The sequence below is a fragment of the Lynx canadensis genome, chromosome B4, assembly GCF_007474595.2.
Source record: "Lynx canadensis isolate LIC74 chromosome B4, mLynCan4.pri.v2, whole genome shotgun sequence".
In the NCBI taxonomy this organism is placed as follows: domain Eukaryota; kingdom Metazoa; phylum Chordata; class Mammalia; order Carnivora; family Felidae; genus Lynx; species Lynx canadensis.
Genome location: NC_044309.1, coordinates 93060260 through 93204438, shown reverse-complemented (window position 1 = coordinate 93204438; position 144179 = coordinate 93060260). Strand labels below are relative to the sequence as shown.

Here is a 144179-nt window from a genome sequence, read left to right as displayed (position 1 = left end):
GGGTTCGTGTTCATGGGTTCAACAGGACACTGGCAAACAAATAGTTCTTAACTGGCTACCACCCCAGGGCTCAGTGTAAAGGGAGCAGGGAGACACATCCAGTCCCCAGTCTTCCCCCTGAAAGGTTTTTTGGATACTTTAAGAGCCTCTGCCTGAAGGTCTGGCTTCTAATCAGCCTCAGTCTAGGTACTGACAGGTTTTGGCACAACTTCAACTACTGGGATCTACTAAGAATAAAGTAGGCTGCTTAGACAAACACAAAGGTTTGAGAAACAACCAAGAGCTAGGGCAGAGTTGAATTATAAGGTTCATCCACAAAAGACCACTCCTCCAAGACTGGAAGAGGTGGCTGGGTGGCTCCATCAGGTGAGCATCTGACTCTTAATTTTGGCTCAGATCATGATCCCAGGGTCATAGGATTGAGTCCCATGTCAGCTCTGTGCTGGGCATGCAGCCTGCTTAAGATTCTCTCTCTCTTCCACCACCCCTCCGCCCCACCCCCCTCACTGGTAAAAAATATTTAATAAAATTCCAAATAATCTAATGTTGTAAAGGTAGTGGGTTTATCACTTATAAAACTATTGTAAGCATTAAAAAACAAAGCAAATATATAGCTACAATAATTTGTTTATCCCAAGGTAAAAAGATGTAAAATGTGGGCTGGAAGGAGTAAACATGCAAAGGTTTAGAATGCTATCAAGTTATTATCAACTTAAAGTAGACTGTATTATGTAAGTCTCAAGGTAACCACAAAGCAAAAACCTATAGATACATAAAAGATGAAGGAATCTAAGCATACACTAGAAATCCAACAAATTACAAAGGAAGAGAATAAGAACAAAGGAATTATAAAACAGCCAGAAAACAATTACCAAAATGGCAATAAGTACATACCTATCAATAATGACTATAATGTAAATGAACTAAATTCTCCTATCAAAAGACATAGAGTGGCTGGATGGAGGAAAAAGAAAAAAAAAACAAAAAAACCACAAGACCCATCTGTATGTTGCCTTCACAAGACTCACTTCAAGACAAAAGGACACACAGACTGAAAGTGAAGGGATGAAAATTTTTCCATGGAAATGGAAACCAAAAGAAAGCTGGGATAGCTATACTTATATTAACAAAAAAAAAAAAAAAACAGACTAAGATAAAGACTGTGATCAGAGACAAAGTCATTATATAATTCTAAAAGAGCCAATCCAATAAGAAGACCTAATATAGGAGTACTTAACTATATAAAGCAAATATTAGCAGACCTAAAGGGGAAAATAGACAGCAATATAATAACAGTAATGGGATTTAATATTCCATTTTCACCAATGGATAGATCAGACAGAAAATTACTAAGAAGACACTGACCTTAAACGACACGTTAGACCAGCTGTACTTAATAAACACAGAGCATTTCATCCAACAGCAGCAGAATATACATTTTCTTCAAGTGCACATGGAACATTCTCCAGGATAAATTTTATGTCATGCCACAAAATGAGTCTTAATAAGTTTACCAAACTGAAATCATATTGACCATCTTTTCCAACAATGGTGGTATAAAACTAGAAATCAATTACTAGAAGAAAATTGGAAAATTCACAAATATTCAGATGTGAATCAACATGCTACTGAACAATCAGTGGCTCAAAGAGAAAAATCAAAACCTTGAAACGAATGAAATAAAAACACAACATAGCAAAACTTACGGGATGCAGCAAAAGCTATTCTAAGAAGTTCATAGGGATAAATGCCAACACTAAGAAACTGAGATCTCACAAAATTGTTGAATTATATTTTACACCTGAAACTAATATAACACTGTATGTTTACTGGAATTAAAATTTTAAAAAATCTAAAATAACCTAACTTTACACCTCAACTTAGTTTGTTCTCAACTTAGGGGAAAAGAACAAACTAAGCCCAAAGTTATTAGAAGGAAGGAACAAAGATCAGAGAAGAAATAATTGAAATAAAAACTAAAAAGACAATAAAAAGATCAACAAAACTAAGAGCTGTTTTTTTTGAAAAGATAAACCTTTAGCTAGACTCACCAAGAAAAAGAGAGCAAGAACTCAGAAATGAAAGGGATGTTGCAACTGATACCACAGAAATGCAAAGGATCATAAAAGACTAAACAATTGTACATCAAAAAATTAGAGAACCTAGATGATCGTTAAATCCATGGAAACATACACCTACCAAGACTGAATCATGAAAAAAAATAGAAAATCTGAACAGACCTTTTACTACTAACTAATAAAAAATATGCCAGTAATCTCCTAATTTAAATTTTTTTTTTCAACATTTATTTATTTTTTGGGACAGAGAGAGACAGAGCATGAACGGGGGAGGGGCAGAGAGAGAGGGAGACACAGAATCGGAAACAGGCTCCAGGCTCTGAGCCATCAGCCCAGAGCCCGACGCGGGGCTCGAACTCCCGGACCGCGAGATCGTGACCTGGCTGAAGTCGGACGCTTAACCGACTGCGCCACCCAGGCGCCCCAGTAATCTCCTAATTTAAACAAAAGCTCAAGACCAGATAGCTTCACTGGTGAATTCTACCAAACATTTAAAGAAGAGTTAATACCAGTCCTCTTCAAACTCTTCCAAAAAACAGAAGAGATAACTCTCAAATTCATTTTACAAGGCCAGCATTACCCCAATAGCAAAACCAACAACACTACAAGAAAATTACAAGCCTATATACTTGATGAACACAGATGCAAAAATCCTCAACAAAGTATTAGCAGACCAACTTCAACAATACATTCAAAGGACCTTGATGAAGTGATTTATTCCAGGGATGCAAAGGTGGCTCAGCATCCACAAATCAATCAACATGATATACCACATTAACAAAATGAGAGATAAAAATATCCCAATAGATGAAGAAAAAAAAATTAACAAAATTTAACATCCGTTTAGAAAAACTAACAACAAAGTGGGTATAGAGGGGAATGTACCTCAACATAATAGAAGCCATATATGAAAGGCCTACAGCTAACCTCATAATCATCAGTAGAAGTTTTTCTACTAAGATCAGGAACAAGACAAGGACACCTACCCTCACCACTTTTTTTCAACATAGTACTGGAAGTCCAGAGCAGTTTGGTAAGAAAAATAAAAAGCATGCAAAACAGAAAGGAAGAGGTAAAACCCTCACTTATTTGCAAGTCACAATACTACATATAGAAAACCCTAAGGACTCTATCAAAAAACTGTTACAACTAATAAATTCAGTAAAGTTGCAGGATACAAAATCAATATACAAAAATCTGTTGTATTTCTCTAGTCTAATAGCAAACTATCAGAAGGAGAAATTAAGAAAACAATCCCATTTAAAACTGCATTATTGACAAGAGTAAAACACCTAGGAATAAATTTCACCATGGAAGTGAGAAAGACTTGTACACAGAAAAATATAAACCTTTGATGAAAGAAATTAAAAGCACAAATAAATGAAGATAATCCATTAATTAGAAAAATTAATAGTTAAATAGTCCATACAACTCCAATCTACACAGTGCGATACCTATCAAAATTCCAACAGTGTTTTTCACAGAGAGCAAACAACCCTAAAATTTGTATGCATCCACAAAAGACCCTGAATAGCCATCTGAGAAAGAAGAACAAAGCTTCCTGATTTCAAACTATACTTCAAAGCTATAGTAAACAAAACAGTAGGATATTGGCATAAAAACAAACACATACATCAATTGAACAGAATAGAGAGCCCAGAAATAAGTTTAGGCATATATGGTCAATTCATTTATGTCAAAGGAGCCAAGAGTATACATGGGAAAGGACAGTCTCTTCAATAAACGGTGCTGAGCAAACTGGACCACTGTCTTATATCATACACAAAAATTAAAATGGATTAAAAACTTGAATATGCAACTTGAAATCATAAAGCCCCTAGAAGAAAACATAGGTGGTAAGCTCCTTGACATCAGTCTTGGCAATTATTTTTTTGGATTTGATACCAAAAAGCAAAGGCAACAAAAGAAAAAATAAGACAGGTGGGACTACATCAAGCTAAAAAGCTCTGCACAGCAAAATCATCAATAAAATGAAAAGGCAACCTATCGAATGGGAGAAAATATTTCCAAATCATATATCTGGTAAGGGGTTAATAGCCAAAATATATAAGGGATTCCTACAACACAACAGCAAAAAACAAACATACAAAACAAAACAAAAAAACCCAAACAATCCAACTTAAAAATTAAGCTGAAGATCTGAAGAGGTATTTTTCCAAAGACGACGAGCAGGTACATTAAAAGGTGCTCAAGATTGCTAATCATCAGGGAAACGCAAATCAAAACCACAATGAGACACCAACTCACACCTGTCAGAATGGCTAAAAATAAAACACAAGAAACAAGTATTGACAAGGATGTGAAAAGAGAACCCTTGTGCACTGTTGCTGGGAATGTAAACTGGTGCAGTCACTGTGGAGAACACTATGTAGGTTCCTCACATTAATAAAGAGCTACACAGTATGATCCAGCAGTTCTGAGTACTTATCCTAAGATAATCAAACACTAACTTGAGAAGATATCTGCACCCCCACATTCACTGCAGCATTATTTGCAATAGCCAAGACATGGAAGCAACTTCAGGGTCTAATGATGATCACATACATAAAGAAAATGTATATATGCACATCACTTTTTCTTCATGCAAAAAAAAAAAAAAATCCAGCCATCTGCAACAACACGGATGGACCTTGTGGGCATCGTGCTAAGTGAAAGGTCAGACAGAGAAAGACAAATACCATATGATCACCTTTATGTAGAATTAAAAAAAAAACAGAGGCACCTGGCTGGCTCAGTGGAGTGTGCAACTCTTAATCTCAGGGTTGAGTTTAAGCCCCATATATGGTGTAGAGATTGCTTAAAAATAAAATCTTAAACACAACAAACAAAAAATTCCTACTGATTTGTAGAGAACAGATTGGTAGTTGCCAGAAGCACGGGGCGGCTAAAATGGGTGAAGCTGGTGAAAAAGTATAACTTCCAGTTATAAATCCTGGGGATTTAATGTTTAGCACAATGAATACAGTTAATAATACTGTATTGTATATTTGAAATTTGCTGAGAGTAAATCTTAAAAGCTCTCATCACAAGAAAAAATTTTGAATTATGTTAACTAGATATATTATGGTGATCATTTCACAAATAAATCATTGTTATACATCTGAATCTAATATAATGTTATATGACAATTAGATCTCAATTTTTTGAAACAGTTTACCTTCCCTTAAATACTTTATTGTTATTATCAAAACAACTTAATAAATATTGGGCATATTTTTCTTAAGTAACTACAAGAATTTATTTCATGTCATAAAACACGGTATTAACATTTAATGCTCTTTTTGTCTTGCAGGTGTAAAGGGTCAAGTTTTTGATCAGAATGGAAATCCGTTACCCAATGTAATTGTAGAAGTCCAAAACAGAAAACATATCTGCCCTTATAGAACCAACAAATTTGGAGAGTATTATCTCCTTCTCTTGCCTGGGTCCTACATAATAAATGTAAGTATACAGCCCTAGTTATTGTTATTAAAACACTTTAGAACTTGCAATACTTACCCAGAAGGAATCTGAAATAAGTCTGGAAAGTCCCAGAAGTAGATACATCAGGACAGAAGGAAAGGACAACATCAGACATGGCATCTGGCAGGGAGTGGGAGAGGGTGAGAGTGATAGGAACAAACCAAAAAAATCATGTTTTTCCCCAACTGGCAATGTTTTTAATAGAAGCCAAATTCTATTTCTTTTGATCCCTTTTATGATAAAAGACAGAATGACCCTTATTAATAACAATAATTAAACAATGTAGCCAAAGTACTTCCAAGCTTCATGGAATACCATTTTAACACCCATTTCATGAAACATAATTTCTGCTATTAAGTGGATTGGGGCACAGATTCCTTAGAATTCATTATAAATAAAATTTGATCCACAGACCGACCTATTTTGCAGCCCTTTCATAAGCAAATGATGGTGAGTTCCAATCAATGCAAGTAAAGTTCCAGGTTTAATTCTATTAAGATGTTTGAGTCATTTCTTCCTAGGAGGAGGCTTGGACTAGTTTGAGCGCAAATAGGTTTTTGTGAATGAATTAAATGAAGTACCTGATTTAGTTGACCAGGTTGTGCCCGTTCCTCTTTGATTTGACTTCCTCTAAGAAACTCAAGATTCTTCTGCTTTGCTTAGTGAGTCTGATGCCAGCTATGGTAGTCGTTCTGTACAGAGTGACTCCTGGGGAAAAAAGTCATCTATTCTGTAGTAAAAACTGGCCCTGTATTTTATAAAGGTGAAATAATGAAAGGCATGTTTTTCAATTTATACAACTGCAGGATTCAGAGCTTCTCTGTTCCGTAGGTTATCCCCACAGTGCCCAGCAGTGGGGGCTCATCAACTGCTAATCCTCTTGTTAAGAATCTCTCCTAGAACCAGGAAGACATCAATTCACTGTGAATCTTTGCCTTGAAAGGCCCCTTATATTCCTGTTACACTGACATTTCCATTCTATGATAAGGGGAGGGGGCTCCTTGTAATGAAGCTAAATTATTTTTATGTAATCCCAAAAATAAGTCACACACTTACAAAGTTATGAATTGTTCATTTCCAGTTAGACTAATGTAGTACCTATTGGCTTTAGCTACTAGTTCTGGGATAAGAGTGGAAGGCAAGACTTTGGAAACTGAAATGAATGACTGAAGTATATATTAGTGCCCAATAAATGATTTTCCCCATTCTTTTCCTTCTCTACCATATATAGTAAAAGTATTTCTTAGTGGACATGGTCTGTAGTTAGGTTAGCATTTGTCTTATTTTTTCTGGTATCTTCTACCAAAAAAATAAATCTAGCTTAAGACTCAAACTCATGGAAAAAACTGGGTAAAATCAAAGCTTTTTGAGGAAGCAATAAACTTGTACACTTAGATCAGCTGCAAGGAAAATGAAATAAATTAAAAAAAGAATTCCACTTACGAATAATATCGATACCCAATCAGGATATTAAGTACAGACTTGGGACAAAGGGAAACTGTCAACTCTTTACCTTTGCTCTCCATGGAAATGATGGGGATACAGTCTGTGGCTTTCTTCTCCTGGCTTACATCTCCAAATAAAGGACCTGTCTTTATTTCACTTTATAATTCTTGGGGCAACAGCATTAGCAACGGTGGTCCATATCAATAGGCATTGGACAATTCATTCAGTGAGCAGGACTGAAGCAGTTACCAGCTGGGGAGGCCTGGCAGATGGTTACATGTGTTTCATAGAGGGCACACTTGTAGTGGTGGACATTAGTGTTTTTAGTGCTGGCCCCACAAAACATCTGAAATCACTCAGATAATTCTTTTTTTTTTTTTTTAAGTCATTGGCTTTATTCTTCATTTTTCTAAGATAATATATTTTTAGTTTTATTTAACATTTTTATTTATAATTTTTTTTTAAATTTACATCCAAAGTAGTTAGCATATAGAAAATAATTGTTTCTTGTTTCCTCTCAGGTTACAGTCCCAGGGCATGATCCATACCTCACAAAGGTGGTTATTCCAGAAAAACCCCAGAACTTCAGTGCTCTTAAAAAGGATATTTTACTTCCATTCAGAGGGCAACTGGATTCTATCCCAGTATCAAATCCTTCATGTTCTAAGATTCCTCTATATAGTGATTTGCCAAGCCACTCAGAGGCAACAAAGCCTGGTCTGTTCTTATTTTTAGTGACTGTCTTTCACGTATTTGTCAAATAAAGCAAAATATGGAACACACTCCCCATCATCACCTGGAATCAGGGATTACTCATGCCAGGTTACTGCAACTCTCAACTCCCTCTGTGGGACCTTGACTGAATAAACTCCATGGTCCTTCCCTAAGAAGACAAATGGTTGTTTCCAAATCACAGCAAGCTATGTGTGGTGATAACAAAAGCAATGATTTAGTCTTGATGAATGGAAGATACCTACCTTTCAAGTACTATCCACTTATGCTCAATCTTGAAGTTGTCTTAGAAATTTGTAAGAAAAACTTGAGAATCAAGAAAGAAGTTCCTGCAAGAAAAAAATGGAGCTAATTTTATATACGGAGAGCCAGATGAATATAAGCAATGAAGATGAACATTCATTGATTACTTACTATATACAAAACCCTGTGGTGAATGCTAGATGTGAAGATATATAGTAATTACTAGTGCCAAATATAATTAATTCTCAGCACGTGGAGAAATGATAGCACTGGAAATATTTCATTTCTCAGATGTTCTGAGGAGAGAAAATAGGCAACAATGTCTCAGTGGCCCACAAAAACATGGGCCTGATGGGATGACAAGGTTGTGTCTACAGAGCCCCAAAATAACAGGTCAATTAAGTGTCCCTGCCTTCCTGCGCTCAGATGCCACATCAGTTACACTGATGACCCCCAAATGTGTAAGTCCAGCCTCTTGCCAGAGCTTCAAACTCCAGTCCAACTTCCCACTGTACATATCTACCTGGATATGACCCACAGGTACCTCAAATTCATGTAGAAATCACACACATTTTTCTCTCTAGAGCTGCTCTTCCTCCTGTATTTGTCTCAGTGACTGGTACCACCAAACTAGAAACCTGAGCGTTATCCTTGACAGTTTCTTCTCCTCCTTCATCCCATATATTCAGTCAGTCACTAAAGATTGATGTTAATTACAAATGTTGATTGATCTTCCCTCTCTCCATGGCTCGTAACGTTGTCAAGTTTAGGCCACCATAGCTCACTGGCACCACGGTGACAGTTTTGCTAGTCTCTTGTGCCCAGCCTTCTCCTCTTTAAGTCCATCTTCTACATGGCACTGAGGAAGAGGATCTACTCAAAACAAAAACCATCAGTCAACTGCTTGTAGTTCCTATACACTTAATGTGCTGTTTGTGTACTATATCTGGAATACCATTCTGACCCACCACGACATTTTCTTTCCCACTCCTTTAAAATTCAGTTCAGGTATCAACTCCTCTAGGAAGCCTCTGCTGACCATCATTCCATTCCATTCCACCCCAGCAACCCCTTCCCAGTCAATCTGGAGACCTTTCCTCTTTGCTTCTCTAATGTGTTACCTCTATTATTGAATTTACAACTGTATTATGATCTTGTACTTTCATGTATGATTTTCCCTAATAGAATGTGAGCTCTGAGGCCAGAGTTTATTTGTTTGGGAAAATTCATTTTTATATCCTCAGAGCCCAGTACATAGCAGAAACTGAATGAGTGAAGAGTTCCACAAACCTGCTACTCCCAGTCTCTCTCAGAAACTGTTGGGCTTTGAGTCATTTTGTCAAATGAGGTCCAATGCTTTGGCAATCTCCAGGTCAGTAGTAACACTGACAGAAGAGTGTTTTCAAATACTTGTCAACAAATAAATTCAAGTATGGTGTTTTTACTACGCTTCGCATTTATCCTAAGGTTCATAGTAAACATGTTACCTGTTAACACAAGCTACCTTTTTTAAATTAGAAAACAAAATTTTTACCATTAGTACTCATTTTGAAGCAACTGTTGTCTACTATCATGAGAGTTAACCCATCTTAAAATATTATATATAAGAAGGGGGGGGCGGACATCACAAAATAGCAACTCCATGAGCAGGTTTCTAAGTGCTGTGTATTGCTCATGGACTGTGAGTTGCCTTCGTCTTTCAATTGGAAGTGCTATAGGATCTGAAAATGAAACTACACTGGTTGGGTTTGGTATATGGTGAATGCATGAGAACCACAAGTGAATGGGAGACACATGGGCACATAGGAGCTATTCTTGTGCCAAGCTTATTCACATGTACACAATCATACTTGTTAATCTAAACAGAATTTGTAGTCTTTTTATCACTTATAAAATCTGGTAGTAACTTGAATATCTTGGTCATTTTTATTTAAATAAACAGTAATTTATTATATACTTGAAAGTATGTATTGCAGAAAATGATTTTGGATTTCTACAAAGCACATAAAATTCGATTTACCATCAAGCCTTATTTTTCAAGCAGACCTTTGGAGTCATAGCTTTTCCAAGATACCAATTTTCAAAGGGACATAAACCAAAATGTGATATGGTTCATGAGCCTTAGTGTAAATTTCTTAAGGAAATGTTTTTAAAATCAGAAATTTCATCAGAATCAAACTTAAAATCATTTAAAGACAAGTAAAACAAGTAAAATACTCTCCAAACAAATCTAAACCAAACCTTCAACACAGAGTACATTCGGGGTATATATTTTGCAGCAATGGCTGTGCTCAAAAGTAAACTTTGTAGTGAGAGTTTAGTATGACTCAATCCCAGCTACACTCTCCACTAACCAAGTTAAATGTCCAAGAGGAGAAACAGCCATGACATTCCAACTAAGACCAGAGCCCCAAATCTCCCTGTATGACACCTTCCGTACTGTCTCTTTACCCTCTTAGACTGATTATAAACCCCAGGTTCTGAGTTCAGGTATAATTCTTTTTATGCAGAAATCAACATGGTGAAGATTTTTGAGAAAGAGAAAAGAAGACAGAATATGGGAGTGAAATTTTAATTAGAAAGCAAGAATCTGAATTCAAACCCACCCCACAGTTTCCTTACCTGTAAAATGAAGGCTCCTGCTTGAGTCTGTGACTATCAAAAGCAGTGGTATGAAAATGCCATATTTTGATGCAATTTTTTGTTACTTGCTCAGGCAGGGAAAGGATAATTAACAGTAGGTGGCATAAATATTTTGAAGGCAGTATAATATACCTTACTAAAGACCAGGTCCCTTCCCCCAGGTATAAACAGAATTGACCTGAAAACAATCACTGGTTAGCTAGAATGAGCATTTAATAATATTTAAGGAATCTCATGAAGGTAACAAAGGTTTCTTTCATGTATCTACTTAAATTATGATAAATGTTAACATGAATGAATCTAAATGGGGAATATTTTAGAGAAATGGTAAGTCCCTGCAGATAAGTGTCAAGGTTGATTCTGGGGCTTAATTATCACATTTAGCCTTGAGCTGTTGGATGTATCAGGAATGTTAAAACCCTCCTCTCAGCATTTCTGAAAGTCTAAGAAATCAATGTTGTGTTTTGCTCCAGAATAGAATTTTATTTGTAATGTTTTTTAAAATGTTGTAAGAAGTTACCTCTACCTTTAGAGAGTAAAAATAACTGATACCGGGCTGGAAATATATTTTCCTAAGGAATCCAGAAAAAATGAGCACAGTATATTGTCTCATTGCAACAGGGCTAGCTGCTAATTGAGAAGTTTGGTTTTTATTCTGTAGGGACAATATAGTTATCTATGACCAATCCTTTATATCTTCCTCATGACTTTTAAAAATCATTTTCTACCCACCTCCCACCTAAAAGAGCCAAAACAAACAAAACACACACACATACCCTCACAATAACTAACAAGTTTAGGGAAAGAGTTAAACTTCATTAGAGACTTTACATTATATCACTAATAAGCAGATACGCTATTGCTCACAAAACATTTTATCCTACTTTAGCATATGAACTACTCCGTAGCCTTTTATCAGATGTTTCACAGCTAATTTTATGTTTTCTCAGTGACCTCCTGCACTGTAATTAAAGACTTGCACAAATTGTCTAGCACAATAAAGTTTATTGGGTAGAGCCAAGACTACCTCTGAGTTCAGTAAATTTGAGTATTTCTGACTCAATAAAGAATATTCATGTAAGCAAAAAATACTGTTTCTTTTCATTACATTACCTTAAAAACAAATCTGCAAGTGTAACAAAGTCCACATACTGGACAGAACTGATTACCACCAGACAAAGCCTGGGAAAGACCAAATTTAATGACCTTTTTATGAAGAATATTGCAACTCTTCAAAACCCAGTCACCCCAGGATGGTTTATATATATGATATGATGTATACCCATCCTATTATATATATTCCAAGTTACTTTTTACCATGGGGAAGATGATAGATGAAAAAATGTGCCTTGTGATTTAAAAAAAAAAAAAACCTGCAAAATTAAGAATGCACATTAATGAGAAATCATGCAGGAAAGAAATGGATTTTCCAAACATAGCCAGGGAACCATTTCTTGAAATAATTTAGCCTAGTACCATCCTTCTGAACTTAAATTCCTTGATTACCAAACACATTTTGGGAAATGCTGATGTAGGGGGAAGTCTTTTGTCCAGAGTAATAAATTTTGAATTCAAAGTACTTTTGAAGCACAGAGCGTAGTTATAAACAAAGATTTGCCCCCTATAGGAACTGGAAAATTAGTCCCTAACCCTAATCACTGTAACCCCTGATGTCAAATTTCTAGCCAAGGACAGGGAGGCTGAACCCAAGTTTGCCCTCTGAAACATGTAAACAATAGTTTAGAGACATAGGTGAGTAGGAAATGGCTAGTTTAGTGGTACCAATTTCAAAAAAGTGACAAGTATCTCAAATTAGAAAACAAACTGGGAACAGTTTTTCTATTTTCTAAAGAGAATTCATTATAATAGGAACCCTTTGGCAGCAGTTCCCTGGAATGTTTTCACTAGATTTCAGAATTTGCAGCTCCTTAGAGGGTCCATTACTTCCCACTACCCCCAAAAGCAAGGTACAATTTTAAAAGGAGCTAATTTTTAAAATATTAGACATAGGGGAAAAAGAAAAAAGTGATCAGTCCATTTTTTGGATGGCAGAATTATGTGCTTTTCTTCCTACTTCATTTTTGAAATTTTCTATTTTTCTAAATTTTTTTAATGTTTTATTCATTTTCTGAGAGAGGGAGAGAGAGAGAGAATGCAGGGAAGGGGCAGAGAGAGCGAGCGAGGGAGACACAGAATCTGAGGCAGGCTCCACGGCCTGGACCCTGACGTGGGGCTCCAACTCACGAACCATGAGATCATGACCCGAGCTGTAGTCAGACATTTAACTGACTGAGCCATCCAAGAGCGCCACACCCCCCCCTTTTTTTTGAAATTTTCTATTAAAAGAAAAAATTTTTAATGGTTATAAGAGTGAGTGGGGGAGGGGCAGGGAGAGAAGGGAAGATACAGAACTCCGGAAGTGGGTTCCAGGCTCCACGCTGTCAGCACAAAGCCTGACATGGGGCTTGAACTCATGAACTGTGCAATCATGACCTGAGCCCAAGTCAGATGCTTAACAAACTGAGCCACCCAGGCACACCTAAAATTTTCTATTTATTTAGAAGTTTTCTTTTTATAAGAAAAGTAAATGATTTAAACAGTGGAACCTCAAATTTTATAAACACCAGTTTACAAAGGCAGTTGTTACACCTTCTTACGTATTCATTAAACATTTCCAGAGTTTATGTTGAAATAACACCTGGTTAAGCCAAAGTTAATTTAAAAATGGTTTTCCCTCATTGACCAAGGACACGGGAGTTCTGAAGGATGAATAGTGAAGGACTTTAGGACCAAGATGGGAAGTTTGTGTTTTAACAACCGAGAGCAGAACTCACTCACAACTCACTCACGTCTCTGCTCTCCAGCCCAGCAATCTGTTCCGGGAGGGCTCTGTCCACTCTGTTAAGGGTCTACCTTCCGTTAATGGAGGCCTTCAGAGAGCTCCTGGAGCTATGCTTCCACCTGGTGGTTAGAAAAGTGCTTAACTAAAGAGATTTGGTCTTCTCACATGCCTCCGTTTTTTAACGTGTTTAAATGTTTATTTTTGAGAAAGAGAGGCAGAGACAGAGTGTGAGCCGAGGAGGGGCAGAGACAGAGGGAGACATAGAATCTGAAGCAGGTTGCAGATTCTGAGCTGTCAGTACAGAACCTGATGTGGGGCTCGAACTCACTGCAAGATCATGACCTGAACTGCAGTTGGACCCTTAACTGACTGAGCCACCCAGGCGCCCCCACATACCTCTTAAAAAAGAAGGAAATAAATGTGAGAAAAGGTGGAAGAACTTTTACATAGAGGGATATTTTAAGCAAAGCTTTACCAATTCTGGTACAATTCTGATACCGTATCAACTTTTGAAGACCACGGTGTTCTCAGAATGTTTCTTTTGCCATTGAAGTAATTTATTGCAATATTGCAGACAATATTTTTTCAGGATGTTTTTTAAAACTGTCTTTTCCCCTCTTGTAAATTTCAGAAAACTACACGGCTATTTTCCTTGCCAATCACCATCCTTTACTGAATGCCTACTGTGCACGCAATGCATTATATTCAATGCATTATATTCGGTACCTGGGGGGAAGAAAGAGATACAAATGGATATTACAACCTGCTTTTGGAGAGAAGGTACAAAGCAACATGTCAGTAAACTTAAGTGTGAACAAAGTACCTCAGAACTGAGACAATGTAGGGGAGAAAAAAGATGTGGTTAATTCAAGGCTACTTTAGCTGGGTTTTGGCACTGTTATGGTCACAATTGGCTACAAGAAAAATATTATTAAAAGCTACCATTTATAAGTCCTTACTACCTAACCAGACCCTATCCTAAGCTCCACATATTTGTCTGTAATTCTCAGGTTACAAAGCAAGCAAGTACCAGATCTGCTATTTGAATTTAGCCCTTCCCACTCTACTAGGATAAAAATAAGTCATGCGAGAAGATGGAAATGAACTTTTGCACCAAAAGGGTTTAAGACAATGGTGGGGAAGAGAAAGCTGTTTCACAGAGAAGGTCTAAAAGTCTAAATGAACACGCAATACATTTGAGATAATATCCAACAACAAATAGAATTAAGTTTTTTCTGACTTCAAATCAGGGAAACATGAAGCTATCTGTAAATATCTACAAAGGCACCAAATATGGGGGACACCAAAGCCAGTGAAGTCAATTTGATTGATTTTACTGCGATCTTGAAGAAGGGCTAATAATGCAGGGTAGGGTGTCAACTGGGAAGGTGTGAACCAAATTAACACATAAAAGTACTAAAATTTAACTGAGAGATGTTTAAATGGAATTCATCTAACATGACAGTAACAATAGAAAGGATTGAAATTTTGTGATTTGTAATGTGAGACATTGTAATAAGCTTGTTAGGACATCTAAACAGTCATATTCTGAAGACAAATCTGTGGGACTAAAACGAGATGAAAGGAAGATGTCGGTCAATTTATTTAATTATTTTTTAAATGTCTACTTTTGAGAGCATGTGTGGGGGAGGTACAGAGAGAGGGGGACAAAGGAGCTGAAGTGCACTCCACGCTGACAGCAGAGAGCCAGATATGGGGCTCGAACTCACAAACCATGAGATCCTGACCTGAGCCAAAGTCAGATGCTCAACTGAGCCACCCAAGCACCCCTATTAATTTTTTAAAACATGAATCTTTAAAGAAGAGCTTTAAAAGACCGCAATAAAAATTCAAGTATGTTTTAGGATCATCCCTCTCCTAAAAATAATCAATTGTGGTTCCCTCATTCAATATATTATTTTAATGTGTACATTGTGGGGAGTCTCATCTGCTTGTCACTTGAGACTGCTCTTGTTTTCTGTTTTTATTTTCATGTTAACGGTCCCATTTATAATTAAACATATTCAACACTTCTAAGCACCTGTGTGCTGCTGCAGTAAAATATTTATCTTTTTAAAGTATTTTTAGATGTCAAAAATTCCCTACTATATAGAACAGAAAGCTGGCTCTATGACAGATAACATGGCCAAAAAATTTTAAGCAGATGGCATTTTTTTAAAATAAACACTTTTTTGTAAAGATGAAATCAAACCCAGTTCAAAACCCAAACAATGACCAAGTACAACTACAAGCTTTTCACAATGCCATGACAACTTCCAGTTATCACCCTAAACCAACAGACATCTACACACTAACCAGTATCTTCAAAACACTCATTAAAACTCAAAATTAACAAATGGGGCACCTGGGTGGCTCAGTTGGTTCAGCGTCCAACTCTTGATTTGGGCTCAGGTCATGATCTTGTGGTTTGTGGGTTCAAGCCCTGCACGGGGATCTACACTGACAGCTTGGGTTCTCTCTCTCTGCCCCTCCCCCACATACAGGTGGGCTCACACACATTCTTTCAAAATAAATTTAAAAATTAAAAATTAAAAAGTGCACTTAATGATGAGAGCTAACCCTGGTCTGGCTTTGGAGCCTGTGGACTCCTGCTTTACAAGACAGGTTCCAATGATGTGACTGACTCAAATTATTATCAAACACCTATATATCTGTATCACTCACAATCAAGAAAAGGATCTTGGCCTCATGGAATTTAGTTTCAGAGATGATGCAGAGACATGACAGGTAATTACAAGGAGCTTTCATGCTGACAGGTAGCAAGATGGTTACCCAACTCCCTTCCCAGCCCCAGCTATACCCTTCCAGAACATTCACCATCACTTGTTGAGAAACCACTTAAGCCAACCTGCCATGTGATAACACAAGTGAACAGGAGGGAGAAAACAGCATATCCTGGCCCTACTAAACCATGTAACCTCATTCTCTGAAGCTGGGTCTTATTCGTTGCCTTGGATGCTCCCAACTACATTAAGCTGTCCATTAATATGTGTACTGACACAACGGCAGTGATGGCCATTCCAAAAATAGAAGTACATTCAGACTTGTACCTTTGATTACCCAAATAGAGGATATTCAAGTATAATTTCTATTTTAACAAAGCTCATTACAGAAAAATTGTAAGATCCAATAATCACACTCTTGAAACAATGCTTAATCAAACATTTAGTATTTTTATTTGTAAATCAATAAATAATTTATGTATACTAAACCTAAAAATTTAGACAATTTAATGGATAGGCATGGCAAATGAAACCATCTGCAGATCTGAATGTTTTCTAAGTAGCATAATCACTGCATTCCATACCCTGAATGTACATAACTTACATTTAATGTACTTATATTTTTTTAAATCAGATACGTCTCTAAATTTTAACAAAGTGGGGAATCATTTAAAATATGAGTAGCGGGGTTAAGGATGACCTACATATCGAACTCGAATTACATTAAAACCCAAACAGAGAATATAAACAGAAGTGAAATTTTTCTAAAAGGAAGTATTTACTATTCCCATTCCCAAAGTAAATTATACTAGAGAAGAAATAAATCTACATGTACGGAGATACTTTCTCACTTTGATATGTGTAAAAAAAAAATTTCATGTTGTCTAAATTTTTAGGGTTATATAGTTAGAAATATAGAATTCTACTTTTATAGACATGTCCACTAGGGGAAATAAGTTAGCACAATCATTTGAATTGGTTGTCTACATACTGGACAGGGCTTATTCCTCTTCTTTAGCTTTTTTGCACAAGTAAAGCATGCCATAAGATGTCCTGTTTTGCCATGAACAATGCAACCATTTTTAGGTCGACCCTGGCAAATCACACAAGGTTCAATGGCATTATGGGGAAAACTAGATTCCACGATTTCTTCTTTGTCTTGTGTTTCTTCCCTCTCAAACTCTTTGACATCTTCTTGGCTGCTATGAATGATGCTGTTAGAAGTTGATGGCTGAGAATAGTCCTCACTTTCTTGGGATTGGGAGGCCTGTGTGATTTTATCATCATTTTCCTCAGCACATGATTCCCTGGAATCATTCACTGTAGTTTTTTTACAATCAGGGACATCGAAGCCCTCTTCTACTTGTGTTGAGTTTTCCACTTTGGCTTTCTCAGGCATTTTCCCTCTATCTTTCCCTTTATCTTCAGGAAGCCAATTCTCACGAAGAGCCCAACATCTGTTGCAATGAGGTGGAAGAGGAGGATTCATTTCATTGCACGAAGTACACTTCCAATAGTCCTTCAATGAAAAAAGAGTTCGTTTCTGTAACCCTTTAACAACTACTCATAGCCAACTCTAGCAACTTCAGTATGTCTGAAATAAAATCTATCAGAGTTCAATTTTCAGCATTTTATGTTTTATATAAAACATTCAACATGTAACAATCTTTCCTCAAGCATGAGATTATAACAACACACATAAAGTATCTATTTTTTTCAGGCAAACTATGCTGAAGAATCGTAAAACAAAAAAATGTATTCACCATGATCTTAACCACGTACCAATAAAGTTATCTGGGGACATAGATACAGCTGGTTCATCTAGTTGAAGCAAGTGTGATGTAGTCTTTTACTCTGAAATGAGGCCTGTACCCACTTCACTCTCTTAAAGGCTCAACCCCAGGCCCAATGTCTACCAATCAATCTAGACGAAACCACTGCCCAATGAGCCACTGACTAAGACTGCCTTGGAAGTGCTCTAAAACCTGGGCTCAAGGGAGCTTCCCTCATTTCATCCACAAAGGAAATGCTAAAACATTCTCGGCAATCACAGCCACCTAAAATCTGTCATCCTTGTCACTATCTAAAACGTATGCCCCTTATTTAACTATGCTTTTCTGTGTTCTCACCTCTGTAACTGCTTATTGCTTCTCCCATATCTCAACTTATTTCCCAACCTTTCCACCATCATGCAATTTGGAAAACAAACCCCCTTTAAATCCCCCAGGCTCTTTTAACGAATATATTCTTATTCCACTATCTTACCTGAAGCATGTTTCTTGCCTGAGGACAACATACATGTAAAACTTGCCATGAATAATATAACCATTTTTTAAAAACTGTCTATTTATTTGGGGGGGGGGGGGGAGGGCTCCGTGCTGTCAGTGCAGAGCCCTCGGAGCTGACACAAGGCTCAAACTCACAAACTGTGAGATCATGACCTGGGCTGAAATCAAGAGATGCTTAACTGACTGAGCCACCCAGGTGCCCCAATATAACCATTTTTAAGTTGCCTCACAAATGCCTAAGACATCAGCAGTAGGGATGGAGACTGTTCACTATTGTACATTAGTTCGAGTTCTCAATGTACGTTGCTACCCAACTGATAAAACCAAAGACAAAAGTTTTATAACATGTGGAAGAAAGTGCTTCAAAGACCCCAATAAACTGCAGGATCTATGTCTGGCATAAAGTGAGTCAACTAGTTACTTGAATTATTTTCTATTACAGCAAAAAAAAAAATTTTTTTTTTTAATTTCACAATTTCACCTTTTTTGCATTTAGATAATAGTTTCCAACTCAGCCAAGAAAAATGAGATTTCCTATTCAAATACAACTAAAGGCATTAAGAACAAAATTAGGGGCACCTGGGTGGCTCAGTGGGTTGGGTGTCTGTCCAACTCTGGCTCAGGTCATGATTTCAGTTTGTGAGTTCGAGCGCTGTGTCAGGCTCTGTGCTGACAGCTCGGAGCCTGGAGCCTGCTTCGGATTGTGTCCCCTTCTCTCTTTGCCCCTGCCCCACTTGCACTCACTCTCTCTCAAAAATAAACATTAAAAAAATTTTTTTTAAAAAAAGAACAAAGTTACAGGCACTGGGGTGACTCAGTCGGTTAAGCACCCAACTCTTGATTTCAGATCAGGTCAATTCAAGCTCACAGTGCATAAGTTTGAGCCCCGTGTCAGGCCCTGCACTGGCAGTGCGGAGCCTGTGTGGGATTCTCTGTCTCCCTCTCTCTGCCTCTCCTCTGCTCATGTTCTCTCTCTCTCAAAATAAACATTAAAAAAAAATAAATAAATAAAGCAGTGCGTCTGAGTGGTTCAGTCGGTTAAGCAGCCGACTCTTGATTTCAGCTCAGGTCATGTGTCTCACAGTTCATGGGACTGAGCCCCGCATCGGGCTCCACACTAACAGTGCAGAGACTGCTTGAGATTCTCTCTCTTCTCCTCCCCTTATTGCTTTCTCTCTAAACAAACATTAAAAAAAAAAAAAAACTAAAGCTTTAATATACAGTAAAAAACCCAACTTCCAATACCCCAGGAACCCTATGAAGCATGAAATGTGAACCTCCTGAATTCTTAAATGGCAAACCCTACCTACCACATTCTCTAGTACAAATCAACATGATGGGAAAAATGTTTGTAACTATTACAGCTGGGTGATAAATACACTAGAAATACATTATACTACTCTCTATGCTGTACATGCTTGAAATTTTCAATAAAAAATTCTTTAAAAGTTCATATCCTAGCACCAAAAAACCCCTAAAAAATGTAGTAACAGATTCCAACACAACAAGTAAAAGAAAAAAATGCTTTAAAACTTTTTAAAAAGGATTTTAGCTTTATAGAAATTACCTCATGTCAGGAAGTAGACTAGGCATATTTTTCTAATGTTAACCTCAATGTTTTGATTCCTTAAAAAAACAGATGTATACTTACAGCTAAGGAAATTTCAGGATCTTCTTCAAATGAATCTGTATCACTCTCCCCTGCCTGATACACAGTTACTCGATATACCTAATAAAATAAATCCATCAACAGCAATTTATCACCTTTTTTCCTTAACCAGGAAGGCTTCTTAGTGGTAAGTCCTAACAAATAGCATGTACTACTATAGATGAGAACCTCTGAGACAGAGGTTGAATGAAATAGAGGGGGAAAAATGAAGGACCATGAAATCCTCACCCACTATGGTAAAAAGGCAACAGGATGATTAAAATGAATAAGGCAAAAAATTCAGTATAAGCATTTTTATTTTATAAATATGGGGATATTAAATAACTGTGAAACAGCCAGAGATGTTGAAGGTGGTCACCTCCAGTGACTTTAACTGTGTGCATACTTTACTTTTATAAAAATGAGGGGCGTCTGGGTGGCTCAGTTGGTTAAGCGACTGACTTTGGCTCAGATCATGATCTCACAGTTTGTGAGTTCAAGCCCCACATTGGGCTCTGTGCTGACAGCTCAGAGCCTGGAGCCTGCTTTGGTTTCTGTGTCTCACTCTCTCTCTGCCCGCCCCCCCACCACCTGCATTCTGTCTCTCTCTCAAAAAATAAACATTAAAAAAATTTTTTTTCAAGTAAGTTAATATTAAAAAGAGGGCAATTTTAAAATTTAACTTTATTAAGTAAACTCTACCCCAAAACATGGGGCTTGAAATTATGACCCAGAGATCAAGAGTTGCATGCTCCACCCACTGAGCCAGCCAGACATCCCAAAGAGGGGAATTTTTTTTTTTTTAAATAAGACTTTTATAAGAACATTCATTAAGAACTGTTGACTTTTTGACATTTATAGTTACAAGAGTATAAATCAAAGAACTACAAAAGCCTGAAGTCCACAAAATATTCAGTTTGAACAAGAGTCAAAGATTAAGTGAAATCAGAATACATTATAATTTCAAATAGCATCAATGAATACAGAAAATATTTAAGAAATTCAGACTATAGAGAAATAAAACTACCTCATCATCTTCATCTGAGAGTTCTTGTCCTTCTTCACTAAGGCTATAATCTTCTGAATCGAGAGACTCAACTTCAAATTCTACACTGAATTGATCTGAAACTGAATCCTGATCCAACCAATCACCTGAATGTTCACTTACACCAGCATCGAGATCCTAAAATAGGGGGGAAAAAAAAAGTTACTTGAAGTACATTACCTGTTGGCCTCTGTAACAGCTTCCTGGCTCATCCCTATAGTCCTATTTCCATCTTAAATCCACCCTACACAATGACACTAGATTAAGATTCTCAGTTATTAATATATTATGTTCCCAGTTCAAAACCCCATCACATAAAGGAAAAAAGCCAAATCCCCTTGGCGTTCAAGGCACACAGAGTAGGGCCATATTAACACTTTCATCTTATCTTCCAACTAGACACTGCTCCCCCCACCCTCAATATGAACAATCGGCCAGATCTACCCTTTTTTCTAAACCAAACTTGACAGTTCACCTTACACACTTTACCTCTCTCGCTGGAATAACTTAACAGTTTTTAAGTCCTACTCTTCCTTTTTTGATAAGGCTTCTGTCAATACCACAAGAAGAAAAGTACTTCCACTTTTAATTACCTTTCCTACTTACATATTGAATACTATATACTTTTACACATAAGATTATACAAAACATAGTTTTCTATACATGTTTCTTATCTGAGTTATACGTACCTTAAGAGTTAAAAACATGTCTTAATCTCTTTAGACCTTCAGATTGGTAGAACAGTAGTAGCTACAACCCACATGACAATTATGAGATTTTATAATTTTCTTGAGATTTATTTTTTAATGAACTTTGATAATAATTTCTTTGGAAGAGCTTTCAGACATAATTTTTTAAATTTTTTTAAATTCTGTATCAGCTCATGTGGTTTCTCATTTTATAGTATAAGAACCCTAATAAGACCATTAGTCCCATATTTACTGTCAGTGCTAAGAATAGGAACATATACAAAACAGAAGGCTAGACAGAAAAAATACATTGGTCTAAGAATCAGGATACAAACATTCTTTTCTTCTAAGGTTTATTTATTTTTGAGAGAGAAAGAGAGTGAGCGAGCAGAAGAGGGGCAGAGGGCAAGACAAAGAATCCCAAGCAGGCTGCACACTGTCAGTGCAGAGCCTGAGGCGGGGATCAAACTCACAAATAGTGAGATCAAGACCTGAGTGAAAACCAAGAGTTGGGCCCTTTACCAACCAAGCCACCCAGGCACCCCAGGATACATTCTTCTTCTAGATTTGCCACTAAACAGCTATTTAACCTTGGACATATTTAAAGCCATAAAGGCCGCAGCCACTTCATCTATGAGAGTTTGGATTAAATAATCTCTAATACTTCTATCATTTGTAAAAAAACAAAGTATATTATTTTATAAACACTGAGGTCAAAAGACTTTTTCACAGTGATGTTAGGATAGCAGTAAAAGCAAACTTGACAAGTTGCAGTTAATGATTCTTAATAAGGGTTCTATTAACATTCAGGTTAAAATTACATATGAAGCTAGAATATGATCTCTAATAAGGTAACCTAATAAACTGTATACTTCAATTAACTAGCATTTTAGTGCACTAAGTCTAAATTTTTTTTTTTTTAATGTTTATTTTTGAGAGAGAGACAGAGCACAAGTTGGGGAGGGGCAGAGAGAGAGGAAGACACAAAATCTGAAGCAGGCTCCAGGATCTGAGCTGTCAGCACAGAGCCCGATGCGGGACTCAAACTCACAAACTGTGAGATCATGACCTAAGCTAAAGTCAGACGCTTAACTGACTGAGCCACCCGGGTGCCCCTCTTGCACTAAGTTTAGAATATGGGGATATATCACAAAAAAGATGAAAGTCTCAGCAGGTATCTTCTCTTGTATGGGTTGACAAAGTATGGCCCACTACCCATCTATTTTTACAAATAAAGTTTTATTGAACACAGCCATGGCCATTGGTTTTCCTGAGACAATTTCTCAGTTTCCAAACAGACAATTATTAGCTATGGAATCTTAAACAAGTTATTTGAAACCTTCAAGCTTATCTTTCCCATCTATAAATGGAATGTGAGGCTGCTGAGCTGGTACCACGTAAACTGTCTAGTACAGAGCCTAGAATATAGCCTTAATTCCTCAATTTATTAAGCCCAAAAGAAAAAAAGATGGAAGTCAGACGCACTTTCCTTTAACTGCCTTCACAGGCGGGTGAATAATGACACCAAATGAGAACTATACCATTCTCATATCAGGTAAGCTAAAAACAAGGAAAAACCCTGCCCCTACCAAAAGCTTTCACAAGTAGGAACTCAGCCTGCAAAACAGTAGATTTTTAATAGAATTTTTAGAAGATAATATAGGATAGGAATAACAAAAAGAAAAAAGAAAATATCCTCTGTTGCTTTAATAACAAGGCAGTGTCCCAGGGTAGAAAGAAAAAACAAGGAGTTTAAAAATCATTTAACTAGAATTCTGAAACAACTGTAACAAAGTCTGCAAGTTTAATGGGTCATAGTTCTACTTAAATCATTTGTAAGGAATAAAATTATCCAAACATGAAGTCTGTGTACATGTTAAGCTTTCTTTAACTGGATTCAATTTTCAGATCACATATGTTTGCTCTCAAGAACCTGTATTTTTTTTTCTACAACATTTGTTAAATGTCTTAATTACTTCATTGTTGATGATGTGTCTCCCCATGAGGGCAGGGACCATATCTATATCTACCTTGACAACCACTCCAGTGCCAAACAGAACCTGGTATAGAAAACATTTACGTACCTACTGAATGAAGAACTTGCTCTCTATGCCATCTAGTGGCCTACAGAAGTAACAGCTCTATTAAATACTAAGTCTAGAGAGTACATCTGTATCCATAAAATCAGTGCTTTGGAAGGGAAAAAAAGTAAAGATAACGTAAGAAATAACAACAATAGGGACGCCTGGGTGGCTCAGTTGGTTAAGTGTCTGACCTCGGCTCAGGTCATGATCTCACTCTTTGTGGGTTTGAGCCCCGCGTCTGGCTCTGGGCTGACAGCTCAGAGCCTGGAGCCTGCTTCAGATTCTGTGTCTCCCTCACTCTCTGCCCCTCCCCTGTTCACACTCAGTCTGTCTCTCTCAAAAATAAACAAACGTGAAAAAAAAAAAAAAGGGGGGGCGCCTGGGTGGCTCAGTCAGTTGAGCATCCGACTTCGGCTCAGGTCATGATCTCACAGTTCATGAGTTCGAGCCCCACGTCGGGCTCTGTGCTGACAGCTCAGAGCCTGGAGCCTAGTTCCGATTCTGCATCTCCCTCTCTCTCTCTGCCCCTCCCCTGCTCATGCTCTGTCTCTCTCTCTGTCTCAAAAATAAATAAAACATTAAAAAAAAAGTATATATTTTTTTTAACCGAACTTCTTTCAGTGACCTCTCTTAAGAATTTTACTAATTCTGGGGCACCTGGGTGGCTCAGTCGGTTGAGCATCTGACTTCAGCTCAGGTCATGATCTCACAGCTTGTGAGTTCGAGCCCCACGTCGGGCTCTATGCTGACAGCTCAGAGCCTGGAGCCTGCTTCAGCTTCTGTGTCTCCCTCTCTCTCTGCCCCTAACCCACTCGCATTCTGTCTCTGTCTTTCTCAAAAATAAACAAACATTTAAGAAAAAAATTTTTTTAAAAAAAAGAATCTTTCTAAAAAAAAATTTTTTTACTAATTCTTTGGATTTTTGTATCAATAATCAAAATTACTAAATCTCTCCCACCATCCATGTAACAACATGTCTGTATTTCACAGCCTTACTAAACACCTCTTTCCTGATATCTAGGCCTATGTACGGCTAAGTGTGTAGCTTAGACTATGCTGGCTTGTTTGCTGATAGCTATAATAAAGAAGATATTGTTACTCTAAATGTTCAAAACAAATTTGCCTTAGATTCTAAGATACTTAACTTTTTTTCTTCCCTTATTTTTTTAAAAATAAAACTAAAAATCCTCAGACCATTCCAATTTCTGTGAATGTACTACTGGTGCACAGCCCACAAAGATTCTCCACTATGGAGGACGACATTAACAACTATTAATACTGGTGCTAATTTTATCATCACACCCACAACTGCACGATCTCCCACCCTCCTCCCAAACCTGGGGTTGGGGACAGAGAAGATTTACACGGTAATTTTATTTGACAGAAAAATTTACCACTGTGTATATAACAGCAATTGCGTATATAGGCATTCTATCCAAATGTTTATTAGGACTGACAGAACTAGACTTTAAAAATAAGAGTCTTGTTTTATTTTATTTAAAATGAAAAGATTACCGGATTTGACGGAGTCCCCGTTGATTCGCTGCTACTGCTTCTTTCACAACATATCTCCCTTATTACACACAGAGCAAGGCTTTCATCAAAGGAAAGAGAAATACTATCAGACTTGTGGCGCTTTCTCTGCCGTTCACCAGGTAATTCATCTGAATGTTCTTCTGCATGTATAAGGAAAAAAAGTCAATTAAAACCCTATGTTGTGATTTATTTAGCAAACGAGCTGCCTCGAGTACCTATTTGTACTGAAATTTAATCTCAATGAAATTAAACAGAGAAAATAGTCAATTATTACCATTTCAAAACTTAATGCTTTTATTGGATCTGTTCAACTGAGAGCTACAGCAGAACACTGTATTTATTTTTTCTAAGTAAGCCCTACATCAAACATGGGGCTTAAACTCACAACCCCAAATTCAAGACTCACATGCTCTACTGGCTGAGCCAGCCAGGCACCTCCAAAAGGCTGTATTTTTAAAAAGTTTTTCAAGCTTCTGAAACGCCTGGCTCAGTCAGTATATGACTCTTGATCCCGGGGTCGCTGAGTCTGCACCCCACGTTGTGTGTAGACATTACTTACACACATACAAGCTCTTCTTTTCAGAGGTGCTTGGGTGGCTCAGTCGGTTAAGCATCCAACTCTTGATTTTGGCTCAGGTCCTGATCTCTCCGTCATGAGATCAAGCCCCAATTCCAGCTCTGTGCTGACAGTGTGGAGCCTGCTTAAGATTCTCTCTCTGCTTCTCTCTCTGGCCCTCCCCTGCTCATGCTCTCTCAAAATAAATAAATAAAGGAATAAAAGCTTTTCAAGCTTCTTTCAAAACTTCGTCTCCATTAAGTCACAACTAATTTAATCCATCTAGAGCTTTCATTGACCAATCTAAAATTCTTCTGTCAAAAATCACACTTTAGAATATATCATTTTGTTTCTAAAAAGAACAAAAATGTTTAATTTACTTAGAAGGTATTCTTAACATTTCGATTTCCTCAGTTCTATTTTTAATAGTAATCAAAATTTTATCTTAAATAATGAATTACTTCTCACTTTAAGTCAGAATGTTGCCAAATCTGTCAGGTACTTGAATGAGTCTTACCATGTATTAGATTTAAAAATAAATTCCAAGTGAATTAAAGAGCCAAACACAAAGAACAAAACCACCCAAATACTTCTAAGAGAATATTCTTGTAATACTGGGGTAAGGAAGTGTGACATAACACTGCAAAGCCCTCAAGAAAAAATTTATCAAGGGTGCCTGGGTGGCTCAGTCAGTTAAGTGTCCGACTTCAGCTCAGGTCATGATCTCACACAGGGCTCCACGCTGACAGCTCAGAACCTGAAGCCTGCTTCGGATTCTGTATATCCCTCTCTCTCTGCCCCTCCCCCACTTGTGCTTTGTCTCTCTCAAAAATAAACATTAAAAAAATTTAAAAATTTATCAAAATTAGACTATGTTAAATAAATTAAGGTTTACATGGCAGAATGAACAAAAATGAAAAAGTAAATGTCAGCCTAGAATATCTGCAACATACATAAAATGGTTACTACTTACTATATACAAACACCTGCCACCAATCAAGTAAAAATAACAAAAACAAACAAAAAAAACCCTTGATTTAAAAAAAGTCAGAGAGAGGCTCCTGAGTGGCTCAGTCTATTAAGCAGTCTCTTGGTTTCAGCTCAGGTCATGATCTCATGGTATCCTTCGTGGGTTTGAGAGCCCTATACTGCGCTCTCTCCCTCCCTGGTCCCACCCCACTCCAGCTCCCTCCCTCTCTTTCTAAATAAACAAACTTGGGGCGCCTGGGTGGCGCAGTCGGTTAAGCGTCCGACTTCAGCCAGGTCACGATCTCGCGGTCCGTGAGTTCGAGCCCCGCGTCGGGCTCTGGGCTGATGGCTCAGAGCCTGGAGCCTGTTTCCGATTCTGTGTCTCCCTCTCTCTCTGCCCCTCCCTCCGTTCATGCTCTGTCTCTCTCTGTCCCAAAAATAAATAAACGTTGAAAAAAAAAAATTTAAAAATGTTTTTAAATAAATAAATAAATAAATAAACAAACTTAAAAAAAAAAAGTCAAAGATATGAAAGGCAATTCACAGAATACAAGTGACTAATAAGCATATAAAAAAATCCCCTGCCTCCTGATCAAGGACATGTAAATTAAAACAAGATACCATTTTTTTTTTACCCCCAAGAATGACAAAAATTAAAATAAGAGTCTCGAGATTTGAGAGAAAGGACATTTTTATACACTGTTGGTAGAAATGTAAAATAATATAACATTTGGTGGGCAATCTCTATCCTAGAAATATCTGCATAATTACTTAAGGATGTATGTGGCAAGGATGTTCGATGCAGCCTTTTACATAAGTACCAAATAGGGTTATAGGATTAAACAAACCATAATCCATATGCCTGAAACAGGTACAACGTGCATAACCTTGTGCTCACTCCATTTCCTTCTCTTGACCTTCCTAGTCAAAGTCAACTTTTTCCTCTGAATTCCCCACTCTTATACCCTCTACTTTAAGTAATTCTGTGTTGATCTCTCCAAAACTAAATCACAAGTTCTTGATGTAAGTTCTTAATCATGTTTGTATTCCTTATAAAAGGTGATCTTGGTTGAATAATGTGGGCTAGAAGCCTAAAACCACACCAACTGATTCTTATTGTTTACCTCCATTAAAAATATCATTTGGGATTTTCTTCTATTAAAGTATCATATTACTCATTATAGAAATCATAAAAAAAAAAACAGAAAATTTAAAAAATGTAAAGCATCTGTAGTGCTACCCTTGAGAGAGAACTACTATTAACATTTTAGTGTAATAATTTTCCAGTGTTTATTTCCTTTTATTTATTAAGTGCTTATTTATTTTTGAGAAACAATATGAGCAGGAGAGGGACAGAGAGAGAGGGGACAGAGGATCAAAGCAGGCTCTGCACTGACAGCAGAGAGCCCATGCGGGGCTCAAACTCATGAACCGTGAGATCATGACCTAAGCCGAAGGCAGACGCTTAACCAACAAAGCCACCCAAACACCCATTTATTTCCTTTTAAAAAACGTATTTGAATCATACTATATGTACAATTTGGGGGTGGTTTGCTCTTAAATTTTCTTTTATGTTATTTTTAATGGCTGCAGAATATGGTGTCCATGACATAGATTTATATACTGTTCATATAACTGAACTATTTAGTCCACAAAGCTGAGCAACTGCTTACTGTCTGGCACTGTGCTAGGCAGTGGGTTTACAAAAGTGAAGTCAGTTATCATCCCTGCCACCAGATAAAGTTTAATTTCAAACACCCAGGCAACCGAAACATAATTATCTACCAGCTATGAGTGCTATGAGGAAACAAGTAGGGGGCTAAGGAAAAGAACAATCTGCCTTTGTGACTGGTTAGAGACAGGCTCTCTGAGGTCACATTTCAGCAAAAACAGAAAAATGAGGAGCTGGTCTTGTAAGGCTGAGGTAGAAAAACTCCTGGCAGGGAAAAACAAAAACAAAAAATGTGTGTGCCAACAACCTTAAAGTAGCAAAGAGTTGACTTGAAGAACTAAATAATCAGTACAATGGAAATAATAGAGGTAGGAGGAAAAGGCCAAAAACCAGGTTAAAGGCAGATCATGGCCTTGTTAGGCCAAGGTAAAAAGCGTGGGTTTTATTTTAAATAACCAAAGTGGGTAAGTGGGGAAGTGATGCAATCCAATTTACCTTTTACCACCTCCTTTAGTACTGTGTGAAGGAACACAATTGTAAAACAAAATCAGAAAGTTGTTGCTGTGGTCCAGAGACCAGAGGGCAATGGCCTGAACTAGAGTGACGACGTTTTCTACCATATGTCTTTAATTATAAATAATGCTGTAATTAGTATCTCTAAATACATGTAATCTTTGAATTTCTGATTATATCACTAGGATAGATCTCTAGAAGCAGAGTTACTGGGATAATGGTAAGAACTCCAAGCCTTTTTATATCCATAAAGGTTTAAGTTGTTGTTAAACTATTGGTACACCAATAGTGTATCAGTGCCAATACACGTTAACACAAGGATGAGTAAAAAAATCTCTAATTTGGTAGCCTAGAAAAGAAGCCTTTTTGCATTTGTTATTGTCTATAAAGCTAAATCACAAAAACCCACCCCCTCCCTATTTATTAGTCATTTGTATTTACTATGAAAAATTGGGTGTTTTGTTCCTTTTCGTTATGTGGATTTTTACTTTTTTTTTTAATCAATTTTGGAGAACTTTTTATGTAATAAGGGTATTGACACCATCAGGTTTAAAGTGAATATCCTGCAAATATAATTTCTTCATATATCTTTTAAACTCATTTGGAATTCACTTTGGCATAAGGTATAGACAGAATTTGTCTTTTCTTCCCCAAATAACTAACCACTCGCTCCAGTCCCATGCAGTGAACAAAACACCCTCTGCCCTTACCGCCCTCTGCTCTCCTGTGCGTAATTCTAGTCTGGGTTTATCTACTCTATCTCACTGATCTGCTGAACTCTTCTTTCATCTGAATCACAGTTTTAGTTACTGACTTTTGATCAGACAACAGCCTCCTCCTCCTCCACTATCTTTTCTTTGTAAAAATGTCCTCAGCTATTTTTTTTTTTATCTCATCTTCATTTCTAAGATGTTATTTACTTTGTTTTTAAACTCACTAGTATGTTTCATCGCTTATTAGAAACAACAAATATTTTAACTGCTAAGGTAACTAAGAATAATGACTAAAATACAGTTTAGATGCTTGTCTTCTATTGCCTTGAATAACAGGTGCCTAACTATAAACTCCATTGGGCCCAGAAAACTGTGCTGTAGTCAAACAGAAAAATATTGCTAAGAGAGCAATTTTTAAACAAATCATATAAAAATAAGAATGAAAGAAACCCAGAAATTAATTCATCTAAGGCAAAAAAAAGCGCAAAATTTCATTAAGCCTAAATGCATTAATTTCATTAGAGAATAAACAGTGAAAAGCTGTCTGAAAGTGCCAATTAATCATATGTACCTGTCTCACTAATTGTTCTCCTTCTAGATGAGGTAGATGGTCTAGAAACCAAATCTGAAGATGAAGGTTTCTCTTCCTGCAACTCTTGCACAGGGTCCTAAGCATGCAAGGTGGGGGGAGAAAAACAAAAACTTAACTTGTAACACCAGGGAGCTGAAAATTATTTGTTTAAAATAACCTAACTTTCAAGAAACATCACACTAGAATGCATTCATTTCAAGATTACCTTTTGATCACTCCCACCTTCAAGGTGACACCTATTTTCACTCACAGATGTGCCTGAATCTGATGGTTCTGATGGGGGAAAAAAAAAACAACAACAACAACAAAGAATCACAAACTAGAAAAGAAACTAGTCTGTCAGTCCAGGAAAAACTCCTTACACAATTTAACCTTTCAACAAACATTAAATGTGTGTCTCCCAGGGGCCAACCCCATGCTAGATATTGTAGAAATAAGTAATAAGATTCAATTTTAATACAGAGAATACATTAAGAGTAATGAAAGTGTAGTGAAGAAGACAGAGCAATGATTTTTTGGTAGGGACACAGCAAGGTCTGAGGAACAAGGAGTCAGGAAAGGTTCCATAAAATATAAAGAAGTAGGACTAAGAAAAGCTATTCCAGGCTGAGGAACACCCTGTGAAAAAAAAAAATCCAGAAATGAATTACCAACGCTTGTTGCAGGGAACTACAGGTTGTTAATTATTACTAGAATATAAGCAGGATCATAAAGGATCCTGTGTGTCTTGCAAAACAGAACAAGGACATCAACAAACAGCACTCATGCCTTCAATCCTACATCACTGCATGCTTCCCAGATGACACTTCAGAACCTTCCCTAGCACTGTTGCAGCCATTCAGCATAAAAAGGAACACGCAAGAAGGAGGGAGGGGCGGGGGGGGGGGGGGGGGGAGGGAGAAGGGGAGGGAGAGGGAGAGGGGGGGAGAGAGAGAGAGAGAGAGAGAGAGACGGAGAGAGAGAGAGACGGAGAGAGAGAGATTATCTTAAGCCAGCTCCATGCTCAGCACAGATCCCATGACCCTGCAATCATGACCTGAGCCGAAATCAAAAGTCAGACGCTCAACCTACTGAGCCACCCCGGCACTCCTAAAAAGGTTTAATCCGATAGATAAAACTGTATGTCTTTTTATCCAGAGAACAATAAGGAACCCATAAATGATCATTTTAAGCGGAGAGGGACAAATTACTTCAGCAAAATAGAAGAAAAAGAGAGCAGAGGCAGGGAAGTCAACTTTAGAAAGTAACTGCAATAATACAAATGCAGAAGTATTAAAGCCTCAACTAAGGCATGGAAGAAAGATCAATTCCAGAGAAGTTAAAACCATTCACCAAGAGAGAAACTTCAGAAGACAAAGAGATTGGGATGGGAAGATAATGAACTAAAGTGGATGAAACTCATTCAGGTAGGTAGGTTTAGTTTTTAGTTGGATGTATAGACTTGGAGCTCAGAAGTCAGCATTTCAGATATGGAATATATACAGGTGCCAAAGATCATAATCAAATACCCTCCAAAACATTTTCATCTTAATACGAATGTCAGGCCCAAGCGTTAACACTTTGAAATTATGCACATTATCGTAAGTTTATTGCTTCTTTATATCATGGGTTATGTATTTTAAGTTGTACATATAGACAGGTTATATTACGTTTTACTATAATAAAGGAGATGTTACAAAATAGATGTAATAAAAAGGAAGTACTAGGTGTGACGGGTTGAGAACACAGTTACAAGAGCTCTGAAGTTAATTCTACTAACTGAAACCTGAAACAAACACAGAAATAACAAGTGGAAATAACCTAAGTAATCTATAGGTTACCATCTCATTAATATAATTTTCCTGGTAATCTACCAAGGTGTCTTTACACGAACCAATGAATACATCAGGTATAATATTTTAAAAACTTAAAATACTACTATAATACTATTTTTTTGGCCTTCATTTAATTTCATAAAGAGCTCTGTAAAACAATAAAGCATCTTGTTACCAGCCTAACAGTCATTTCTACTCTAGGATAAGACAGTAATGCCCTTTTCCGGGTCTTAAATCCTGACTATGGAACAGTATTCAACTCAACACATTTATTAAACACCGTATTACTAAAACACTGTATTGATGCAAAATGCAAACCTGAGTAGGATACAAGAAATATAATCAAGTGAAACAAAACAATGTAACAATAAGGTCCAAATACAGAATAGTGGAAGCACAAGAGTGGCCAGTTTGTTGCATAAACAAGCTTTTGAAAACAATTAATTGTAGTTCAAGAACGGGCTTTAAGAAGTCAGGGGTGTGTTGGGAGCCAGCTCCTACTAGCAAAGAACTGTGTATCTTCTACCAATTCCATGTACGCAGCTTGAAAATGGCCATGGTGGGAGTTATTTACATGATGGAAATCAGCAAACACCACAAATCAAGGCTTTTCCTGAAGAGTGACTGGGTTGTTAAACATTTACTAGCATACCACCATATATATTTATGTGTATCTCTCTGAAATACAAACCTAGTGCTTTCATCAGATTCTCAGTTAAGAACTGCAAGCCTAAAGATAGGCAAAGGAGATGCCGCTTACCTGAACAAACTGATAAAGTTTTGTCTATTAAATAAATAAAAAATAAAAAATGGGCCCCATCTATTTGAATGGTTCTACTTAAGTATCTGTATTATTTCCCAAAACCTTTTAATATGTTTTAATGACATTTCTTGTAAGCATGGCCTTCTGAAATTATCTACCTTTCAGAAACAAGTGTTGGCAAGGATGTAGAGAAAAAGGAACCCATGTGCATGGTTGGTGGGAATGCAAACTGGTTCAGCCACTGTGAAAAACAGTACAGAGGTTTCTCAAAAAATTAAAAACAGGACTACCATATGATCCAATAATTCCACTTCTGAGTGTTTACCCAAAGAATACAAAAACACCAATTCAAAAAAGATAAATGCACCCCTATGTTCATTGCAGCATTATTTACAACAGCCAAATTATTTTATGGAAGCAGCCCCAGTGTCCATAGATAAATAAAGATACAGTGTGTGTGTGTGTATTCTATGCATACATACACACACACAATGGAGTATTACTCAGCCATAAAAAAAAGAATGAAATTTTCCCATTTACACTATGGATATATATAGAGAGTGTAATGTTAAGTGAAAACAGAGAAAGACAAATACCATATGATTTCACTCACACGTGGAATTTAAGAAAGAAAGAAAAACAAAGAAAAAGGAGGCAAACCAAAAAACAGACTTTTAACTCTAAAGAACAAACGATGGCTACGGGGCGGGGCGGGGGAGGAATATGGGTGAAATTAAGTGATGGGAATTAAGGAGTGCACTTGTGATGAGCACTCAGTGATATATGGAATTGCTGAATCACTGTATTGTACCTTGGAAACTAATATAACACTGCATGTTAACTAAACTAGAATTAAAATAAAAATATAAATTTAAAAAAATAAGTGTTTAATAAATGTTTGTGAGATGCCAAAAAACCCAGAAATTTTCTTTCAGAACAAATATTAATACTGATATCCCAAGGCTTAAGTTAATGGAATAAGATATTTAACTTTACATATCACAAAGTTGCATTAGAATCTCAGTATTATTTTACTTCATGTAGTTCATTTCTTCCCCTTAAATGACTTCCACATACATAAAACGTCTTTAAAATATTTTCATGGTGTCTGTTTATGTTATTCAAAATTAACTTACCATGCTGATTGACTACTACCAAGTTTCTGTAGATCATTGTATATATTTTCCTTGTAGGGAGGAAAAAAAAGAGACATACGTTTTAAAATAAAAATATATTAAACTAGACTTAACCAGACTTATAAATACGTATTAATATGAACTATATTGTGCACAAACTTAATTTTAAGTTACTGCATTCAGGAGTACTTGAGTGGCTCAGTTAGTTAAGTGTCCAAATCTTGATTTTGGCTCAGGTCATGATCTCACTGTGGATTCAAGCCCCACATTGGGCTTTGTGCTAACAGCATGGAGCCTGCTTGAGGTTCTCTCTCTCTCCCACTCTCTCTCCCCTCCCCTGCTCATGCTCACTCATGCTCTCTCTCAAAATAAATAAACTTTAAATAAATTACTGCAAACTGTACCACTGGTAAGCTTCTAGGCCCTAAAAAGCACCATGATAATTAGCTGTATGATTACCTACTGTTACTCTTATTTAATCACAAAGGTCCCTCTAGCTGAAAGACTTCATATCTCCATTTCCTGAAATATGCCTTGTTTGGACCTCACCAAAAGACCCCAGAGAATGGGTGTGAATGTAGAAAGCAGTTTAATATATTTGTTTTCAAACAGAGAAGAAAAATTTCTAGCTCTGTACTTAAAGCTTAGAAGTAAACTGCCTAAAAAGGTAGTGGGTTGTGCAAAACCTGCATCCTACATAGGAACTTGATTATAATTTTGACTTCTATCAACTCATGGACCAACCACCTAATGAATTTTCTCTCTCAATCTTAAAATTTATTTAAAGTTTCCTTCATTCATTTAGTAAATACAGACTGAAAACAAGGAATAAAATGGAAACAAATCTCTGCCCTCATAGAACTTATACCCCAACAGGAAGACAATTCAGTTATTCCAGCCTTCACTGATGTTATGGTACAGTTTTTTTTTTTTAAACTAATGACTTTAGAGAATGTTATTGGTTACGTATCATTTCTAATTCCTATCATTAAGGGAAAATGCCAATCCCAATTATTTCTTTTCACTCTTGGAACTAATGACACAGTTCTGTAAACTCATAAATACCAGTATTCCTGTTCATACCCTTTTTCCAAGTTAGTAATCTCCCCAGTGTTTAATCTCTCAACATATTAAAATTCAAGTCAAAGATACTTTTTAAACTATGCTTTCAATGTGAGAAACTATACAACTGTACCTCAAAACATTATCAGAAGATTCAACACTCAAACAGTGCAAAATCACCAACAGTTATAAAATAAAGCTTATATCCCAAGGCCAAATGTAAAATAATAACATAAATAAATATTAGACAGGGACACCAGGGTGGCTCAGCTGGTTAAGCATCCGACTTCAGCTCAGGTCATAATCTCACAGTTCCTGAGTTCAAGCCCCATATTGGGCTCTTTGCTCTCAGTGCAGAGCCTGCTTTGGATCCTCTGTTTCCCTCTCTCTGCCTCTCCCCCACTCTCTCCCTCTCAAAAAATAAATAAATAAATAAACATTAAAAAAATAAACATTAGACAAATGTGACTTAATGGAAGGATGTTTATATAATGTTGAATTAAGAAGCACGACAAAATTAAATATAGTATGTTCACAACTGGGTTAAAACACATCTGCACATAACTGAAAAACAGGTAAAAATACCACTCAATGACAAACTATAGTCTTTTTTTTTCCTATTTTTAGTTTTGTCTTTTCCTATTGTCCAATAATGAATACATACTATGCTTACATAATGAAACTGTTTTAAAGTTATAAATACTCCATTTAATTACCATCTTTTTAGCTATAATATTATTGAACATTAAACACCAGTAGAATCTAGTTAATTGTTTCAGGTGAAAAGTATTCATCCCATTAAGAAAAACATACAAGCTAAGGCTCTACACAGACTGTGCTAAACAACATGGGAAAAGGAATTCCAAATGTAAGGAAAGGATGACTGAAGAAACAGTCTTCACTGGGAATGCAAGCTGGTGCAGCCACTCTGGAAAACAGTATGGAGGTTCCTCAAAAAATTAAAAATAGAACTACCCTACGACCCAGCAGTTGCACTACTAGGTGTTTATCCAAGGGATACAGGTGTGCTGTTTCAAAGGGACACATGCACTCCAATGTTTATAGCAGCACTATCAACAATAGCCAAATATGGAAAGAGCCCAAATGTCCATCGATGGATGAATGGATAAAGAAGATGTGGTATATATATACAATGGAGTATTACTCGGCAATCAAAAAGAATGAAATCTTGCCATTTGCAACTATGTGGATGGAACTGGAGGGTATTATGCTAAGTGAAATTAGAGAAAGACAAATATCATATGACTTCACTCATATGAGGACTCTGAGGCAAAACAGACGAACCTAAGGGAAGGGAAACAAAAATAATATAAAAACAGGGAGGGGGACAAAACATAAGAGACTCATAAATATGGAGAACAGAGGGTTGCTGGAGGGGGTGTGGGAGGGGGGATGGGATAACTGAGTAAGGGGCACTAAGGAATCTACTCCTGAAATCATTGTTGCACTATATGCTAACTTGAATGTAAATTTTAAAAAAATAAAATTTAAAAAAAAAAAAAAGAAAGAAAAAAAACAGTCTTCAGTTCCCAGTAATTCTAGAAAGGTTATCTGTGTTAAACTTGGCTGATGAAGTGCTATGATATATGACAAAATAATCTCCAAAGCAACGAATGCTTAAATTTAAGCCTTTACCACAGGGTAAAGATGGTCTTTGAAAGTAACTGCAGTATTTTTTAATTTACAGTAACCATGACTAACATTTAAGTGTGTTCTATGTGTCAAACACTGCTTTTTACACATTGTCTTCATAAACTCCACATTAAGTATTTATATTATCCCTACTTTACAAATAGGGTAATCTAAGGTTTTGAGCAAGTAAATCAATTTACCAAGTCACACAGCTAGTAAATAGCTGAGCTAGGTCTCAAAGCCAGGTTTGTAAGATTCCAGAATGTAGGTTCTCAAGCAATATGCTATCTTACCAAGAAATTAAATTTCCACATCTTTTATATATACAGCAACAATTTTTCTCTGACAAAAGGGAGTGAAGGTGGAGGCGAAGTGAAACATTTGTCCAGTTGGCTTTTTACAATTGACTAAACTGAAGAATTACCTGTGTTCTTTCACAGAGAAGCTTGGCACTCCAAACAAATCCCCTAGGAGATCATTGGAACAATACACAATATGCTGTTGCTTCTCATCATATAATCGTTTAGTCATAATATACTGGCCAAGGTAAAATATAACCTGAAATAGAAATATGATTTCTGAGCATTAAAGAAAAGTAAATGTTAGTTTCAAAAACATTCAAAACCTCATTCATCTAAAGATGGTTAAACAACCAGCAACCATACCCACAACCATCTAGAATAACCTCTCTAGAGAGAGAGGGAGACAGAATCTGAGGCAGGCTCCAGGCTCTGAGCTGTCAGCACAGAGCCCGATGCGGGGCTCAAACCCATGAACCATGAGATCATGACCTGAGCCAAAGTCGGACTCAACCAACTGAGCCACCCAAGCGCCCCTCCCCTTATTTCTATCTACTACTAAATGCATACCTTTTGTTTAACTAATTACATGATGATAATGAGGTCAAACCCAAGTTAACAGCCCTAAAAATATCCTTAACCTCGACACTTCCCTACTGTCTGTAGACTTAACTGGCTAAGCAGGCCTCACTGAAAGGAATATTCCCTGGTAACTATGGACTGAAGAGACTGTTGATAGACCATGGGCAAGGAAGAAGAGAACCTACACTCCTACCAAACATCCCATTAGGAAGTTTATAAAAAGTGTGGCTGAAAAGGAAAATGATCTGGAGTCTCTTCTTGACCCACTATCCCAATGTAGATAAGGTACTTCAGTGTTTTAAGCAATCTGGGACCCATAAACTAAGTGAGAGAGATGGGGAAAAGGCACATTTCACTCACAGTGAAATTTTGCCTAAGATGACCCAATCTCTCACTGAAAATCATGCTTCTGTGCACAAATCTCAAGCTAGAGAACAATACATTGAAATGTATCCATTAAATAGAACATATACGTTCATGAATCAGCTCACCTCTATCCCAGAAAGATCAGTATACTGTACTCATGTATCTCTAGTGCAGAAGTTCTTAACCTGGGATCCATGGATGCCCAAGAAGTCCTTGGATAGAATTCAGGGGGTCCATTAATTTGGATGGAAAAAGAATTTCTGTATTTTCACTAACTTTTCACTGAAATTTAGCTTTCCTTCAATTATGAATATAGGCAACAAACCACAAAGTATTAGTAATACCTGTGATTTTTGCCACCAATAAAAACCACAAGTGTTTTCATATCATACTATGCTTGGTGTAAACATCTCAAAATATTAACTATACTCCTTGAAATTACATTTATTAGGTCTACTACTAAATCTTATTTAATGTGTTAATAAAAAAGCACACACACAAAAAAACACATATATCAAGCTTGTTTACTACTTGGATAACTATGTTACATAATTTGTTTCTTTTGTAATCCTATACATTTTGGTTCATGCATTTGGAAACAGGATTCTGAGAAGACTTCCAGTTTGCCAAATGGGTCCACAGCACAAAAATGCTAAGAACCCCTACAGAGTCTCCCTTTGTCTCAGAGGTGCTAGCTGAGAAGTGATATTCAAGTATAATTAGAATTTTCAGCTTCAAAGTATAGTCCAAATGACAATGCTTAATATTGCTGCTTCCTGAAAAATCCCTCTATATGGCCAATTTCTTCCCATGGCTACATGTAACTAATAAGACATTAGTTATCTTGTTCACGCTTAATTTAGCTTACCTCTTTCATAGTATAAGTGTCTTTTTGTGCACCAACAGACTTTAACAACTTCAAGAGCAATGGCTTTGGTCTAACCTATGAAAAACAAAAACTTGCTATTATACTTCCAAAATTATTCCAGAACTGTTAAGTCCCACAGTAAGCATGTCCATGAAGAATTTCAATAAACATAGCAGACATTACATTTAACAATCTCACAAGGTTAGAACTCAAAAAATAAGTCAAATGTTTTCACTAAATGCAATAAGCTATAGAAACTGAATACCGCAGACTGTCAAGGCAGTGTGGAAAAAATACTGAGACTTAATTACTATGCAAATAGTCACATAATCCTCAAGTATCATCAGTTGCAATCAGAAATAGTGTCCACGCCAAGGCAGTGAAAATCATTCTTTTTCCTCCAGCTATTTCTATTATCTGCTTACTACCTTACAAACTTAAGCATAAATGGAATACTCCAATGAGATTACCATAAACTACACTGCAAAATCCAAGAGAGAAGAGTAAGTCTTTAGGGTAGGTCCTTTTCCCAATCTCTTCTTTCCACATATTAGGCTCCTGAAGGCTGGACGACTTAAATATCTAACCCAAATGACAAGGATAATTAAGAGCAGATCTGAGACTGCAACTCACAACCCTCATCTACAAAGCAGCATTTTCTTCCTACTATATGATGCTGCCTCTTAATTGGTCTACATTTCAAATACCTACTTGACAAACATCTATTGAGCTTGTACCACGCACCAGACAGTGCTAGGTATTGGGGGGGAGGGGAAATAAATAAAATACGAGCTGTATTCAAGGAGCCAGCCAACTAAATCAGGGGTCAATTTTTTTCTATAAAGAGCCAGAATGTAAATATTTGAAGCTTTTCCTGCCACGTGGTCTGACTCAGAAGTACAGAATATATGTAAACCAATAGCCATGGCTGCATTTCAGTAAAACTTTCTTCACAAAAACAGGCAGGAGACCAAATTCAGTCCACAGGTTATAGCTTGCCTGACCCGGATTCAGAAGTTTTGCAAGTGGTATTGAGAAAATAACTGGCAAGGAGACAGAGATATAATACACTCTTTCTCCCTAACTGTTGCTATATCAAAATCTTCAAAACTCAACTATCTTTGTAACTTGCTCCCTCCACAAAGACTAGTGTCTCTGCACCTCTCCAATATCCAATATATTCCCATCCTTTGTCTAACTTGGAAATCTAACAGCATCCCAGTATGCAATATAACTCTCAAAAGTAAATTTAAGAAAACTGCCTACTTCCAGCTAATCGATTAAATAACCAAAAAACTTAAAATACACTTAAGTGTAGTACTGAATCATTAGCTGTTCTGATCACACACTTTTGTGGGGGGGGGGGGGTTACATATACACTTTACTTCCAGGGTACTTAAAGAATGACCTCTCTGAAAAGATAAAAAATTATTTTTTTCCTCCTCAAATTTTATATATGCTATGTTAACTTCAAACTACATAAAACAACTCAAAGTAAAAATCTGCAATGGAGAGCCATTAGTTTTTTATTAAGACCTGAAAGACATGCAATAAGAAAACTGTAAGAAGCATTCTTAATCTTACATTTAATAACAAAGAGATAAATAAATGCCAAATGAAAAAAGATCTAGATGTGAAAATTAAAATATTACAAGAAAATACAGGGCTATATCTGCATAATCTTGGGATGGGAGAATTCTTCCAAAGCATGATATGAAATTCAAAAACCAACAAGTTTGACTTCATAAAAACATTCTCAAAAACAACATAAAGTTAAACATTTGTAAATGATAAAAGTCAAATATATTTGAAACACAGAGAACTACAAATTATTACAAAAAACACAATAAAACAAAAAGAAAAGTGAACAGATGAGACCAAGTAAATTCCAGAAGAAAGAAACGATTTAACGAATGACAAGACGCCCAATCTCAACAGACATTAAGGAAATACAAATTTAAACGATGATACAGTACCTTTTACCACAAAAGTAGCAAAATAATAAAAACTGATAATATTCAGTGTTGGCAGAGGTGAAAACTGTTACAATCTTGTGGTAATCAAGATGTGAATAGCAATCAAATACATGTATAGTTTAGGACCCAAGAGTTCTACTTCTACAAAATCCTACAGGAGGAGACATGTACAAAGCAGCGCTATTTTTTTTATAAAAATGTTTTATTAATGTTTATTTATGATAGACAGAGCATGGGTGGGGGAGGGAGAGGCAGACACAGCACCTGAAACAGGCTCCAGGCTCTGAGTTGTCAGCACAGAGCCAGTCACAGGGCTCGAACTCATGAACCACGAGATCATGACCTGAGCTGAAGATGGACGAACTGAGCCACTCAGGCACCCCAAAGGAGCACTGTTCGTAATACTCAAAAATAAAACTCAATTTTCTAAAACTACAAAAAAAAAAAAAAAACCCTATCAGTAGAGGCATAAATTTTTTAAATACTACTACCCTAATGCTTTGGAACGCTATGGAGGCATTAAACAGAATTCTGTAGATTTACTGACATGGATGGAATTTGCACCACACCTCTAGTTTAATCCTGTTTTAATAGAACAGAACAATAACACATCATATATGGGTATATACATAGGAAAAATCTAAAAGGAGACATGGTTAAAGAGAAGACTAGAGGGGTGCCTGAGTGGCTCAGTCAGTTAAGCGTCTGACTCTTGATTTCAGCATAGGTCATGATCTCATGGTTCATGGGACACAGCCCCACATCAGGCTCTGTGCTGACAGCTCGAAGCCTGCTTGGGATCCTCTCTCAAAATGAATAAACTTAAAAAAAAAAAAAAAAAGAGAGAGAGAGAGATGATCAGAATTTTCAGTTTTCTGTAATGCCTAAAATCTTTCTAAGCATGAATTAGTTTTGTGACTTTTAGAAACCATTTAGGAAGTTCAATAAGTCAAAATAGAAAAAAAAAATCGGTCACATAATAAACATAACTTCAGCATCCATGCTTAAGAATATAATGGAACTCAATTTTACATCCAGTGTGGGAAAGTACAAAGAAAATGATACAGGTTCTTACAGTCAGCTTTTACAGTTATGCCTGAGTGGCAGAATTCAAGCTATGTTCATACAATTTCATTTAAAGAGCCATGCCATAAATGTGGTCTATGGAATTTAGTTGATCACCTCATAAATTATTCTTAAAAGTTACACTTGAGACAAAAATACCAACCAGGGTCTCTTGTTCCGAAGCTGGCATCTGTGAGGTGCTTACAGCACCATCGGTAGACACAGACATGTTGGTATTGCACATTTGCCTATGAGTAGGAAAAAAACACACGATAAAAACTTGAAATAATGAAACAAAGGTGAAAAAAAAAACCAACAAAGTCATATGGGAAGAAGATAAACACTGCCCTTAAATATTGTAGTAAAACTAAAGCCAGTAACAAGCGGGTCCTTACCTGGATCAATGTAGAATAAGTGCTCTACGTCGGTGACCACAGGTATCTACCTCTAATCGCCAGTGAATACAGCTGGGAAAAAGCATAGTTTAAATAGCCCCAGCTGGAGACAAGTCAGGGCTTAGCTCCTTCTGCTGCGTACTAGGAACGTGTCCGAACTTGACCAGCCCAAAGGGAAAAGCTGAGTCAACTTAGCCACAGAACCAGCCCAAACTCGCCCAGACAAGGCGCCGGCTTCACGCAGGCTACGGAACAGGCACCTGTCATCTTTGGGACCCCAAGCCGAGAGGCCGCCGACGGCCCCGCAACGCACCCCCCGCCCACGTGACCTTTACCCTGACCACCCGCGGAGCCCCCAGCCTCCCGCCCGCGGGCTGGCGCGCCCGAAACCCCGCCCTCCCCCCCCCCCGGGCGGCCACAGCCTCACCTCCTTCCAACAAAAACCTCCACAAACCCACGTGCCCCGCGCCCCCCACCACCAAATGCACAAAGCCCGCAGGCGGGGAAGAGGCTACAAACGACAGCGAGCTGGGAAACCCAAGTCACAGAACAAACCCAGAACTGCCCATGCGCTTCCCGGCCGGTACCTGCTCTCACCAAGCGGAGTTGTCCGCGCCTGGAGTAGGAAGAACGGGGACCCTCGAGGCTCCCCAGTTCCCTTCACTGGGCGGGCAGAAGCCCGACGCCGTGGGCCTCGGCGACCATTCCACTCACGGGGCCCAGGCCACTGGGGCGCTCGAACGCACTGGGTCCGGAGAAGAGAGAGGCTCCTGGCGGCGAAGCCGGCAGGACCTCGGTCAGAGGGGTTAGGGTTGCCCCTCAGACTCGGGCTCTTACTCCATTTTCTTTCCAGCCACACAGGGCCGCACAGGCCCCAGGAGGACCCGAGCCGGCCGAGGCGCGCCCGATGCGCGCCCCCTGCTGCCCCAGAGGAGCGCGCCGGAAGCCGCGACTCATCAGGGCGCTTGCGCGCGCGCGCCCAGGCCCCACCACGTCCGCCAATTGGGGGAGGGGGCTGGGCCGGCCGCCTCCGTGAAGGGGGCGGTCCGGGAGCGCGGCGCGCGCAGCCCCTGCCACTGGCCGCCACCCCGCGGGAGGAGAGGCCGTGCCGGCGCGCGCGTTCGGCGGGTGTCGACCGCCAGTTCTCCCGGGGTGGGGCTCGGCTCAGCCCGCCGCGCTTCGTTTGGCGCGCGACCCTTGGGACTTCTTTAACCGTTGTGCTATTTCTGTATTTCATGTGTTTACAACTTTCGGCCGCGATGGAAACTGAAGGCACCAGGCGTATCTGAGTGCAGCTACCAAAAAAGAAACCAAAATTAACAGCTGTGCGATAGATGAAGCCCACACCGCCAGCCACTGGAGTTATATACAAACGAGTTATTCCAAGACTTGTTTTTTTTTTAAGTACAATTAAAAATAGTACAATATAAAAAATAGCACAATATAGACTCGTACGTGATGCATACAAATGTTCTGGCTGGAGAAATAGAAGACTTGTGGCTACAGTGATGGGGGTATCAGGGAGATAAGGAACGGCGGTTACTTTTCACTTTATGCTTTTAGAATGTTATGGTTTGTTTATATAATATATACATTCTCATTAAAAAATAGATAAGACTCGGTACTGAAAGATTCACCTTGCCCCTTTTGGCATATAGGCGTGGCAATTTCAAAAATAAATAAGGTCGTAAGAATTGAGTTTGTTCAACCCAAAAAGCACAGTCATTGCAAAGAACGAGCTTCTTTGGCCAGGAAGCAATTAGTTCCTTTTTTTAAAGGACTTTTTTTTTTTTTTTAAGTTGTAACTTTACCTTCTCCCACTCCCTAGCCTACAAGAAAGGAATCTCTTAAACATACTGGTCTCTCAACTGATTTAATTGCCAACATTATTATCTTCAGGGATTTGGTTTGGCTTTTTAAGAAAAACCTCATCTTGGGGTGCCTGGGTGGCTCAGTCGGTTGAGCATCCAACTTTGGCTCAGGTCATGATCTCATGGTTCATGGGTTTGAGCCCCATGACCGGCTCTGTGCTGACATCTCAGAGCCTGGAACTTACTTCAGATTCCGTGTCTCCCTCTCTCTCTGACCCTCCCCTGCTATCTCTCTCTCTCTCTCTCTCTCTCAAAAAAAATAAATAAACATTAAAAAAAAATTAAGAAATTGGAGTTTCCTGAGGCACCTGGGTGGCACTTGATTTCGGCTCAGGTAATTCGGCTCTCGATTTCAGCTCAGGTACTGATCTTGTGGTTCGTGAGATCGAGCCCCAAGACAGGCTCTGCACTGACAGCAAGGAGCTGGCTTGGGATTCTCTCTCTCAATCTCTCTCTCTCTCTCTCTCTCTCTGCCCATTCCCTGTGGACACACACGTGTGCATGCTCTCTCACTCTCTCTCACTCCCTCTGTCTCAAAATAAATCAATAAACTTAAAAAAAAAAAAAAAGAAAGAAATTGGAGTTTCATTAAATGCCAAACGAGAATTTGGGCTATGGACAGAGTAAGCAAATTAGGAGAGATCAGGAGGTAAATAGGTGAATTGCTTTAAACTGTGGCTTTAGCACCACCACCTTGAGCCAATTCAAGCTCTGAATAGTCTGGCTAGCTGCCTCTAGATCAACTGTCCCCTTTCTCACTGGCTCTGTGTTTTGAAAAAATTCTCTTGGCAGAATTAGTAGAGCAGAGGAGCAAAGGGCAGAACTGACCGGATTAGTCTTTCTCTAATGAAATCAGAGAAGACCAGGAAGGAAGGAAAAAGTGATAGGATTTTAGGTGCTGGGGAGAGAGATGGATGAGGCAAGGATTCTATCTTTCAAGGAAACGGTATTAAAAACTTACCATGTGGGGGCGCCTGGGTGGCGCAGTCGGTTAAGCGTCCGACTTCAGCCAGGTCACGATCTCGCACTCCGTGAGTTCGAGCCCCGCGTCAGGCTCTGGGCTGATGGCTCGGAGCCTGTTTCTGATTCTGTGTCTCCCTCTCTCTCTGCCCCTCCCCCGTTCATGCTCTGTCTCTCTCTGTCCCAAAAATAAATAAACGTTGAAAAAAAAAATTAAAAAAAAAAAACTTACCATGTGGAACAAGCACTACCCAAGGCCCCAGGTGGTCAACAACATAGTCATAGTCCCTGCTGTCATACAATCTAACAGTCTGACTCTACATTTCCACCCAAAGAGAATGACAATATCACTGACACAAAGTCTAGAGGAAATGAAAAGTTGGCTGTTGTTGAGTTTTGGTTGATGCACCAGAGAACAAAGAGTTCGGTGGTAGAAAATGTGGAACTGAAGCTTGGGCTAGAGACAGAGCTTTTGAGATGACGATTGGCTCAACATGTAAGAACTGATAAGCTCCTCAAAGGAGAGAAGAGACAGAGTGGGATAAAGCAGCCGGGGTAGAAACAGCAAAAAATGAGCGAAATGACCAGAAGTCTACCTAAAGCAGGCTATCTAATGGTGTTCCCCAAACTGGAAGAGTCAAGTAATGATACTGAATACTGCAGGAGTCAAAGAAGATGAGGAACAAGAAAACACATTGGATCTTCTCACTCTAACATCGTTGGCATCGTTTGTGACTTTACGATTAAGAAAGAAATGCAAACAGCTGCTGCTGTTTTCCTGCATTCCACCATCATCGTTTGTCACTCTGCCCTTGTACTTATACCAGATTTTTCTGGAAGCAAACATCTGCTTAATTTTTAGTAGCATTGTTCTCGATACCCTTCTTTGTTCCAAGAGATGGAGACACCTTGAGCGTCGTGTTCTTTGGGACCTAAAGTCTGCAAACACATTTACAATAGACTTTTGTCCTGGTCCCAGGGCCACCTCAGACTTGCACTTATTAACGATAACTGATTAATCTTTAAAGAATGGGGGGAAATAAACAAGATTTATCTCAGAAACAGTGTTTAGAATGCTGAAAGTTTCACAAAGTTATTTGACTGTAAAATTGTAGAAGTAGTTCAAATTCCACTTATCTTTCCAAACGTCTGGAGATGGATAGTGTTATTTAAAAAGCAAAATCCCAGCAAACGGTGAATATAAACACAGGCGCTTTTTTAAATGTTTAATTGTTTATTTTGAGAGAGCTCTCGAATGAGGGAGAGGCAGAGAGAGGGGGGAGGGAGAGAATCCCAAGCAGGCTCAGCGAGGAGTCCGACACAGAACTCTATCTCACAAACTGTGAAATCATGACCTGAATCAAAATCAAGAGTCAGGTGCTCAACCAACTGAGCCACCCAGGTGCCCACAGACTTTTTGTTTCTATTTTTAAGAATTCATCGACTAACTTTCTGTTTATTTTGACAAGTTTAAAATATGCAGAAACATTCACACAATTAATATCTAATGTAACCATTGCCTAGAATTCACATTTGTCATTTCTGCTTCAGATATATTTTAAAATATGGGATACTAAAAAAAACATTGAAATATCCCTGTTCTTAATCCCATTCTCTTCCCTCTCCTGGGGCAATTGTAACTATCAGTTTGGTGTATATCCGTTAAGTCCATGTCTTTATATGTTGACTATAAATTTATGAAACTGTAAACAGTAAATACAGTAGTCTACATATATACAAAAAGAATTGCTGGGCCATACGGTAGTAAGCCTTATATGGAATTTCAAAATCTAACAAGGAAAGCTGTCCTTATCTTTTTCAGTATTGTCTGTTCTTGGATGTCACTTTTAGAATTCATTTGTCTAAATCATAAACCAGAATCCTATTGGAATTTTGATTCAAATTGCATTGGATTAATTGATTAATTTGACGTCTTTTCAGTCTGGATTCTTTCCAGATAAGAACATGACAGCTTTTTTCAGGTCTCCCTTTGCATTCTTTAATAATGTTTTATCATTCTCTCTATAAGACAATGATTGATTTTTGTATTTTGATCTTACAGCCATCAATACTGCTGCCTTTTGTCTTATAAATACCGCTAGTTTTTCAGGAGATGCTCTTGAATATTTTTATGAAAACAGTAATGTCATCTGTAACAATCATCAGTTTGTCTCTTCCTTTCTTATATCTTCTTTTCTTAGAACCTTTAGAGCAATTATTATTTTATGGAATAGTAGCAAAGATAGTGGACATCGTTGTCTTATTCCTGACTTTAGTAAAAATGCTTTTAGAGATGCCTAGGTGGCTCAGTCAGTTAAGTGTCTGACTCTTGATTTCAGCTCAGGTCACGATCTCGCAGTTTGTGGGTTTGAGCCTCACATCAGGCTCTGTGCTGACAGCACGGAGGCTGCTTGGGATTCTGTCTCTCCCTCTCTTTCTCTGCCCCTCCTTCACTCGTGCACGTGCATGTGCACCCTCAAAATAAACATGAAAAAAATGCTTTTAAAATTGATGGATGATGTAAGTTTTAGGTAGAGCCCCTTTATTATATTATAAAAGTTTCCTTCTACTCATGTTTGAATTTTTTTTGAATATGAATGAGAGTTCAATTTTATCTAATGCTTCTTTATGTGTCTGGAAATAATCATGTGGCTTTTCTCCTTAATCTGTTAATATGGTCAGAACTGTAGTGACAGATTTTCCTTCTTTCTTTCTCTCTTTTTCTCTTCCTCTCTTTCTTTCTTTTTAATATGGAACATTTCACAAATTTGCATGTTATCCTTGCTCAGGGGCCATAAGAATCTCTGTACCGTTCAAATTTTAGTATTTGTGCTGCTGAAGTGAGCACTGTAGTGATAGATTTTCTAAGATTGAACCATCCTTTTTTACTCATATAGACTCTACTTAGTTATAATGGGTCTTTTGTTTTAAATGTTTTATTTATTTTTGAGAGACAGAGACAGAGTACTAGCAGGGGAGGGGCAGAGAGAGAGGGAGACACAGAATCTAAAGCAGGCTCCAGGCTCAAATTCATGAACCACTAGATCATGATTTGAGCTGAAATCAGATGCTTAACTGACTGAGCCACCCAGGTGCCCTGGGTCGTGTTTTTTTGTTTTTGTTTGTTTGTTTTTTTTTTTAAGACACTGATGAACTGAATTTGCAACAGGAATAGTGTAACTGGATGATATGGAGCCTAACTGATATCTTATCCTGTCCTTAGAGATTACCAAATATCTCAGGGATTTAAGTGGAGATATTGTCCTGCTGAGAACAGTTACTCAGTTCTCCAGGCTAAGTTCAGATAAGGCCCAGTTCTTGACTTGAGATTCTGGTTCCCACAGGGCAATACAGGCTCAACCAGTTTGATGACTTTTAGCATTGAGACGGTTTCTTTTGTTTTGTTTTTAATGTTTATTTTTGAGAGAGAGAGAGAGAGAGAAATAGTGCATGTGTGTGCAGGGAGGGGCAAAGAGAGAAGGGGACAGAGGATCCAAAGCGGGCTCTGCACTGGCAGCAACGAGCCCATGAAGGGATCGAACTCACGAACCATGAGATCATGACCTGAGTCAAAGTTGGACATTCAACTGACTGAACCACCCAAACACCCCAGCATTGAGAGTTTTAAAGGAGGACCAGGAGCAAAACAGGTTACCTTCTAGAGGAATGAAGAGTTTATACCCCCCTCTACCCACCCCTCAATCAAATCTGAGACTTGTGACCACATCTTGGCCGAACATTGCTGAGACACTCAACTGGCAGAAGAGACATAGAGGTTGAATAGCATCCCCTGCTTTGGTGTGGAGGGGTTTCTGGAGTTTCTCACAGGTCAGTGGTCCCTAAAGAAGATGGCAGGGGTAGAAGGAGTTTTGCTGGTAGCTCCCAAGATGGCTACTGCTTTGGCAATGAACGCTGGCAGCAGTAGATGCTATGGGATGTCCATTGGTGGAATGTGTTGAATTGGGCAAAACAAGGTGAGCTTTATTCAGCTTCCCCCTGCCCAACTTCCTGCCAGGCCTATGCCATAGGACCATTTGGAGAACTAGCTTTTGGATGCCTGCCAAATGGAGGGAACTGCTATCCAATTGGTATTACAGAGAAGCCAAGATAACCAACAGAGAGAGGGCAGAAACGCCTCCATTGTCTAGCTGGGATTTTTCATATAAAGAAAACAAGGATATGTGCAACTAATAAAAGTGCAACAAATTTCAAGGGCAATCATGTAAGGAAAGGTCATTCCCCCCACCCCTGTTTTCTCCCCTGAGTGCAAAGGAGTAATATAGTAGTTTTTTATTGCTGTGTAATGAATTACCACAAATGTACTGGCTTAAAGCAATGCAAATGTATTGGCTCACAGTTCTGTGTGTCAGAAGTCCAAGTAAGCTCGACTGTATTTCTCTGCTCCAGTTCTCACAAAGTCAAAAATCAAGATTGGCCAACTTGCGGGGCGCCTGGGTGGCTCAGTCGGTTGGGCGTCCGACTTCAGCTCAGGTCACGATCTCGCGGTCCGTGAGTTCAAGCCCCGCGTTGGGCTCTGGGCTGATGGCTCAGAGCCTGGAGCCTGCTTCCGATTCTATGTCTCCCTCTCTCTCTGCCCCTCCCCCGTTCATGCTCTGTCTCTCTCTGTCCCAAAAATAAATAAACGTTAAAAAAAAAAAAATTAAAAAAAAAAAAAAGATTGGCCAACTTGGGTTCTTACCTGGAGGCTCTCAAGAAAAACCTGCTTTCTAGCTCATTCCGATTGTTGTCCCAGTTCCTGGTAATTGTAGAATTGTGGCTGCCTTTCCTTGTTGATTGTCAATGGAGGCCCCCACTCAGCTTATTCCTTGGCACCTGGTCCCCTTCATCTTCAAGCCAGCAACTGTGTGTGGAGTCCCCCTTATACTTCAAATCTCTAACTTACTCCTCTGCCAATAGCCAAAGAAAACTCTGAGTTTAAAGGCTCCTGTGATTAGAATTGGCCAACCTAGATAAACTCCTTTTTGCCAAGTGATAGCGCATCCTCATGGGCATAATATCTCATCGTATCCCCCAGCTTCTGCACATGCTCGCAGGGGAGAGAATTCTACAGGGCGAGGGTCGTTGTCGGTCATTTCTGGAATCCGCATACCGGTAGTGAGAACAGGGAAGGGAGAGTGGGATGTTGCAGACCCAATACCACAACCTCATCCCTAGTTCCAGGTTACCACAGCCACGGATTCAGCCTGCTCTAGTGCACGAGGAAGGCCAGCTTTGGATCGAATATGAATTGAAGTTTCAAAATGAAGGAGTCAGTCTTAATAAGTGAAATGTGACCCTGTTCAGATAACTAAAAGAACTGAACAATGATGAATTTGCATTGAGGTGTCACTGAGGGAAACTGCCTCCCAGTGAAAATGGGGATTACCATGGTGCATTACACCAAGACGTTTGGTTGCAGTAAAACTCCAGAAAGAAGCTCTTTATGGTGATGTTTTAAATTTGGACTTTTTCATCTAGGTTTTTGAGATTGGTCTATATTGGGGCACCTGGGTGGCTCAGTCGGTTAAGCGGCCGACTTCGGCTCAGGTCATGATCTCGCGGTCCGTGAGTTCGAGCCCCACGTCGGGCTCTGTGCTGACAGCTCAGAGTCTGGAGCCTGTTTCAGATTCTGTGTCTCCCTCTCTCTGACCCTCCCCCGTTCATGCTCTGTCTCTGTCTCAAAAATAAATAAACGTTAAAAAAAAAAAAAAACAGGAGATTGGTCTATATTGATTTTTCCTTACATACCCTTGATTTGATATCAAGGTTTTTTTTTTTTGTTTTTTTTTTTTAATTTTTTTTTCAACGTTTATTTATTTTTGGGACAGAGAGAGACAGAGCATGAACGGGGGAGGGGCAGAGAGAGAGGGAGACACAGAATTGGAAAAAGGCTCCAGGCTCCGAGCCATCAGCCCAGAGCCTGACGCGGGGCTCGAACTCACGGACCGCGAGATCGTGACCTGGCTGAAGTCGGACGCTTAACCGACTGCGCCACCCAGGCGCCCCGATATCAAGGTTTTAATGGTCTTATGCAGTGAGTAGTTTTTTCTATTCTGTGAAACAGCTTGTAGAAGACTGGAAGTGCATGTTCATTAAAGGCTTGATGAAACTGACCTATGAAATGATTAAGGCACGGAGAGGTCTTTTGGTATTGGAAACTTTTGACTAAAGAAATTTCTATTTCTTTAATGATTATTGTTTAGATTTCTTATTTCTCCTGAAGTCAGTTTTGTTCGTGTATATTTTTCCTACAAAATGATCCATTTCATCCTAGTAGTTCTATTTTGGGGGTGTGATTGTTTATATCATGATCTTCTGATATACAAAAGACTCTACAACTGTATCTGCAGTCATGTTGCTCTTTTCAGTCCTAATATATGATGTTATGTAGTATTGAGGATGTGTTCTAAAGCCAAGATCTTGGAAAACCCATTCTTGTACTGGGTGGTTGAAAACATCTGGATGTTGCAGCACAGCAACTCAGAGATTCTGGGGTAGCATAAGCCACAGCATCCAGGGTCCTGTAGAGGCCACGATGTCCTCATTGGGCCGGTCTGGGGCACGATTTGGGCTGTGGTTGTGGCTGCTGCCCAGCCTCCTCCGTACCTGTCCGCTTTCCAAGATGGTTACTCAGCTTTTCCAATGATTCTATGAGCCAATATCCTTTTAATAGTTCCCCCACCTGCCCCCGCAAATCACACAAGATTGATGATACGATCTCACGTTTCGTGGGTTGGAGCCCTGAGTCGGGCTCTGTGCTGACAGCTCAGAGCCTGGAGCCTATTTCAGATTCTGTGCCTCCCTCTCTCTCTGCCCCTCCCTTGCTTGCGCTCTCTCTCTCTCTCTCTCTCAATCAAAAATAAAGAAACATTAAAGATTGATATTATGGGTTGAACTACATTCCCTAAAAATTCATATGATGAAGTCCTAACCCCCATTATCTGAAAATGTGACCCTGTGGGGGGTCGCTACAGATATAATTAGTTAAGATAAAGTCATACTGGAGTAGAGAACACCGTTAATCCAATATGACTGGTCCCCCTATAAATAGGGGGACTCTGGACATGGAGACACACAGGAGAACACCATGCGAAGATTGCTTATGCTGTACAAACCAAGGAACTGCCAGAAGCTAGGAGAAATACCTGACACACATCCTTGCAAAGCAACTTTAGAAGGAGCGTGGCCCCGCTGACACCTTGACTCCAGACTTCGGGCCTCCAGAACTGTGAGACAATATACTTCTGTTGTTCTGAGCCACCTGGTTTGTGGCACTTTGTTAAGGCAGCCCTAGCAAACTAACAGTTAGTTTCTATGACTTACCGCTGAGAAGCATGACTGATACCGCTTTGTGTTGAGTGACTAATTATGGAACAACCCAGAACTGGCGAATCCGACAGCTTAGGGCAGAGATGGGTGTCTTTGAATGCCAGGTTGGCATGAGCTTCACATTGAAATCTCACAAAAGTAGAATTGTCTTGCAGGTCTGTAGAGCGATCTTGGGTGGCGTTAAAGTTTTCCTCCCGAGTGGGGACGGGTGGCTGGCACCATCCTCAGTGGATGCTTTGAGTGGGTCAGAGAGTTCCTGCCCTGGAGGTCCACAATCTCTGCCTGACCACTCAGTTTTATGCTGTTGCTGGTTTCTGAGTTGTTTGAAACTGATGACTACAACTGGATCCAGATGTTTCTGCTATGGATCTTCGAGGCGGTTAAAAAAGACACTGCCTTCTCCATGATGAGGAGCTGCCTCACAGACACATGGATCTTCAAATTTTTTCTCACATGGCTAGCTCTAGAAGGGGGCAGCCAATTTCTATTTGTCAGCCCTATAATTCAGGTCACTGGAACACTTTTTTTTTAAATTTTTTTTTTTAACATTTATTTATTTTTGAGACAGAGAGAGACAGAGCATGAGCAGGGGAGGGTCAGAGAGAGAGGGAGACACAGAATCCGAAACAGGTTCCAGGCTCTGAGCTGTCAACCCAGAGCCCGATGCGGGGCTCGAACTCACGGACCGCGAGATCATGACCTGAGCCGAAGTCGGCCGCTTAACTGACTGAGCCACCCAGGCGCCCCTTTCTTCTTTTTTTTAAAGTCCTGATACTCTTTGTTATGAGAGCCAGCACTATCGCTTACATAGATTATGTTAGGCATTTCAGGTCAAACTGTTCCCTAGAACGCCAAATAAAGGACAGAAAGTTAACACGAAGAAGCACAAATGACTGACCTTGCAGTACATGCTCAACCAAAAAATAGCTCAAGATACTCTCATTGATAAGAGTCTTGGCAGCATCCGTACCCTTACTCTCTTTGGCTGGAACAAATAGGCACTGAAAACATGGGGGGAATAGACCTACAAACAATACATACTGTAATGGATTTTTACTAAGTAGTGGGGTTGCACATCTAGCTTGCTACAACTCAGATAAATAAAAAATTACGTTTTAATTTTACCCACAATTGTTGTTGAGGCTGGGGGGGGCGCCTTGGTGGCTTAGTCAGTTAAGCATCTGACTCTTGATTTCAGCTCAGGTCATGATCCCAGGGGCGTGGGATCCAGCTCAGTGTTGGGCTCCCGGCTGGGCATAGAGCCTGCTTAAGATTCTCTCTCTGCCCTTCCCTCTGCCCCTCTCCCCTGTTCGCTCGCTCTCTGTCTCAGAAAGAAAGAAAGAAAGAAAGAAAGAAAGAAAGAAAGAAAGAAAGAAAGAAAGAAAGAAAAAGAAAGACAGACTTAAAAAAATTTATTGCTGAACCTATACCTGGACTTTAATAGGAAAATTAATTAAATGTCCAATATTTTAAAATCTGGTTGGATATGATCATGTAAACAATCTAGACAGTTGCCAGTCTCTTTTAAGTAGAATTGTTTATAGGTGCTTATGGCATTTAACAGTTTATCTTAAGGATTTCAGTGAGTAGTCATGCAATAAATATTCTGGTTTTAAAAAAAATAGATGGAAAGAAAGAAAGAAAGAAAGAAAGAAAGAAAGAAAGAAAGAAAGAAAGAAAAGAGAGAAAGAGTGATTGATTTCCTTTGGATTCCCCTCACCCCTGCTTTTCTAAATTGGTATTTTAGTATGGGGGTGGGGAGGAGGTGCCCCGGGCTATGCACTATCCTTTGTCAATTCTGCTCACATCCACTGCTTTTCAGCCTGATGTCCCTTATCTACCAGGTTTCTCTACGTTTGTTAGCTTCTGATGCTGCTACCTAGAGGTTAAATCCCAGTCTCCACTAATAAAATCTAATCCCATCCCCTTGCTCTGTGAGCCTCTTGGCTTCAGCACTTACTGCTTAGATTTGTGAGTTCCCTTTTTACTGCCGGTACAAAAGAAAATCTCTTGGGGTACCTGGGTGGCTCAGTCGGCTAAGTGTCTGACTTTGGCTCAGTTCATGATCTCATGGTTCATGGGTTTGAGCCCCAGGTCAGGCTCTGTGCTGACAACTCAGAGCCTGAATCCTACTTCAGATTCTGTGTCTCCCCCTCTCTCTGTCCCTCCCCTACTCCTGCTCTGTCTCTGTCACTCAAATAAAAACATTGAAAAAAAAATTAAAAAGAAGAAAATCTTGATTTCAAGTTATGCTATATAGGCATATAGGTGTGTGTTTAAATTTATATTTATGAATGTATACATATTTATATTTTATTTGTTATTTTATGCACCTACATATGTTTAAAGGGGGTATAAAGTTTTCTCTTCAGCAGTTATTCACCAGAAAACTGACTTAATTTTAAATAAAAATTGGGGGGAGTGCCTGGGTGGCTCAATCAGAGAAGCATCAGACTCTCGTTTCAGCTTAGGTCGTGATCTCACGGTTCATGGGTTCAAGCCCTACATCAGGTTCTGTACTGACAGCATGGAGCCTGCTTGGGATTCTCTGTCTCCCTCTCTCTCTCTCTGTCTCTCTCTCAAAATAAATACATTAAAAAAATTTTTTTAAATAAAAATAAAATTTAGGGGCGCCTGGATGGCTCGGTTGTTAAGCCTCAGACTCTTGATTTCAACTCAGGTCATGATCTCATGGTTAGTGAGTTCAAGCCCCACGTGGAACTCTGTGCTGACAGCGTGAAGCCTGCTTGGGATTCTGTCTCTCTCTGCTCCTTCCCTGCTCATGCACACCGTCTCTCTCAAAATAAATAGATAAGCTTTAAAAAGATAAAAATAAAATTTAAATAATACATAAGTTCTTTTTTTTTTTAATTTTTTTTTTCAACATTTATTTATTTTTGGGACAGAGAGAGACAGAGCATGAGCGGGGGAGGGGCAGAGAGAGAGGGAGACACAGAATCGGAAACAGGCTCCAGGCTCTGAGCCATCAGCCCAGACCCTGACGCGGGGCTCGAACTCACAGACCGCGAGATCGTGACCTGGCTGAAGTCGGACGCTCAACCGACTGCGCCACCCAGGCGCCCCAACAATACATAAGTTCTTGTTTAAAAAGGGGATAAGGACGAATCCCCTTCAAGCCCCGCCCACATCCCCATGCCCCATCATCCCAGAGGCAACCTGGTTTATCAATTAGGTTAGTTTCCTCTCAGTCCTTCTTTCAGATATTTACACAGGTTTACATGTGTTCCTTAGGCAATATGTAATTTCATTCTGTGCTGTTATTTACTTTCTTTTTATATGAAATGGTATCACGGCATTATAACTGTAACTTGCTTTTTTATCTAATCCGATGAGGTGGTGGGGCCATCCAGATTGGCACTGACTTCGGTAGCGTTCTTTTTAACTGCTTCATACAGCTGCTTAAGTAGTTTGAATGAACACTTTGTAAACCATTCTTCTATTCATAGTTCAGTGTTTCCAGTTTCTCCCTTTGAGGAACTCTGCAGTGGGCATGTTTGTACATGTTTTCTCCTGCACAAGTGCCAGGGTTTTTCAGAAGTAGACACCAATAGCTGGAATTGCTGGCTCTTAGCAAACTTGTATTTTTATATTAGTCAACATTGCCAAACTGCTCTTCTACATGACTGTACCAATTTTATATTCCCATTAGCAATGTGTGTGTAGGCTTTCCCACACCTGCATCAATACATTTTATTAGTATGCTTAACTTCTGCCAGTACAGTGACTGAGAATTGTTATCTTGATGCTCTAAATAAATATAATCAATTTTTCCTGACACTTGGCGAGGTTCAGCTTGTAGTCATATGTTCATTGGTCAGTTCTCCTTATTTTTCTATAAGTAACTTATCCTATTATTTTTTCCCCATGTTCCCATTGGTCTGAGTCTTCCCTTTTTGTAGGAGTGCTTTACAGATCTAAATGCTAATCCTTTCTGTTATATATGGCAAAAACGATCTCCTAATCTGTCACTTGTTTTTGACTTTGCCTAAACATGTTGTATTCCTTATTCATACATTATCAATCTTATAACTTTGCTTATGATGCTTTTTGTAGCAGACAACTTTGACATGCTGCTCACATTTCATGCCGTTCAGTCTTCATGGAATCAAACTTATCAATCTATTCCTTTACATATTTTGCATGTAGGGTCTGGTTTAGAATGACTGCTAATTTCCCAAAGTCATAAACTTCTAGTTTCCCAAAGTCTAGTTTCTCTCCTATATTTTCTTCCAAGATATGTAGAGTTTTGTTTTTTGGTTGGGTCTTTAATCCCTCCAGAATGTATTTTCATGAATGGTATTAGGTAGAGCATATAACTTCGTTTTTATCAAAACAAATGATCAGTTGTCCCAATGCCATTTACTGAACTGTTGATAGCTCCCCCACTGAGATGGGATTCCATTTTTATTGTTCACATGACCCTAACCTGGATGAACTAGCCATCTACAGGAATAACCCACCCTAAGTAAAGGCTTACACATAGGCTGCTGAAACTAGGCAAATACTTATCTAAGTGAGCATAGGATGTGTCCTTAAAACGAAAACTGTAACTTAGTTATCTTAGAGACTGTTTGGAATAATATACACTAAAGAACTGTTATATTTACATACAGGAAGTATGTAAAAAAGGGAATTAAATAGTAAGAATTCGATCCTGATTGTCTAACATGGGAATAATCAATTCACTAGAGAAAAACATGAAGTTTTCTAAGTCTTTCCATGGCTTAAAAGAAATAGCTTTCTACATTAGTCTACTCCCTTACTTCTGATGATTTAAAAATTAAAAAACTTTCTGCAAGCCTATCTAGATTCACAGGCACCTTGATAAAAAAAGGAGGGGATGCCCATAGAGAGGAAATGAGTATTTCAGGTATATCTCCTTTACAGAATTGAGAAATTGATACTCTGTATACAAATCAGTCTCTTAAGAGATTTTAACTGTGTAGTTTAAACAACTCAAGCCATAGAGTTTTCTGAATTTCTAATTCTGTGGTTTTACCTCTAGTGCTTGTAAGTGCCTGATACATAGAAGATACTCAGTACATTTGTTGAATACATGGATGGCCAAACCGTCATTGTCGTTTTGTTAGGTTAATATTTGAAATGCTATGAATCATAGTCATTTCCACCCCCCCATTGGATTACCATGTAAATGATTTCTTTCTGCAAAGAGATACAGGTCTGCAGCTTGAAGTAGAGCTAATCACATTCAAGGCAGATCACAAATATCTCATTCATTTATTTAATCATTCAATATGAATTTGCTAAGAACCTATTAACCATGGTGCTAAACTCTGGGGAATACAATAATAATAATTTTAAGGACCACGGTTATTGTACTTAACTAGACTGGAAGGTGGAGGAGGTTGTAACTGCAAGTACAGTAAAACCTTGGTTTGTGAGCAATATTTGTTCTGGAAACATGCTTGTAATTCAAAGCACTTGTATATCAAAGCGAATTTCCAGAACCATTGGCTCAGTTGTGATCATGTGACATTTGGCAACACCTACTACTCGTATTGTAAGACATTGCTCATTTATCAAGTTAAAGTTTATTGGAAATGTTTGCTGGAACATTAGAAATGGTTTTGTGGAACACTCACAGAACAAGTTATTCGCAGCATCGGAAGTTCCAAGCAGTAGGTCGAAAACAGTGGGGAAACTAAGCTGGTTTTTACTCAGAAAACTAGAAAGGTCTATGGACCTCCAGGGTCCTTACCTATCCAACCAAGGGTCAGGTGTCAAGTACAAAGTAAAAACCCCAGGTCTTTCCAGAAGATTGGGGAATCACACAGATTAGCAGACCAAGAACTGTTAGACATTTAGGTGCTTTCCAATTTTTTGCTGCTAACAACAGGGTCATGATAAACTTCCCTGGACAAAAATCATATGCACATCTTAACTCCCTTGGGATCAGGTGGATTCTCTGGGTCAAAGAAAAGCTGTGCCAATGTACAGCCCTACAACTGACAGAGGAGTGTGCTTGCTTCCCCCTGTCCCCCTTGGATACACTACATTTAGAAAGACCTGGATTTATAGGTCTCTATGAAAATTAACCAAATATTTGCCAACTTTCGATGTCAAAATGTCCGTTTCCATTTTGTAAATATTTTAATTAGTTAGAAAAACGTGTACGTTGCCCTTATGAAACAAGGAATTTGCTTTACATTATAGTGCAGGGAGCACTGGGGTTTTGCTTGTTTGCACCAATGTTCCTGAGTCGGACTAGAAGTTCTCCGATGCTTTGACAGGTAGCTTTAAGATGGAAGTGTGACGGAACAAAACAAGGGTGGGGGAAAGGGGTAAGAAAAAAAACACAGTATGACTGGAAGGGAAGACAAAAAGAACACGAGCGAGGAAAACGAAAGAAAACTTAGATAAAAAAGACACAAAACACAACGTCGGGGGAGCAAGAAGGCGCAGACTTCTGCAGGCACACACTCTGCCCGTGCTTGTCTATTTTCTTGTGTGGTTGCTCTGTCTGATGGTTTTGGTGCAAACATTTAGCAACTGCAGCTTCCTTTATCATTAGAGGAGGAAATGAAAGAGTAAGCACAATTACAGGGTGAGAAGTAATTACTGGGCCCAACATGAGAAGATTTTTTTTTTTTTAAAGGGAAAATCCTTGTGTTGCAATTTGCTAAGTCACCAGGATTTTAGGGCTCTGACCCCAGTTAGTCATTCTTGCCTTTTAACACAGTTCCCGTTTTCTAACTGGCCACCGTGTTGTCAATAAACCCTGCAGGGCCCTTCGAACGTCTCTGAAACATTGGAAAATGAATTCAAATTCTAAGAAGCAGCATTTCTGAATGTAAATCAATCGACTACTTATTCTATTTCTTTCTACCTCTTAGGATCTTTCCTATGTAAGGGAATTTACTGAGGTAAAATTTAATTTAAATACTTTCAAGAGGCTTTGCTTTTAAGATGACAGGAGAGGACGTTTCTCTACAAAGAAGTTTAAGATTTAGAAAGCGATGGCTCCCTCTAATGGCCAGAAAATGCCACAATCTAACTGTGGTTTTGTTTTCAAGCTCCGAGGTTGTGGTTAGTATTAGAATATCTGGGTAAGGCTAAATGTTTCCTATCTCTCATCACCTTACTTAAAAGTGTCAGCACTTTCAAATTATTTAAAGATGTAAATCCAAATATACTACATAAAAAGGGAACAAAAATCAATAGTCATTTTTTTTTTTTTTTAGTAAACTCTACACAAACATGGGGCTTGAACTCAGGACCCCAAGACAGAGTCACATGCTCTACTGACTGAGACAGCCAGGCGCCCCAAGAGTATTTTTTAAAATAAATTATTGGGGGCGCCTGGGTGGCGCAGTCGGTTAAGCGTCCGACTTCAGCCAGGTCACGATCTCGCGGTCCGTGAGTTCGAGCCCCGCGTCAGGCTCTGGGCTGATGGCTCAGAGCCTGGAGCCTGTTTCCGATTCTGTGTCTCCCTCTCTCTCTGCCCCTCCCTCCGTTCATGCTTTGTCTCTCTCTGTCTCAAAAATAAATAAACGTTAAAAAAAAAATTTAAAATAAATTATTGTGTTTTTAAAAGTAGGGCTGAGGGGTAGGAGAACTGGGGAGATGTTAATCAAAGGGTGAAAACTTGAAGTTAGAAGTATGAGTTCTGGGGATCTAACGCACAGCACAGTGTTTATGGTTAACGACACTGTATTATATATTTCAAAGTTGCTGAGAGACTAGATTTTAAATGTTCTCACCACAAAAAAGAAATAGTTATGGGGGTGCTTGTGTGGCTCAATTGGTTAAGCGACCAACTTTGGCTCAAGTCATGATCTCACAGTTTGTGAGTTCGAGCCCCACGTCGGGCTCTGTGCTGACACCTCAGAGCCTGGAGCCTGTTTCGAATTCTATGTGTTCCTCTCTCTGCCCCTCCCCTGCTCACACACACTCTCTCTCTCTCTCTCAAACATAAATAAACGTTAAAAAAAAAAAAAGAAATAGTTATGTGAGGTGATGGAGAGGTTCGCTAAGCCTATGGTGGTAATCATACTGTAGCATGTAAGTGTATCAAGTCAATGCGTTGTATGCTTACGTGTGCATAATGTTATATACAGTTGTCCTATAATCGTGACATCAATTGTATCTCAATAAAAATAAAAGATGGAAAATAAAAGTGAGTGAAAAAAAAAAGACAGAGTAACGGATATACATTTACCAGAGTATCAGTTTACTTGATTTGTGATATGTTTTCTAAATCAGTGGATGTTTGAAACATTTCTGAAGTTTCAGGAAAAAACAGTATGAAATAAACTGTGGAAATAAATCACTTGAAATTTCAGTGCCGATTTTTTTAAAGTATATTTATTTATTTTGAGAGAGAGAGCGAGCATGAGCAAAGGTGGGGCAGAGAGAGAGGGAGAGAGAGAGAATCCCAGCAGGCTCCCTGCTGTCAGTAAAGAGTCTGATGCGGGGCTAAAACCCACAAATCTGTGAAATCATGACCTGAGCCAAAATCAAGTCAGACACTTAAACAACTGAGCCACCCAGGAACCCCTCAAGTACTAACTTTTAAAAAGGTCGATCTTTATCATGATTAAAAACAAATAAATAAGGTTAAAAAAAAAAAAAGTAAACTAGAATGTAGACTAGAACATTGCCCAGCATGGGTGAAGACAGTCATTTAGCTCAACGTGAAGAAATTCTGTGTGACCAATCAAGTCATGAGTTTCTTGAATTATCACTGCAATCCTATCTGCTAAATATCAAAATGTTATAAGCAGGAGTTTGGCTGTGATCCTTAATTCATATATTTGACACATATGTATTGGCACAGCATGAGGCATTTGAAAGATAGCCTTCTCAAAATAAAACGTCCTTGCGTTTTTGGAGCTTGCTGTGCAATAAAAGAGAGAGACTGTAAGCAAACAAGTAAATATCTAATTGCAAATTGGGATGAAGCTTTAGAAGGAAGAGAACTGGGTTCTTAACAGAGAGACTAACCAAGGCATCTGGACACAGAAGTAGACACAGATTCCCTGAGATCTGCATGAAGGGGAGTTACCCACACACATGGTGGGGAGAGCTTTGCAGGCAGACGGAAACTCTGACGGAGACACCATGAGTAATGATCACTCAATTACTCACAAGGCTGCAGTGGTTTGGTACAATATGTGATATATTAACAAGAAAATTCTTGTTCATATATGTGTCATTGCATAACATTTTAGCATTTTACATATGGCCATGTTCTCTGGCCTTTAGATGGAAGGCTCTGTGATGAAAGGAAATGTCTTCCATTTATTTCCATTTTTCTGGGTTTAGTACAGAATGCTGCATGCAGAAGACTCTTAACTCATGTGACCAGAGGAATAAAGGACTATTTCTTTGAGGCTACCTAGTTGAGAAAGTCCCCTTGGTTGGATTGCTTCACCAGGGATTTTTTTTTTTTTAATTTTATTTAGTTAACACAACAGTGCAATATTGGTTTCAGGAGTAGAATTCGGTGGTTCATCACTTACATACAACACCCAGTTCTCTTCACACGTGACCTTAACACTCATCACCAATCTAGCCCACCCCCAAGCCCAACTCCCTCTGTCAATCCTCAGTTGGTTCTCTATTGTTAAGAGTCTCTTATGGCTTGTTTCCCTCTTTCCTTCTTTTCCTTTCCCCCCTTCCCATATGTTCATCTGTTTTGTTTCTTAGATTCCATGTATGAGTGAAATCATATGGTATTTGTGTTTCTCTGATTGACTTATTTCACTTAGCCTAATACATTCTAGCTCCATCCACGTCATTGCAAATGGCAAGATTTCATTTTTCGGATAGCTGAGTAATATTCTGACGTGTGTGTGTGTGTGTGTGTGTGTGTGTGTGTGTGTGTGTGTGTTTGGCTATTGATGATAATGTTGCTACAAGCCTTGGGGTGCATGTACCTCTTTGCATCTGTATTTTTGCATCCTTTGGGTAAATACCTAGGAGTACAATTGCTGGGTTGTAGGGTAGTTCTATTTTTAGATTTTTGAGAAACCTCCATACAGTTTTCCAGAGTGGCTGCACCAGCTTGCTTTCCCACCAGCAACGCAAAAGAGATCCTCTTTCTCCGCATGCTCGCCAACATCTGTTGTTGCCTGAGTTGTTAATGTTTGCCATTCTGACTGGTGTGAGGTGGTACCTCATCATGGCTTTGCTTTCTATTTCCCGGGTGATGAGTGATGTTGAGCATCTTTTCATGCGTCTGTTAGCCATCTGGATGTCTTCTTCGGAAAAGTGTCTATTCATGTCTTCTGCCCATTTCTTCACTGGATTGTTTGTTTTTTGTGTGTTGGGTTTGATAAATGTCACCAGGGATTTTGCATTCCTAGCATCTGATGACATGTCTGCCATAATCAGTGCTCAATACATATTTGTGGAATAGTGAATATAAGACCAAGTGAATACATTTTTCACTACGCAAATATGTCTATTTCCCTGTGTCCAATTAAACCAGTCATTTAATTTCTCAATCACTCAACAATCACTGACGACATGCGGCATGCCAGGCATGATGCCAGTGCTGAGGGTACAAAGGTGAGCAGAAACAGACAAGACTCTGTCCTTGTGGAGCTTACAGTCTATTAAGTATTACAAAAGTCAGAGGTAGTAAATTGATCAAGCATATACTGTGTTGTCTTTATTGCCAGGAGAGAGTTCCTGACAAAGGGCCTTGCCTTGATTTAACCACATAATTTCCAGAAGCACAGAGCAGGATCCTTAGTGAACAGAAGCCAGAGTCTATTATTAGGGCTAAGGTGTAGGTGGCAAAACCCTGAACTGGGGTTGGTTTCTCAGTAAGGAATGTGGTGCTGTTGCAGATGACGGAGTGTAATCAGGGAGTGAGTCTGACTTTTTGAGCTAGGTTTGCTACTTCGCCCAATGCCTGTGGACTGGGGCAGGAAGGATGAGGGGGTGGGGGCGGCGGGGAGGGGGGGGGAGCTGAGAGGAAGCAAAACAGAGAAGATTCCACAAAGAAGATTAAAGAGATGCTCCTGGGTTGACACACACAAACATCTCAAGAATGTGATACGGGTGGTCTCATTGCCCTTGTATGGGGGAAGACTGTCCTTTTCTACCCAAGCTGACACTTAGGTCCCCTCCCTTCCCTCCTAGAGAGGAAATCACAACCTGGCCTCACTGCCTAGATGTGGCAGTAGGGCCCTCTTCCTCTGTAACCCCCCCCTCCCACGGGATCGCACAGAATTCTGACAACTCACTCAACGACAACCTGTGTCATAGAGATAGAGAGCCTGTCACAGAGCGGATTGTTTGGCTTCATAGCTCATTGCTATTTATACCTACTTAGAATAAGACAAAAAGCTTCATAAAGATTCAATGCATCTGTGACTGCTCAATTTGAGAGAGAAACTCCTTTCCTTCTTAAAATGGCAGATTTGATGTGTCAGTGGCTTTGACAGCTTCCAGCTCTCCAGACCCAAGGTGAAGAGGGATAAATTAGATATATTATGCACCAAAAAAAAAAGAAAGAAAGAAAAGAAAAGAAAAAAGGAAAAACACTTTTATATGCACTAACAAGGAAGTTTTTATCTTTTGAGTGTTTTCTCAAAAAAAGGCTCTAAAGATTATGACCATTGGTTCTGTGCCCAAACTGCCACCACTTTCCTGTCCTTGGCATGCCTCAGTTTCCTCATCTGTAAAATGAGGACAACAAGACTGTTATAAGGGTTAAACAAGGTAACACATACACTTTTATCATTTTTAATAATAATAATGTGGAATCCCCCTGAAGGAATTGTAAGGGTCATAAAAAAAAATACTGCTGTTATCCAGAACCAGCCATTCTCTTGTCTTACTTTTTTTTTTAATTTTTTTTAACTTTTATTAATTTTTGAGAGACAGAGAAAGACAGAGCGTGAGTGGGGAGGGGCAGAGAGAGGGAAGGAGGGAGATAGAATCTGAAGCAGGCTCCAGGCTCTGAGCTGTCAGCACAGAGCCCGACGTGGGGCTCGAACTCATGAACTGCGAGATCATGAGCTAAGCTGAGGTTGGACGCTTAACCAACTGAGCCACCCAGGCGCCCCAATCTTTCTTGTCTTTCTTAAGTGCCAAGCTACTGCCTGCCTCAGGGCTTTGGCCCTTGCTATATCACCTTTCCAGAAACTTCTTCCCCAGTCTTGTGCATGGCAGACCCTCTCTCACCCTTGAGTTCTTGGGTCAGGTGTAACCTCCTCAGAGAGACCTTTTCAAAAGCAGCCCCTCCTCCATCCCTGGTTCGGGTCTAGCACATTCCCGTTGTTCATTCTCTTCCCGGAATTGACCAGGCTCTGAAATAACCTTGTTGATGCCTCCGCTTGCTGGTTATCTTCCATCGCTGGAACTTAAGCCCCACAGAGGCAGCAACCATGATGGATGTCCTGAAAGCCCAGGGTGGCTGTTCACAAAGTGTGGTCCGGTGACCCTCTTGTAAGGTCAAAACTCTTCACAATGCTACTAAGAACTGATTTGCTTTGCTAGTCACACATGTTGACCGTTGCACCGACAGTGCGAAGGCGATGGTGGGCAAAAGTGTTGGCACCTGGCGTGAATCAAGGCTGTGGCCCCAGATGCATCAGCAGTGGCTGCATTTTTCCTCACTCACACGCAAACAAAAGAAAACAAAACAAAGCAAAAACAAGCCGGTTTCACTGAAGAGTCATTTAAGAATGTCCTCGAAGGGGCAATCAAAATTATTGGTCTGTCTTAGTCCTGACCCTTGGGTACACGCCTTTTCAGTAGTCTCCGTGATAAGGTGGGAAACACACACACGCACACACCCCTGTTGCACACCGAAGCCTGTTACATGGCTGACCTCAAGGAAGAGCTCTCTCCTGGTTGAGCTGCAAACTGGAGTAAACCGCTCTTTTCACGGGACACCATTTTTACTTGAAAGAACAGCGGACAAACTCTGGACCGGAGCATAGAACTGAAGATGTGGTTTTGAGAACTGACTGCGTAGAGCTGATAGGGTCTAATATGTGACCGACACTATTTCAGCCACTGGCCACAGACACATTTCTCTGCTCTCAAGGAGCTTCCAAGAGAATAAAGAAAGAGGTCAGAATTGAAGTTTGTTTCATATTTGAAGCTAAGGGCTAGGAGGAGAAAAAGAGGCCAAAAGGAAATCACTTAGGAAATGCATTAATTAAGGAAACAAGTCTGCAAAGCACTACCGTTTATTATTAGCAAAGCAGAGCGGTTAAGGGCTATAAGCCAAAATGTAGAAACAATGCTCTCATAACTGTGACCATAACAGTTTTATTCAGCAAAATGAGATTGTACTTATCCTGATACTTTAAGGATCTTGCTTTTTTCCCTTTTATATATCCTTGCCTTTTTTTTTTTTTTAAATGTTTTAAATGTTTACTTAATTTTGAGAGAGAGAGAGAGACAGAGTGTGAGCAGGGGAGGATGAGAGAGAGAGGGAGACACAGAATCTGAAGCAGGCTCCAGGCTCTGAGCTGTCAACACAGAGCCCAACGCGGGGCTCGAACTCACGAACTGTGAGATCATGACCTGAGCCGAAGTCGGACACTCAACTGAATGAGCCACTAAGGCGCCCCCCCCCTTTTTTTTTTTTTTAAGAGAGAGGGCACAAGTGAGCAAGGAGCAGAGAAAGAATCTCTAGAGAGACAGAGAGAGGGAGAGGGAGAGAGAGAGAGAGAAGCAGGGCTCACCTGAAGAGGGGCTCGTGTTCACCCAAAGCGGGGTTCGAGCTCACCTGATGTGGGACTCAAGTTCACGAAGCGTGAGATCATGACCTGAGCCAAAGTCAGTCATGACCTGAGCCGAAGTCAGATGCATAACAGACGGAGCCACCCAGGTTCCCCTCCTTTCTTCTTTTTTATATCCGTGCTCCTCCAGAGAATTTTCAACATGAGAACATTCAGAATTAACTGGCAAGTGGCAATATCACAGATCACCCTGATTCCAAATACCCTGTCAAATTTACAATGAGAATAATGATTAACTTTTCATCCCTGCGCCATATACATTGTTCGCTCCCAAAGTCACTTAAGTTCATATTGCAATCGTGAATCTTATACTTTTAAAATAATGCTCTTAATAAACTCAACTTGAATTCTTCTTCCCCCAAAGACGCTCGCCGCAACCCCAGTTTAAACAAGGCTTTCCTGCTTTCTCCCCTCTGTGTCCTCACTCTACATTCATTCTGTGTTGGACCAAGGCCGGGGCTGTTCGCTCTGAACCAGTGCTCTAAGTCATAAATGCCGGAGAAGACAAGCCTCCTTTTCATAGGCTGAGGGCACCAAATTGCATTCCTTCAATCTTAGGTCTGAGGGAAAAAGTTCTCCAACTGGAAAAGAAGCAAAGCTCTCAGAATAGCATATAGAACATTTTAAACTTTTAACAAAAAGTGTGACTTTAGAAATTACGTGCTGAGATTTTAGAACAAAATTTAGAACTAATTTAAATAAAAAGAGTAACTGGGGCACCTGGGTGGATCAGTTGGTTGAACGTTCGACTTCAGCTCAGGTCACGATCTCGCGGTTTGTGGGTTCGACCCCCATGTTGGGCTTTGAGCTGACAGTGCAGAACCTGCTTGGGGTTCTCTCTCTCCCTCTCTCTCTCTGCCCCTCTCTCACTCATGCTTTCTCTCAAAAACATACAAACTAATTCAGGACAACCCAGATGTCCTGCATTAGGAATAATATTAGAAATGATAGAAAGTTGGGGAGCCTGGTTGGCTCAGCCATAAGAGTATGCAACTCTTGATCTCGGGGTCATGAGTTTGAGCCCCATGAGTTGGGTGTAGAGATTACTAAATAAATAAATAAATAAATACACTTGGAAGAAAAAAAAAGAAATGATAGAAACTGGGGCCAAAGAAGGGGCCCCAAAATATCCCTCCTGCTCACTCCCTTTATGCTTAGTGGCAACCCATATTTATTTATTAATTGGGGGAAATACTGGGAATTAATTGGGGGAACTACTGGGTAGTTACTGAATAGGTAGAAGGCTGTGGCTGGGGCAAGGGGGGTATTGGGTAATTAGGGATGGTCAAAGTCAAGGAGCAAAAAGAAGACGGTGGAGGGCCAAGTAGACCCCCTCCCACTTGAGCAGAAAGTTTGCTCCTGTTAGAACTGGTTCACTCACCCCAAGGTACCAATAGCCCCATGTGTGGACTCCATCTATGTGTCCTCATGTCCACCAAAGCACTTCTTGTCTCCCATCCCCCTGGCCCCCCAGGGTTTGGTGTTCTATGGAATGCAAAGATGCCTGGGGTCAGGCTCGCAACTACTCCTTTTCTGTTTTTAACCAGCTACATTTACTTGTTTCTTCCTGAGTTTTAAAGTCCAACAGATAGAGCAAGTCCTCCATCCGTGCCCCTTGTCACCCTGAGCAGCAGGTTGCAATTAAAAGCGGCTTAAGCTAATCAGTGTTTACTTTTCATCTAGAACAAGAAGCCCGGAAACAGGCACCTGATGGCATTGTTTTAGCAGCTCAGTACTTTCAGATCATGTTCTCCTCACCTGTCCTTTGCCAGTTAGTACAATTCCAGACATCCACAGCTATGTTTGAGGCAGGAAAAGGCAGCGCCAGCCGTAACCACTCCTTTTAGTAGGAAAGCAAAAAATTCCCCATAAATCCTCGACAGACCTCCAATTATGTTTCAGTGGCGATACCTTACCTGACCATCCCTAACTATAGGGCAACATAGTGAAAAGAGAATTTAGCATTTCTAGCCTCTGGAGTAGAAGCAAACAAAGAATAGGAATGGGTGTTCCGTTAAGAAACCAACAGTGTCTTCCGTGGCATTTTGTGCCTTTTTTTCACTCCTGTATAACTTTTTGTTCAATTGTATAAAACATTCTGATTCTAACAAAAATGGTCAGTGAGCCACTCCATGATTCTCTAAGAACTCTAGTCCAAAGAGATTAGTCTTTCTTCTGAACCCCAGGCAGAGAAAAACCTGGAGAGTCTGAATGTTCCCGTAGTAAATCCCAGTTTTAGAGACCCCAGATCCCAACAGACTAATTGATTCCGAGCATTCCATCTCCTGGCACCAAACTGCCAGCTCTAATCTTATTTATTTTTATATTTTTTTAAAATGTTTATTTATTTTGAAAGAGAGAGAGAGCAGGAGAGGGGCTGAGGGAGAGACAGAATCCCAAGCAGGCTTTGTGCTGTCAGTACAGAGCCCGACACAGGGCTTGATCTCCCGAACCACGAGACCATGACCTGAGCTGAAATCAAGAGTCAGACGTTCAGCTGACTGAGCCACCCTGGCACCCCATCCAGCACTAATTTTAAATGAGAGAAGAATTGAGAAAACAGGAAGCTGACTTTGGGGAGTATAAGAACAAATAGGAAAAGGAAAATGAAAACATTTGGTTGATACAGATCATTTGATTGTAAAAGAAAAAATATTTTTTATGGATATTAAAAAATTCAAAATTTAGAAATGCATATGAACCTAAAGTTGCTTTAAACAAATAAAGTCCTTAAAAAAAAAAGAGCACATAATCCTGGCTGGTTAAATAAATAAGCAGGCTTGTTCTTGTGGGGTACATAGTATTTATGGGATTTTTAAATAGAAAAATGTGAATTACTGTGGCTTGGGTGATGGGCTCTTTTCCAAATTAAAAACAGCGTAGCAAAAAATATCCCCCAAATAGCCATAAAAAATTCGGTGAATGGGCAATAATTTACCTTCCAATCACTTCATATGGAGTGTGAAGCAATTTTGATAAATCAAATGAAATCATGCCTTCTAACATAACATGAAAATAAATTACCTTTAATGTTTTGAAGATAATTTCTAAAAACAATCCATCAGAAAAAAAAAATGCACATGAACAAGAAGAATTCTTATAGGGGTCAAACAAAATCTTTCTCATTTAATCACATCTGCTCTCAACATAAACAAATGAGAAATTTTAATTTTGATCTGAAAAAGCAGAACCAGGGAATTTTGGAGTTGAAGAGTCCCTTGGAAATTATCTGGATCCAGGCCCTCATTTTGTAGATGAAGAAACTGAGAGCCAAGAGTCAAGCAGTTTGCCCAAAGCCAAAGACTATTTAATTGCAGAGCCTGGACTGAAAGTCATGGTTAGCCTTGATTTCCAGGCTAACCCGTTCCATCGTGCCATGCTAGTTCCCAGACTGAGACTGGTCTTTCTCTCAGCAGGTTTATCTTTTTTTAACCTTAGCAATAATAGAAACCAAAAAATGCATAACGGATCATTCCTTAATGGGCTTGCAAACAATTTTATTAATAGCAACCCATATTTCAAGAATACCTTCAGGAGCCAAAAATGAAACTCCTTTTCAGGGCAAAAGATCATCCCTTTTACAGAAAGAAGTATGCGTACTACTTACAAGGTGGTTTCCAACTTTATTTATAATAATAATTTACCATTAAAGTCTTCAACTTACACACAAAAAGCTCCCAGCTCATGTCAACCTACATTCAACATCACTTGCAATATTGCATGTTGCAAAAGAAACAGAATTGTCTTTACTCTAGGATTCCATATCCTTTCCTCTCACCCACAAATGACTCTGCCTGCTCCAATCTGCTTTTTGCCACCATCACTGCACTGAAACAGCCTTACTAAGGTCAACAGTGAATTGTCAGGAAATGCAATGGCTACTTTTCTGTACACATCTACCTTAACCTTCTCAGTAGTGTTGTCACATTTGCCCACCCTCTCTCCCATTGCATTATTGTTTTTCTCCTACCTCTTTTTTTCCTTCTCAGAATTCTATTCCTCCACCAGTCTATGCTGGAGTTCCTCAAGGCGCAGTAGTAAACGGTCTTCTTGCTTTATATGAGACTCCTGGGCAAGCCCATCCTGATCTATGTTTTCTTCCATATCAGGCACACTCTGTGAACTCCCCATGTGTTATCTCCACTCCAACTAAAAAACTTCCTGCCTTCTAGACCTTCCATTTTTAACTGGATGTCTCAAAGACACCTCAAAATCTGGATGGCTATGTATGAACTCATAATCTTCCTCCTTCCCATGTCACACCCCGTCTTGTGTTTATTTCACGAATGGCACCATTCTCTCTCCAGCTACACCAGACACATGTGATTCCCGACGTCACCTCCTCCGTGCCCTCCATTTCCAATCCATCTCAAGCCCGGTTGATGCCATCTATTAAATTCTCTTGGACTGTCCCACTCTAACATCTCACCGCCACTCCTCCCTCTCAAGCTATCATATCTCTGTACGTTGTCTCCCAGCATCCCTCTGGTTCTCCTCCATTAGTTTCAAGACAAAGGGGTTGCCTGAGAAAACACTCAGAACACTCCCCTTTGCTCGTACTAGATTCCTAACATAGCCTGCAAGGTGTCCCATGATCTGAGGCCGGCCTTCCTTTCCAGTCTCATGTTCCACCTTACCTTCCCTCCTTGAAATGTAGCCTTTATCCTCCATCCTGTTTGCAGTTCTTTAGACTCATTATAATTCCTCCAACCAATGGGTCTTTGAATGTGCCTTCCCTTTTTACGAGAATGCGATCCCCTCTCTTCACTTACCTAACTTCCATAAATTCACCACATCCCATCTCAGTCTTTTCTTCACGGACAGCCAACCTGGGCCAGATTCTTGCTATATGCTCTAGAAAACTAGGTTTTTAGCATTTACCTGTATTTGTAATCATAAATTCACTCTGTTTTTATTTAATGTCTATCTTTTCTGCTCGACAGAAGTTTAAGATCATAGGGAATACAAGACTGTTTTGGCATAAAAGGACTACCTTTGCACAGTGCCTCCTAGAGTATCTGGCACATATGTTCAATAAACTTCTGCCGAGTGAATAAAATGATCATCATATTCCTGAGGTTGGCAAGTAAAACCCAGTTCAAGTTTAGAAACGGAAATGCAAAACAGAATACATCTAATAAATCTGGTCTCCATTCTTTTACTCAGACTTTCACCTTTGGCCATTCTGTACACGAATTCACCCAACAACTGTTTACTGATGGAGTCAATGTGCAGTGCCTGATTAATGCTGCTGCTTTTAAATAAATTAAAAAGACAGCTAAGACTTAAAAACGGCAAGGTTTAAAAAGCATTTTAAAAATGCAACAGGAGAGGGGCGCCTGGGTGGCGCAGTCGGTTGGGCGTCCGACTTCAGCCAGGTCACGATCTCGCGGTCCGGGAGTTCGAGCCCCGCGTCAGGCTCTGGGCTGATGGCTCGGAGCCTGGAGCCTGTTTCCGATTCTGTGCCTCCCTCTCTCTCTGCCCCTCCCCCGTTCATGCTCTGTCTCTCTCTGTCCCAAAAATAAATAAACGTTGAAAAAAAAAAAAAAATTAAAAAAAAAAAATGCAACAGGAGAAAGCTTGCCTCATTTCAGAGACAGATTTCTCCTTTATGTCATTTAAGATTTTATTTTTAAGTAATGTTTATACCCAACATGGGGCTCGAACGCAAAACCCCAAGATCAAGAGTCGCATGCACCACCACCTGAGCCAGACAGACGCCCCTGTGTGATTTAAAAATTTTACTTTATTAGATTCTGCATTTTTGTCCACCATTACCAATGCATATACACATGGATGCCATCCTTTTCCCACTGGTTCTAGTAAGTTCTGACACACAACAGGAAAGTAAAAATAACAGGTTCTCTTTATTTGTAACAGATAAAACTGAAGCTCAGCCACTTAACACAAGATTAAAAACAAGTGTAGTTACATCTGTAACGAAAGGACAGTGGGCGTTCATCCACAGCACTGTGTTTCTTTTTTTTTTTTTTTTAATTTTTTTTTTTCAACGTTTATTTATTTTTGGGACAGAGAGAGACAGAGCATGAACGGGGGAGGGGCAGAGAGAGAGGGAGACACAGAATCGGAAACAGGCTCCAGGCTCCGAGCCATCAGCCCAGAGCCTGACGCGGGGCTCGAACTCACGGACCGCGAGATCGTGACCTGGCTGAAGTCGGACGCTTAACCGACTGCGCCACCCAGGCGCCCCACACAGCACTGTGTTTCTGGTTTGTTTCTGTGGTCGGGCCTCCTCATTTCCCCAGGAGTTTCCTTTTCAATGGGAAGATCATTTTCAGGGCCAAAAATGTTTATCAGACTCTGGCTCCAGTAGTACATATTTTATTCACTTCTATATACACGTACCCCTACTCGATCTTGAGCCCACCTTCTCATTGCATTCCTGACATCAGTCGTTTGTTATAGCCCTCCCCCGACATTTACTATGCCCCAAGTGTTTACAATGAAAAAGAATTTGCACATAGCACAAATCAACTCAGCTGTCAGTGTACAGAAGTCACATAATCCTCACGGCGCTGAAATATTTTTCTCCAGCTTTGGGGAAATAATTGTATGTTGGTTTGAACACACACAGACAACATTTCTTAGACAAACATAATGCCTAAGGCTCATCTGGTAAGACAAATTGCTTTGTAATTCTTAGCACGATAAAATATATCTTTAGAAACTGAGAACCAAAGAATATTTACTATTCATTCATTCATTTATTTATATTTTTGGACAGAGAGAGAGTGCAAGCTGGGGAGAGGGGCAGAGGAAGAGAGAGACTCTCAAGCAGATTCCACACTCAGCACAGAGCCCAACACATGGCTCAATCCCATGACCCTGGGATCATGACCTGAGCCGAACTCACGAGTCAACGCTCAACTGACTGAGCCCCAGAACCAAAGAATATTTAAAACAAAAACAGAAAATCATACGTACCAGTCACACAACTAATGGACCGATACACTAAAATTCTGTCAAAATAGATTTTCAGTGAGGCTTTTCATTTCAAACAGGCCAGGGGAAAAAAAAAATCTTAGAAGGTACATTTTATTCACGTGGCTCTTTGTCCTCTTAAGAGTTGTTTTTTCATTTAACGTTTATAAGTAATATTTTTTAAAAGGACCATTTATTACATGAGGGGTTATCTGTCTCAGTCAATTTCTTGTGAGACGTTATTAATGACAGCTTTTAACCCTCCAATGTCAAGAAGCTGGAAGGCAGAAAGACACTCTGCAAGTAAATATGTAGCACTGTATTTCCTTAAGTGGAAACCCTGTACTTCCCCTGCAACCTAATTTTTTAGAAAATTATCCCTTTAAAAACTAGCAGAACCCCCTAAATATTGATTATTCTTCTGCTTCTCTTTAAAACCTTTCCTCATATTTTCACCAAGTTTCTGCCAAATGTTTGGACACTATTTGCCCGGACTTGTTGCCTGAAAATTTTCCTCAGCCACCTTAGAAAGATCGAACGTAGTTCACTGCAAATCGTTCAATGCCAACGGAAGCTCTACAGATGCCTCCAATGTGGTAGGTAGGGGGTGATAGCAGGGAGGTGGTATTAGGAAATTACCAACGTGAAATGCTCAAAGAGGCCAGGAGAATGGCAGAAGACACCTGCTCAATTCCATCCATCATCTTCTCTTTGGACTGTTTCAACACGGAGCTATTTTGTTTTCTAACTTCCCATAGTGTCTCTAGAGCTCACAGAGAGCTCAGAAATAAGAGAATACCTGTGGCAACTGTGGTTTTCTGGATAACATATAACTTCTTATATCTATTTTCTACCAGAAATATAGCGCTTTTAGAAATGGATTTTGTCTGATGGTCTTCTTTCCTACACTTTGTTTTCTATAAATGATATTTCATTTCTGTAAGTTAAATAATCAGGAGGTTATACTAAACCAACTAAAACAGAAATGCTGGATTTAACTTCTGACTTGCACATTTTGGCTGAAATTCTAAAAGAGCTCACACTGCAGGCCACCTACGAGCAAGGAGAGGAGTCCTCTGTGTCCTTCCTCAGAAGGGCTGGAACACTTAAAAACCATGACACCTCTGTAGTACAGTGATACGGATTCCTTTGTCACTAGTATAGAATTTTAATTTCCTGTATTTCATTTGGTATAACCAAACCATCCTACAGACTTCATATAACCAATCCTTGAAAAGAAGCACGAGCCATTGTTTTAGAGGTACTTTAAAAGAGAAAGTTATATTTATGAACGAAATTTCCTTTGTGTTACTTCTTGCAAACCATCATTCAACAAATTTGGCAATGTAATTTTTTCTTCTTCTTTGAAGGTAACTTGCACACTTAACGTCTTTTATCTTCTTGGGGTGGCTTTCTTTTCTCCACCAAAACCCAATTAAGGACGCTGTACCAATTTACTCTTACTTCCTTCCTGTTCACTGAGTTTAAAATGGGTATAAGCGAGAATGCCAAATAACGTGCATAACATGCCAAGACCCTGATTAATTGACAATGGATCCTTAAATAAAACATATCCTCCAAATAAAGTGATGCAGAACTTGAAGTGTCCGAACATGTTATAGCTGAAGTTTGTGGATAAGGATAAAAAACCCAACAAGCTAGACTGTTCTATTCACATACGCACACACACACAGAAGGAAAAGCAAGCTAGATGTCATATTCACACATACGCACACACGTACATACGAAGCAAAGCCTTCCTGTGGCTGGAAGAGCCTCATGGAGCATGGATTGAATTGGCCCCCCCACCTGAGAAACGAGAACTTCAATCTGGATCAATCCTAGTTCCTTCAGTAGACTTCAGCAACAGTGACAGGAGAGCACCTCAACTCTTTCTCTCTGAAAAGAAAAGAAAAGAAAAGAAAAGAAAAGAAAAGAAAAGAAAAGAAAAGAAAAGAAAAGAAAAGAAAAGAAAAGAAAAGAAAAGAAAAGAAAAGAAAAGAAAAGAAAAGAAAAGAAAAGAAAAGAAAAGGAAAAGAAAAGGAAAAGAAAGGGGCTATACGATAAGGTTGGAAAAGGAATTCAGAACAAGGTACAGAGAAGATATTTTGCTGAGCCACTTATATTTCCTAGTGCTATTTCTAATAAACTTCCCTTGGCACATGAGGGGAGGTGTGTGCGGCCCCAGAGACCAGACTCAAGGTGAACACATCCAGTATGCTTAAGTTTAGGAGGGAAACAGGGACAGTATCGGGAGTAAGACCCAGCACCAACGACATGCTAGGCGCTATGCTAGATGTGTGGGTCACCCCACTGTATTAAGCATGACATTTACCTTCACCACAGTATCACTCTTCCCGTCCTGTAACTGTCAGGGCCCAAGGACTTCAAGTAACTTAGATCACAGAGTTAGTAAGTGGCAGAGCTGGAGTCCAAACATGGACGGGTCTATTTAACTCCAAGCCCATGTTCTAGTCTGGTGCATGGCCAGCAGTAAAGTGCTGCTGGGTTAGGGGTTTCCAAATCACTGTTCTTAAAAAACAGACTACACACACACACCTCACTCCTTTAAAAGTTATTCTTACCGTATTTTACGACTATTTGTTCAGAGGTTTGATGTGTACCCCGCGACTCTTCGGATAATGCTAACAGAAGCAGCCAGTGCTCTGTGCCTCAGTTTCCGCGTCTATAGGATGGAAATGGATAAAAGCTCCCTCACAGTGCTACCGAGGGGATGAACTAGAGAGTGTGTGCAAACTTTCCAGCACGTGGCAAGCCCCACACGTGTCAGCAGCTGTCAACAGCAGTGCTGATGCAGAGTCAACATCTGCCAGGTGCTTGGCGCGTATCCTCTCAAACACTCCCAGCAGCCCGACGCTGTAGATGCCCCCCCGCCCCCTTTCCTAAGAGAGGGCGGTGACAGCCGACAGCACTCACAGGCGGCTCAGGTGCACAGGGAGCGATGGGCCGGGGCGTGCAGCCCTCTAGCTGTCTGAACTCGAAACCCAGGCTCCGGCCCCCCTTGGGGGGCCAGCCAAGCAGCCCGGAAGCTCCTTCTGGGCAGGAGGGCACAGGCCGCGCGCCAGGGTACCTGCAGCTGCCTGAGCCACTAGAAGTGATATCCTGGAGGGCAGAGGGTCTTCCCCAGGACATTAGTTGTAACCACCACAACACATGCTTCGTTGCCCACTATGAACGATCTCAAAGTGCAGTGGCTCTAACACGCTCAGTGTTGCCTTACGCCACAGCCTCTCTTTTTAAGGAGTTCACGATCTGTGGAAGATGTTTATACTGGAGGGGAGGCGAATTTAAAGAAATTCTTCAGTGAGGTAAAAAAAAAATAATAATAATAATACATTCAATTAAATCAAAAAGGAACAGTCTATACCTGGTATTTCCAATTCCCCTCTCTAATTCTGCTCTCTGCTCCGGTCAGGCTTTCACCTTGACACTCAGCTCTCGTCAGAATGTCCGCACCCCCACCTTACCAAGCCCCCTCCTCAATTCCCGGCCTTCCCTGACTTGGCCTGTAGGCATAGCTGACCCCTTCTCCTTACGTGGGGTCTGAATCACTTCCCTCCTCTCCTTCGGTTGCTCCTCCTCGGCCTCTGCTTGCCAGCTCCTCTCATCTGTGGAGGAGTAAATGCTGACACGACCAGGGACTCCATCTTTGGGCGGCTCTTCTTCTGCTTGTTTGTTTGCTAATCTCAACCAGCCCCACTGCTTTAAACATCTACACGCGACACACAACTCTCTCTGGAATATCTGCATCTGAGAACCTCGATCCTGGACACTCAGACTTGTTCTACCCGCAGCTCCCTACCCCAAAGTTTCCTTTGGGCTGTCCAATTTCAGCTGATGGCAGCGCCATTCTACCAGGTACTCGGGCCAAAACCATGTGAGCCAACCTGCTTCCTCTCCAATATACTGTCCACAATTTGTTGGCAAAACCTACTGGTGCCACTGGAAAATATACCCAGAATCCAATCACTTCTCACTATATCCACGGCTACCATCCTGGTACCAAACCACCATTATTTCTCTGGGCTCCCTTCTTCTCCTGCCTTTTTTAGTGCAGCGGTTCTCAACCGGGGTGATTTTGCCACCAGAAAGGTCCGGACACATTTTCGGCCGTCATACTTGGGGCATCTAGCGGATAGAAGCCAGGACGCTGCTAGACATCTTACAATGTGTAGGACAGGCCTCTGCCACAAAGGACTGTCCAACCCCCAAGGTCAACAGCACTGAGTCTGAAAACCCGTGCTTCAGTCCGTTCTCAACACAGCATCCCAGACTGATCCTATTAGAACATAAGTAAAATCACGTCATTTTCCTGCTCCAAGCGCCCACAGCTTCCCATCTCACCCGGAGTCATGGTCTGTATGTAAAAGCTCTGCTCAGCCAGGCGCCTGGTTCCTCTCAGAGCCTTACTATTCTCCGCCCTGTACTCTTCCTGCTGCAATTCTACAAGGCTTCCTTGTTTCCCCAGGGCCTCTCACCACCGGGAACACTCTTCATCCCAATCTGCATGGGGCGACTTCACTTCCTTCGGGTTTTCATTTACAAGTCCCCTTTCTGCAGATGCCTTCCTGACTACCCCCTCCGAGGTTTCAACCCAGTCCCCAGCATTTTGGATCCTCTTTCCGGCTCTACTTTTTCTCCTCAGCACTTAGCACAATCTAATGCTCTAGATGGGTATGTTAAATATTTTCTTGTTTATAGTCTTCCTCGCCAGAATTGAAACCTGTGAGAACAAAGAGTTTTGTCTATTTGGTTCACCACAGTACCTCCAGTGCCGAACACAGAGTACATATGCCATCATGTAAATACTTATTAAGTCAATGCATGGTTTACAGTGAATTGTTCAATAAATATTTGTTGAATGAATGAATGTTCTTAACCAGGGCACATCATCAAATGCCTTGATTTGGCAGCATGGTGCACAAGTTCTGGGACTAGACTGCCATGGGTTCAAATCTGAATACTACACATATGACTGTCAGTGAGTTACTTAACCTCTCTGCACCTCCGTTTCCGCCTTTACAACATAAAATGATAGAATTTAACTCACAGAGCTGCTTTGAGAGTGTGATGCCTAATACACCTTAGGTGTTTCTTTCTAACAGTGCCTGGTACAAAGAAATATTTATTTAGTGTTGGTTCTTCAAAAATATTATTCTTAGGGCACCTGGGTGGCTCAGTCGGTTGAGCATCTGACTTCGGCTTAGGTCATGATGTCACGGTTCATGAGTTCAAACCCCGCATCAGGCTCTCTGGTATCAGTGCAGACCCCACTTTGGATCTTCTGTCTCCCTCTCTCTCTGTGCCTCCCCCGCTTGCGTGCTCTCAAAAACAAATAAAACATTAAAATGAAAATAAAAATATAATTCTTATCATAACTTGTTGGTATTTATTGATAGCTGGCAAATATGTTGCTTTTTTACTTTGCTGGCATCTCAGTGTTCACTCATTTAAATCAATCAGCACACTTGGACATAACGTTACTAAACTACCTCTCTCATGTGGGGAAATCCTTTTTTTTTTTTTTTCAGTAAATTGTTTTTTAAGACTTTTTTAAAAGTTTATTTCTTGAGAGAGACAGAGAACATGGTGGAGAGGCACAGAGAGAGGGAGGGATAGAATCCCAAACCGACTCTGCACTGTCAGTGCAGAGCCTAACATGGGGCTCAAACTGACAAACTGTGAGATCATGACCTGAGCAGAAATCAAGAGTCAGATGCTTCACTGACTGAGTGACCCAGGTGCCCCTGGGGAAATCTTTCTTTGCATCTGCTTAAGAGTGGAGGCAGAGAGGGGCGCCAGGGTGGCTCAGTTGGTTGAGCGGCCGACTTCAGCTCAGGTCATGATCTCGTGGTCTGTGGGTTCGAGCCCCACGTCGGGCTCTGTGCTGATAGCTCAAAGCCTGAAGCCTGCTTCTGATTCAGTGTCTCCCTCTGTCTCTGTCCCTCCCCTGCTTGCTCTGTCTCTCTCTCTCAAAAAAAACCCCAAAAAACAAAAAACCACACATTAAAAAAATTTTTTTTAAAAAGAGTGGAGGCAGAGATAAGTGAGAAGAGAAACAGAACTACAAGCAAAATGCTAGTCATTCAGATTCACTTCTTCAAGGCCTGATTCATTTCTTGATTGAAAGTAATATTGAGAAAAATAGGCACACCAATATCCAAGTAAGTACAAAAACAGGTTCCAAAGTCAGATGTCAATGGTCTGAAATTATCTTTTGTTTTTGGATTAGCTGTACCCCTACTTTATTACCAAAGAGACTGAAAAGTGTTTTTAAAACCTGGTGTCCAGTCCATTATTCACTCAACAAATATTTATTGAACTCCACCACGTGCAAGGATTGGTGCTCCATGTTAATTTTGATAAGGGAAAAGGTCACTTACTACTTAAGAAAATTCAAAAGCATTCATGATACAGAAAACTAACACATTTCCCAAGCTCACATTTCTTTAAGTTTCCATAGAGTCCAGAGTGGAAAGATACGGTAAAAGACTAAAGATAAGTCTATCTACTCAAAGTAGGCCACGCAATAGTTAGTGCAAGACTCCTAGAAGGAAACGAATGCGACAGAGTTTTAGAAAATAGAAGATGATGCATTTGTAAGTTACTAGGAAAAGGATACGTGACTGGTGAAGTGTTCCCAATGATCCAATAAATTGATAAGTTCACCATGAAAGCTATTACTCCAGACAGCAGCACCATAAGCTACAAACAAACCCAAAGAATTATTCATGTAAAGCAGTTGCGATCATTATAGTCACCAAGTAAAAATACACTTTGTTAGGCATTTCTAAAAACGTAAATGACAACCATTAGAACAAGATTTTTAAAAGAATCCATTTTGGAGACAACAAGAACGGAGGGTAAAATAGCAGAATGAATAGTATTCAGAAATGTAATTTTGTCTACAAAACGCAATGGAAAATTCTCCAGTAACATCCTGCCTCTGAATGTGAATTTCCAGGTTCCTTTTTCTTATCCATCTGAAGAAAAATTATTCTGTAATAATTTCTAGTTATAAAAGTAATACAGACTGCTTATAGAAGAATCAGAAAACAAAGATAAGCAAAAAGACATAAGGACTTCTTACAATCCTAACTACCCACCACTGTTAATACCTTTGCACATATCCTTTCCAGAGATTTTTCTAGTTAATTGCTCATATATATTCTTATTTAAATTAAATCGCTAAGAATTCATTGAGTATCTATGAAGCTAGGCCACACCTTCTGAGGAACAGAGTAGGGTCTTGTCTTCAAAGAGCTCAGAAACCACTTGAGGACATAATAAAACCATGATAATCATAGCTTACGCTTACATAGTACTCACTACATGCCAAGAATTGTCCTAAATGTTTTACATATATTAATTCATTTAATCCTCACAAATGCCCATGAGGTAGTAAATACCATCCCTTTTTACAGATGAACACAGAGAAGAAAAGTGATTGGCCTTCGATCACACAGACAGTAAGTGGTAGGGCTGAGATTTAAGCCCAGGGCAGCCTGATTCTAAAGTCTCTGTTGGTAACCGACTCTGCTAGGCTACCTCTATAACCACATGAAAGAGAGTGAGCTCCGGAAATAGAAAAGTCTTGACCGTTGCCAGGCAAACACACGACAGGTTTTAAGTGAATCTCTAGACAGATGTCATTTGGGGCTGGGATAGGGAACGACTATTTGGATCTTGAATGTACGTACAGATTAGAGGCAGAAGTAGGGTCCCAAGCAGAGAGAACAGTAGGGGCCAAAGCACAGAGGCATGAGAACACAAGGCTGTGCATGGGATGTGAATAAGCCAACCCGGCTGAGGACGGGGAACAAAGTGGCTGTGCCACTGTATGCACATAGGACATCTGTCCAAACCTTTCCCACAATTGTATTTAAAGAGTTATAAAGTCATTTTCTATTTCTAAAATAAGAGAATTTAGATAAAACATTTTCTGTGGAATGTAAGAAATCTACATTCCAAAGAAAACATGTCGTATTTGAAGATTCCTTCTGTCCCCTGGGGCTTTTATCAGTTTTTAGATCACTGCGGTCAGGACTAAAGGAGCTGTTTTACAACAGTGAGGTCTGTTACATTTTCAACTAAGAGAACCTTGTTCACTAAAGATTTTAAAAACTGTTTCTAGGAGGCCAATGCCTTATCCATTAGGCTACTAGGGCTTCTTAAAAAATCCTTCTAGAAATATACCACTGTTAATTTTATTGAGTTGACAGAATGTTACATAATTCTTGATGACTTGGCATATCACTAAAAACACAATTACATGCTTTACTTTGAGGCAATGATGCCTTCTAGGGACAGTAAGGAATGAAAGTGACTTTTTCATATTAAATGGACTGCAACTGCTATGGTCTTAGTTCCTCTGACTTTTGGGGAGGGAGGGACTTCCTGCTGCTTTTCTCTGTTTTGAATCTGTCAGAGGGTCTATTGCATAAAACCTCCTCCTTCTAGTTTAAGGTCTCTAAGCTGCACTAAATTTGAAGAGCAGGTAACCAAGATGGCTAGAACCAAATTAAAAGGAAATATTATCTGAGGGATGGTCAAGGGATTTCTACTGTGGAAGAAAGTTTATATGCCGGAGTCTACGCACTTGAAATAACTGGCATTCTGCTCACAGGGAGCAAAGCAGAGCACTTAAGAACAGGGGTTCTGGCGCTAGCATGCCTGGAATCAGGCTCTGGCTCCGCTTACTGGCTGTGGGATCTTGAGTCAGCTCCTTAACTCTGTCCCTCAGCTTCCTCATCCTATATCCTAAATATGAGATAATAATAGTATCCAACTAATAAAGTAGATTCAAAAAATAAAAAGTGAGGATTAAATAAGTTAATATTTGCAAAGTGTTGGAATAGTTCTTGGAACAGAGTAAGGGCTATCCAAGTTTGATAAATTACCAGCACCAACAAACAAGACTTTTCCACTGACAGTGTTCCAAAGGTTAAAGTTGTGGGAGACAGAAATTCCTTCCCTAAGCAGGGAGATTATACTTTCTAACTTAAAATGTCCCCAAAGTGCATACCCCTTTGATCTGGCAATTCTACTCTTGGGACCCTATTCCAAAGGGAAAAAGTACCAGTTCCTGAAGACATACGTGTAAGGATGTTTACTACAACACTGTTCATAGTGGTCAAGAACTAGATCTATTTTGTAGACACTGAAAAGAATGAGCTGGAGAGATTTGCATGAGATATTAAGTGAGAAAAGCAAGATGCAGAAAATCATTTATGTTATGATCCCACTTTTGTAAAAGAAACAAATGTGTAATTTATGTTTATACAGGTGTGTGTGTGTTGTGTTTACATGGGTACGTACAACACAAAGAAAAATACGGAAGAACACACACTAGAATGTTAACCTGACTCACCTCAAGGGGCAGGGACCAGGAATGAAGTGTGAAATGTGTACGGGGAGGAGGGCTGGCGAGAAGGAATCCATGATAACCATGTATATGAACACGCACACACAGTGCCTTGGTTTCTTCATCTAAAAAATAATCCTTAGCTTGCTTCCCTTAAAGGGTGATTATACAGATAAATGTGAGAACGGATCTGAGATCATGCTCTGAAAACTAAAAATCACACTTAATAGCAAAGGGAGGATTATCTTGGTTCTTAGGCACCGTAACAATTAGAACTTACCAAAGCAGAAACTGACCAGGGGCCAAATATTCCCCCTTCTCCAAACACGGGCTCAAAGAAGGGCACGGCCACCAGTAACATGGCGGAGGACATCGGAGCCTGGTAGTACAACAGCTGCATTGAGTTCACTTGCAATTCATGCTGTTTGGCTCCTACCCACTGAAAATTAGGAGACAAAACAAGTTAGATAGAAAAAAATAGCATCACTTAGTAAACAAATGATGCAACTCTAGTCACAAGGATGGGGACCTGGCGGGGCGGGTTGGGGGGGGGTGCTCGGGGAAGAGGAAACCCCTGATTATTCTACTTGATGCCAAAGATCAATAATATATACGAATGTCCTTTAAGCACCCTCGATGAAAGGAGCTTTACAAATTCAATATGTGACAATCTGTTTTCTTCTCAGCTTTGAAGAGAGAGAAAAAAGAGTCCTCTCTTTCCTGCTGGCCCTAGTAAATGGGGGGAATCAAAGAATGCACGCAGGGGCCCAGGAGTATCAGAGATCTTGGGAAAGAGATGGGAATGGAGATTTAGGTGATAAGCAGGAACCGGAAATACAGTGTTAGACTTCATTTCTTTCTAAAACTGCCCCCCCACCCCAGGCAAGAGAAGATGGGGGGTGGGCAGGGCAGACTAACTAGGGATTGACAGAAACCTCAGCTGTCCCAGGTGGCTGCCAGTGTGTGTAGCTAGAAAAGTATGTGAGGTCTTTTCATCCACTTTAGAAAACCCAATCAATGGCAGAAGGAATTTTCCTCTTGATGACTGATTTTTCTGTGGCTAATCTCGCACTGATGCACTGGAAGAAATTATATAGTCACAAACCCTTTTCAAAGACTACATCATTCAGGAGAACCAACACCTCGAAACCTCAGATCCCATCAGCCCTCAAAATGTTGCACAAATATGAATAAAAAGGAGACTTTCAAGAAAGCTTGACAAGACCGTCTGAATAAGATCTGGCAGAGAACAGCCAGGCTTTTGAATAACTACTCCTACATAATTCTTTTTCCTGTAGATCTGGGTATCCTGTTACACAAACTCGAAGTCTATAGAAATTCACCAAGACAAAAATAGAAGAGCAGGAAATTTGAAACATACCCCTGCCAGCCTCAACTAAGAGTCTTCTGTGAATATGAAGGACAAAGAATCGATTCTTCTGCTGCCCGCTCCCGGGGGTGCTGCAGAGAGCAAAAATGAGTGCAGAGCATGGATGCCCGCTCCTCGGTTCTTTTAGCAACCTCACGAGGCAGCTGCATGTCTCTGACATTGAACCGCCTGGAAGGGTGGCAACTCTCAGGGCCTCCACTTTCCCTCACTGCAGTGCACCCTGGCTTCTGCCCACCGTGAATGAAACTGCTCTCCCAAAGGGCACCGTCACCTCCAACAGCCACACCCAATGGCCACCCCTCTGCCTTCTTCCTGTGGGGGCTCTCGACAGACCTGACAGGTTTCTCGTGGAAGAACTTGCCTTCTGGTTTGCACTCACTTACCTCTTCCTCCATTTACTATTTTTAAGGTAGATGTCTGGCCTTTTTTCTCTTTTATCTCCCTGACTGACGTCACTGACACCCGAAGACCTCTCCAGCTCTGACCTCCTCCTCAGGGCGTGCTCAAACTTCCACAGCTTGCCGGACGCCTTAACTCACACAATCTGCAGGGACTGTTTTCAAAGCAGCTCAGTACTCACTTCCCCAAATTAGCTCCTCCTGTGTTGCTCCCATAATTAAAGATATAATCTCCCCCAAGGATGAGACTCCTTACTTTCGTCATTCCACATTCGGTCAGGTCCTGCTGATTCCTTCTCCAAAAGGCTTCTGGGGTCTCTATCAACTACCACTGTCTGTTCAGCGCCTTCCTGTCTTCCTCCTGAGCCACGAAGAGCTTCCTAATTGCTCTGCCTTCACCCTTTGTCCCCCTCCTACTCACCCTTCACTGCCACCAGAGTTAATTTTCTCAAGCACAGGGGACGATCAAGTCACTCCCCTATCTAAGCCCCTTTCCTGGCCCCTGCAGGATAAAGCGCATGACATTCAAGACTGTGCCATCTGGTCTCATCCGCCCCTAGACCTTGTCCTTCCACAATGCAACAAGAGTCTCACCAAATAAATCAATTCTCCAAAAATGCTCTGTACTTTCACACATCACCGCAAAGAAAGACCTCTGCTGTATTTCTCTGCTCAGATTCCTGTGGGCCCTTCCATTTCAATCGTTAACTTGTCCATAAAGTCTTACTTCACCACCCCCTTGAAGAACAGCCACTTCCTCTCTGGTGTTCCTCAGAACCTTCCTCACATCCTGAGCTATCCTACTTGCGATCAGCTGTCTACATGTGTTTCCACCATGCTGCATTACAGCTGTTTTTCATCTTTGTTATCTTCGAGCAACAAGCAAAAGAAATGTCTGCTGAATAAGTGAGCCTTTCCGCAACTAAAGCTAATACCCAATCACTCATCTTTTAACTCCTATGCCCCTTTTAACTCCAATGCCCTAGCAGTAAAGGCAGAAATAGCTTAGAGATTACACCTGGATACAATGGGAAACGACAACTTTCTTTAAAATGAATTTCTGGGGGAATATACCTATTCCTTAACAGTACATGTACTGTTTACTAATAATAGAAAACGCTGCCTATTAGTCTGTGAACAATCATTCCTTGGTCAATCCCATTTCAAATATGCGCCTGAGGGATACAGAATCCTTTGGTTCTAATCTGTAGCAATTTTGAGACTTGTGGGAACAAAAATGGTCATATTGGCAGGGACACTTAATACTCTGAACTGAAATTACATATAAGGAATGTAAGAAATTCTGATGTTCGATAAATAAAATTCCTTGCTATATTTAATAAACATTCAATCCTTCCTGGGCCAAACAAAATCAGTTTAACAAAAAGGATGAATAGGAATGTTCACTGTTTCTAGTAACAAAATTTAAACTCACTGAAGTATACCTAAATACAACCTTCTTAGAGCACAAAGCCGAACTTCCTCTGATTACTCTCTGTAGTGAAAGACACAGTATCCTGGTGACCAGTGACAGCACTGAGTGGGTGCTCTTTCCTTTCGTGCCACTGGTCTCTTGTTAACACCCCTTCTTGCCACTTACAAATGTCCTCAACCTCAGAATTTTCACATAACAGTATTTCTGAAATGATCAGTACTAGAAAGCTTCATATGCTAAGGCTGTGTTAGTAAACTTCCAACATTCATAACAAGAAATGCCTTAGTTTATAACCAGCAGACATATGTGAAAAAGGTAAAACCGGTTACACATTTTGGCTCTGACTCCCCATGCAGGCTCACCCAGAATCTCCAGGCCAAGGTTTCCAGTATAGAGAAAATACTGTTTCACTGAGCCCTACACCAAGTTATTTTTCCCCACTGTACAAGAAACAAAAAACATACTTGTTGAGACTTTATGGTAATGAAGTAAGTGAATCCATGCACAAATTTTTAATGAACGCCTGCTAAAGGCAACGCGCTGTGCTGCTATAGTACAAGTAGTGAAATACCCATTGCTATAAAATACTGAGAGAGACAAATTATTGGAAGCTGATATACAAGTTGTAACAGCAGCGTATGTTCTGAGACAAAGATTCATAAATCTGAAATTTTCCTCTCCTGCTCAAATTTCGGAAATGCACTCATTCCTTCACAGTAATCTTAATAATTAAAGAGTCAATCATAAATTTAACCAATGATCTCGGTCTCAAGAACAAAGTCTTCCTACTCATTTTGTAAAGATTTCCCAGATGATAGTATAGCATCACCCCAAACTCAGACTGTCAAGCATGGGTATTATACACTTACACCAGGTAGGTAGGTATTTGGTGAGCATCACACCCAAGTTTCTCTGTCTCCTTTCTTCTCTTCACCTTGAGCCAATTTATGCAATTAGGCTTTCTTCCCAACAGTCTATTGTCTCTATACTGTATTTTCTAAACCTTGGGATACAGCTTCAAAATTTATGAAATCTGCTAAAAAGGCACATAAAGAAAAAAAAAATTACCAACCACTTGATAAAGGGATGTAACTAAAACACCAAGAGCAGCAAACACCATTCCAAGGAAATTAAACTTCACATCGTAATAAGAATTTAGGATTACACCTAAAGTTATAGGAATCTGTAAAGAAAAAGAGGTAAATGTTCAGATTAAATTCATGAGACACAAATTTAGTATTCCTTTCATGTTGTCTTACAAAGTTAATCATAAAAGCATCACTGGGAAACAACCTCTATAATTTTTTTTTCCATCTGAAAAAAACAGTTAAACTGATTTCCTCAAAGTGAAATATGTGAATTCTATATCTATGTTCCTATTTAATTCTATTTAAAATTCCGGGTAAAATGAATCAATACATTGCAAATTGCAACAAAGGCATACAACGTGCATGCACATAGGAGTAAACAGACCCCCCCAAACTAGCGTCTAAACAAAATATAAGCATGAACGTATAGCAAAAGCATTAAGAATTTAAACACTGTAAGTCATTAAGTGCTAAAAGTATCTTCTCTTATTTAAAGACACAGAAACCTCTGCAGTATCTCGCTGCAGACATATTCGGAGACATGTTTTATGCTGAACCCTTAACGTTAATTCATACATGGTTTGAATCCCCTGGGTCGAAGGAGGGCCGTTTTTCAGTTTGCGATTTTGCAGATATTCCAATACACTGAATTGCATAATGTAATGCAGCGTTCTTTTCTTACCAATCACAGCATTTAAGGATTTCCATCAAACAGCAGTTACTAAAGCTCACACAAGCACACTCTTCTGGGCTAAGAGCCCAACAGAGTGCCAAGATGACTTTTTTCACCTCTCCCAAATAAGCCTGAAGTTCACAAACTCACAGATGACTCATCTGTGCATTTCAAGATGACTGGAAAGAGCTTGGCGCAAGGTTAAACATTCAAATTTCCCGGGGAGAAAGACGATCCAGGAGGTAGGTTGCCAGAGGTGCGCCTTGCGAAGCTAAAGCTACTCACCAGCGTGAGCTGTATTTTGGTAGAGAAGGTTTTCTTGTAGCACAGGGTCTGGATGACTATGATGACCGGCGTGGTCATGGCCTTGGCCAGCTGATAGGTGCCTATGGTGTTGTTCTGCAGAGAGAGATTGGTGAAGACCACGAACCCACAGAAGCTGAGGGCCAGGAGGAGGAGTTTGGAAGGCGGCAGACTCTTGGGGGCAAAGATGTCCAGTTTCTGGCAGATGTACAAGCCCAGCCAGGTGACCACGAAGTGCACCAGGGTCAGGCTCATGTTAGGGAAGCCGTGGTGCACATAGATCCATTTGTTTAGGAACACGATGCAGATGGACACCAGCAGGTTAAGCAGGAGCCCAGCGGCGATGCGCCCGTTGCCTCGCATTCGGTCCGCAAGCGATGCCATAACCCCGGCCGAGCCGGGGCCCTTAAGCTCCCGAGAGGGATGCCAGTCTGTCTCCGGCTGCTCTTCCCCTCCTCCGCTGCCTCCACGTCCTCGCCGGCTTCACGGTCCGACCCGGGAGAGGCATGCACTCTCCGCGTCCCTGGCGAGCAGCAGCCTCAGCCACACACACACATGCTCCGCCGCCGCCCATTCAGCTGGTGACGACGCGGCAGCACGTCCCGCGCGCCCCGCCCACCTCCGCTCGCGACCACGTGGTTCGGGGCTCCCGTGCTTCCGTCCCCGAGGTGTGGGCGGAGCAGTCTCTACCCTGCGCAGGCGTGTTGGGCTCTGCGTGAGGGAACATTGCTTTCTCGGTCCCTTACTTACTTGGTCGCTTAACTCGGACTCTGGTTGGGTGAATATGGGACCTCTCTCTTGGTGTTGGACATTTCCTGCGTGTCATTTGATTTACTTGCTAGACAGCTGCTCTCAAGTTAGTGGAGTGCACACGCTATCGGCCGGTTTACGTATGAGACAGGTGCTGAGCAAATGTAGTCATGGCCAGAGAGGGGAAAGCATTACTTTTTGAAAGCATGTTTTTAAACATTTTATTTTAAAAATCAAAACATACAAAAAAGTAGACAGTATGATGAACTCTCGTAAACTCATGGTTAGTACACTATTAAGATTTTCTTCTTTTTGAATCAATGTTTGGCCTTTTAATTGTTCTAGAAAACTGCCCGTTTAGCTTAAATGTCCTAATATACTTGGTTAGAGTTTTATATAGTAATCTAACATATTTGAAATTTATTTCATCTGTTGTTCTATCACTTATTCTAAAAGCTATGCATTTGGGTTTTCTTTGTCCCTTGATTAGGCTGCCAGTAATTTGTCTACTTCTCCAAAGTAACAAAATGGTCCTGTGAATGTATAATAAAAGAATCAGATCTAAACTTAGGGAGAGCAAGGCGGTCAAGGGCTTCCCCAAGGAAATGACTGTGAAGATTTGCCAATGAGTAGAAGTTAATAAGGCAAAGTCTACAGTCTAGTTTTCCTAACATAGTCTTCCTGATAAGCTTTTCTTCCTATCATGCTACCAAATTCTACTGATTCTTACCATACTGCGTGCCTTTTCCATTGTAATTTTATATTGCCATCCTCTGGTCAGTTTGGACCTACAGAACTGTCTGGTCAATGATTTACAACGTTAACCCTCACCTGGTCCCCGCTGAAGAGCTGTGGCACCCTGTCTTCATTTAGTCTATTCAATTCATTGTCTCCTTGTGGTTGTAGATTTGGACTGATAATCTTAGCATGGATGATAAATTATCTTTTTATCATTCATCTATTTCTCTTGCAATATTTGAAAATAGTTACAATACGAACTCTGAACTTCGGGTTAAGATATAATAGCATCTAGTGGATTCCAACTGCCTGTTGGGTTAGGGTTACTAATCCTGCCATTCAAGACCTTCCTGAGTCTGACTTCATCTTTGCCATTCAACCAGTTTTCTTCTGTTCTGGAACCTGCCCTTCTCCAGACTGATTTAATTGGTTAAGTGGCTTTCTCTACCAAAGCACAGGAGTCCTAATCCTTACTTGTCCTGAAATGTGATTATTAGCCTTATTGCTCATTTACAGATGTTGGCTATAGAGTTTGTGGCTGTTACCTTACAGCTAGAATGGGATGAGAGTAAGATTCCAACCCCAATTTCTCTGGCTCTGGGACCACTGCCCCTTCTTTTAACTATGGAGAATTGAAAACTTGTGCAAAGTTAAAATAGTATTGTGAACCCTCCTGTACCCATCACCTGGTTTCACCAACTGCTATTTTCATGTGTACCTGCTCTTCACTTCTCCATTTGTTGTTTGTTGTTGTTGCTTATTTATTTTGGGGAGTGAGAGATAAAGTGTGAGCAGGGGCAGTGCAAAGAGAGAGGGAGTCACAGAATCAGAAGCAGGCTCCAGGCTCTGTCTGTGCTGTCAGCACAGAGCCCGACTGGGAGGCTTGAATCCACGAGAGCCAAGAGATCATAACCAGAGCCGGAAGTCAGATGCTTAAGCAACTGAGCCACCCAGGCGTCCCTTCACTGCTCCATTTGATCTTTCAAAAGCAAATTTGCATTCATTCAAATGCAATAAACTGTACATTTTGTGATAAGTGGATGCACCTATGTAACCCACACCCCTGTCAAGATACAGTACATATCCATCACCTCACAAAATTCCCTAGAAAATCCCCACTCCCCAACGCCCGAAGAAACCACTGTTCTCATTTTTTCTTCACCATAGTTCCAACTGTTCTAGAACTTCACATAAATGGATCATACAGTATGTACTTTTTGCATCTAGGTTTTGTTTTTGTGTGTTTTTCTGGGGGGGGGGGGCGGGCAGAGAGACGGGACAGAGGATCCAAAGCCGGCTCTGCGCTGACAGGCTGACAGCAGTGAAACCAGTGTGGGGCATGAACTCACAAACTGCGAGATCATGACCTGAGCTGAAGTTGGACACTTCACCGACTGAGCCACCCAGGTGCCCCTGTATCTAGGTTTTTGTTTTTGTTTTTGTTTTTTTTGCCAGTTAAGTGTCTGACTCTTGATTTTCGGCTCAGGGCATGATCTCACAGTTTGTGAGTTCGAGCCCCGTGTCAGGCACAGTGCAGAGCCTGCTTGTGATTTTCCCTCTCTCTCTCTCTGCCCCTCCCCTGCTTGCTCTCTCTCAAAATATTTTTTAAAATTATTTATTTTTTTAGTAATCTCTACACCCAACATGGGGCTCAAACTCACAACCCTGTAATTAAGAGTCCCATGCTCTTCCAATTCAGCCAGCCAGGCGCCCCTAGGTTCTTTTGTTGAGTAGATCGGTTTTTCCATTTTCATATTGCTGAGTAGTATTGTTTCGTATGAACATTCCACAATTTGTTTATAGTCATCCTATTGATGGACATTTGGGGCATTTCCAGTTTGGGACTATTATAAATAATGCTGCTATGAATATGTGTGCATCGTTTTTGTAGAATTTATTTTCATTTTCTTGGATAAGTACAGAGGAGTGAAATTTCTAGGTTAAAGGATAGGTGGTCATAGGAAAGTCAAAACTTTCCCCAAAGATTGTACCATTTTATATTCCCCCAGCAGGTGTATCACAGCTGTTCCACAACCTCACAATTTGGTTGTGTCAGTCTTTTTTGATTTTAGCCATTTTGATGGATGTGTGGTGATATCTCATTGTGGTTTTCATTTGCATTCTCCATTGATTTGAGCACTTTTTCGTGGGCTTATTGGTTATGCACATTATCTTCCTTTATGAATCATCTATTCTTTGGCCCACTTTTTGCTTTATTGAGTTGTAAGATTTCTTTATATATTGAGTGGGAGTTTTTTCTGACCAAAGATCTGATATATTTTTGCAAATATATTCTCCTAGTCTCTGTGTCTACCTTATTTATTTTCATAACGGTGTCTTTGATGAGTGATTTTGTATTTTGGTGAAGTCTAAGGATTAAATTTTTTCCTTTATGCTTATGGCTTTCTGTCATTTTTTTCTTGTATAGGAAATCTTTGCCTATCTGCAGGTCATAAAGGTATTCCTTTTCTTCAAAGCTTTAGTTTTAGCTTTAATACTGAGTTTTATAATCCATCTCTAATTAATTTTTATTAATGGTATAAAGTGGGGGTCACAGTTCTTTTCCATATGGATATTCAGTTGTCCTGTCATTATTTAACTCCACCCAAATCTTCTATTTTGAAGATTTTTAAATCTACAGAAAAGTTGAAAGATTAGTATAATAAACACTCCTGTGCCCTTCACAGAGTCCCTAGTTAATATTTTGACATATTTATCTGTGTAGACTTTTATTTATTTTTTTTACATTTATTCATTTTTGAGAGACAGAGAGCACAAGCGGGGGAGGGGCAGAGAGAGAGGGAGACACAGAATCCGAAGCAAGCTCCAGGCTCCGAGCTGTCAGCATAGAGCCCAACGCGGGGCTCGAACCCACAAACCACGAGATCATGACCTGAGTTGAAGTTGGACGCTTACTGACTGAGCCACCCAGGCGCCCCAGTGTAAACTTTTAAAGCTAAGCCATTTTAAAGTAAAATGCAGACTTCACGAACTTTCATCTCTAAATAGTTTAGTGTGTATCTCTTAAGAATAAGGATACTCTCAGGGCGCCTGGGTGGTTCAGTCGGTTAAGCGTCTGACTTCAGTCCAGGTCATGATCTTGTGGTCCATGGGTTCGAGCCCCATGTCAGGCTCTGGGCTGACAGCTTGGAGCCTGGAGTCTGCTTCGGATTCTGTGTCTCCCTCTCTCTCTCTGCCCTTCTCCTGCTCATGCTCTGTCTCTCTCTCTCTCAAGAATAAACATTAAAAAAAAAAAAAAAAAAAAGAAAAAGAATAAGGATGCTCTCCTATCTGGCCCCAATACAACAATCACACCTAAGAAAATTAATTCAAGCACAGCAACTAATATACAATCTATTTTCTTGCTGAAATATTGATAAGAACTGTGTTAAACCTGATTATCAATTTGGGGAGAAATGACATCTTCACTATGTTGAGTCTTCCATTTAATGAACATGGTGTGCCTCTCCATTTATTTTGATCTTCTTCCATTTCCTTTATCAGTATTTTGTAGTTTTTAGCATACAAGTCTTATACATAGTTTAAGATTTAGATTTTCAAGTCCGTTCATAATGCTCTAATTTTTAAAAATTTTATTTATTTATTTTGAGAAAGACAGAGCACGAGTGGGGGAGGGAGAGAGAGAGAGAGAGGGAGAGAATCCCAAGCAGGCTCCACATTGTCAGCACAGACCCCGACATAGGGCTTGAACCCATGATGCTGCAAGATCATGACCTGAGCCAAAACCAAGAGTCGGACGCTTAACCTACTGAACCACCCAGGTGCCCCATCTCATTTTTTTAATGTCTAAAAATGAAAGAGGTTTTGGGAAGTAAATATTTCATCTTTGGGTCAGTTTTGCTAGCATCAGTAAAAACTTGAGGCAGAGTCCACTGCTTCTCCACCTTTCCCCAGCTGATGATGGAACAATGTTAGGACAACTACTGCTGTCTGCCTTGGGTACAAGGGGAGGATCATTTAAGCCAGAATATCCCAAACTAATTAGAATCACCTATGGCATATTCTACTTAAAAGTACAAGTTCTAAGACACTATCCCAGGCCCCCTTGCCAGACATCTGTAGAGGTGGCATCTATAAATATGTATTTAAGAAATTCCTCAGGTAACTCAGATGTTCAGCCAGCTTTAGGAGTTACTAATCTGGACCGTGTTTTTAGAGTCACATTATCTTAGTTATTCCCCCTTGTAAGTCCTACGCTCTTGTCAATTTGGCGTATTTGCTGATTCATAAACAGGCAGCACTATTTCTGGGCCTTGCACATACTGATTTCCCAACATGCAGTGCCTCACCCTTCTTGGGCCGAATCTTTGCCTTTGCAAATTCAGTGCATTACTCAAACAGCAACTCCAGTGCTTTGTCCTCAGAGACGTCTTAGCTGGAAGTAGTTTCTTCCTGCTCAGATTACTTGCATTTTTTTTTTTAAGTTTATTTATTTATTTGGGGGGGGGGGGCGGGGAGAAGGGCAGAGAGAGGACAGAAAGAATCCCAAGCAGACTCTACACTGTCAACATGAAGCCCGAAGCAGGACTCAAACCCACGAACTACGAGATCATGACCTGAGCTAAAACCAAGAGTTGGAGACTTAATCAACTTAGCCACGCAGGTGCCCCAGATTACTTGCATTTTTTGACGGTGTTTTAAAAATGTATTTGTTTTATTTCCCCTACTAGGCGGGCTGGACTAGATTCCACTCATTTTGTATTTCCTAGTTTATTCAGTGCTTTCTATGTACCAGATACTACATTAAGTCTTTGCAAGATCCCACTTATTTTAGTAGCCAGTTTGCTGAGAGGTTAATAAAAATGTTTTCAAAATAAACAGCATAATATTAGACAAAAGTCTTCCTATATTCATTTTACCTGTAGTATTTAAAAAGTATTACGTTTTATGAACAATTACATAATTGGCTTCGAAATGTATCTACTTTTCATCCTCTATAATTTTGAGATATTAGAATACTTATCACAGAAGAAAAATATGATAATAAGAAATTTAACTTCTCATTCATTACATAATAGACAATCCTGGAACTTGTAAGAACAGAAAATTTTAATTTTTACATAATTTTATTAATAAACACAGGGAAATACTGACATAATACATTAAAATTTCAAAGTATCACCATAATATTCCAAAAAATACAAAATTCAAATGTCTAAATTTTCAAGCATTTTCCCCAGGACAATGCAAAAGAAAAAAACCCAGTAGTTACAAATATGTATATTTTACAGAAAAGTCCACTTATCATGGAAATTAGCGAGATCACAAAGAGTGGATGGATTATGACTGAATTTCATATCCTAATGGATCAAGTCCCTCGTCTAGGAGCATTAGAGAGGATTCTCTTAACTTCTGTAGCAATTTCCTCAGTTCTTCCTTAGAAAATACCTGATTTTAAGAAAAGGAAAAAGAGAATGAGAACAAGGAAGAATCTATGAACTTGGAGTCACCTAATCAACCAGATTAGCTTAATGTAAGAAGAAATTCCTCTTTAAAACGATTTATGTAGCTGGAGGCCAGTATGTTAGCGTGGTCCAAGAACTTCAAAGCTATTTCTTTGAGCCAATCTATTTACTTCTAACTGCTTACGAATATGTATGTATTTTTGGAGAAAAGAACAAACATTAGAACTGGACCATTACTTTAAGAAAATCTAAGAACATCTAAAAAATGTAGACACATCTCGCAAAATCAAATATTACTACAGAGCTTCTCAAATCACTAAAATTTAAAACTGCAAATGCTCTAGAACTTACCAGATACAGTTTGTGGCGCTCAGAGGATACCATGTCTGCTAACTGCAAGCATTCCTGATACTGGCCGGTACTATGCAATATGGTATGAAGCAGAAAACACAACATGGGCAGACAAAGCTTTCTCAATAAAACCATTTGATGTGTTCTTTCATGGTCTTCTTCAGCATCCTATAGACAGACATCAAGTTGTCATCTTAACAAGTTTAAGCTAAGTAGTGTCACACAAAAAAATCAAGTACTAAATCAAAACCAAAATGTAACAGGTAGAACCTAATGGGGTTTCTCTAAAGCTTGTGACACCCATTAAAAACAAAATAAACAAGGCAGGATTTTAATCATGATAGCTAGAGACACCATTTTTTGGTAAAAAAGCATGAAGGTAAACAAAATATACTAGAGGAGTCCCAGGTCTGATAATGAAAACAAAATGCTTCTGAATTTGTATGTCTAATAATTATGTCTTGAATAAAAACATGCTTAGGGGCGCCTGGGGTGGCTAGTTGGTTAAACGTCTGACTTTGGCTCAGGTCATGATCTTGAGGTTCGTGGGTTTGAGCCCCACATTGGGCTCTGTGCTGACAGCTCAGAACCTGGAGCCTGCTTCAGATTCTGTGTCTCCCTCTCTCTTGCCCCTCCCTGACTCACTCTCTGTCACTCTCTCATAAACATTAAAAAAAAAAAAAAAATATGCTGGGGCGCCTGGGTGGCGCAGTCGGTTAAGCGTCCGACTTCAGCCAGGTCACGATCTCGCGGTCCGTGAGTTCGAGCCCCGCGTCGGGCTCTGGGCTGACGGCTCAGAGCCTGGAGCCTGCTTCCGATTCTGTGTCTCCCTCTCTCTCTACCCCTCCCCCGTTCATGCTCTGTCTCTCTCTGTCTCAAAAATAAATAAAAACGTTAAAAAAAATTTAAAAAAAATGCTTAAAACAGTAAGAGTTAGAGACTAAATATTGCTAGAACAAAAATCAGAACAGAAAATAAGCCCCTTTCCCCTGGATGTATGTATACAGATGGCAAAACATCCAGAAAGGACACCAAGCTGACAGTGGTGATTGCTGCTGGGAGAAAGGTCATGATGGGGGTGGGGGAAGGTGAGGAGAGGCATACACAGAAGGACAATGTCACTGTAAACTTTGTTTTTAAGCAATGTGAATTTAGGATTCCTTTGTATAATTTTTCAAAAATATAAAAACTAGGGGCGCCTGCGTGTCTCAAGTCGGTTAAGTGTCTGACTTCGACTCAGGTCATGATCTCATGGTTCGTGAGTTCCAGCCCCATGAAGGGCTCTGTGCTGACAGCTCAGAGCCTGGAGCCTGCTTTGGATACAGTGTCTCCCTCTCTCTGCCCCTCCCCTGCTCACACGCTGTCTCCTCTCTCTCTCTCTCAAAAATAAACATCTATCTATATACATACATATATATATAACTAAAAAAACCTATAAATTTGAAAAATACCATTAATGAGAGAACAGATATATGAGGAAAACTTAATGTAGAGAAAACAATTAGCATTTCTAAATATACGTGGATCTTCTAAAAATTATGTGGGCAGTAAGAGTACAGAAATATATCCAAGGCATTTTGTCATAACAGATTTGAAAACTAGAATCATTAAAATAATAATAAAAGTATCCAACTTTAAAATGTATGAAATAATCTTAAATATAGGAAGGAAATCCACAGAATTCATAGTGTAAGATAAAACAGAAAACAAGACAAACTAGGGGCTCCTAGGTGGTTCAGTCAGTTAAGTGTCCGAACTCTGGGTCTCGGCTCAGGAGATCGAGCCCCACACTGGCCTCTGCACTGATAGCACGGAGCCTGCTTGGGTTTCTCTCTCTCCCTCTCTCTCTCTCTGCCCCTTCCTGGATCTCACTCTCTCTCAAACTTAAAAAAAAAAAAAAAAAGGCAAGCTAAATAAATGATCTTTAGAAAAGCCTAATAAAATACCTAATTTTTAAAAATTAAAAAAATTTTTTTTAAAAAACCTAATTTTTTTAAAGGCAGAATCTTCTTAGAATTTGGATTTTTCTTCCTTTAGGACCACTTGTATTAATCAGTGAAAGTATCTTCGTGTGACAGACTAGAGTATTAAGTTGCTAAAGCATTTTTCAAAGGTAGATGTACGTGGTGGCAGGAAGCAATAAAATGTAATGTGGTAATTCTACCAATGAATAATTGTACTGACTGATGCTGACCTAGGTCAGGTTTCCACACACAGGAAACATTACTATCAATCTTTTAGTCTTGTTTTGAGATAGAAATATAGAACGGTAAATATTAAAATGCATACCTCATGCTTTCTTAGCTTTAAAAGGGAAGGCACTTTCATTTCTTTCCTCAAATAGGCACTCCCTACTCTCAGAGGAGGATTTAAAATCAAGGTCTTACTCATAAGTCAAATGAGCAGCTGGAGCCTGCTAAGAATGAGAAGACTGCTTCCTTTTGAGTGACTGCTATCTGTGCTCCCGTGCCGTCTGTCCCCAAGGCTGCAGGGGCAAAGATGCGAGCGACCCAGTCACTCAGAACCAGTGACTCTTGTCAACTCTATTTTTACAATACTCCAGACCATCCATTTTGTAACTTTCATCATCTAACCTACTAAAATTAATAATTTAGAACAAAGATTTATGTATACTCAAGTCTTTTCAAAATTTAAATACTTAAGTAGCATTTTGCAACATTAAAATTTTATCTTCATGAATACCAGCATGAATCTGAAGAGAAAAATTTAGCCCAAGCAACCTACTGAAGGTTCAAAACCATGTAAGAAATCAGCAGAGTTCTATTATGAACTTCAGGGAGAATTTTAAGATAACTACAGTATCAGGAATAGTAGTAAATAGGGGCTCTAATCTAGCCTTATAACCTATCATTTTTTTGCTTCTGGTCAGAAAAGGGGAGCTAGAGGAGCTAGAAAAATATAGTATCTAAAAAAAAAAAGGGAATAATATATCAAGATATGGAGAATAGCAGAGGGAAAGATACTGAGAATGCTTCTATGGTTTTCTGTTCAAAATACTACACCATCCAAAAATCATCCAAAAATCCAGCATTTCCACTTCCCCTTAGACAGATCATGAGGTCTATAGAGGCAAAGCTGGTCACTCCTGGTTTCTTTTACGCTCTAGGATCAGGCCTCAGGGTCTTCCACTCACGTGAATAGTTACCTGCAGTATGCCTCCTTTCTCCTATCTCAACTCATCCAGATTCTACCCCATTCATTCAGGAATCAGTCAAATGCTATACATTTCAAGCATCCTATCTAGACCTCTTCCAGTGAGAAGCAACCTTTTCTTTTTCTGAACTCACAAAATACTTAACCTGTGCTTTGTTACGACATTTAGTACTTTTGTAACTGGTTCTCAACCCAGGATACACATCTAAGCTCTCATGCCAGATTAAAAAAAAAACAAACAGAAAACAACCACCCTCCCCTGACCTACCTCTGACCAATCAAACCAGAATCTCTGAGGCTGCACCCCATTTTTGAAAAGCTCCCCAAGTCATTTACATGAATAGCTCAGAGGTGAGAGCCACGGTTATTAGACCTACCTTCATATCCTTAAATTGAGTTGAATATGACATATAATTAAATTTTTAGGTCCAGAATTTTAAAAAATTAGATTTTAGTATCCTGAATGAACATATTAAATCTGAAGAAAGTTTATCCAAGAGTCAAGATTTCTATTCCCTAGCTAGTATTTTCAGTTTAGGTTTCAATTATGGGATGTTCTGTTATAAGTACAACAGTTATATAAGATCTGTTGGTGCTCCTATTCAGAGAAAGAACCTTTTGAAAAAAGACTTTTTTTTAGCTGTACACAAGGCACAAGCTTACCTCTCTAACATCCACCATCCACCCTCCATCAACAAACAACAAGACATTGTACATTTTCTCCTTCACGTCAGCAGTTAGGGCATCCAAATGCCCTTTCCAAATAACATAATCCATCTGCAAAACAAACATAAGGGCAGACATATAACAGACCAAAGCCAATAAATAATGTATTTTTAAAGCACACACAGGAATATTTACATGGAACATCACTCTAAAGAGTTGACTTAACAGAGGAACACGCGACTCTTGATCTTGGGACCTTGAGTTTGAGCCCTATGTGCGGTGTAGAGCTTACTCGAATAAATAAAACTTAAAAAAAAAAAAAAGAGTTGACTTTAATCAGCCAAATACAAAAATAAGTATCAACAGACTGTAGTTAAGTAAAACACTAAAACTGAACACTAATGCCATCTGAAGGCATTTTTCACATTTGGTTAATAACCTACAGAAAAGTAACTAAACACATGGCTTTTTTTTTCAAAGAATATTAACAGAAATATCACCTATTACAATAAGAATATAACTGCCCAAAAACCTGCTTCTTTAAATATATAACCTGATAAACACACAGTTATATGGTCAATTAATCTTCAACAAAGCAGGAGAGAGTATCTAATGGGAAAAAGTCTCTTCAATGAATGGTGTTGGGAAAACTGGACAACAGCATGCAAAAGAATGAAACTGGACCATTTTCTTGCACCACACACAAAAATAAATTCATTCAAAGACCTAAATGTGAGACCTGACACCACAAGAATCCTAGAAGAGAGCACAGGCAGTAGTATTATCTCTGACATTGGCTGTAGCAACATTTTTCTAGATATACAAGCAAAAATAAACTATTGGGACCACATCAAAATAAAAAGCTTCTGTGGGAATGCAAGCTGGTGCAGCCACTCTGGAAAACAATATGGAGGTTCCTCAAAAAACTAAAAACAGAACTACCCTACAACCCAGCAATTGCACTACTAGGCATTTATCCAAGGGACATAGGTGTGCTGTTTTGAAGGGACACATGCACCCTCATGTTTATAGCAGCACTATCAACAATAGCCGAAGTATGGAAAGAGCCCAAATGTCTATCGATGGACTAATGAATAAAGAAGATGTGGTGTATGTATGTATGTGCGTGTATATATATATATGTGTGTGTGTGTGTGTGTGTGTATACACACACACACACACACAATGGAGTACTACTCGGCAATCAAAAAGAATGAAATCTTGCAGAAGTATGGAAAGTATGGAAAGAGCCCAAATGTCTATCGATGGATTAATGGATAAAGAAGATGTGGTGTATGTATGTATGTATATGTGTGTGTGTGTGTGTGCATATATATATGTATGTATGTATATATATATATGTGTGTGTATGTATGTATACACACACACACACACACACACACACACACAATGGAGTATTACTCGGCAATCAAAAAGAATGAAATCTTGCCATTTGCAACTACGTGGATGGAACTGGAGGGTATTATGCTAAGTGAAATTAGTCAGAGAAAGACAAATATCAGAGACAAAACAGATGACCATAAGGGGAGGGAAGCAAAAATAGTATAAAAACAGGGAGGGGGACAAAACATAAGAGACTCTTAAATATGGAGAACAGAGGGTTACTGGAGGGATTGTGGGAGGGGGGATGGGCTAAATGGGTAAAGGGCATTAAGGAACCTACTGAAATCATTGTTGCACTATATGCTAACTAATTTGGATGTAAATTTTTAAAAAATTTAAATTAAAAAAAAAGAAAAGAAAAAAGACGACAAAATAAAAAATATAAACGAACAAATAAATAAAAAGCTTCTGCACAGTGAAGGAAACAATCAACAAAATTAAAAGGCAACCCACTGAATGGGAGCAGATATTTGCAAATGACACATCTGATAAAGGGCTAGTATCCAAAATATATTAAAGAATATATATACAAATAATATCCTTGAAATAAATAATCCAATTAAAAAACGGGCAGAAGAAATGAACAGACATTTCTCCAAAGAAGACATCCTGATGGCCAACAGACACATGAAAAGATGGTCAACATCACTCCTTATTGGGGAAATACAAATCAAAACTTAACTCCAATGAGATATCACCTCACACCTGTGAGAATGGCTAAAATAAAAAACACTAGAAACAACAAGTATTGGCGAGGATGTAGAGAAAAAGGAACCCTTGTGCACTGTTGGTGGGTAAGCAAACTGGGGCAACCACTGTGGAAAACGGTATGAAGGTTCCTCAAAAATCACACCACTGGATATTTACCCAAAAACTAAAAAAACACTAATTCAAAGAGATACATGCAGTATCCCTATGTTTACAGTAGCATTATTTACAATAGCCAAATTATGGAAGCAGCACAAATGTCCATTGATAGATGAATAAAGATGTGATGTGAATGTGTGTGTGTGTGTGTGTGTGTGTGTGTGTGTGTGTGTGTATGATGGAAAATTACTCAACCATAAAAAAGAATGAAATCTTGCCATTTGCAACGACAGGGATGGAGCTAGAGAGTGTAACACTAAGTGAAGTAAGTCAGAGAAAGACAAATACCATATGATTTCACTTATATGTGGGATTTAAGAAACAAAACAAGCAAAGAAAAAAAAGAGAGACAAGCCAAGAGACACTCTTAACCTCTTACAGAGAACATACTGATGGTTACCAGAGGGGAATGGGGTGGGGGGAAAGGGGGAAGTAGGTGATGAGGATTAAGGAGCGCACTTGTGATGAGCACATATGAAAGTACTGAATTTCTATATTGTACACCTGAAACTAACAGAACACTGTATGTTGACTATACTGGAATTAAATTGTTTTAAAAAATGTGAAACATATGACCTGTATTTTTAAGATGCAATAGATACATCTTATCTATATTCAACTTACTTCATATTTCTTTTCTTTGTGTTCATGAGCCACTTTCTCAGTAAAAGTTGCTTGATGTATCAATGTAGGTTTTTGTGGAGCTGAATTCATATGCTTAAACCACTCATTAAAGGTTTCATGGGCTTCCTAAGATGCAAAATAGAAAAATACAAAAAAACCCACAGGTTTTCCATATGTTCAACACAATATTTACAATCTAGTTCTTAGAAATAACTTTGCAGCATCAAGAAACAGAACTGTTCAATATTTATTTTTTGCACACAAAAAAATCATTGTGAATAAATATTTTGTCAAGTGGTAAACACCAGCAAGGTACGCATATATTGTGTTTTCTGGCACCTACTCCTATCTCAGCACCTGGTCATACACATATCTTGACCTTTACCATTCTGTGATGTACGTATGTTTACTTGTCTGTCTTCTTGACTAGCCCATTAGCTTCTAGAAGGCAAGGATAGACTGCTATCCACAGATGTAGCTCTAGAACTTAGCCCAATGTAATTACTTTGTTATTTGTTGAATGAATTTTAAATGAGTATGTTGTTATTTTAGTTATAAAGACTCTAGAATATTTCGCTTTTCTGTTTTTGCCAAAAAAGAGAAAGAGAAAAAGAAATATTAAAGTTGATACAAGCATTCAAAGAATCTTAAGAAAACTAAGTTTCAGACATCACACACACTACCGCATGAGATGTTCTTGGTTGGTTGGCATTGATTAGATACTTAAGGCAATGAAGGCCAGATCACGATTTCAATGTTCCTGTGGATCAGTCAGTACCACAGTCACAAGAAAAATAAGACAATAAGTCAGTCACCACTTCTGAAAAACAGTTCAAAGTCTGAGAGTGAATCAGAAAAGTCATCAGGAAGATAGGCACATTTGTGATTTACAATCTCACCAAATAAGCTCTAATGCATAAATGTTCTCTGATAGCATTATCATCTTCAGCAGGAAGTGGACTGTCCATTCCTTGTTCCTCCCACTGATTATAGATTTCTGCTATCGAATCCTGAGGAATTTTCAAAAATACCTCTTTTGCAGCTTCATGCTTTTTTGATGCTGTGAAAAAGATGGTACACATGTGAATTTCTGTATAATCGTTTACAAAGGAGCCAAATCATTGGTTTGCAACTTTTACAGTCAGCTATAAGCATCTCCAGTCCCAATGTACTTCTATTAAAGGTGTGGGGGATCTTTCTACCTAATGACCAGGATTTTCCTTATTCCAATGTGACAGTCACAAAAGGATACATTAAATGCAGTTGCTTTTATCCACTTTTGTGTCTTAAAGCAATTATATTTTTCAAAGCCTTGAGATTATATGAAAAATTGATTAGACAATGAAAATCCATTGTTATATGTTTTGTTTCATAACATCAGATTTGATATACAAGAAGGGCTGTTTTGTCATCTGTCCTCCCCTGCCCATTGGAAGGATTAGAAAACCAGTTAAAACTAAATTTAGGAATATATGGATTCAAACAAAAACTTTAAAAAGTATTAAAATAAAGCATACCCAAGAATTTTCTCATTATCGCATTGCCTTGTTTTAGCGCTTCTGCCCTCTGTGCTGGGTCAAATACCAACCAGTCAATTACGTCAATTTTTAAGCGGTCCTCCTATTTATTTAATTGGAAAAAAGACATCAATTTTGGTATTTTTCTATGATATTTTGCAAATTAGTAGAATTAACTTACATCTGCACTTCTAGTAAACATGATTTTCCCCCAAGTTATACAGAATTATGAAAGAATCTACCTTTCCTTAGTTTCTTTTCACATTTAATAGCTCTCTATTAAATTACAAAAAAACTTATTGGAGTGTGAATCTGGAATTAAATATTCTGTGTCCCACCAACTTAACCAGGTCATTACTTAACTGTTATTCTAAAACATTTTTCTTTCCTAGATAAAACTTTCTTTAAAAAAACAAAACAGGGGCGCCTGGGTGGCTCGGTCGGTTGGGCATCCGACTTCGGCTCAGGTCATGATCTCACGGTCCGTGGGTTCGAGCCCGCGTCAGGCTCTGTGCTGACAGCTCAGAGCCTGGAGCCTGCTTCAGATTCTGTGTCTCCCTCTCTCTCTGACCCTCCCCCGTTCATGCTCTGTCTCTCTCTGTCTCAAAAATAAACATTAAAAAAAAATTAAAAACAAAACAAAAGAAAACCCTTTTAAAAAAGATGTTTATTTTGAGAGAGAGAAAGAGAGAGCAAGAGAAGGGCAGAAAGAAAGGGAGAGAGAGAGAATCCCAAGCAGACTCTGCAATAGCAGCACCGAGCCCAACTTGGGGCTCAATCCCACAAACCATGAGGTCATGACATGAGCCAAAATCAAGAGTCAGATGCTTAACCAACAGAGACACCCAGGCGTCCTGTCTGAAAATAGGATAAGTAAACTACTGAAGAGTTAGTGATTGATCAAGTATCTAGAATAGTCTGAAGAGCAAAAACCCAAAGCTCACTTTTTTCTGTTAAAGAAGCTTCCCGGGGCACCTGGGTGGCTCAGTCGGCTCATCCCACTTTGGCTAAGGTCACAGGTCATGATCTCACCGTTCATGCGTTCAAGCCCCGCGTCGGGCTCTGTGCTGACAGCTCAGAGCCTGGAGCCTGCTTCGGATTCTGTGTCTCCCTCTCTCTCTCCCCTCCCCCACTTGCACTCTGTCTCTGTCTCTCAAAAAATAAACATTAAAAAATAATAATAAAGAAGCTTCCTTTAACACAATACTATTGTAAGTAATTTTAATCCCTTACGTAAGACCTTCATTTTGCTGCCAGCTTTTATAATTTAAAAGGCTTTGGCTGACAAAGAAAAATTCTTAAAAAAAGAAAAGACGCGAGAATATTCTAAGTTGGAAGTGGACCAAAAAGCAACATGAGGGATTATTCAGAGTTACACACACACCTCCCTTGCCAGTCATATTACCTCTGTAGTGCCAGTATCTAGGGCTGGGGCCACGTCATGATGACTGAATTCACCATTATCTTTCTTTCGGGTATTCTCAACTACAGTCTTTGTTATAGCCGCAATATCCAAATCTAAGGGATTTTTTTTAAGAGACAAAAATAAGAACTAATCATTCACATGGTCACAATGATTTGGTAAACTGGGATAAAATTTCCTTAAAAATGTAACACATAAAATACGAAAGACGTTACAAAAGAAAACGCCAAAATGAGGATATTTTTTTTTACACGAGTTGTCATTTTATTCCTAAAACAGAATTCCATGAAAATTTTTATTTTTTTTTCTCTCAAAAGCAATAAAATTTAAACCTGGAAAGATAAATGTTACTGATGCCAAAATGGTAACTTGCCTACAAAGCCCAACAGGTAAAGTTCTCAACCATTTTTACCTGCTTCCTTAGCCAGCTCCAGACAATGGTGGCGCTGCTCAAATTCTGTAACACCTTCCAAAAATAACGCATACTGGGCAATAGCTAGGTCTTGAGGCAAGTGACAAGTATAAAATGCAATCAGATTTGTATGTTTCTCATTTATTAAAAGCTAAAAAACAGAAAAAAAAATCAAAGTATGTTAATAATAAAACAGGTTCTGGAATCAACAGTGCTTTTTAAAAAGTTCACTTCAAAATTTCAAACATATTTATGAGAGATTCATATAGACATGGATTTGTGCTGCTAAACAGGATAATTTAAAATTCCAAATAAAATGTACTTATAATAATTAAAAGATCTCTTATGGATTCTGATGGCTCTCCTGCCACTGAGCATTAACACACTACTGTTCTGATTTTTGTTTTCATCAAAATGGTGGGGAAAAAAAATCAAATTGTGGATTCTCAAAGTTTACCTGGATGTACGCCTTTAAAACTTCAATGGAGACTTCTTCCTTGATAGAAAAAAAAGTATACAACCCAATTATAAACACAACTGTTTATGTTTATGTGTACCAGCAATATATCTAATAAAAATTCTATCAAATGATTTAATGACTTTAATATTTACCACTGAGCAATCACTATACGCTAGGCTAAGCGCTTAGCAAAGTTCATGTATTGCCTGATTTAACCTTACCATAGCTTTTTGTAGGCGGTTACTATTATTGTTCACAATTTACCAAGGAGGGAATTAAGAATTTCTAAACTAAGGAACGAGCGAGGTTTTATTTACCCAGAATTACACAGCTAGAAGCTGCCGAGTGAGGATGTGAACCCAGGATTCTTACTCCAAAGCCCAAGCTTTCAACTGTTGTACCATCTGCCTTCTACATGTACTCTGACCAAAATGTTATCATCATTTAGGGAAAAAGTAACAAAAAGAAAAAGAAAACAAAAATTTTAAATCTCACACAAAAATGAGTCTGGTTCAGTTAGCTTAGTTGACTGATTTAGAGTTGGGTGCTGATGGGGATAAAGTTCTTGAATTTATCAAAAACCACATAACCATCAGCATTCTACATTCACAGACTAGAGCCCTAAATGGTTACCCGCAGTGGGTTATCACCAAGTGACCATAAGAGACTATACAGAACACTTTTGCACCCATACCACCATTTCTAGAAAACAACAACAAAAAAATAAGTGTGTTTTCCTGATGAGAGGCATATAGCATCAGCCTTGCAAAGAAGAGTAAATTGTTCTTTTTTATTTACTTTGGTCTGTAGTCCCAGTGTGCGAAAAAACAAAATGAGGTGAGTCATGAAGCGGAGGAGGTGTCCAGGTAGATTGTTTCTGCTTTTGGAAAGCCATTTGTTAAATTCACCCATCAAACCTACAAGCCATCAAAGCAAAGATTCAACAATAGGGATAAAAATCAAAAGGAGAAATAAACATTATCAAAGACATTTACTGCATTCCTATAGTGCTATTAAATCACTACCTCATTGTTAATATGCGACATATAAAACAGATCCTGGATTAAATTCAAACTCCATTTTTTTTTTCAAACTCCATTTTTTAACAATACTTGCATTCAATATAAAGATTAAAAGATGTGGTGAGTCATGCATCGTTTTGTTGACTTTTTACAAAATTGCCATAAGAAAAAAAGAATTCGTACCAACTAAAATGAAAAGTATAGTATCTTACCATCAATGTCTCCCAGGATAAGGAATTTTTGAACTATATGGTAATGTTCTTGATTCTCTTCCAGAACTCTCTGAAAAAATGTTTACATTTTCCATAAATCTTCTAGTGGTCATTCTATAGTATTATTCACTGGCAAACTAAAATGTCAACTTTTGAAACAATATATACAAAGAAAAAGTTTTAATGAAGGGTCTCAGGAGACCAAAACAAAATATGAGAAGGATATTTTCTGCCCTTCCCTAGCTCGCTCGTGCTCCCTCTCTTTCTCAAAAATTAACATCAAAAAAAAAAAAAAAAAAAAAAAAAAAAAGCAGGGAACTATGACAAAACGGTTTAATCTCTATGAATATTATTAAAGTTTTACTTTTTATATTTTACTACTGTTTTTCTTGGCACTCCACGGTGAGCCAGAAAGGGAGGGCACATGGAACCTAAGCAAAACAAACCCTACGAGTCCTTTGAACCTGAGCAGCAGTTCCTGCAGGCATTCCTTGGGTATTCTCTTCTGCACATGGCACCAAGCGTAACAGAAATCACCAAAATAGTGATTAGATAGAGTAGAAAAACCAAGTAACCTGCTGTTAGAGTGTTCAGAAGCAGAGTTTATTTCTTTTTGTTGAATATGTTTTAATTTTTATTTCATTATCTGAATTTTCTTTCAGCATTTATTATTATTGTTTTTTAATGTTTATTTTTAAGAGGGAGACGGAGCACGAGTGACAGAGGGGCAGAGAGAGGGAGACACAGAATCCGAAGTAGGCTCCAGGCTCTGAGCTGTCAGCACAGAGTCTGACGTGCGGCTCGAACTCATGAACTGTGAGATCATGACCTGAGCCAAAGTCTGACACTCAACTGACTGAGACACCCAGGTGCCCCACATTTATTCTTTTTTACATTCAAATCTTTGCTCCACCTGAACTGATTTTAAAACATGGCATGAGGTAGTGATTTAGCTTTGTTTTCATCCAGATGGAAAGCCAATTATGCCCATACCATGTATGTATATAAACCATTTCTCTTCCTTTGAAATGAAAAGATCACCACTGTCACTAAGTTCTAATACGTACTTGGATGTCATATGGACTTCTGTGCTTCACTGATCTATTCATTCCATACTAACTGCATATTAGTTTCTTGTATCTTTATGCTGCTTTATTATCGAGTAAGACAAGCACTGCATAATACTGTTTTTTTCCAATTTTTTTTGCCATTCTCACTTATTTTACTTGTAAATTTTTCTGTTCAGAAAAATTTCCGAAAGTATGAAGTTTCTATGTTAATTTCTGAATAGCTAATATTTACATCAAATCTTCTCATCCAGGAACATGGTATATCTATTCAAGTCTTCCCATAAGATTCTATAGTTTCTTTACCAAGGTCCTCACACCCCCAGTTAATTTTATTCCCATGTGTCTTATAGTTTCGGTCAATAATTTAAACGGGACTTTTCTAATTAGTTGTAGGAAGTACAGACAGGCTATGATTTTTGGGGGGGATAACTTTGTCTGGAACTTAGATACTTAAAAAATTCTCTTATTCTTTTTTTTTTTAATTAAAAAATTTTTTTAGTGTTTATTTATTTTTGAAAGAGAGAGAAAGAGTGTGAGCAGGGGAGGGGCGGAGAGAGAGGGAGACACAGAATCTGAAGCAGGCTCCAGGCTCTGAGTGGTCAGCACAGAGCCAGACGCGGGGCTCGAACTCACGAACCGTGAGATCATGACCTGAGCTGAAGTCGGATGCCCAACAAACTGAGCCACCCAGGAGCCCCCAACATTCTCTTATTCTTATTAATTCTTTTATTAATCCTAACAACTTACTGAATCTTGAGTTTCCAGATTTATACTTTTATCATATGTAAACATTCCCCCTTTCTAATATTTATATTTATTCCTTTATTTTTCATTAGCTGGAGTCTCCAAAATAACAGACTGGTAATGAATACTTGACAGAACAAACACTAATTTCTTTACTATACAAAGTAAAGTAATAAGGAAAAAATAAAACTCAACAAAACAACAGGTAAAAGATTTGAACAGGAAATTCACAAATGGTCAATAAACACAGGAAAACTTGCTCAGCCTTACGAACAGGAAGGGAAATAAGAGTAGAATAGTGAGCTCCTATTTCCCACCTAACCTGTTAGATTAGCAAAAAAAATTAGAAGTGTGACATTTGGGACTGGTGAGAATTCAGGGAAATGACCACACTAATAAATTATTTACAGGAATATGAAGTGCTACAATCAGGTAATTATACATCTACCCTTTAACTCAGCAACCCTGCTTTCAGGACACTTATCCTATAACAGGCTTGGTAGATAAGCATATATGTATATAAGCTTAACAGCAACTTTAGAATGAAAGAATGTTCACTGCAGTGCTAAGAAACAACCTAAATACCATCAAAAGAGGAATGCTTAAAAAGAATAAGTTAGGTTACATTAAATCTATATCCACTAACTTGGATAAAGTATCATTAAATGAAAAAACAAGACAAAACAACTCTCCCCCGACCAAGTTGTAATGTATGTAGTATGATGCAAACAACAACAAAAATCAAAATCCTATCTTGAACTATATACATTATTTACACATATTTGTAATGGTATGGAGAAGGATACGGAAGAATACAGAGCTATATATTTATCATCTCTGGGGAATGAGAATAACCATAAAGGGGTTGGGAAGAAGTTATTATATAGGTCTTATTTATATTTTTGGATTATTTTGTTACATACTTCAGTTATTTACAATTTGTTAGGCGAATAATACTTAAAAATATTAGATTATTTTAAGATCTAGGAAAAGTCTTGTTAATTTCCCATTAATATTTTTACTTTTCAAAAAGAAAGGGATAAATTAGCTTACATGCATACCCTTATTTTTAATGCTTATTTTTATTTTTGAGACAGAAAGATAGAGTGTGAGCGGGGGAGGAGTAGAGACAGACAGGGAGACACAGAATCTGAAGCAGGCTCCAGGCTCTGAGTTGTCAGCATAGAACCCAACATGGGGCTCGAACTCACAAACCGCCAGATCATGACCTGAGCCGAAGTTGGATGCTTAATTAACTGAGCCACCCAGGAGCCCCTCCGTACTCTTATTTTTAGATAAAACCAATCCTAAACCAAAGAGACAGAAATGAAACATTATTTAAATATGCAATTAAGTCTCTTCCTTTTCAAGAATGTCTCTCATTTGGATAAGAGGTAAAGAAAAGAAGAGAATATAACAGTTTCATAAATTTTTTTGCCTTTCAGCTACAGTGCACACCAACATAACATTCAGTGTTTCCTATTCCAATTATCCTAAAATGTTCCTACCAATATTTACCTTTTTATCAGTAGCTTGAAGTTCTTCAAATACCTTTTCTAAGGTCCAACTTTAAAAAGAAAATACAAGAAAGGGATAAAACAGTATTAATAATATGAACAAGGGCTACAAAATAAAACTTTACAGAGCATATTACAAATTACCAGGACAAAAAACAAACCAATAAACTCACTTTATTTCCAAATATTCCCTAGGGAGTTCTTCAGTTTCATCCAGAGTCAGTACTGATGTCCGGATTTCCTGTTCTACCAAACTGTCCACCATCACCCGAAAGTAGGCCCACACTGTGTCTTCCCAGGTGTCACAGACAGGAAGCAGCTTTTCCCCCATTCCAAACCAGAAACATACACACAGTCAACGAAAAAAAAAAGGGAAAAAGTTACTTCCATTGATATGGACTATAAAGTCATTAGTTAGAATAACATAAAACACTGTGGATTATAACATACCATACCAAATAATCCTTTACCACCCCCCCCCACATCTTCCAAAAAGCTTGAACTATTAACTTTTTTTTTTCAAAGTAGGTTCCACACCCAACGTGGGGCTCAAACTCACAACCCTGAGATCAAGAGTCGCATGCTCTGCTGACTGAGCCAGCCTGGCGCCCCTAAAAAGTTTGAAGTACTGAGACTTTTTCCTACTGAATTCACAATAGCATCAATTTTCCATGTTGATGTAAGATGGTGTTTCAACTAATTATTATAACATCCCTCAAATAACTATAAAGTGCAGGGGATGGCGGGGTCTGCAAGAAGCCCACACACGTAAGACAATCCAAACAGTTCCTGTGCCTTAGGGGCACACTTCTGTATAAAGCTATGGGCACTAGAACTCAGCAATAAATGTGTATTGCAAAAAAAGTGTGTTGTAACTAAATTTACAATTCTCAGAAATTACAATCTGATTCCATGTATTAAAACATCACTTGGTGTACAGGATACATGAAATTACGCAGCTCAAGTCACTATCCCATTTCACGATTATCGCTATCACTGCTACTTCTTACAAAGTAACTTAAACTTATAAAATTTACCTGAAATCATTATTGCACTACATGCTAACTTGGATAGAAATTAAAAAAAAAAAGCTTATAAAATTTATTCTATATGATTAGAATATTTTATATATCTGATTTTGTTCCACAGGGAAAAAAGAATTAAAACAGACTACATACCTGCTTGAGATTCCCACTTAAAGCTGCATAAATTGCTCTCTCGTATCTATTAAAAAGCTCCTGAAATGCAGAATATAAATTTGAACTACAGTTTTCCTCAGCTTGTCAGTTTTTTTCATAATCTGAAATTTTACAATGTCTTCTAAACTGAACTTATTCACTTGACAGTTGTAAACTTTAGTGAAAAATCTAGTGAGGCAAAAAAGGGGAAGGACCCTTTAATTCGATGATACAGTCAGTGCTGAAAACTTCAGGAAAAATCAACCATCTAAATTTCAAATACAGGATGAAAGCAGATCCAACTGTAGCGGATGCTTTGATTATGTATCACTGTCAAATTTTATTTCAGACAGAACCGGTGTAGGCATTTTCCCCTAAGAAGTTTCTAAATACCTAACACCACCTGATCCTTCTCTGAGAACATCAAGCAAGGCACCTGGATGGAACCTGTCGTGCACCAGTTTGCATCTAATTCCTAAGTAGAATTAATTATATTCAACAAATTAGCCCATTTCACTACCACGTTCTATTGATGGCATTTCCAGTCTTCTTATTATCCAGTGACCTCAGAGACTATCACTGTATTTCTGAGTCCTCTGCCTTTGTTTCCAATCACCCTCTTTTTTTTTTTTATTTTTATTTTTTTTTTTAATTTTTTTTTTTTCAACGTTTATTTATTTTTGGGACAGAGAGAGACAGAGCATGAACGGGCGAGGGGCAGAGAGAGAGGGAGACACAGAATCGGAAACAGGCTCCAGGCTCTGAGCCATCAGCCCAGAGCCCGACGCGGGGCTCGAACTCACAGACCGCGAGATCGTGACCTGGCTGAAGTCGGACGCTTAACTGACTGCGCCACCCAGGCGCCCCTCCAATCACCCTCTTGACCATTCTTGCTCTCTTCCTTTCTATTATCAATATTATTCTAGGACAGGCCCTTATTACTTAGGGTCTGAATAATTCTAACAGGCTCCTAACTAGTTTCTCAGCCTTTAGTGCATTCCATTTTTTTTAATTTTTTTTTTTTTTTTTTTACTTTTTTTGTTAATCTCTACACTCAACGTGGGGGCTCAAACCCATGACCCAAGATGAAGAGTCACATGCTGCACCGACTGAGCCAGCCAGACATCTCTAGTCCATTCAATTTTTAAGCCTATTTTTCACTGTCATGCTAATCTGAAAACACTGTTGTCATGTGCCTTGAGGTTTTGATGGTTCACTGCTATCTGTGATATACTCATTCTTTAGAGCAACACTTGAGGACCACCAATGCCTGTTCTTAATTTACCCTTTTCAATCACCTTTCTCATTAGTCCTGTTACAATGTTTGTTTTGAAACTGTGAATTGGTTCCAATGCAACTGATCTATTAAGGAAGTATTTAAACATGATGCAAATTTCCGATAACATACAATTTCATCCGAAAGTAATACTAGGTGAATGCAGAAAATTACACCTGGTTGAATGATGTCACCTAGAAATACTACACAAAACTGAGATACCTCAAACATCTACTTACTACCTCACTTCATTACATGTGTTATAAGCTAAACCCATCCATATTGAGTGTGACAATTTTCAGTTTGATTGATTTCAGCTGACCTCCTTCTATACTTCACAGTAACTCACAAGCTGCAACCCTCTGACCCTCAATTCCACAAGTAAACTTCAGTGCTTTTTCAAGGTAAAATGCTGTAGTTATTGTAGCATTTCTGTATTTCCTGTTTAATAGTGCTTTATTGAGTTTTTACCCTTTTATGTATCACTGAGAATTTTTTAGTATTGTGCTCTCAACTCCATTTTCCCCAAAAGCCCTGTGGATTTTTTTGCATGATTTTGCATCCTGTAGTGATTTTTTAGGAATGCACAAGTCACATGATGTCATAATAGGACTGACTGTAATTCTTTTGTGAGCCTTCTGTTCCAACCTGGTAGACCTACCTCCCTTGAGTTGTCCAACCTATACATCCTACCTAGAATTCCTTCCTCTTTTTTTCACACCCAACAACTCAAAATCCTAGTAATTTTTTAAAGTGCAATTCAGTTCTCTCTCCTGGGAGGCCAGGTTAGCCCAAATGTTTATTCTCTGAACTCATTTGGTACCTCTTTCATATTTTCATCTTTTATCAGTGTTTGATTAGTAGTTAAGCCTGACCATCCCTATTCTTCAATTTGATCAGAAGTTTTTTGAAAACAGAAACTTTAGTCTTACACTACTCTGAATGTTTCAAAGCACCTTCAGCAGGCCTTCAATTAATTAGAGTAAAAATGAGTATCAGTAAATATCTTACATCTTCTGCCATTCTCCAACAACTTATTTTCCAAATCACTCTATATGGATTCCCTTCCACAGGTTCTAATTCTGTTCCTATAAAACAGTAAAAGAAATAAAATTTATAGTATAAAATATAGAACTCCTTGTTTCAACAATTTCTAAAAACAAAAACTGTGCTTCACAAAGATTGGCATTTAGAGCTAAATACATACCCAGAGGTTAAATTCTCAGAATAAAATCTACTAAAATACCTCCATTAACATTAGGGTCATGATAGAGTTTCCAGCCTTCAAGTGTTGCAGCTCTCCATGCCTGACCACAACGTTTACAGAGTCGTTGTGCCTTTAGAAACAGAAAAAGAACAGTCAGTCCTATAACCAAGTGTGATACTGGAAAAGCACTGTGCCTTACAGAAAAGTACAAGCAATACATATCAGGATTAGGTAACTTAAAGCATGATACTTCAAAGGGAGATGCAGACAACTAACAACTAGTCATGGCATTTCACTTTGCTACCCTTTGCTCTTTGGTTCTGGGCTTGCAGAGGAGGCTCCCATGGGGCTCACAGGCATTTAATTCTGCTAGAGACAAATGGGGCTAAAGAGGTTGATGACCCTTGACTTCAAGTATTATAAAAACATTGTCAGTCTCTAGAACGACAGGGTGCTAGTGCTCATTCAGCCCACTGATATTTGTGTGAACTGTGATGAATCAGATGAACTTAGAGTAACCAGCAAGATACATCAGTGAGATAGAGAGACTACCTCTTTAGGAACCATCTCTTCGTCATTTACTTCATATGGTTTGGGCAAGATCCTACAATCCCACCTCCAAACGCTAAGATTAGGCATGTGATCGAACAAGAATCACTCCTAGGACTCTTGCTGGAAATACTGGCAAAGGGACACACTCCTTTTGCTGGAATTGCTAGCTGGCAGGAGGATGCAAGTCTGGAGCTGCTGGGGGCCATCAGAGACACAAGGAGCGGCTTCGTGAGAATGAAGCCACAGAAAGGAGGACAGGGCCAAGAGCCTGGGAAAGAGATGGTATCCCAATACCATCCCTGGATCCTGCTTAAAACCAGATTATGACCCCACAGACTTCCCTGTTCCACAAGCCAATCAATTCTTCCCCACGTAAGTAACTTGAATTGGGCTTCTACCACTTGAACCTAGAGAATCCGAGTAATGTAACTAAAGAATATCATACCCCAAAACATCATTCTGGATTTATAGCCATTAAACATAATGAAAGCTATGTATTAACATGAGGAAATGTTTTGATATGCTATCTAAAAAAGGAAGGATAAAAACTGAATATAGAATCTTGAAAACATTTTTCTAAGTAAAATAAATTAGATACAAAAGAACAAATATTGCATGACTCCACTTGCATGAAATAGCTCGAATAGGCAAATTCAGAGAGACAGAAAGTAGATCAGAGGTTATCAAGGGCTGAGGCAAGGGAGAAACAGGGAGTTATTACACAATGTTACAGAGTTTCTGTCTGGTGTGATGAAAAGGTTTTGGGAATAGATAGTGGTAATGGTTTCACAAAACTGGAAATGCAATTAATGGCACTGAAATGTACACTAAAAATGGCTAAAACAACAAATGGTGTTATCTATGTTTTACCACAGAGAAAAAAAATGAATAATGCAATATGCCCAACTACTGAATTGTAGATTTAAAAAAATTTTTTTAATGTTTATTTTATTTTTGACAAAGAAACAGCCAGAGGGTGAGCAGGGGAGTGGCAGAGAGACAGAGGGAGACACAGAATCCGAAGCAGGCTCCAGGCTCTGAGCTGTCAGCACAGAGCCTGACGCGAGGCTCAAACCCACAAGCCGCGAGATCATGACTTGACCCGGAGTTGAATGCTTAATTGACTGACCCACCCAGGCGCACCTGAATTGTATATTTTAAATGGATGTATTGTACGGTAGGTGAATTGTATCTAAATAAAGTTATTAAAATCCCTTAATGTATACTATGATTACAATTATGTTCAAAAGAGGTATAAAAGACAGGTCTTGTCAGAAGATAGTAAATAACAAGTGTTGGTGAGGATGTGAAGAAAAGGGAACCCTTGTGCACTGTTGGTGGGAACGTAAACTGGTGCAGCCACTGAGGAAAACAATAAGGAGGGCACCTGGGTGACTCAGTCAGTAAGCATCTGACTTCAGCTCTGGTCATGATCTCATGGTTCATGAGTTCAAGTCCCGTATCAGGTGAGCTAGAGTCCCGCTTCAAGCGAGCACGAGCCCCGCATCAGGTGTAACATGAGCGCCGCTTGGGATGAGCCCCACTTTTCTCTTTGCCCCTAGCTCACTTGCTCCCTCTCTCTCTCAAAAAAAAAAAAAAAAACAAAAAACAAAAAAAACGCCAAAACCAATGAGAAGGTTCCTCAAAAAGTTAAAAATAGAGCTACCCTACAACCCAGCAATTCCACTTCTAGTATTTATCCAAAGAAAATAGAAACACTAACTTGAAGAGATATATACACCTTCATGTTCACTGCAGCATTATTTACAGTAGCCAAAACATAGAAACAACATAAGTGTTCACTGACAGATGAATGGATAAAAAGATGTGGTATATATACATATACCAGTACACATACACAATGGAATATCTTTCAAAGAAGAATGAAATCTTGCCATTTGCAACAACATGGATGGACCTAGAGGACATTATGCTAAGTGAAGTCAGACTAAGACAAATACCATAGGACCTCTCTTATTATACGTGCAATTAAAAAAATAAACAACAAAACACGACCATAAATACAGAGAACAGATTGGTGGTTGCCAGAGGTTGGGAGTGGGAGAAATGGATGAAGGGGGTCAAAAGGTAAAAAAGAAAAAAGAAAAAGAATTTTCATCCTATGTAAGATGAAAATGTTAATAATGAAAGTTCTCATTTACTGAATATTTACTGTAAGCCAGACAATGTGCTAGATACTTCACAGCAATTATCTCATTTGATTCTCATATGAACCCAAAGAGAGGTGCTAATTCTGTGCCTGTTCAATGGATGAGAAAATCGTGGCACAAAGGTGATTAGCTTACTCATGGACACACAGACAGTGAGTGGTACAGCCAGAGTGACCACATTGTAATAGAATAGGCACTGAACTGAGATCACAGCCTTGGATTCCAGCCTTGATTATTTCATTGATTCTGTGACCCTGAAAGTCACCAAACTTCTCCAAGTTTCAGTGTTGTATTACGTTTGCTTGTAAATGAGACCACTGGAAAACATGGACTATACTGAAGCTCTTTCTAGCTCTAAGAAAAAAAAGAATGCTAGAAGTAAAAAATAAGAAGAAAAACCCCATTATCTATGGTTTTGTAAAGGCAGTGGGACCTTGGAAGTTTTTGTTTTTCAAACCTTCAGTAATGTGATCATATTTTTGTTTTCTGTTTTTTAAAATATATCCCTATTTGCCACCATGATTCCTAGTTATTTTCTGTACCACCTGGCAGAGTGGCTGGAACTTAACTATTTTCTGAATAAATTAGTATGTAATAAACACTTCTTTTCTTAATTGGAAAAAAAAAAGAGGGGCACCTGGGTGGCTCAGTCGTTTAAGTGTCTGACTCTGGCTCAGGTCATGATCTCACGATTCGCAGGTTCAAGCCCTGCGTCGGGCTCTGTACAAACAGTTCAGAGCCTGGAGGCTGCTTCAGATTCTGTGTCTCCCTCTTTTTCTTCCCTATCCAACTCATGCTCTGTCTCTCTCTCTCTCTCTCAAAAATAAACATTAAAAAATTAAAAAGAAAAAAAAAAGAAAAAAAAAGGAATGATGCTTATTACCAGTTATTACTATAAGAAATTCTAATAGTTTGAACATATGTCTATCTAAAAAACATTGCCAAAGAGACTGCAAAATAGGTACAACCTATTACCGTAAGCTTGGAGCTCCTAGGCATTGGATGTCCTCAAGAGTCAGCAAAGCCATCCAGTATGTTGTCTAATTAGATACTAAACATTCTCTATAGAAGATCTTCACTATCACAAAAGATCTTTTTTTTTTTTTTTTTAAGTTTATTTATTTTGAGAGAAACAGAGATAATGCAAGTGTGGGGAGGGGCAGAGAGAGAGAATCCCAAGCAGGCTCCATGCTGCCAGTGCAGAGCCCGGTACACAGGGCCTGAACTCAAAAACCCACAAGATCATGACCTGAGCCTAAACCAAAAGTCAGATGCTTAACTGACTAAGCCATCCAGGCACCCTCCCAACAAAAGAGATTTTAAAACATGAAATTAAAAGGAAGAAGTCTGAGGGCCACTGTAGTTTTCACAGGTAAACAGTGTCACCTAGAAGAGCAATTACGGTCAGACTCATTCTTAACTCTTAAAAATCAGAACTAAAAATAATGGGGATATGCCTAGGGCATGCAGTACAATTTGGGAAGGCAAAGTCTGACTTCTTACAAAAGATTTTCTATTAGAGTTGCATAAACTACAATGCACTGCTTTCTGAAGTAATGTGTTTCTTATCACTGGAAATGTTCAAACACAAAGTAGATCCAGAAATAATGTGGCAGAGATTACAGCATCGAGGAGACATACGAGGTAGTCACAAAGGTCCTTTCTAACTGAAAGAGTCTATGACTTCTGAAACTGAACTAGCAGGGTGTATATGACTTACCTCTTCTGTCATTCCAGCACGGATTAGAGTGAAAAGATATTTGAGTAATCTGACTTCATCTTCTCTATCCAGATCATCAAGGGGCATTTTCTGTCTAATGGGAGCATCAGGGTCCTATCGAACAAACAAATAAATAAACAACAATAAATTCTTTGTACCCACATACATTTTAAACATCCCCAAGAGATGATAAAACTCTCGAGTTTATACACTGAAATAAGTTTATTTACAATTTAGTTAAGTAACAAAGGGAGTGAAGTATCACACAAGCATTCCAGAGAGCCATAGAACTGTCTGCTGCCCATTCAAAAAAGACTGTTGGCCCACCAAGGTACATACCTCGGTCAGACAAGGCAGAAACACAATGTCAGCCAAACCAGGCAACTCTTAAAAATGCTACAACATGAGCTGTAGCCTGTTGTAGCAACTGTACCTCCAAGTTAATCCTAAACAGAATTAGGTCTAGATGGAGAATGAGCACAGAGGAAACACCGAAGGAAGAGTGAGTAATACATTCTATGACTTGAAAGTGCTTCTCACATGAGAGGAGAGCCATAGTGGGATTAAGGCCATATAAAACACACTGATGTCCAATAAAATAATTTTTCAAGAACAGATTTCTAATAAATAAATCCACCTAGAACAGTTTATTCCCACCTATTATTTTTCATGGATAAAGAAATGTGCCTTTAAACATTTGGGATAACATATTGTCCTCACTTTTGCAGCAAACATCACAAGTGGTATTCATGGTGAATTTTAAATGAAAAACTATTTTAGTTTTTGAAAACGTTTATTTATTTTGAGAAAGAGAGCACGTGTATGCACGAACAGGGGAGGGGCAAAGAGAGAGGGAGAGAATCCCAAGCAGGCACCTTGCTGTCAGCACAGAGCCTGACTCAGGGCTCAACCCCACGAACTGTGAGATCATGACCTGAGCTAAAACCAAGAGTCAGATGCTTAACCAGCTGAGCGAGCCAGGTGCCCCTAACTGAAAAACTATTTTAATGCGACTCTTATTTTAAATGCTACTCTTATGTATGGTAATATATCAATTCAGAAAATAAAGTACATTATAGGTGAAATGGCTACTTTCACAAGTATTTTGTGGACCGATACATTCAGTTTTGGAACATGGTCTCTTTCTGGCAAAAAGGAAATCACCACTTTCCACATGTTAAAAGTAAATGATTTTTAGTTGTTTGCTACAGGGTGATTTAGCTATGATTTATTTCAAGCTCTTCTAGTAGCTTCCAAACAATTTTCATCAAAACCACTTTTGCTCCCAAAGAATTCTATCAATTTTTCCATCTGTTACTTACTTCTCCTACTTTTCACTATAAACATTTAGTGCACGTTTCCACCTGTCACAAAGCTCTCTTTCTTTATTTCTACAAGAATTAGACTCCTGTTCTTTTCAAATCTATTGTTATTCCTATTACTCATATCCTAGAATGGCCTTTCTAACCTCAAGCTTATGCAAAGCTCCCCTCTCCTCCCCCCCCGCCCCCCCCGCCACTTTTTATATGTAAGAGGCTTCATGAGTCATCACTTTAAAGTTGAAGAGTCAAACCTTACTGTAAGACCAAAATTAATTTGTTTTTAAAGCTGGCAAATCACTTTCTCTACCTTCTTTTACAATTTACAATTCATAGGCAATAGGTTCAAATGTTCAAATACATTCCATCAAATTCAAAGGCAACCAAGTAGTTAGTGGTAAACAGTATATACAAATCTTTGGGAAACCAAAACAAGGATCCCTATGAAGAAAATTCTCAGCCTTTAAAAAACAAACACACACACACAAAAAATAAATAAAAAAAATAAAAATAAAAATAAAAAAAACAAACAAACACAAAACCTTGAAGACAACTTTTATTTCAAAGAAACTTACCAATTCAGTGACAAGGGGACGGACACTTCCTATATAAGAAGGCAGCTGCCGCTGCTTCAGGGTATGCAGAGTATTTTCCCTGCAAGAAAAAATATAACATTTTTAAAAGAAGTAACTTTAATATGTTTATTTAAGGAAATAAAATCAAGTCAAAGTAGAAAGAGAGAGTACAAACTCAGAAAATCAGGCAAAAATGCTAAATATAAAGAGGCTTTTAGGGGCACCTGGGTGGCTCAGTCGGATAAGCGACTGACTACGGCTCAGGTCACGATCTTGAGGTTCGTGGGTTCAAGCCCCATGTCAGGCTCTGTGCTGACAGCTCAGACCCTGGAGCCTGCTTCGGATGCTGTGTCTCCCTCTCTCTCTCTGCCCCTCCCCGACTCATGCTCGCTTGCTCTCTCTCTCTCAAAATAAATAAATATTTTAAAAAAAATTTTTTTTAAGAGGCATTTTAGCTCAGATGACTAATGATGCTAAACATGTTTTCATGTCTTTATTGGCCACTCATCTGTCTGCTTTTGTGAGCTTATCTGTTCAAATCTTTGTCCCCTGCCCTTTTTTCTTTTACTACATTATATTTTTATTATTGAGTTGTAGTTCTCTTATCAGCTACAAGTCTTATATTTTTCTTCTAGTCTGTGGCTCGCCCTCTCTCATTTCTAAATGATGTCTTTAATGAGTAGTTTTTCATTTTTATGAAATCGAATCAATCTTTCCCAATTATTGCTTCCTATGATCTTTCTTACTCTTGCCTATCTGCAAGTCACAAAGATATCCTATGTTTTCCTCTAAAAGTTCTGTGGTTTTAGCTTTTATGATCCATCTTGAATTAAATATTGGGTATGGTGTGAGGGAGGTGTTTTTTTGCACGATATCTCGTTTTTCTGCAAGGTTTGTTGAAAAGACATTCATTCCCTCATTGGATTGCTTAGACGCCTTTATTGAACACTAACTGACCATCTAAGTGTGGGTCTGTTTTACAGTTCTATTCTGTTCCACTGATCAGTAAGAAAAGACTACCTCATAAAAAATGTGCGAAGACATTTACCTTAACTTTTTCAATTTTAAATGAAAATTTCTTTCTCCCAGAAAAATCACAACTACTCAAGATTTAATTTTTGACAACCATTGAATAGCACTAATTTCCTAGTTAAGCACAGAAAAGATATAATAATTGATTTGCAGACTTTATACAGGCATAATGTTACTGAATTCAAATGCAATCTGAACAGTTTCTTCAAGTCTTAATATAAACTGTCCCTTTAACTTAGGGATGGCTTTTTGGTTTCAAGGTCCTAAAATAATTTAGAAGTATTAAAGGATGTAGTGACCAAAGTTTTTCAAAAAAGCACAAGTAGCTAGAAACATGACAGAAGTATCTTCTTGATAATCAAATTACATTTAAAATAAGGTCCCACAGCCTTACCCTAGCCTGCCCATAAAAGTCCCATATGAGTTGACTCTCTTCGATCTCATTTCCTACCATACTTTTCTTTGCTGTGTACAGACTGGCCTCCTTGCATAAACAGTTTGTTTTCAGGATCTTTGCAGTTTCTGTTCCTGTCTGGAACAACTTGTCTCCCAAATTTTTGCACGTTTTGCTTCCTCTCACTCGTTACCTGTTACTTCCTTAGAAGAGGCCTGTTCTGATTACCTCTTCTATTTAAAGTTGTACCCACTGTCATCTTCTATCCATCAACTCTCTTTTTTTCAAAGCTCTAATTGCCCAACAGGCTAAATATTTATTTGTGGTCTAACTCCCTTAAATAATGTCAACACCATAAAGGCAGGGTTTTTGTCTGCTTTGCTGACAGACTGAATTTAAATACTTGTCGAAAGATAAACAAACAAAACCAACACTGAGTGACTTCAAGAATAAGCGTTTAGTAACTTACCAATAAACTGATTTTGCATAAAACTCAATGTTATCAGAAAAATCTCCAATTTCATCTTTGGCAATGCTCTCTAGCCAATCCACCACCAGCTAGGAAAGGGAAAAAAAAAAAAAAGACCATTAACTATAAAATCTGTTACTGTTTTACTTGAAATGGTACTTCCATCCTTAATTCAAAATGTTTCTGATTAAAAAATACCAACTAACAATTTTTCCAACCACTATTTTTGCTTTTTTAAGATACATAAATATAGCAAAAGAATGAAATGTTCTATAGGAATAATACAGTTCTTAAAAAGCTATTCCTGGAAATGCTAGGGCTATTCATTTGAAAACTGAAGAACAAGGTTCTTAACTCCTTTTAACTGTAAGCAAAAACATCAAAAAGAAAAACAGTTTTTTTAAGTTTTAAATTTAAAAAAGTTTCAGTTCTTTGTGTGTCATTTACCTTTTCTCCATGCTTCATAAAAAAATATTTTAAAATTCTAATCTTACCTGACTTTGTCGGACAAGTGGATCTCTCTGAAATAATGTTTCCACCACCACTTTCTCACTGGCATTAAGAGCCTATTAAAAAAATTATTTATAGAAAGAAAAAAAAAGATGTTCTAAGAATATTATTTTAATAGAAAGGAAAAGGTGAACCTGACATGTATTCAATTACCCATAAACATTTAACCACACAGCAAATCTGTACATTCATGTGTGAAAATTTTTCTTAAGCAAATTTCAAACTGCTAGATCAATCTGCAGCTGTTCTTGATACTTTCATTCTTTAGCTATTCGTGGAATTTTAAAACTCTACTTCCTCAGAGATGTTTTAGGGAAAACAAAACACAGAACAAAATGAAACAAGCAAAAAAAATCATAATAAAGGGCAGGATGCAATCATGTGACATTATCAGAAAGTGAACATTTAAAAACTTCTAAACTTGGGGCGCCTGGGTGGCGCAGTCGGTTAAGCGTCCGACTTCAGCCAGGTCACGATCTCGCGGTCCGTGAGTTCGAGCCCCGCGTCAGGCTCTGGGCTGACGGCTCAGAGCCTGGAGCCTGTTTCCGATTCTGTGTCTCCCTCTCTCTCTGCCCCTCCCCCGTTCATGCTCTGTCTCTCTCTGTCCCAAAAATAAATAAACGTTGAAAAAAAAAAAAAATTTAAAAAAAAATAAAAACTTCTAAACTCTTGGGTGGGGGTGGGCTAAATGGGTGCTGGCCATTAAGGACAAAACTGTGTGGAGCACTGGGTATTATACATAAGTGACGAATCACTCAATTCTACTCCTGAAAACAATTATTACACCACATGTTAACTGATGAGAATTTAAATAAAAATTTGAAAAAAATAATAAAAACTTGAAACTCTTTCATTCTACATAGCAGAAGTTGATAGGTAATAAAACTTTACAATCCAAGGGCTTTCCTTAACAAGACACAAGATAATGAATGATCAAGGAAAACTTCACAGATGTGATCATATAAAAATGGGAATGTCTACTTGACAAAGACCCCTTAAACAAAACTGAACGACAAGTAAAAGGAGGACTATCTTTAACATATACAAGAGGAAACAATAACTGGAAAACGAGCAAAGTGTATGATTACAGAATTCATGTAAGAATATTAAGGCTTAAGAATGAAGAATACTAGGGGTGCCTGGGTGGCTCAGTCGGTGAAGTGTCCGACTTCAGCTCAGGTCTAGATCTCATGGTTCGTGGGTTCGAGCCCCATGTTGGGCTCTGTGCTGACAGTTCAGAGCCTGGAGCCTGCTTCAGATTCTGTGTCTCCCTCTCTCTCTGACCCTCCCCTGTTAGCACTCGGTCTCTCAAAAATAAATAAATGTTAAAAAAAAATGTTTTTTTAAAAATGAAGAACACTCCACTTTGCTAATAATCGATAATATACACATTAAAGTGACACACCTAATCTCCAATTGGCAACATCAAATGAGTTAGAGGAAGCATTTTCACCCATTGTCAGTACACTGCATTAGGAAGGCAAGATGACAATCTATCAAATTTTGACCCAATTTCGCTTCCAGAAATGTAGGAAATATTGAAATACATAGATAAATATGATTTAGAATGTTCACTGCCTTGCTGATTGCTACAGCAGAAATAGTGGAAACAACCTAAATATGTCTATCAGAATGTCTGAAAAAATTTCAGTTCTGGCATATTATGAAAAAATAAGGTAAACCTACATGAACTGACAGAAAAAACAAATATTGGTGATTAAAAAAGAAACTCTTAGTATAATGTATAAATGAAATCATACTATATGTTAAAAAAATAAAACAAACCCATGGGGCGCCTGTGTGGCTCAGTCAGATAAGCCTCTGACTTTTGATTTTGAGCCCCAAACTGGAACTCTGTGCTGACAGCATGCTTGAGATACTCTCTCCCCCTTGTCACACACATACTCTCTCCCTCTCGTGTGCATGTGCACACACTCTCTCAAAATAAGTAAACATTAAAACACACACACACACACACACACACACACACACACAACCGTGTGTATATATACATATAAAGATGCACAGAAAAGTGTCTGGTCGCAAATTGTTAGAACAGTAAGGGATAAAAGAGGACTTTTACCTTTTACCCTATAATATAAATCAATATTTGATTACTTTATAAGATTGTATCTTTTACTTGTAAAATTTTTTAAATGAAGAAACTCAAGATGGAGGGTCAGAAATCAAATCCTATTATTAAAAACCATTTTAAGTTTTAAACATTTATAAAGGAAAAAAATTAATCTTAAACTTACACTAAGTACAAACATATTTTCATCTTCTAATGCAGACTGTATTCTGTCTCTGAGGAAAAATGACAAAATGAAAAAGGCTTAAATTGCATAAATATATGAAATCACCTTTTAAACTATATATATACACAAACCTACATTCTCTCCAGCATAAACAAGTTGAGCTTCCAATAAACTTAATCATTCTTTTGAAACAAAGATACAAGTAGTAAGTACCTTCTGGATCGGATATTGACATCTGAGCAAATCTGATATTTACTAAAAACAGACACTGCAAAGTCTTTCCTGGCTACCTGCTAAGGCACACACTGAACTTTCTAATATAATTGTTTTCACATGGCAAAAATTATATAATCTAATTTTCTTTCAGGATTTTCTCATCACAGTGAGAAAGCAGCAGAATGAGAGGCAAAACCACTGAGCATCTGAGAGAAGGAATATTTGGTTAACTTCTTTCAAACTGCCACTTTATATAAAGTCTATTTTTCAGTTCCTTTTCTTTAAAATTTTTTACTGTTAATTTATTTTTGAGAGAGAGAGAGAGAATGAGCAGGGGAGGGGCAGAGAGGGAGGGAGACACAGAATCCAAAGCAGAGTTCTTTTTCTTGTCTATCCTAAGTACTGCAGTATTTTCAGTACTTTCCTGATCTTATTTTTGGGAGCTACCAGCTTTTTGATCTAATATTCCCCTCTTCCCTCCTAACTCACTCCTGATAATCATCTAATGATGAGGCATTAGAAACAGTAAGTACCAAAGATAGTAGAACCTATTTCCACACATCCTACTCTAACTTTTAAATTAATTTGCCTATTTGGGGGCCTGGGTGGCTCAGGTCATGATCTCACAGTTCTTAGGACTGAGCCCCATGTCAGGCTCTGTGCTGACAGCGTGGAGCCTGCTTGGGATTCATTCTCTCTCTCTCTCTCTCTCTCTCTCTCTCTCTCTCTCTCTCTCTCCCCCCCCCCCCCCCGTAAAATAAATAAACATTAAAAAGACAAACCATGTTTAAATTAATTTGCCTATTGGTTACCTTGTGTTTATTTCACTTATGAGGCCTACACAACTTTACCTATACAGAGAAGCCAGCAGCCTCCATGTGACCATCTCCTGTTGAAGAAGCCAGAGCATACTGGCTGTTTTTGAGAACTTCTGAAGTCCAGGTGTTGCTCGGCTCACTATTTTACTCAGTATATTCACCTAACGTAAAGATACAGATGTAAAGAGGTTTTCTATCATTCTGAGCCATAACTGCGTATTCTTCAAGTGCACAGCTCTAAAACTAAACATATACACACACACACATTTAGAGTATGAATTTTTCCTATCTACTGCCTTTTTTAAATTGAATGGAAATATAACATTCCCACTCGAAATGGTCTTAATTTGAAGTAAGGTGTGTTTATGTGAGTATATATGTAAAAGTTTAACATACTCCAAATTTCAGATTAAACAAGAACAGCCATGGATACGTTTTTTTCTTCTTTTATAAGCTAAATCTAACCTATTCCTGACACATCTAACCTATATCTAACCAGAAGATAAACCAAATCTAACCTATTCCTGACAAAATGATAACATGGACTAACAGCATAGCAATGAAAATTGAAAATAAAGTTATCTTCAATTTATGCCTGAAAAATTTATACCATATATCAAATCAAGAAAAATATTTTAAGATTGGTACTGAAACACTGTCATTGCTAACCACAACTTAACCAAAGTCCCCTCCTTGTTCTAAGACCAGAGTTCTTAACCTTTTTCAGGTTGAGGCATTATGTGAAAATCTAACGAACAGCATGGATGTTCTCCCCAGAAACACACACAAAATTATTTATCAGAAGGTTTAAGAATCCAGGGTAAAGGAAACCTTTCTCAAAGGTTTTGAACAGTACCTCTTAATCTTCTGAAGTGAAATTCAGACACAGAATCGCTCTCATTCAGAACATGAAGAATCATTACCACCACAACACCTTTTCCCTCTCTTTAAAAAGTACTCACAAAATAATGTTACTTTTGTCTTAAGGCCAGTGTTTAATAAAAGTGTTATCAGTACTTCTCATTATTTTCTATTGGAACCCTAACTCCAGTAATTCACTAAGTGACTGTTACTGCTTCAGTTATTTAACGAAGTTACTGCTTTTATAATGGAACAATTCAGAGATTGATTATTGAAACAATATTAAACGATCAAGAAATGTTGGCTATTATATTGTAATCATTCTTGAATGTAATAAAGTCCATTTATTTATTTGCTTATTTTTTTAGTAATCTCTACACCCAACATGAGGCTTGAACTCATGACCCTAAGGATCAAGAGTCACATGCTTTTCCAACTGAGCCAGCCAAATGCTCTTCCTCTTCCTTCTTCCTTTTTAAAAAAACAGACTTAATGTTTTAGAGCAGATTTAGGTTTACAGCAAAACTGAGTGGAAAGTACAGAGTTCCCATCGCTTTCTGCCTATCAGGATCCAGCACCAGAGTGGAACATTTGTTACAACAATGAACCTACACTGACATGTCATTATCATCCAAAGTCCATAGTTTACATAAGGGTTCATTCTTGGTGTTGTATATTCTACAGGTTTTGACATAAATGACATGTATCCACCACCATTATCTCATACAGTTTCACTCCCCTAAACATCTACCAGGTTCCACTTTTCATCCTTATATTCCCCCACCCTCTGGGAACCACTGATCTTTTCACTCTCTCCAAAGTTTTGCCTTTTCCAGAATATTGTTTAGTTGGATTCATGTAATAGGTAGCTTTTTCGAATTGGTTTCTTTAGCTTACTGATATGCACTTAGGGTTCATCCTGGTCTTTTCATGGCTTGATGGCTCATTTCTTTTTAGCATTAAACAATATTCCATTGTCTAGATACACACAGTTGATTTATCCATTCGCTTACTAAAAGACGACCTGGTTGCTTCTGAATTCAGGCGATGACAAATAAAGCTGCTATAAACATTTATATGTAGGTTTTTGTGTGGGCCTAAGTTTTTAACTCATTTTGGTAAATGCCACAGTATGAATGTTGTGGAATCATATGATAAGACTATGTTCAGGTTTCTAAGAAACTGAGAAAGTGTCTTGCAAAGTGACTCTACCGTTTTGCATTCCCACCAACAACGAATGAGAGTGACTGCTGCTCCACATCCTTGCCGGCGTGTGGTATTGATAGGTGTTGGGGACCTTTGCCATTCTACTAGGCGTATGACATCTCATGATTTTAATGTGCAATTCCACGATGACATATGATGCTGAACACCCTTTCACATGCTTTTTTGCCATCTGTAGATCTTCTCTGGTGAGGTGTCTGTTAATGTGTTTTGCCCGTTTTTTTAATTGGATGTTCATTTTCTAATTATTGGGTTTAAAGAGTTCTTTGTATATTCTAGATTCTTTTTTTTTAAGTAGCAGAATCCTTCGGTTTCCCAAAGAAATCTCATATGGACCTTCAATAAGCAAAAAGCAGAGCTGCCCTGGCTAACCTCCCAACCATGCTACCCCTGCCACTACAGCCTTAAGACATCCCCCCCCTTAAATACAGTATGGAAATTCACAGGTTGATGCTGTTCAAAAAACGAAGAGTACTGAAGTTTGACCAACAATGGAGTGAAAGTAACTTACCTGACTACTACAGATGTTTTCATATTCTTCTACAAGGTCAAAAACCGTATTTGAAGAGTGCTTCAAGTAAGACTGCAGGAAATCAGAAAACATACTCATGGATGCTAGAACACATTAAAAAGAAAAGGAACAAGAAAGTTAAGTGACATACTCCTAGGTAATTATGTTTCTATGAAAACTTAACAACACAGCTACGTATTTCTTTTTTTTCTGCTGTATTTTCTAAAAAATTACAACAGTGGTGGGGTGCCTGCGTGCCTCAGTCAGTTAAGTGTCTGACTCTTGATCTGGGCTCAGGTCATGATCTCACAGTTCATGAGTTGGAGCCCTACATCAGGCTCCGTGCTGGTGGTGTGGAGTCTGCTTGGAATTCTGTCTCTCCCTCTCTCTCCCCGTCCTCCCCCCCGCCCCCAACAAAATAAATTAAACTTAAAAAAAATTGTAACTGTGGTAAGATAAACGTAACAAAATTTACCATCTTAACCATTTTTAAGTGTACAGGTTAGTGGCATTAAGTACATTCACAATGCTGCGCTACCATCACCATCATCCATCCACAGAATTCTTTTCATCTTGCAAAACTACAACTCAGGATAGCCAAAGCGATCCTAAGAAAGAACAAAGCTGGAGGTACTATACTTCCTGTTTTCAAACTATACTACAAAGCTTGAGTAATTAAAACAGTAGGAGAGGCGCCTGGGGTGGCTCAGCTTGTTAAGTGTCCAACCCTTGATTAGGGCTCAGGTCATGATCTCACAGTTCTTGAGATCAAGCAGCACAGAGCCTGCTTAGGATTCTCTCTCTCCCTCCCTCTTCCCCGCCCCCTCCCCCACTCTCATGTGCACATGCTCTCTCTCAAAATAAATAAAGTTAAAAAAAACAAAACAAAACAGTATGATAAGGCATAAAAACAGACACATAGATCAAGGAACAGAATAGGGTCCAGAAACAAACTCCCACATGTATAGTAAACTAATATTTGACAGGGGAGCCAAGTCTTTTCCTCACTGGGGAAAGAACAGCCTTTTCAATAAATGGTGCTAGAAAAACTGATGATCACATATGGAAAAATGAAATTGGACCCCCTAGATTACACCACTCATAAAAATTAACTTGTGGGGTACCTGGGTGGCTCAGTCGGTTAAGCATATGACTTTGGTTCAGGTCATAATCTCATGGTTTGTGGGTTCAAACTCCCGTGTCGGACTCTGTGCTGACAGCTCAGAGCCTGGAGCCTGCTTTGGATTCTGTGTCTCCCTTTCTCTCTGCCTCTCCCCAACTTGTGCTCCGCTTCTCTCAAAAATAAATAAACATTAAAAAAATTTTTTTAAAGGGGTGACTGAGTGGCTCAGTTGGTTAAGCATCCGACTTTGGCTCAGGTCATGATCTCACAGTTCATGGGTTCAAGCCCCACATCGGGCTCTGTGCTGACATCTCAGAGCCTGGAGCCTGCTTCAAATCCTGTGTATCCCTCTCTCTCTGCCCCTCCCCAGCTCACGTACTGTCTCTCAAAAATGAATAAATGTTAAAAAAAAAAATTAACTTGAAATGGAATGGAGACTTAAACTTAAGACCTGAAACCATAAAACTCCTAGAAAAAGATATAGGCAAAGAGCTCCTTGACATTGGTCTTGGTAACAACTTTTTGGATATGACACCAAAAACACAAGAAACAAAAGCAAAAGTCAAAAAGTCTGACTCAAACTCAAGAACTGTGAAATCATGACCTGAGTTGAAGTCAGACGCTTAACCCACTGAGCCACCCAGGCACCCCACATTATAGTTCTTTCTACATTCTAGATATTACCCTTTTATCAGACATAGTATTTGCAAATACATTCTCCCATTCTGTGGGCTGCCTTTTCACTCTACTGACTGTATCTTTTGATGCATGAAAATTTTAGATTTTGATGTAGTTCAATGTATTTTTTTCTCTTGTTACCTACAAGTCTTTTAAGAGCACACGGATGTGTTGGCTATTAATCTGTCAACAATTACTATAAAAATATGAGCCAAATTTTAAAATATCTGATTTGTATTTTAAACATATAACAAAGTAGCTGATAAAGTTGTAACAGATACTAAGATGATATATTCTACTCAGGGAAAACATACACACTCCACTACAGTACTGTATCATATTGAAGGTCTCATCCAGTGTTCATACTAAAAATGAACTTTTTTTCTTTCTATTTTATCTATTTAGTAAAAAGGGTATCTGAATCACTCAAAATCTCGGGGCGCCTGGGTGGCTCAGTCGGTTAAGCGTCTGACTTCGGCTCAGGTCATGATCTCACGGTCCGTGAGTTCGAGCCCCACGTCGGGCTCTGTGCTGACAGCTTGGAGCCTGGAGCCTGTTTCGGATTCTGTGTCTCCCTCTCTCTGACCCTCCCCCGTTCATGCTCTGTCTCTCTCTGTCTCAAAAATAAATAAACGTTAAAAAAAAAAAATTAAAAAAAAAATCTGAGTACTTATCACTGGCAGATACTATAAGGAAGCAGTGGTTACCACAGTGTTAAGAGAAGGGCTATATCATCAAACTGCTTAGTTTCAAATCCTGGTGCCATCACTTTCCAGCCAGGTGAGCTTATGCAAGCTACCCATTCTGAGCAGCAGTTCCCTTTCCCCTCTAACGGTAATAGCTACTGTAACTCTTCAATGGACCCCTACAGAAGATAATGTTCACCCAGGGGTAAGCACACGGACTCTGGCACGTTAGCTGACGATGATGATAAAATGAAGATCCCATGTGGTAATGAATACATACAGGCACATGAAAAGCAAACTTTTCTTCCCAAAGGGGAATGGTAATAACCAACCTGAAACTAGAAAGGTCTTCATACTATTTGAAAAAAAGACAGCATCAGCATCCAGGTGAAAACATGTCAATATTAGATAAAAACTAAACCTAGAGAAAAAGAGATGCCCTTTCAACAGAAATACGAAAAGAATGAAGATATGATTATCTAATAATCTAACAAGGTATTTGAACTGAAAAACGAAGTGGCAAGATGCCGCTCCAACTGAGAACGAAGGTGAGATTCTCAACCTTCCAGAGCTACTACATCAAATGGCTCAGCCATAACCATAACTAATCAGCTTAATGAAAAATATTTTATAATGACACTCAGGAATAGGAGATAGTTTCCTGGGTCTTAGTAAAACCAACAGGCTACATTGTTAAAAAGTTAACGCCATTTTACCAGCTTCGCCAGGATCATCCTCACGTAACATAACGGCACTGAGAGTTACATCCTCTGTTACACTGTGGGACTCTGTACTTGTGAGGAGTCCTGAACGCTGTGATGTGAATGCAGCAGCCCAATTACTGTCATCCAGATTAGTTACCTATAAAAAAAAAAAGGAAGATACAGAAAAGTAATGAGCTATTGCCACTGAGTACAAAAAAAGACATTAATGGCTATTTTGTTAAGGAAATCACAGCTTTTATACTGTTTTCTTCTCTGTACCACTCCATATCTTTTTTTAAAAGGCAATAAATACTGCATTTTGTAACATTTAAGCTGATATTAACATGTAAAATAAGGCGGTCATAGTGCTCTAAGTTCACATCGGTTTTTCACTATTGGGAAAACGTACAGGACAAATGATCCAGTTTTGTCAACATATAAACGCTAACAAAAAGGGTGATGGAAGAACTTACAGATTAAAAGATGAGCCACATCAAGCAAATGCAGTGTGTTTACCTTATTTGAATCCTGATTTAAACAAACCGACTTAAGAAAACATGACACAACTGAGGAAATTTTAAACAAACCAACTTAAAATTTGACACACCCGAGGAAATGTGAACACTTAGTAAAATATATACAATGAAAACATATATATACACAAAATGGATACTTAAGATGATAAACAAATTACTCTGTGTGTAAGTATGTGCGTGTGTGGAATGTTAGATGTGTTAATGGCATCGTGTTAAAGAAAGAATTGTCTTATGTCTCAGAGATATGCACAAAAATATTTTTGGGTAAAATGGCATGAAATCTGGGAGGTATAAAGTAACAAAGGGGAAACACTTGTGGGTGTAGATGAAATAGGATCAGCCATATGTTAATAACTGGGCAAAGAGCACATGAGGGCTTATTCTATTTCCGGACGTGTCTGAAGTGTGTGCAAACACATTTAAAAAAAAAATTTTTTTATGTTGATTTATTTCTGAGACAGAGAGAGACAAAGCATGAAGGGGGGAGGGGCAGAGAGAGAGGGAGACACAGCTCTCTGCTGAGCTGTCAGCAGAGCCCGACGTGGGGCTCGAACTCACAAACTGTGAGATCATGACCTGAGCCGAAGTCAGTCGCACAACCGACTGAGCCACCCAGGCGCCCCCACATTTTTTTAAATTCACCTTTATTTAAAATCACCTTTATTTAAGATCTTCTGAAAGCCAGAGAAAGCTATCTGAAGGTTTAAAAATTTGTCTTTATTAAAATCCAGGCACAAGCAACAATAAAAATGTTTATTTAAACCCAAACATTTCATAATAATGCCCATATTATTAATAATTTACTGTCCTGGGCTTTAAGAGACTAGAAATCTTACTATTAATCTTGCAGTTCTGAAGCAATAACAATAAGTCATCTTCTTTTGTTTAACCCCAGATGCAGTCAATTCACTCATGTTTTAAGCAAAATAAGATAAATGCTGCTAACATAACCAGATTCAAAAGCAGTGTAAAATTATTCAATGACTATATCATTGTTAGACATTAACATTCTAAAAATCCGTAAGACAATAAGAAGTATTTAACAAATCAATTTATCCTTTTAAGGAGAGGTTTAACAAGCTAAACCATTCTTCAGAAAACACCTAATCTAGACAATTTCAAATGTGTGCAAAAATCCCTGTGACTTTTCTGGGGTGCCTGGGTGGCTCAGTCAGTTAAGTGTTTGACTTGATTTCGGCTCAGGTCATGATCAGCAGTTTGTGAGATGGAGCCCATGTCGGGCTCTGCACTCACAAGTGTGGAGCCTGCTTGGGATTCTTTCTCTGCCCCTCCTCTGCTTGCTCTCTCAATGTAAATAAACTTAAAAAAAAAATCGCTGTGTCCTTTTAATAAGCACAGAGCCAAACACAGAACTGTTTTTATTTTGTTTTTAGCACTAAATTTTCCATCATCCTCTACTATTCCAACAGAACTCTTCTGTTTCCTTCTCTTATTAGATTGAATCTTTTCTTTTTTATAGGGTATTTTTTTTTTCAACGTTTATTTATTTTTGGGACAGAGAGAGACAGAGCATGAACGGGGGAGGGGCAGAGAGAGAGGGAGACACAGAATGGGAAACAGGCTCCAGGCTCTGAGACATCAGCCCAGAGCCCGACGCGGGGCTCGAACTCACGCACCGCAAGATCGTGACCTGGCTGAAGTCGGACGCTTAACCGACTGCGCCACCCAGGCGCCCCTTTTATAAGGTATTTTGAACACCTAGGTCAAGTCATTCTGTATGTTTATATGACATTTCTTCTATTTTCAATACTGTACCACACAGTGATTTCTAAAGAGTGTCTCATCTACTTTTTCCAACATTTTCTCTTTTCTTTCCTTTAATGCATTGTCTCTCTTCCTTATGATACTCTTCATCCATTTCTCTTGGCTTCCTACTCTTCTATGCTTCAAAACAGGTCTCGTCAGCAACCAATCAAGTATTTCTTCAGAGGAGCAGACTGTCAGATTAACACATTCTATCTGCACCCAGATGTTGCTGGTATTACAGTTTCCAACTATGACAGGAGATGCTTAAGGTTTTCAGTTTTCTGAAAGCCTAATCAAAATACAATTTCAATCTACGTAACCTGGTTAACTCTTTTGAGGACTATGACTTCAAACCTCACTAAAGGCTTTTAAGCTCAATATCTTACTTATATGAAAAGGGGGAAATTTTTACCCCATTTTTCCACATACCATAGAAAGATTTCCCAAGAACCCTGAAGACTGTGTAAGCCGGGGAGACCTCCCTCCTGTTCCAAGAATGCAGGAAACATCTGGATGCCTCAGTAAGCTTCGGCTGGGTGGAGTAACTACAAACAAGAGGTTAGAAAAAGAATCCAAAGTGCATGAACATTGATCATGAAAACAAAACAATCAAACCACCAATAAGTAACTTTGTTTCTAATTATTTAGATTCTAACCAAGTAAATCCTTTAAATATTAACATTTCCATGATATGAAGATTTAACTTATTTTTGTAAACTTGATCTTTTGGTACTAGTGAGCCCAGCAGGAAAATCTTTTACTGCAAACAGAGATGCTTTCATTATAACATAACTAAGTAGTAAAAAAAGAAAGACACTAATGAGTCCATGGATTATTCATATTCCAATTTTACAAATACTGAAGAGGTAGTTTAGCGTAAAGGGCACAGGCTTTGAAGTAAACAGATCATTGTCTGAATTTTGGTTCCATCACTTACATATATGCTTAGCCATGCTATCCTCATTGAATAACTTCTCCACGTCTCGATTTCAGTTTTGGTAAAATAGAGATAGAATACCTACATCACAGTTATTGTGTATTTATGTAAAGTATAGTGCCTCACACATGGTAAGGGTTCAACAAATAGTAATGCAATCATTATTATTTGTTCTTAACTATTGATATTGTAACCAAAGATTATCACATGTACTGTAAGCTTTAACATATAGCTATTACTATTAAATATTATATTAATGTTATTAAATATTATGTATATTTAACATATATAAATATATATGACAAATACTTGTTATATATTTATATATAAATATGTATTATATATTGTACATAATATTTATATATATAACAAATACTTGTTATATATTTGTACATATTAATATGTATTACTATATTATTAAATGCTTTAAAAGCAAAAATTCTTATGAGGCACCTGGGTGGCTCAGTCAGTTGAGCATCACACTTCAGCTCAGGTCATGATCTCACAGTTCATGAGTTAGAGCCCCGCATCAGGCTTGCTGCTGTCAGCACAGAGCCCAATTTGGATCCTTTATCTCCCTTTCTTTCTGCCCTTCCCCGGCTCACACTGTCTCTCGAAAATAAATAAAACATTAAAAAAAAAAAAAAAAATCTTACAAGGTGGTCGAAACGAACTGGGAGTTCGAGGGATAACCTGGTTTCTTGGTGTAGTATTAGCAAAAATTTCATCTTGGGATGGCCGAACTATAGGAAGAGTTAAGAAAAGTTTTCCATACAAAAAAGACACCATTAAAGTTAGAATCAACCATATTTACCCTATATAAAATATTTGAATACACTTTTTAACAAGATTTTGATGGCTACCACTTTTTCTATGCAAAGAGTAAATCACTCCCTCTACCGCTTAATTTCTCAGATATCAGTCTTATATTACTACACACTGAACTAAGAGTATTTAGATTTCAAATAAAAAAGGGATATCTCATCTCAGCAGAAGCTAGCTACAACAGGATAGCAAGAACGTCCTTATTTTCAGGGTAACACAAATTTTAACAATTTCCCTATCATTTTATTATAATACTGAATGTCTAATATCTCTCATAAAAAGAAAATTCTATAACTGATTCCAAGCATGCTGTAATTTGAATAATGATGCTTACAACGTAAAGGATACTTAAAACTCTTTTTTGAGCACTCTGTTTCCGTGCAGTCCGAGTCACTTCTGCTTCTCGGATCACAGGAGATGACATCTCTCCATAGCCGCTCCTAAAACAGTATAATTAAGTTCATGTGAGTAAAATGATAATGTACCATTTGCAAAGAACTCTATCATGACTGGAGCAAAAGACCCTGGGTCAGTCAAAGCATACATCATCCCAGTAGCCAAGTCTTTGACCTTTTGGTTAACAGCGCTCTTTGATTCCAAACCCTGCTTATCCCTCAAAGTCCACTTCTCAAATCTTTCCTGCACAGGCATCTTTGAGTTTCTAGCACTCACTATGTTATTCTCACCTATGGAATGATTTCAACACTTGGCATCTATATCATAGCACTGTTTTACATAATTGCTTCATGAAGGCAGGTCTTTCCTTGGTTGAATTGAGGAGTTCCCTGAAATTGCAGGAACCATCTCTTAAAAGAATATTCCGCAGTTCCCAAAATTCTTCAAACCATGGGTACTACGAAAAATAAAATCTGTTGTTGGGACTGGTGAGACGGGAAGCTAATTAAAAAAGAATTCTAACAAATTGGAGAAATGACTCTTCAAGTTATTTCTCCCCAGAGTACACTAATGGCATCTCCTGTCTCAGTACTATTGCAGTTGCCCTGATCTCCCGTTGTTCTCAGCTCAAGGTCTAGAAAATAAATCATGTGAATTAAAAGACCTATATTTTGAGGGGCGCCCGGGTGGCTCAGTCGATTAAGCATCTGACTTCGGCTCAGGTCACGGTCTCATGGTTCGTGAGTTTGAGCCCCGTGTCCAGCTCTGCGCTGACAGCTCAGAGCTAGAAGCCTGCTTCAGATTCTGTGTCTCCCTCTCTCTCTGACCCTCCCCCACTCATGCTCTGTCTCTCTCTCTAACAAAAGAATAAACATTAAAAACAAAAAAAAGACCTGTATTTTGAGACAAGAATCTAACATGCTTTTTCCTCCACTCAAAATCTTAAGATAGCTCTGAAGCCTATAGAATCAAGTCCAAATTTCCTTTATTTAAAAAAAAAAAAAATTTCCTTTATTTTTACAATCTAACCCCCGACTTACCAGTTCAGTCTTATATTCAACCACAAACATCTTCATACAAACATACATTGCATGTGACCATTCAGCTACACAATGCCTTCCTTTTCATATTCTTGCACCCTGTAGATGTTTCTTCTACAGAAGCCTACATTTGCCCCTCTCATCCACCTGGTGAACACTTACTCATCAAAGAGCCTCCTGGAGTCTGGAGACACATATATCAGGTGGGCAACTTAGTTCTTCTACTTATTAGCTTCCTAACTGTCACCAAGTTCTTAAACTCTTTTAGCCCCAGTGTAATCTATGAAAAGAGGATCAGAGTACCCATCCTCATAGGATTGTAGGAAGACTAAATTAGCTGATACAATATATATGGTAATAACAAAGCATTTCAGGCACTCAATGTTAGCTATTATTCAGGCCAACTAGAGAGTTACCTCCTTTGAGAAGTCTTCCTGATAGATCCCGTGGCAGAGAGACTTTTATCGCATCCTCATTTTCTCTTCCCACAGAAAAGTTAAAACACATCATTTTGCACTGCTCCATTGTCTCCTCCACTACAACTAATTCCCAGAGGCCAAGAATAGGAAAAACTCACCTGTATAGCAGGAGGCTAGCATAGTGCCAGGTTCATAGAAAGACTTTAATTCTGTAACTACCTGATGCTGGAACTTGTATCAGAAAGTCTGGGCTGAGATCCCAGTTCCGTCACTGTCTGGCTTTGTGATCTCGGTCAAGTCAGTCGGCATGTCAAAAGCCAGACCACCTCCTATTCCGCCTACCCCAGCAATGAAAAACGTTGCCCCAAAACGCAGAACAGGTGGCACAGCTGCCGCGAAAACGCAAGGGATGATCACTGTCCGTACCCATTCCCGACCCAAGCTTCCTTTCCTCCATCATCTGCAGAGACTCCCAGCCCGGGGAAGGAGTCCTAGGGTTAGCACCCGGGCCTTCCTGGCTTCCTGTGGGAGTCGGGTTTCGACTATTTAGTTCCGCCTACAAGCAGGAAGCGCAAGTGTCCTAGCTTAACCATTACCACCACCTCAACTGACCTGTCCATGGCCACAGCCTTCTCCACCGAGAAGCTCGCCAACTCGACTCCAGCTTAACCACCGCGTTTCAGCCTTCCCGCTCTCCGGAAGCAAACCCTTCGACCCGGAAGCAAGTCCTAGCTAAGCTGTCTTAGAAAAAAAGGGGAGGGAGGAAGAAACACCTTTCCCCTTGAGCGCACGCGCGACGACTTCCGCCTTACTGTCGCAGGTCCGGTCTGCGCAGGCGCGAAGGCTGCGCTTCAGTGTGATGGCGTCTGACGGGACCGGGCTGAGCCGGGCAGGGCTGAGGGGGCGGGGCAGGGGGCGGGGCAGGGGCGGGGCCGGTGGGTTTAGCGGTGTGGCGACGCTGCCGCTTTGCCTGACTGGCATTTGTGGGCGTGGTCCAGGCGCCAGGTTATCCTAGAGGGAAACTTGGCTTGTATTGATAGTCTAGAGAAATGTGCGGTCATTTCCTGGTATTCTCAGGAGGCCGGGACTGAGAAGGAACCTGGACCCTGAATTCATACATGCAGGCTCTCCCCTCCACCTCCGGGGTCCCTGCCAGTCTCACTCAACTCATCTTGTTTGAATTGTAGTGTAAACCCCCTACACTTCTTGATATTGTTTTCCGTAATGGCTCTTTGTTTTTCTTTAACTTGGTATTTTTCCCTATTAAGGAGAAAAAGATCACTTGCCTTAGAAACCATAAAGAGTGGGGTGCCTGGGCGGCTCAGTCGGTTAAGCATTGGACTTTGGCTCAGGGCATGATCTCCTGGGTTGTAAGTTTGAGCTGGTTTCGGATCCTCTGACTCCCTCTCTCTCTCTGCCCCTCCCCTGCTGGCTCAGTCTCTCCTTCTCTCGCTCTCTCTCTCTCAAAAATAAACATTAAAAGGGGCACGTGGGTGGCTCAGTGGGTTAAGCATCCGACTTCCGCCCAGGTCATGATCCCGAGCTTCGTGGGTTCAGGCCCCGTGTGGGGCTGTATGCTGACAGTTCAGAGCCTGGAGCCTGCTTCAGATTCTGTTTCTTCCTCTCTCTCAAACCCTCCCCTGCTTGCACTCTGTCTCTCTAGCTCCCCAAAATAAATAAATATTAAAAAAATAAGTACATAAAATAAACATTAAAAGAAAAAGCATAAAGAGTGATATGTAAGTGATGTATCACTAAATTCTACTGCTGAAACTAATATTACACTATATGTTAACTAACTGGAATTTAATAACTTGATACAAACAAAGCATAAAGGGTGATAGAATTGCCCTCTATTTCAAAGTGCCTGGATAGGCAAAAAGTAGTATATTCCTGCACTGAAGGAATCAAAGCTTTGCCTTACCCATTTACATTCTGCTGCAATCCTGGGTAATGTACTGGGAAGGCCTCTTTGTACTGGATTCCCATTAAGACTGATGTGGAAGTGTTGGAGTTCAGAGCCCATGGCCAAGAAAGAATTCTTGAGATGTCTTCAGTGCAAAAAGGTGGTTTTATTAAAACCTTGGGAAAGGACCTGTGGGCAGAAAAGGCTGCCCTAGGGTTGTGATGGGTGACTAATTATATACCTTCAAATTATGAGGGGGTTAGGAATAGTATAAGTCTCTAAGGATTTTTGGGAGCAAGGTTTCCAGGACCTGGAGGGGGCTAGCTATCGTTAGGAAAAGTTCATTTATTACTGTTTAGTCAAAACTCAGTCATGAGACCCTTCAGATGTATATCAGTGGGCCATAAGCTTGGAGGATGATTGCTAACATAACGGGGGGCGGGTAGAAATAAAGGAAGTTGGGAAAGGAATTTTTATATGTTAAAGTAGACTTAAAGGATCTTGAGGTCAGGATAATGTTAAGCTAAGATTGCCTTTTGCCCTCAGCAAAGTGTCATCATCAAGCTCCTAGAGGGAGGTCACTCTGCCTGTTTCAAGGACTTGTCAACGGGCTGTAGACAGTAAGGAAATTTAATTTTTCACTTGCCTTTGTTTCCCACATCATGACCACATGACATTTTGAGAAAAAAAAAAAAGTGACCTTGGATTCCATCTAGGCACAAACCCTCCACGCGTATTCCCCCTCATCTGTAAAATGGAAATACCACCTTTATCACCGTTGTCGCAAAGATTAGTGACAAGATGCCAAATGTACACCTTCACATGGTAGTCATTGAGTCCCCTCTTTCAATTACCTACTTAATGAGTCCCCACCCTGGTGCTCTCTCATTCATCCTGTCTCCTAATTTTCCTTATTCTCTTATTCAAGGTGCAATCTGGTTCTTGTTCTCTTACTGAAGGTGAAATCTGGTTCTAATGATTTTGTGGTGCCGGAGCAAAGTTATTCACAGCGTGAGCCAGTGGTTCAGGTTCTTGCCACGCGTCCCCTGGCAACTGAATTCCAATGTGTTCTATTCATATAATGTACTTGAAGTGATTGACCATAAGGCACACAATAAAAAGGAAGAGCAGTCTTGGGTGAAGGGTTAGCCCAATATTCAGTTCATATGCGAAGAGAAAACACTTGTTGAAAAGCGTAGGGGGGGGGTCACTTTTGATGCATGTAATTAGTAGGCATGAACATTTAATTAGTAGGCATGAACATCATACTACCCCCAAAATATTTGAAAATGTATTCGTTTGATTACCTACCTTAAAACTATTTGGAATAAAATCTTTTGTATGGTGCCTGGTGTATATATTCTGGCTGTATGTTTGGATTTCAATGAAAAAAGTTCATTACAGCTAACTTCAGCAAAGGGGAATTTACCAGAAGCCTATCAGGAACTCACAGAATTGTTACGAAGCTGGAAAAAAGGCTTGGGAACAGTTGCACAGGAGCTAGAACCCAGAAAACAACTACCGCCAAAGCACTCAGAGCCAAACTGTCTCTGATCTGGAGCACTCTTTGCCGTCTCTTACCCTCAGCAGCTGAGGAAGAAAATCATTACTTGTTTACCCCCTCCCTAGCTTTCTATTTCGAAAACTTTCAAACCTCCATGAAAGCTGTAAAACAGTACTCTAGGTGTCAATATACTCTCTACCTGCAACAGCCAATTGCTAACATTTCCCCACAATTGCTTGCTCTTTGGGTTTTTTTGCCTGAACTATTTGAAAGTTCATAGACATCTTGACACTTCACCCCTAAATACGTCAGAATGGCATCTCCTAAATCAAGAACAAGACATTCTCTTAACCAATACATTAAACAGAACATTTGGCATTGGCAGAATACCATAATTAACAGTCAATTTCCTCAATTGTCTCAAATGCCTTTTTTTAATGTTTGTTTATTTATTTATTTGGAGGGGGGAGAAGGGAGAGAGGGAGGTAGGGAGAGGAGAGAGAGGGAGGGAGGGAGAGAGAGAAAGGAGGGAGAGAGAGAGAGAGAGAGAGAGAGAGAGAGAGAGAGAGAATCCCAAGCAGGCTCCACATTGTCAGTGCAGAGCCCCACTCAGGGCTGGAACTCACAAACCGTGAGATCATGACCTGAGCCAAAATCAGGAGTTGGATGCTTAATTGACTAAGCCACCCAGGCGCCCCTCAATAATGCCTTTTCCTCCAGTTCTCCTCCAATACAGGATCCAACAGAGGATTATGCATTTAGTTGTCTTGTCTCTTCGTTCTACTTTCATTTAGAGTAGTCCTCCAGACTTTCAGACTAGTTTTTGCAGAATATTTCTCAATTTGGATTTGTCCAGTTGTTTTCTCATGAAAACATGAGCACTTAAAAAAACAAAACAAAACAAAAAACACCAGGTGCCTGCATGACTCAGTTGGTTGAATGTTTGACTTTTGATTTCTGCTCAGGTCACGATCTCACCGTTTGAGGGTTCGAGCCCCGCATTGGGCTCCGTGCTGACAGTGTGGAGGCTGCTTGGGATTCTCTCCCTCTCTCTGCCCCTCTCCCGCTTGCTCTCTCTCTCTCTCTCAAAACAAACAAATAAATAAATTTATAAAAAAGTAAAAACAAACAGTTGGAAGATAGGATACAGGCATACTACATAGGTATTGTTGGGTGTTTCTCACAATCACATCAAGTGGCACATGAGGCCAGTCTGTCTCTGTTTCAAAATCTGCCTGACCTCTCTCTTCTCTCAAAAGAAAGCATTCTTTCACCTGGCACTTCTTTCTAGCTGTTGTCTTTTTAGTCTTCTCCTTCTCAGCCCAATTTCTTTTTTGGTAAATTGTAAGTACCTGGTTAGTGGTTTTCTTACTATAAATCCAGTAGATGTGGTTATTACAGAAAGATACAAAAATAGACACAAGGATATGGAGAAAATGAAACGATTCTTATGATTCCATTAACTATATCTGGCTACAATTACATAAGAGACTCTCATCCGGAATCACCTACCTGAGGGGGCCCCTGGGTGGCTCAGTCAGTTGAGCATCTGACTTTTGATTTCAGCTCAGGTCATGATCCCTGGATCTTGGGATCAAGCCCCACGTTGGGCTCTGCACCAAGCATGGAGTCTGCTTAAGATTCTTTCTCCCTCTGCCCCTCTCCCCCGCTCGTACTCTCTCTCTCTCTCTCTCTCTCCGATAAAATAATAAGAATAAAGGGGCGCCTGGGTGGCGCAGTCGGTTAAGCGTCCGACTTCAGCCAGGTCACGATCTCGCGGTCCGTGGGTTCGAGCCCCGCGTCAGGCTCTGGGCTGATGGCTCAGAGCCTGGAGCCTGTTTCCGATTCTGTGTCTCCCTCTCTCTCTGCCCCTCCCCCGTTCATGCTCTGTCTCTCTCTGTCCCAAAAATAAATAAACGTTGAAAAAAAAACATTAAAAAAAATAAGAAGAAGAATAAAAAAGAATCACCTGAGTTTGGTTAACCCACAGAACCAAGAAACTTAACATGTTATGTCACAACGTTTTGGGATGGCTTGTTATATAGTTACAGATAACTGGAACAAGTGGGATTATACTGTAACACTGTTTCATGATCTGCTTTTCCACTTAACAGTATGAACATCGTATCATATCCAGTATCATTCATCTATATCATTCTTAACTTAGCCAAACATTTTGAAAAACTAATATTCCTTTTTGTCTCCATTTACATTTACAGTGCAACCTAATGCAGTCTGACTTCAGCCCTCACTGCTAAAGGAAAATTGCTCGAAACAAGGTCACCAATGATTTGTCAGTAAAAGACTATTTTTTCATTTCTCATCGTCTCTTGAGCATTTGACATCAGAGACTACTCTCTTTTCTGTCACTCTCCTGTCCCTATGTGTTACTACTTTCGTAGTGGGCTTCTCCTACTCCTCTCTGGCTTTCTTGGCTAGTGTCCTCCCTGTCATATATATTTGTCCAAACCCATAGAATACACAACTTATGTAAACCATGGGCCTTGGGTGATTATGATGTATAAATGTGGGTTCAGAGATTATAACAAATGTACCTCTCTGGTGGGAGATACTGATAATGAGGGGAGGCTACGCATGTTTGGGAGCAGTGAGCATATGAGAAATCTCTGTGCCTGCCTCTCAATTTTGCTGTGAACCTAAAATTGCTCTTAAAAATGAAATCTTAAGAAGTATCTAAACAAAGATCACACCAAATGTTGATGGCGGTTGCCTTTGGTGAGACTGGATGATTTTGTTATTGTTGCAAGTTCACTGATTTGCTTTATTTAAAGTCATTTATTTTCATAGCATGGTTTAATTGAAATTCAAAAAAAATTTTTTAAATAAATTCACTAAGAATTCCAGTGAGATGTGAATCTGGTGAATTGTTATGGTACATTCTTTTTTATTCTTTTTAATGTTTATTCATTTTTTGTGAGACAGAGAGGGACAGAGCGTGAGTGGGGGAGG

The 144179-nt window shown here is 39.2% G+C and overlaps 4 protein-coding genes, 1 long non-coding RNA gene and 1 other non-coding gene across 13 annotated transcripts in view; 1 reads left to right on the top strand and 5 right to left on the bottom strand.

Annotated features, from left to right (window-relative positions):
• Positions 1 to 8070, bottom strand: part of LOC115519302 — a 14638-nt gene extending 6568 nt beyond the window's left edge. Inside the window, exons 1-3 of the long non-coding RNA XR_003970465.1 lie at positions 7985 to 8070; positions 6143 to 6269; positions 5598 to 5681 (exon numbers count right to left, since the gene is read on the bottom strand). This is a non-coding gene — a long non-coding RNA (uncharacterized LOC115519302). The remainder of the gene's footprint in view (positions 1 to 5597; positions 5682 to 6142; positions 6270 to 7984) is intronic.
• CPM (carboxypeptidase M) overlaps positions 1 to 9894 on the top strand; it is an 80974-nt gene extending 71080 nt beyond the window's left edge. For 2 of the 3 annotated variants that reach the window (XM_030323180.1, XM_030323177.1), the window contains exons 8-9: positions 5392 to 5540; positions 7529 to 9426. In XM_030323180.1, the coding sequence (XP_030179040.1) occupies positions 5392 to 5540; positions 7529 to 7771 (392 nt within the window). In that variant the 3' untranslated portion in view covers positions 7772 to 9426. Of the gene's footprint in view, positions 1 to 5391; positions 5541 to 7528 lie in introns of all 3 variants that reach the window. The other variant, XM_030323179.2, reaches the window with a different exon arrangement.
• Positions 9895 to 16641: 6747 nt separating this feature from the next.
• Positions 16642 to 43437, bottom strand: MDM2 (MDM2 proto-oncogene). Of its 5 annotated transcripts, none has more exons than XM_030323172.2 (12): positions 43083 to 43415; positions 42496 to 42567; positions 42264 to 42348; positions 39060 to 39134; positions 37369 to 37502; positions 34230 to 34279; positions 30722 to 30789; positions 30496 to 30592; positions 25481 to 25641; positions 21175 to 21330; positions 20151 to 20228; positions 16642 to 17730 (listed from the first exon to the last, which is right to left on the bottom strand). In XM_030323172.2, the coding sequence occupies exons 3-12, from the start codon at positions 42342 to 42344 to the stop codon at positions 17155 to 17157; spliced, it is 1476 nt and encodes a 491-aa protein (XP_030179032.1). In that variant the 5' UTR covers positions 42345 to 42348; positions 42496 to 42567; positions 43083 to 43415; the 3' UTR covers positions 16642 to 17154. The 5 variants fall into 5 exon arrangements, with proteins under 5 accessions (XP_030179032.1, XP_030179033.1, XP_030179035.1 ...); XM_030323173.1 differs by having other exon boundaries at positions 43093 to 43182; XM_030323175.2 differs by lacking the exon at positions 42496 to 42567 and having other exon boundaries at positions 43083 to 43437.
• A 4633-nt stretch (positions 43438 to 48070) lies between these two features.
• LOC115519566 lies at positions 48071 to 48174 on the bottom strand. The gene has a single exon (XR_003970569.1). It is a non-coding gene; the product is annotated as a U6 spliceosomal RNA (small nuclear RNA).
• A 24558-nt stretch (positions 48175 to 72732) lies between these two features.
• SLC35E3 (solute carrier family 35 member E3) lies at positions 72733 to 88614 on the bottom strand. The gene is made up of 5 exons (XM_030323171.2): positions 88003 to 88614; positions 87029 to 87139; positions 83014 to 83172; positions 79992 to 80074; positions 72733 to 74970 (listed from the first exon to the last, which is right to left on the bottom strand). Exons 1-5 carry the CDS (start codon positions 88402 to 88404, stop codon positions 74784 to 74786), a joined length of 942 nt encoding a protein of 313 aa, XP_030179031.1. The 5' UTR covers positions 88405 to 88614; the 3' UTR covers positions 72733 to 74783.
• Positions 88615 to 94567: 5953 nt separating this feature from the next.
• Positions 94568 to 138523, bottom strand: NUP107 (nucleoporin 107). 2 transcript variants are annotated; one of them, XM_030323168.2, is made up of 28 exons: positions 138412 to 138523; positions 136293 to 136384; positions 135776 to 135862; positions 134612 to 134727; positions 131892 to 132036; positions 128689 to 128792; positions 126126 to 126253; positions 125059 to 125107; positions 122785 to 122856; positions 122291 to 122379; positions 120396 to 120474; positions 118502 to 118615; positions 114098 to 114188; positions 113863 to 113939; positions 111576 to 111635; positions 110571 to 110716; positions 110399 to 110447; positions 107067 to 107136; positions 106631 to 106749; positions 105830 to 105868; positions 105373 to 105523; positions 104943 to 105055; positions 103538 to 103640; positions 102920 to 103080; positions 102021 to 102146; positions 99123 to 99236; positions 95286 to 95453; positions 94568 to 94917 (listed from the first exon to the last, which is right to left on the bottom strand). In XM_030323168.2, exons 1-28 carry the CDS (start codon positions 138417 to 138419, stop codon positions 94810 to 94812), a joined length of 2778 nt encoding a protein of 925 aa, XP_030179028.1. In that variant the 5' UTR covers positions 138420 to 138523; the 3' UTR covers positions 94568 to 94809. The 2 variants fall into 2 exon arrangements, with proteins under 2 accessions (XP_030179028.1, XP_030179030.1); XM_030323170.1 differs by lacking the exons at positions 136293 to 136384; positions 138412 to 138523 and having other exon boundaries at positions 94586 to 94917; positions 134612 to 134751; positions 135772 to 135847.
• Between the last annotated feature and the right edge of the window lie 5656 nt (positions 138524 to 144179).

What these genes read in the sequence shown, in the direction of transcription:
- MDM2 (XM_030323175.2), bottom strand. Translation starts at nt 42,344, where the DNA reads ATGTGCAATACCAACATGTCTGTGTCTACCGATGGTGCTGTAAGCACC. An exon ending in ACACTTATACTATGAAAGAG is followed by an intron (nt 37,503 to 39,059) that starts GTAAGCTAAATT and finishes TTTCTATTTCAG; the next exon opens with GTTATATTTTACCTTGGCCA. An exon ending in AAGGTGGGAGTGATCAAAAG is followed by an intron (nt 30,593 to 30,721) that starts GTAATCTTGAAA and finishes TTGCATGCTTAG; the next exon opens with GACCCTGTGCAAGAGTTGCA.
- SLC35E3 (XM_030323171.2), bottom strand. Translation starts at nt 88,404, where the DNA reads ATGGCATCGCTTGCGGACCGAATGCGAGGCAACGGGCGCATCGCCGCT. An exon ending in CCTGGTCAGTTTCTGCTTTG is followed by an intron (nt 80,075 to 83,013) that starts GTAAGTTCTAAT and finishes GTTTGTTTGTAG; the next exon opens with CTTATGGTGCTGCTGTCTGG. An exon ending in GGGAACACTTCACCAGTCAC is followed by an intron (nt 74,971 to 79,991) that starts GTATCCTTTTCC and finishes CACAAACTTCAG; the next exon opens with CTATAACATGTTCGGACACT.
- NUP107 (XM_030323168.2), bottom strand. An exon ending in TATGCAAAATCAGTTTATTG is followed by an intron (nt 120,475 to 122,290) that starts GTAAGTTACTAA and finishes TTTTTCTTGCAG; the next exon opens with GGAAAATACTCTGCATACCC. An exon ending in TTTTAAAGGCGTACATCCAG is followed by an intron (nt 105,524 to 105,829) that starts GTAAACTTTGAG and finishes TCTGTTTTTTAG; the next exon opens with CTTTTAATAAATGAGAAACA.